We start from the raw sequence: 118,477 nt of genomic DNA on the forward strand, positions 1-118,477 counted from the left end.
TCACCGACTTTTCAAGAACACCATCGAGGAAGCCCATTCATCAGTGTAATTTTTGTCCATTTTCTTATTAATATATAATATTTTTTTTTGCCGTGTTATCCCCACCCCTCATGTAATGTCCCGAAAGGGACCTTTGAGGAATAATAAATAAATAAATAAATACTCAAGGACCCTAATCTCATGAAGGCGGGAAGAACTTCAGCCCTCAACTCTCCTAACGTTAGGATTGTCAGATGCGCTTAAGAGTCCCGCTACACGGCTTGGAAGCAAATCCCTTGGGCTGCATACTTTTGACAAAGACTGTACGTATGCATGTATGCATGATCTGCGTGATTGAGCATCAGGAACTTCATACTTACGACCCTTCGCATCCGGTTTTTTTTTTAAATATGGAGATTAAAATCCGGCCCTCTATATAAGTCGGTTTTTCCTTTGGAGTATTGCACTCAAAAATTTTCGGGCTGTCTGGAAAATGAAGGCAGTGAATCGTTAGCCTCCATTCATTGACATTGCAATTACTTTTATCGACAAGCAAGCTGTAAAATACAAGTTACAGGAGGGAAACGTTTACTCTCTCCAGCTTGTTTCAGAGCGGCACCTGCCGTCTGAATGCACAACACCACAACGTTAGCTAGCGAAGAGCAGCGCTTGATATATAGTTTTTACAAGCTGTATTTGCCTGAGAACAACGCGTTTAACAGGTACTGCTTTTCCACATCGGAACTGAATCCTCATTTTGAATGATAGCGGCTGAACGGTGGTTAAAAGAGAGTGACAAAATCACTACCAATTAAGCGTAAAGACATTTTTATAGCCTGGTGTATAAGGTACATCTGGTAGCCTCCATGCATTATCTACGTTCAACTGTCTTCAGTAGTTAAATACATTTCCGAGTGGCAGTTTCCTTGTAGAAATTAACTTTGGCCAATCGTAATAAGAGTTTTATTTCTGTGTGTGGGGAAGGAAGCGCGGGGAAGCAGGGTTCTTTGCCAGAATACGAAGGACCCTGTTATTTTTCATCGTCTTCATCCAATGGGGTTGCCTGCCAGGCCTCAAGACAGGACAGGACAGGAAACGTTCTTGCAACACGCTACTTACTCGGCTACGTAAAAACAAGGAAGGAAAGCGCACAAAAAATATCTCGCTCGGGAAATTCTTGTGGGTGTAACTACGGTACTCCGCACGCGAATAAAAACGGTTGGACGGAGGGACGATGCGCCACTGGAGTGTGTCAGTACTGGCGGTGGCTCCAAATCTCGCCCGTTCCGTGAATCGAATCCAAATTGGTGGTTAGCGAGATGTGTTTTTCTTCTTGTTGCTGTACATTGCTGGTTTATACGCCTGGCACGTGGTTCAAAGAAGCCCTCGGAGGACAGAATAGGAAACTTCGTTATTCAACTATTTATTAAATTTGCAGCCTCGAATAAAGCAATCACTCGATGACAGGAAGCTTTCTGAGATCGCTGCATGACACGCACGCACACGCACACGCACGCACACGCACACGCACGCACACGAACGCACACGCACGCATACGCACGCATACGCACGCACACGCACACGCACGCACACGCACGCACACGAACGCACACGCACGCATACGCAAGCATACGCACGCATACGCACGCACACGCACACGCACACGCACGCGCACGCGCACGCGCACGCGCACGCGCACACGCACACGCACACGCACACGCACCCGCACTTGCACATGCACACACACACGCACACGCACGCCGTCACACACGCACACGTTAACGCATCGATAAGCACTTGTCCAAAAAAAACTACTCGTACAAATGTGGTCGGGCAATTTGTCGCTCTTCACAGGAAAGGAAAGTAAATGAGAGGACGAGTAAAAAAGGCGACAGATGCGTGCGCGGAAAGAAGAAATCGCTGACCGCGGAACAATGTTGCCACAAGAGTGTATAGACTTCAAAGGCAATGTGATTTTCACGGCCTACTAACGCCTTGACGGAAAGCAGGACCCAAAGAAAGTGGCCCCCGAGTGGAAAATAAGCACTGCCGCGGGCGAAGCGGTGAAAGGCAGCGTTCCTTCACGCAGCGCTGCCGCGATAAGAACGCGGTAGCCGCGCGGAGAAGCTGCGAAGGCGGCCAAGGTTCATTGCGTTACCTCGGCGCGAAACAAGGCTTCCTCCGGGATGCTAATCAGCCGTGCACCGGCTCTGGTGCTCCTCGCCCGTTTGGTGAATCTCTCTCTTTTTCTTGTGTGGCTGAAGCACGCTCCGGACGTCTATTGGAATCCAATTTGAGCGCGGCAAACTGTTTATCACGTGTTTCGCCTCATCAAGCCACGCTTGCGCTCACGCCTTGGCTTAGCACTGGTGCCTTAGCGGATATCGGATCGATGCGAGCGTCAAGGCGGCGCGCTTGCGGGGGAAAGCGCGCGAACTTGCCGGCACGCGCATACTGACTGAGGATATATGCTCCATCTCACTAATTATTGCTCTTTTGTGAAGGCTACGAGCGCGAGGTGATGGCGCACCAAAGTGGTTGGCTTACAAGTGAGTGAGAACAGCCCAGTCGTCGGACCACAGCGGAACGAGCATCCACGCTGTGTTGTGCACAACAGGGGAAGAGAGGGAACGCGGCTCTATGGGCTTCGGTGACGCTGTTAGTGGCGAGCAGGGAAAGGCAAAGTTGACACAAGGCACGAAAGAGAGGCAACGAAGAAACGATGGAGTCATCCCATGGGGTTAGTTTAGGAGGGGAAGGTGAAAGGTTTGTGGCCAGGTAACATAACACATTTAGAATGCGGCGACACTGATGAAAGACTCGCTGCCGGTTCCATTGAGCATTGTTATCCTACGTCAGTTATCTCGCCGACAGAGTGGAGAGATTTCGCGTTACGGATGACGTGATTGGACGCGTAGCACGGGAGACCGAAAGCTATGGATGTGATGCGAGGCAGAGGGGAACATTCAAAGTATGACGTTTAGCTTGGGTCAGAGCAAAGTAACGGGTAGAGTACATGATGTGGGAGAAAGACGATGTAGCAACTATGATTTTCATGGACCGAGTTATATAACTTCTGTGGGTAAGGGGAGAGATTACGCCGATGGTAAGAAGGATTTGTATGGACACGATAGCAACGCATTCGTCAGCTTTGCTGTAGTGCTGAGGGATAAAATCGTCGATGAGAAAATTTAGGGACTCATCTAGAGCAGAATCGACTGATTGTGGAATCAGGGGAACGCAATCAAATTTAGCGAAGCAGGACCTCAAACTACTCTACCTCTGCGGCAAAAAACTGCGTGATCGCAGATTATGAAATTATCTGCGTGAGCGCTGAATTTGAGACTGGGCACATATAGTTTCGTATCCACAGAGCACACAAATCGACATACGGGAGCTGGCTCGCTATGTTTATTATGCATAGCATATACCTTCAGGTAACCGCCCACCACATGCACTGGGACTGTATATTTGATTTTCGGCGGCTCAGACAGTGGATTTCGGTCAGGCGAATCATAAAGGACTTGTGCATAAAAGTTCTGGCGGGCGTTAGACGAGTGGGTTCATCATCCCTGTCGCTTTTACACAGGGATTGCGAATAGTTACGCATTAATACTGCACAGAAATTAAAGCAAATGAGCGCGCGGATTGCTTCTGATGTCAAGAGGGAAATTTTCTTTGTTATAGACGACAACCGCTTGCGACATCTAAGCGACAAAAATGAAGGAAGCAGAATGAAGAGTGGATATCCCTTCTCATTCCTATCTGCTGTTGCTCACTGAAACCGTGATGTGTGCCCAAAGTCTGTAGAATACAACCGATAACCAATTGCTTGGAGCTCGTGTGACGCCAGCGAGACAGCTGCAGCCATTTGCTTTTTTTTTTATTGTGTACCTTTGAAGTCTATAAAACTTAGGAGCTGGTGTCAAGGCCTGCTATAATTTTCTTTAGTTTCAACACTATCCTACGCTTGTTCATTGAGACACCTTTATTGCGATGACGTCGTAAGTGAATTCTCAAGTCTCTTATGATATGTGTATACTACGCGCCTGGGATAGTGAGAAATGTGTTTCGACGCATGCACTGCAATTTCACCTCAGTTGTTCAACTGGTAACGAGGTTTGCAACAACTTGGCAGGCCTCTGAGCGGGGATGGATGAACTGCGCCAACAGCTGAATTGTTTCTAGCATATTCTGTCGCTCTGTATATTTGTGCGCTTTGGAATAAAGTATTGGTGATTCCCATCATATACAACATACGAAACGTTCCTGTGTGAAAGAACGGCGGTTTGGGTTAGTTGGTATTTCTTCATTATTATGCAAGGGCTCTACAGGACGAAGACAAGAACAAGAAGGGACAAACTGACTGCGCTGAACTTACAACTGCCTTTTATTGGAAGACATACGTCAATTCATACACTGACCATAACTGCGCACATGCGCAGGTGTAACTTCCTGTGTGACTTCCAGAAAAACTGTTGTAGAAAACGGGTCGTTTAGCCCACCTTGGCTCCTTCTGTTGGATTTGGGTTGACCCTGTGTCAAGTCAGGTGTACCAGGCCGACAATGTCACGCATACAAAGCTACTGCGTTTAAGCGCAATCGAAATAAAGACAACATGGCTGCCCAAATGGTAAAGTAGCTGCGATCGACGCTTGGTCCAGACAGTCCGTGCGTGGCGGGCCTGGGAAGATATGTGCCGGACGAGGAAGGTTTTCTTTTCTTTGGTCAGCAGGCCTGCGTCGTATCGCGTGGAAATATCCCAGAGCGACTGGCCGCCACTCGGGTCGCCGCGATCGGTCCCAATGGGGCCGCTCGAGACGAAAGACGTGGCGGCGGCCCCATTTCTACCAGTTTTTTCTTCGCTCCTCGCGTGCACTACATCATGAATGGCGCGAAGGAACGTGCGTGGGGACACCTTGATGCCGCGGCAGCACTCGCCGCCTCTTACGTGTTTGTTCGCTGCGCGACTTCGTGGCCTAGTCGCAAGAGTGGACTGGTGGGCCAGTTAGTAAAAGTGGTCTGGCCGGTCGAACGCGAACGCGCGAGAAACAAGAGGTGGAGTAAGAAACAGAGAAGACTTTCACTACTGAGTCATCTTTGATGCCTTTTTGATGCCTTTCTTTGATAATTATATTCGTGTCCGCAGCATACGACAGGAATCATGTGAAGATTGTCACACGTACAGGGTCAATCACACTTAGAGGGAACACGGCTCCCTATGGCCACGTACCTGCGGAGTGCCACTGCATCTAACCCGTTCATGAATCGATGCAGAGTGGCGCACGAGAAGAGGTACCTCGGCGTGGTGCTTCGTGTCATCTGTTCCTTTGTGCGGGTTTGCTACTGGCTTGGTCGCAATGGTGCTCCGCGTATGCGCAGCCATGCGGAAGCGTGTTCCCCCTAAGTGTGCTTGACCCTGTACTCGTACCGCTTTAAAGATCTCAAGGACGTTGCACAGATAATTCGCAGTAGTAGTGAACTTACAATCAGCTGTGCTGTTTTTTTTTTTTGCTTTCGTCTCCTTGCACCTGCACACATTGAGTAAAAATGACCATCGGTTGCCTGTTAGTGGAATATTTTTACGTATCACGCTTTACCCTCCGACTCGGCGTTTGCATGTATGGCGTCCTTGCCAGATTTTCGATACCGACAGACGGCCATGGCTTTGAAGCTGATAACAGATGCTCCCGCATTTGGCGGTGATTGTATTGTTGGATAGAGACTGCGGTTAATGAACAAATAATTCACAAACGAAGGCTAATGTTGTTAGAGTAACCTTGGCAGGCGATGCTATCGTCGACACTGAATCCCGCACGCGCACTCCTGACACGGTAGTAAAGTCATCGCGCTCCGAGCGCCTGGTTAGAGTAAACCAGTTCGCGTAAAACGAGACGACGTGTCGAAACGCGATCCTTGTCTCCGTATTCGCTTTGCAATCCATTGGCATTATGTACTGTACGCCAAACTCTGAGCAGCCAGCGTAAAAATGGCATATCATGCACCTCTGTGAGTTGGGAAATGCACCATGCCTAAAATACCAACATAGTCGTTCATTTGGGCTGCCTTATGCTATAAGAAAAAAAGTGCTGGATCAGAATATTCGAGTAGACCTCTCGTACACTGCGGCCTGTCTGGATAATATTTCAGCGTATCTGAACAACACAGCATGAGAGCAGGCGGTAACATGGCCTCTCCAAGAATTCCCAGCAGTTGGTGGCGTCGACACTACGTGTTGTCGTTGTTGCGTAAATTACCAGATGTTTGCGACGCTGATTTTCAAATGGTAGGGCTGCGTTTAGTAGGTGAAATGCTGGCTGGAAACTTCGCAGGCTGCATTTGAACTTATTCACAATGCAACGTGAAACTGATCCACAATTAACTACTCTTTGCAGTACCTCAGTTCTTTCTTTTTGTTTTGCACAACACAACTGCGTGGCCTACGGCAAAATTAGTCATCTCAAGCGTCACATTCGTTTTATGGTGCAAAACCTCCGAACGGCTATGTGGCGACTTCGCTGCCATCGACAGCGCGTAATGTGATGCTTTCCTCCTTTTTGTGCTGCTAGAAGGCACATAACTAAGCAAAACCATTAATTGAAGTGTTACAAGAATTTCAGATGCACTTGCGCACATTTCAGCAATGAATCAAGTTGGTTCAGCTTTTTACTGAGTAAACATTAATGCTTTACACTGCTTTGTTTCTCCCATTCATTTTTGAGGCACACGCGTCATGAAGTAAAGCAGCAATTTGGGCTGTTTGGTCATGACTCATAACTGGAAGAATGCCACTGCGCTATAAGACAGGCACACCACGAAATGAGCAGAACGGCCACGTCCTGTTCTTTTCGTGATGTGTCTGTCTTAGAGCGCAGTGATGTTGTTACAGGCACACATGTCAGCTGCTCAAGCTCACCTTTGCCGAATCAAGGCTTGAGAGTTGATTGTTCTTTGCGGCTATGGACTCACTTAAAGTTAGCGTCATATGATGGTGGGGCCTTGGTACCGACTGATAAAAAGCAAAAATTCTTTTCTTTTTTTTCTGCCGTGACGGTCCTTCAATCTCTGGTAAAAAGGAGCGATGAAGGACACAGGTGTAACGGAGCCAGACTATTCTAATGTATTTAGTTAGGCCTTCTTGTAAATATTAACTGCCATAGAGCCCTTTATGCGTGTAGATGAGCGCCTTAAACTGATCACCTTCATACTGATTTTGACTGTATACATGCCTGATACGTCACGATTGTGCAGGCCTTGAAACCCCTTCGCTGCGGCTTGTTTGTACCGCGCAAACCGGTTCATTGGACTCGTTTGGGTCATGTCCCCGACGTTTACGACACAAGACTCAAGAAACGCTTCGCAGCAAAACGCATTCATCCCTGCTAGCATGCTGTGCCCCCCGCTCGTTGACCCGCCTAGCTTACGCCCCTTTCTGGCGGGACGTCATGAATGTTCAGAATGGTGTTCTATCATATACGTCGTAGGAGAGGTCCCGGATATGAAGTCTTAAGCCTTAAACATAACCTCGCTTTCTCTTTTAGCACAGGAGCCAATTAAGGTCGTCTTTTCACCCAGTTCACTCCGAAATCGTAGTGCCGGTTCAAAGAATCTTGTAGGGTGATCGTCTTCGCACCCTGTGATGCGCATTCGTGCCCGTCTTCCAGCATCCGCTCCACTGCAGGGAACTTGGGATCACGCTGCAGGCGAGAAGGGGCGGCTGCCGATAACGAGCCGGTCGCGTCGTCCAGCCGTGAGGAACGGCTTCTCCGTCACTCGTTAGCCCGGCCCTACCATGCGCGCAACAGCGATGCGAGTCTCGGCTGTCGCCTTGACGTGGACACCGCGGAAGCGAGCGATGCCGCCAGGGCGGCGTGACCGCTGCCGCTAGCCCACGGCTTGCGTACGGATCGACTACCATGACTTGGAGCCTTCTATCTTGGCGTGGCATGTACCGCCAAGCGCATGAGAATGTGCGGCTTGTATCTATAAAGAAGGGGACACGTAATTAAGGAAGAATGGTCAATTCTAGCCCTCCTGGTTAACTCTAGAAAACAAAGCGAGCGTCCCAGACAAGCGGTGGTGCCGAGTTCGAGCCCTATTTCTCAGCAACAAATGCGTATCTTGCTACCGGCAGTGCTCCCTCTCTCCCTGCCGGCAACGCTCCCTCTCTAGCTGTGGAGCATTCATTTTTAGACCGATATTTTAGAAACGTCTCGTCCAAAAACTTTTCTAGGCCAACATTATTTGCCATCTTAACTCTTGAAGAATAACATGTCAAACATTCTTGGACAAAAATTTTGAATATTGGTAACCTGTAAGGTACTGGTGTGGAAATATTGAGGATAATAGCCCATTACTTCGATATGAAGCAAAATCTTTCTTTTGTAGCGTTTCCATCGCTCGAATCTAGCAGTTAAGCCTGTCATAGAAAACCTGTCTGTGAGGAACGCTTTTAAGGAGAGCAAAAACGTTAATAGTAAAAAAAAAAAGAACGGAGAGTAACGGTACCTTCGTTCACTGGTTTCGTCAGTACGGGTAAGTCATGGTGGTGAGTAATGATTACTTGCAGTGCTTCAGCTGTAGAAACCACTTGAAGCGGGCTTCAAAGCAAAGCGCACAACAGGCCTGCTCGAGGAAGACGACGCAAGTCCGTCGTCTCACTCATAGGAATTCCCCTGTGGCCAAGGATCGAGACTAGCCTGACCTGACGAACATGACAAGACACACGACCAAGAGAAGATGCAAACATGATCTGATAATTTTCTGGCCTGCACAAAGTGAAAGGTCGCCAGTCATAATGATGACTTTATTTTACTGAGGGCATTACCTTCTGATCGACGGAACCAATGCCAGAAATTCCGGAATGGAATTAGGAGCGCGATCAGGCAAGCGAAGGGAGAAGGCCCAGCCAAGCTGGAATCAATAAGTGACTACGCCGTGCTTCGCCTCGCACTGTGCAGCATCAGTATAAATTATATTGTGGACGGGCAATGCTCCAAGTGGTCCTGTAATATGCAAGCCAAGTTTGACTGAGATGGGGGGACACTGAGAGGGACAAAGCAACCCAAGTTCACTTGCAACAGAGGGAAGAGCGTCTGAACGAAGACCACCTTTGACCTTCCGAAGCGAGGGCAGTGTAACCGGAAAAATAAGTATGAAGAAGAAATAAGTTTGAGAACTAAACATAAAATATTTATAGAGACTTAAGAAGGAATGGACCGTAAGCTGCTGAAGCCGCATTTCTAACGAAAGAACGCGAGCCTCATAGTAAAGGAGATTATTTGCCGCGAAAGACGAACAAAGTGCAGTTCTCGGAGGGCAGTTTTCCCCGAAGGAAGACTTGTATATATTGTCACGAATATTACACAGCACACAGAGACACAAGAACTGCTCCAGTCTGCCGAGCGGTCACCAGCAAGAAGACGAACCACTTCTTCTTCCTCGTCACAAGCGAGATGGCGAAGCACTTCTTCTTCGTCCACTTCTGAGCTGTATCATTGCTCCCTCCCCTGCAGCATCGCCGCGATGCGGGCCGCTTTCACAGAGGGGAAAATGGGTTAGACACGGAAAGTGAGACACAGCTATCACGACACACAACCGGCGGCACTCAGCGTCAAGTACAATCAGCAGGACGGTCGTGGTACGGCTTCACACGAACGACGTGCACAACATCCGGATGCGGTGGTCTGCGCGAAGGGCGGCCTGGGGTTGCCGGTGAAACTTCGTACGTCACGTCGCTAATGCGGCGGAGAACTCGGTAAGGTCCGAAGTATCGGCGCAGTAATTTTTCGGACAACCCACGGCGACGAACTGGTGTCCAAACCCACACGTGGTCGCCTGGTTCGTACGTAACAAATCGCCGTCCGAGATTGTAGCGGTCAGCGTCGGCGTGCTGTTGACGGTGTATTCGCTGCCTGGCCAGTTGACGTGCTTCTTCAGCCCGCTGAACGAAAGTGGCGACGTCAAGATCTGGCTCTAGGTCACACTGAGGGTCGACGGGCAACATGGCATCCAAAGAAGTAACAACTGGACGACCGAAGACAAGCTGGAAGGGCGTGAGCCGCGTTGTCTCTTGCAGGGCCGTATTGTAAGCGAACGTTACGTATGGGAGAATTTGGTCCCATGTTTTATGCTCCACATCCACATACATGGAGAGCATGTCGGCCAGGGTTCTGTTAAGGCGCTCTACCAAACCATTTGTCTGTGGGTGGTACGCTGTTGTACGCCTATGGCTGGTGTGGGTCAGATCTAGGACTGCCTGAGTCAAGCGGGCTGTGAAAGCAGCTCCACGGTCAGTAATTATAACCGCAGGAGCGCCATGACGCAGCACGATGTTGTGTACAAAAAACGTAGCCACTTCGACAGCAGTTCCGTTTGCAAGCGCCGTTGTCTCAGCGTACCGCGTCAAATAATCCGTCGCGACAGCAATCCAACGTTTTCCAGTGGATGACTTCGGGAAAGGGCCGAGTAGGTCCATTCCCACTTGTTGGAAAGGCGTCTTCGGAGGCGCTATGGGATGAAGAAATCCTGCGGGTTTGAAGGGAGGAGACTTACGGCGCTGGCAGTCGCGACAGGTTTTGACGTATGTCCGCACTGATGGAAGTAATCTTGGCCAGTAGTACCTCTGCCGAATCCTCGCTAAGGTACGCTCCAGTCTGCCGAGCGGTCACCAGCAAGAAGACGAACCACTTCTTCTTCCTCGTCACAAGCGAGATGGCGAAGCACTTCTTCTTCGTCCACTTCTGAGCTGTATCAATATCTTCCAAGTCTTGCCATTTTACACAAGATCAGACCAACACAATGCCCAAGTGACTGTCCTTGGTGCGGAGCAAACCCCACGCTCTACCACACATCTTGGGAATGCCAGGACAAACCGGACAGGAAGTTAATAGTGCCACACCCGACACACGAGCAGTGAGAGAAGGCCCTGACCAGCGAAACCTGGACCAGCAAGCCTGGATCATCCAGCTAGTCCATGAGTCAGGTGCCGCCAGCGCAACCCTGCACTAGGGGCTCCGATCACCCGGCTCCTGAGAATTAATATATTTTAATTAATAGTTTTCCCTGTCCCTCTCCGAACGAAGCATTTCGTCGTCATTCACGAACATGATGAAGCTTCAATGAAAAAGGTAGCATAGCCACCGTAGCAGCTTCGATCAATGGAACCTTGAAATAGGCGTATCAACCACAGTGCTCATACTCGATTTCGTTAATAAACATTTTCGACAGCAACCATCAAAAATACCTTCCTTTCCTGTCATCACCAGACAATATGTATCGTCTCAATTTTGGAATGAAAATTGAGGCAGCTTGCGTAACTGTCAAATTACTGTAATAAGGCTAGAATGAAGAAATAACTCATCGGAGCAGGAAACAAGAAAAGTTAAATTAAAGAAAGATGAAAAAATGGGGCATTTTTAGGCGATAGACGGTACATTATGCTAGGCACACATAAATTACGCAGGATGAGTTTCGATTATTTTCTGGTGGACATCAGTAAACATCTGCGAACCGATGAATTAAAAGTTTGTCAAGGCGAGGAAAGACCTGAAATGATGACAGACATCAGCACCGTGAAAAACGTGAGGAAGCTCCCAAATTTTGTTTGAGCATAAACATGCCTGAAACTCATAGGTTCCTCACAACGTATGGCCGCATATTCACCTTCCCAGTCTATAACGTTACGATTGTGGTAGTATTCATGCAAAGCAGCTATGGCAGAATTATTTGGGACGCTTTATCTTGTGAAACTAAGTTCGCTAAATACGTCTATTTATTTATTTTATTTATTTATTATTCCTCAAAGGTCCCTTTCGGGACATTACATGAGGGGTGGGGATAACACGGCAAAACAAAAATATTATACATTAATAACTTGTGAAGTTATTAATGGTCTAAAGTTACTTGTCTAAAGTTAGACAAGTTGTCTAAAGTTGTCTAAAGTCTAAAGTTACTTGTGAATGGTGCTACGTGACAAATCAAAGGTTTGAATAATATGCTTGCTAACTAAGCCCGTATTAATGAAGTATTTTTATCGCTGTAAAGGTTACTTATTTATTTATTTATTTATTTGTTTGTTTGTTTGTTTGTTTGTTTGTTTATTTATTTATTTACAGTTCACGCATTTTTGAAAGATTTGGTTTCGGCGAATGCCACTTTCGCACGGTGGTGGTGAACATGTTTTATTTAGAATTTTAGGAGCAAAGGACTGACGTGGTAGGGCCTTGTCCGGGACTCCGTTTCCAGATGGTACCGTCCCTGCTCGCTTCAGGAGCCCGACTTGGTCCTCGAGCTGGTCCTCTCACCCCTCGGTCGTTGGCTGACAAATGCGCACTAATCTGGGATTATCCTGACAGTCCCAGACCGTATGATAAAGATCAGAGATCTCACCACAGAAGCGGCATTCCCGATCAAAGGAGTTTGTAGGCGTCGTAAGTATACTTCCGGTGTTTTGTCGAGCCCCTTATCCGAAAAAGTATATTTCCGACGGGCTATAGTTTATTGCGTTGCTTTATCCATGTAGGTACACTGTTAGCAAAAAACACCCAAAAGGGAGTAAATGGCTTGTCCTCTAACGCACACCCAAAAGGAGGTTTTTTTTACTCCCTATGTATGGTGTTTATTTGCTCCCTTATATAAGGGAGTTATTTCGGAGTATAAAGGGAGTTATTTTGGAGTGAAAAGGGAGTAAATTTTTTACTACCCACAGAGATGGAGCCCTAAAATGGCGTCATGTTTATTTATCCTCATTCAGGCTCATTCTTACAGCAGTGACAGCGGCGGAAACTAGCAGTAGCTCTGCGGGCCACCGGCAACCCAACTTGGGAAACTGCGCTGCCCTAATGTGACCCCGCGTCACGCATTCTTTCCGCCGTCTGCTATCCCAGCGGCGGCATACGCGGCAGGAGTCGTCTGCTTGTCATCTCCTTTTGCAGTACGAGCTCGTTTCGTTGGCCATGTTCGTAGATAACGGGATGTAACATTACTAGTTCAAATTTGAAAAGGAGACGCTGGGTAGTTTTCGCGTTCATGCACCACGCTATATTTGACCCAAAACCAGAGCAGAAAAGATGAAAATACATCTGATGGTAGTTTGGAATGGCAGTGTTTGCTTTCATATTCACTTCACTAAGGCTTGGATTTTAAACATGGCTGAGGAAAAGTGTACCCTCATGAGCTCAATCAAGAGTTCAGCGTTGACACTATGTTCTATCACAGTTCCATGTTCATGCAACACATAATCTGCTGCAACACGTTGCGAGAACCACACTGAAAAAAGCCTCTGAGAATTAGGCCTAAGCAGGGGCTGTAACGGGGTGGCGACACAAAAAAGGAAAGTCAGGTATCGTTAGAGCACTGGAGGCTTCACAGGAGCAATTCAATTATGTAACGTGCTGTAGCGGAAAACGGCGACAAGTCGATATCTTGTTCCGCGGCAGGCGCCCGTGAAGGAGCAGAAGTCAGCAGAGATCCAGCGACGATGGTATCCAAACAGTCGTCACTCACCGCCATTATCCGACAACTGACCAGAAGCAGACGAGACGCTAGGCGGCGGGGCGGATTGCACAAAATGGTGTTTTCTTTAATCCATTTCGGCACTGATGGAGTATTTGGCACAATTAACTCCCTTCCTAGACTGGAGTAAATGCTGGTAAATCCTCATTTTTACTCTCTTATTTTCTCATGGGAGTAAAATGGAGGGCAGTCCACCTTTTTACTCCCCACTCATGGAGTAAATGTTTTCACAAATGGAGTAAAAAGGGTGGCCGCCACCATTTTTACTCCCTTTTGTGTATATTTTTGTTTACAGTGTAGTGAGCATGTTTGAGCGGGCGTGTTCGTCAGGAGGACATGGTGGGTCCCGGGGGAAAACGCTCAGGTCAGGATGTTTTTGCCCACTCGTTCCCTACCACCCCCTGATGGCCAAGTACCCGCATAGGGTGTTTGATTGTGGCTGCTGGGTGTGTATTACGGAATATGCGTGCCGCAGGTGGGGTGACCCTACCTGTGGTGTAATTTGTTCAGGTTGATTGTGAGTCAGTACGAATGTATTGAAAGGCAGCGTTGGTAGCCATCATAGCGACAGCGATTTCTTCAGCCTCCGTAGGAGAGTAGCAACGAGCGGTGAGAGCGCATATGTTCATTAACAACTGCAATTATTGTGAAGCTCTGGGCCAGCAGTGTCAACAGAGAATGTGCCGTCATGCTGGGCGTAGGCATGTTGAATGGCGTGGGCTTTGGCCGAGCGGCGACCCATGTGGTAAGCAGAGCACATATTTCTGGGTAGCAGGGTGGACCTGAGTGTATCACACCATGGTGTGGGGAGGTCCTCTCTGTTTGCGGCTGGTGTTCATGCACACTAAATGCACGTCTTCTAGAACGTGCCTGTTGAAGGAGCCGTCCTGTGGGTGTAGAGACAAGAAGACTTCGGGCCCGCTTGATGGCTCTGCGAATGATAATGTCTAGGTATTCCGTTTCTGGTGTCACGAGCCTCAGATAAATAGTCACACAGATTGTCCGACTGATGACGAAGCCTTGCGGGAGGCGAGTGGTGTCGGTGACACTTTTTTTTTCGATTCCCGCTGCAGGCGCACGCAGCTTTCGCGTCGGCCGTCACGGGATGAGTTCGCTGACTCCAGAAATCTGACGCTTTGCGTGCGAGATATATGAGCAAATCAATCAAGTGAAATCAGATAGTTTATTTTATGCGTTAGTAACCTAACGCATGTAGAAGTGCAATAAAAACAAAGAGAGAGAGAGAGAGAGAGAGCGCGAATCCAATTGCGTTCGCGCTACCCACTGTACCAGAGCGACAGAGATCCTAAGTGGGCAAAAGTACCACATCCTGCTTTCACGAATGGCCGGCCGCACAGATCTCGAGGAGGTCCGGGGTGAGGGGCAGCTCCGGCGATTCCGCGGATGATAGACTTGTTGCTTAGGCTGCTACCCGAAACACGAGGATTGTTTGCGTCACCGACAATGAAGGCTTTGTCTAATCTGACCACGTGTGTAATTGCAAAGAACTAGCCGTTCGAACATGCGGAACTGACGCACCTGCGGTTGTTTAACGTGATAGTGACAAGGGACCAGTGTCGCGTAACAGCAAAAAAACCAGCTTCGCTATACAGTCCTTGCTATAACGAAACGCTTTATAACGAAATAATGGATATAACGAAGTAATGACGATTCCCCTTCGAAGCTTGGGTAACACGGGCTATAACAAAGTAATCGCCGGGCCCCTTCAACTTCGTAATAACGAGTTTTAATTGTTCTCTGTTTCATACATAGCGTCTCTCATACCCTTAGTTGCTTTGGGACGTTAAACCCCATAAACCAAACCACTTATCTATGGCCAAAAAGTTTATTTACACTTCACCGAATCCGTACCCGTATTAAATATGTAGCATTGGCATTGCAGTCACTGATGGTGCCATAATTCAGACGCCAAGAATTACTCATTGATTATGCAAATACGCAAAAACCTCAACATTACAAGCTTCATATAGGCGTTTTCCTTCATATTTTCATAGATTTCACCAGTCATCATTGTTTGTGCTCGTGCAGCTGGGAATGCTCAGTCGTTCGGTACTACTTTACAAACCGCAAATCAATTTCATTAAATTGCAAATTATTGCATTTATGGGTTTTTTGCATTATTTCAACTTATTAGATTTTCCCTGAGTAATTATAAAGCAAATAGTCCTCGTCAGTTGTCTTTTCTTATCACAAAAATTACTTGTGCTAATTAGACACCTTCGCATACCTTCAAGGGGGCCTCTTGGCCAAGCAAGGTGGACGTCTGTCCGGCTCTCTTGTGGTGCCCAAGGTTGCTTTCCATTTTAACATACTATCGTCTCCATTTGTTCACTTCGCTTCTTCTTTCACTGCCTTTTTTGTTTCGTTGTCTGATTCACCTGTATATCTGTTTGTATCCGTCTCCAACTTTTCAAGGAATCAAGCGTTGAAAGAAAAGGCCGACGGGGCACAGGTGCAGAAGGTTGCAAGCATCGGCGGTGCAGCTCGGAAAGCGGGCTTCGTTCTCTCCTTCCCGAGGCCTAACGTCTGCGCATGGACACCATTGGCTTCCCGGGCTGCTGCTTCCCTTCAACGCAACGAGGGTCGCCCCAATCAGAGCCTGTGGGGCGCCGACGTGGCGACCTGCTCCTCCCGGCCTTCGTAGCCGCTGCGGGAGCCCCTTGTGAGCCAACGCCGAGTTCCTGCTGGCATGGTGTATCGAGCTGCCGCCATCATTCGTCCCTGTCCTCGGCTACCAATAACGCCAGGCGACGCGTCGAGGACCTGAGTGCCCGCCCCAAGTGAGCAAACAGCATTTTTACTTTGATTTTCTGTATCAAACCGATTAGCGCTTCATAGCACTCTCCTTGGGTCATATTTTTTTTTTTTTGCCAATTACGTATATGTGAGCTTTGTGAATTGTGTCGTATAAAATGCGTCATGCGCAAAAGGCAGTTCCGCCTATTGCAGTACTCTCATGCAAAACGCTAGCAACTTCGTGGCATTTCGACGCCTCTCATATTTTGAGCAGTTTTTAGTGTTGTTAAATTGTTTTTTACTTTGTTGGTGGTACTTCCACAATTCTACTACAACAGCAGTATCAGGGCCGCTCAGCAAGAAATACTGGCCTCGGCGCGTGAGAGCAAAAAAATGGCTGAGGCTTAGCTAAGGTTAAGCCTAGTCAGATGCGAAGCATATTGATGGCTAGGCTTGGTAATACATGGCTTTCCTTGGTTGACGTTCATCCCGCTCTTCATCGGTCTCTGTGGCACGCTGAAGCTTTCGCTTCTCGATCAAATCAGCCCTGCTTCTAGGCGGCATCCCAGCACCTGGCCGCCTCGTAAGTGCCCGGAGAGCGAGGCAAGCTCAGCTTTATACCGCTGCTGTAGCGTCACGTGGTCAGCTGCAGCGCCTCTGATGTGGAGCCTCCACCGCCGCGGCCGACCGCGCGAGCCGGCAGCCCATCTCTCCTCTGCTGTGACGTCATGTTGTCACGTGGTCAGCCGCCGCGCCTCTGATGTGGAGCCTCCACCGCCGCGGCCGACCGCGCGAGCCGGCAGCCCATCTCTCCTCTGCTGTGACGTCATGTTGTCACGTGGTGTCACGTGGTCACGCTAAAGGTCAATGGCAGCTCCACCGCCGCGCTCGACGGGCTGTAGTGTAGCTCTAGTAATATGCTTCGCACAAAAGTTAAATCCACCCTCCAGAAGTTTCGCTCTCCACCCACATCCTCCCTCCTCCACAGGCAGTGGTGACTACTACACAACACTTGCCACATTTATGATTGCCACTTTAACCTATGCAGTGTCCACTGGTTAAGACATACGCCTCTGCGCCAGGAGGTCTCCGCTGAGACCTAGAATGCTCTCCTAGAAAAAGAAAAAAAGGGGGGGGGGGGGGGGGGTCTTATAACAGTATGGTGCTGGATTAGCTAATAACCCATCCACCTCCTCTCTATCCTCTCTACAGAAGGCCTACCATCCATCCAGTCAGAAGGCAGTCAATGTAAAGCCAAACTGCTAACGTAGCGTAACATCAGATCGTATGATCACACAGCAGCGGTAGCGGCAACACGAAGCTGGAAATCTTGCTCTCCAACGTAACCGATAGGCTAATGCTGCGGCGGTGAAGCTTAACCGATGAAGCCAATCATTTGTCATCAAATCATTTTTCATAAAGCCAAGAAAGCAAAGACTAAGAGAAAAAGCGGAAGGCAAAAGCCCCCTGCTATTGCAGCTTCGCCGCATCAGTTCGAAGCCACCGAGATGGCTTAGTAATTAACGTGCTCGGCTGCTGAGCCGAGAGACGCGTGTTCGATCCCGGCCGCGGTGGTCAAATTTTGATAGAGGCTAAATGATAGAAGCTTGTGCACTATGCGATGTGAGTGCACGTTAAGGAAATCAAGGTGGTCAAAATTATCCAGAGCCCGTTATTACGGTGTCCCTCATAGCCCGAGTCGCTTTAGGACGTTAAGCCCCATAACCAAAGCTAAGCCAAAGTACCAGTTCGCATAGTCTTCCGCCAAGTGCTTTATTGCGTTTTTCTTTATGTTTTTTTGTTTCAGGTTGATGCTACCTCTGGTAGGATCTCTCCCTCCCTATAAGCCAGCTCGTCAGAATAGAAGCTGGTGAGCTTTCCCGTTATTTGTGTGAGTGTGCATTTTACAGCGAAGCCATCAAGCGCCTGTTCCCTGGGTTTCACATCGTTGTTGTAGTTGTAGTAGTAGCAGCGGTAGAGCGTAACAGGAGAGTCGTTACTACCGGAACCATCCCGAGGGTGGAGGACGCAGGGTAGCACAGGTGTGCGTAGCTGGAGGGTGGTTACTACCGGAACCATTCGGCTGGAGCGCAGGTATGCGTGATCGGAGGATGGATGGATGGAAACAACTTTATTACACACAAAAAAATATATATATATTCCAGGGTGGTCCCCTATTGGTCCAGGGATGGTTGCCACGGGACTAACCCGGAGGATGGTTAACCGTGGAGGGAGGTAGGAGTAGGCCGAGAGCGGGGGAATATGGCACGCGCCGTTTGCTGCGGCTGCTGTGAAACACGCCGGCCGAGGAGCAATTCAGCGGAAGTATCGAGGCGCTCTGGAATGGCGGACTAGAGGAGTGCTAGTCAAAGAACGAGGATGTGTAGAAAACTGAGTGCTCTGTAGCTATGCACATTACATGTCGCTGTCAAACTGTTTACCTCTATATACCGAAAAATGAAACTACCTCAACGGTTGTCGTTGAATCTCTGGTTACATAGTGGTAACTGCGCTTCGAGCTTTTTTATTGTACTGTATTGTTTTCTTTGCATTTATGGCCTTGCAACTACCTCGCCATTTCCTTTTCCTCTCGTTTTTGTTCTGAAAATTATTTTTGGCCTTTTGCTACATTTAATCATTTGATTGCAGAGTAAGCCCGCTGCAGCAGGCTTTAATTTACATTTCTGTCGTTCATGTTCATCTACTTTCTACAGATAGCTATATAGGTGTCGTTCCGTGAGGTCGCGTCGTCTGCACACCGCCCTACGTTCTGTAATATACGGCACTGCACCGCGAGGTGAACCCGGGGTGCAGCATCCCTTTGTGCGCCATAAAACCGCAACCTAACCCCGCACCTGTTGACTGCTTATTGCACTCGGATACTCCAACACTGACCACGCCTTTTTCCCACACCCACCTTGTCTATCTCTAGAGATCGATCATAGATGGATTAGCTACCCCGCGTGAAGCATGCCTCCCCTGCGCCCTTGCACTACGACACACCCCTACCCTTTGCCACAGGGTAAACGTGCGGTCATTCGTCGACAGCGCACGCCAGCGATCGATGAGATTCGCTTTACTAAAGAAAAAAAAAACGTTCCGGGTTTTTTTTTTTTTTTACTACCGAATAAACTACCTGAGCCTAGTCGTAGTCAGAATCGAATTTCATGTTTGTCATTTTTTTATATCGCCTTTTGTGTCTGCAGGTGCGCTGGTTTTGGCTTCCGCGTAATACGTCATTTGGGCGTGCTGTTTCGTGCACCGGACGTGGCATCTTCCGAGCTGACAACCGGCTCAGCAGTGAGAGCCGGCGTCGTTGAAGACTACGAGCATCGTGCTGGGCCACAAGACCTGCGGCTTTATTGTGCTCCATTTGGAATGTGCCCCATTACTGCATTCAGCGGGCTTTCACCGTGAACTCTTTATGCACCGCCTTCGACCGGTGACTCTGCGGCGGTCAGTGTGTTCGCCGAACCAGTGTGTGCTCCATCGGCTTGACCTCCCATCGCGATACGTGACTCTAAAATAAAAAGATCTCTCGTGCCTTCTACAGCAGTCTCTTTCAAAAGAACTGCCAATAAATCTGTCACACCAGCCTCGTTCGAGCTTCTTGTCGCCACTTCAGTGCTCGCCGGCGCCAGCCGGCTTGAGCGCGTTGTGGTTGACGCAACTGTCTCGCTTCATAGTTCTTCATAGCGCTTCAGCGAAACTAGTAAAATGTAATCTCCTCTTCGTAGCATACCCATTTCACAACTTCGACATCCAATTGATATTTGTCCAGAAAGACCGTCTTTCAGCAGTGCAGTTCATTAGCGCCTTTTAATTTCTCACTGAATACGGTTTGCCCTAAAGCCGATAATTTTAAGAAATTAGCATTTATACGTATTAATTGCCCTATATCATGTGAACTCCTTGCCGTACAATTCACATGCACAGACCACACCGCGGCGTATTTTGCACGGCTTTTAGAAGGAAAATCAGGATAAAGTGAAACCCGGTATTATATAAATGAGTCAGGTGCGCGAAAAGACTCGCATCATATACAGTTTACAAAGGTAGTTTTAGCAAATTCTCGAAATTTTATTGTGGTACCGAGACTTGTAATAGGCTTGTTGCATTTCATCCCATGCAGGATTTAAACATCGCTATTTAGCAAGGACTACATATGGGTGTTAGTAATTGTTGGAACGTGCGGTAGTACGATTAGCAAAGTGGTTTGTTGGGCGAGTTGGTTTGCCATATTGAAATATACCTGCGCTTAAAAGACACGGACTGAAAGATAGAAACACACACACATAGCGCTGGACTTACAACTGAATTTTTATTCGGGAAACACTGCTCTTTATGCACACCAGCAGCTGATAAAAATGGAAGATGGTAACATCCGGATGATAAAAAATCGACAAACTGTCTCGTCACATGTCCAGTCCTACCTTCCCTTTTGCATGCGTGAGTAGCACGTCCCTTTCACTACTATCAAAGGAAAGGGCATTTTTGCAAAAGGGAAGGTAGGACTGGACATGTGACGAGACAGTTTGTCGATTTTTTATCATCCGGATGTTACCATCTTCCATTTTTATCAGCTGCTGGTGTGCATAAAGAGCAGTGTTTCCCGAATAAAAATTCAGTTGTAAGTCCAGCGCTATGTGTGTGTGTTTCTATCTTTCAGTCCGTGTCTTTTAAGCGCAGGTATATTTCAGTACGATTAGCGTTTCCTGCCGTTTATAGGAGGGTTGCTTGAAATTAAAATATAAAAATAGTTCAACCTAATTTGTCCCGGTCTAATAACTTTAACACTTCCTGTGCATATGCAGGGAATAACAACAAAGAGGTCCAGTATTAAGGCCTAGAATCCATTAGTGCCGACTGATATTTTTTTACTACTCTTATCGAAAACTGCAGCCGCTACTGGTAATGGTTGATTAGAAATTGACAACTCAAAGGCCAGAGAAGATGTCTGTCGGCTGCGGAAACGAGGGCTTTGTGTGGATACTTGCATATGAATGCCGGTTTAGGTTTGGTTTGGTTTATTGGGGTTTAACTTCCCAAAGTGACTCAGGCTCTGAGAGACGCCGTAGTAAAGGGCTCCGGAAGTTTCGACCACCTGGGGTTCTTTAACGTCCGCTGACAACGCGCAGTATACGGGCCTCTAGAATTTCGCCTCCAATGAAATTCGACCGCCGCGGCCGGGATCGAACCCGTGTCTTTCGGGTCAGCAGCCGAGTGCCATAACCACTGAGCCACCGCGGCGGCCCATATGAATGCTTCCTGAAGGCCATATTTAGGCGGTGTCTTTATGACCCACTGAGCCAAGTGGCATTTGTGATTTGTGACTGACGTATACTGGATCTCATATTGTCCAGGTTTCTCGGTTTTTCTCTACCTTATTTCGTGCCTTTAATGCCGCCATTTGGAGACCACCTCCTAGAGCCTGTTTTCGTGAATAGTAGAAATGTAAACATGGAATATTTTAATGTTATAGCATCAAAAGCCTCATTCGCTGATTGGCTGGCGGGACGTGGCGTCATCAGTGAAGTCATGAGAACGGAGAAATCCCATTGACTGCATGGACGTGACGTCATTAGGCTGGTACTGACGTCACCAGACAGGAGAATGCTCATTGGCATGGAGGAAAGTGATGTCTTGTCTGTGTGAAGCATCCACCTACCCTGCGTGGCAGCTGGAAGATGGTATTGACTAACGAATAAGAACAGAATGACTCAGACAATGTCAGGGAGCTGTTTCTTCTCTGCATTGCTCGAGAAGAGCAACCACAGCCTCACAAACCCCAGAAGTCATTCCCGGCGGAGGCATCAATAGCTTCGTATGCTGTCACAATGCCATCGCTTGATGTAGTTACGAGTCCCTGTGAATTTTGTTTCTATAGTTCTTTGCTCTGAAGTGCAGTGATCTTGTAAGATAACAGCTGCAACAGAATGTTGAGAATGGCGTCGTCAGTCAGCATAGGAAAGAGTAAAGTCCGGTAATTGCGTAATACCACTTGGAGGCATTTTTTCATTTTTCTTTTTGTTTTCCTATTTTCTTTTGTTTTTGGGCGCCTTCATCTCTTATTAAACTATCACAATCATCAGTAAACCAACTCTTGCGGGGATATTCAGGGCATACTCGTAAAACAAGCATACTATGCTCCTTCGAAATAATAGATCAAGCTACATCTATTATGCAGAGATTCTGCCTTCTCAGGTAGCATGGTAACGTTATAAGGACGTTATTTGTTTGGTAAAAAAGTAATCAAAAGCCCTTAATGTCTTTTTTCACGGCGTTCTTGAAACATTACTAAAAAAATGATTTTAAGACAATGAAAGATGTAGTAATTGCCTCACTTGTCGGTGGACCCCTCAACACCACCGCAAGGTACGGGTGAAGGAACCGCTGAATGAAGGAGAGAGTGAAAGAAGGAGGAGAGAAAGAAATGCCGCCGCTGCTGGGATTCACTCAGAAAGGAAAAGGTAATGGTTTTCTAAACGAACTTTAAACATGCACGAAACAATTAAGCATATGTGCAACTTCCACTGTAACGCCGCATAACAATCCAGGACCAAACCCGCAAAATATGGGAGCAAACTGCTTTTATAAACGCTCTAAAAGGAGCCAGTAGCAACAACACCGAGACTGTTAGGACACGACTGAAAAGGGACTTGACCACCTTTAATTAAAGGCCTTTCAGTATTCAAAAGGTATTAGGTCTATGGCCGACGCATGTGCGACAAAAACGGGCGATCAAAGCACTGAAATCTTTCCTCGAGTCCAGTGGCATTCTCGGGAATTACTAGATATTGCTTATGTCAATTCCGTAACGGTGTACTGGCAATCATATGTGTCTCTGTTATAAATATGATGTATGTGATATCTTTGTTGCTGCTGCTCTTTAATGTGAGAGAGAGAGAGAGAGAGAGAGACTCTTTAATGAAATGCAGAGAATTTAGCCGGCGTTTAAAAATCGCTGGCATGCTACTCTGCGTAGGAAGGGGAATTTGGGAGAAAAAGACAGAAGGAGAGCAGCGTGGAAGAGGTAAAAGAAAAAAAAACGAAGATAAAATGCGGCCATGAAATGGGTACTAAGGATGCAATGGCGAGTATTGATGTAACCTATGGAATGATGGAGCGCATAGTCCGACAAATGGGCTGACGAAGTTCACTGCATGAAGAATGCATGAAGGTAACGTGCAAGTGAATTTAGAGCTTATCTACATGTCCAATGTCTTTTAAATATGTAAAAAGAAAGTTCATTGCAAGTCTCTGTTGCCTGAAGCAGGCTAAGGGACCTAATGTCCCGGTCATCATTTACATGTATTTCTGTTATGTATCTGATGTATGTGGTCGTTATTGTTGCAGCTCATTGTTTCTTTTTAATTTCTTGAATTTTTGGTTTCTGTACCATACTAATGCTCGCAGTATCTCCTCATTTTTTGTCACTAGGTTTGTTACCTATATTACTGTTACTGTAAGAAAGAGAGTTGGAGTTTGATGCCCAAGCAGCTAGCGCCGACGAAGGCGAGGAAGAAGATAGGCGAAGCCGACGAAGTTCGGGTTTTGCGCTTGCGAACGCTGGCCTGCTGAGCAGCACCGCTGGGACAAGGACTGTGGCGGTCCACGCTAACTGTGCGAGTTTCCACATTACGCTTGGTGGAGGTGCTGCTTGTTCTCCCCGTGGATCTACGCCACGATGCCCAGGCTACCAGGTTCTACCACGACGTCCGACACCTCGGTCCAACGGCCGGTTTCCACATTGCATTACCTATAGTTTATTTTTCTATTTTAAGTTAGCATTTCTGGCGTGTACATTGTATTCTTTATCTTGTGGATTGTGTGTTGTAGCTTTGCTTTGTTGAGCGTTATGCCGCCAGTTCAAGTGTTTTTCCTCAGTCATGTGCAAAAAAGTAGCCGGCGCCAAAATCAGACGCCAACTTCTCATTTTATGTCCATTTCAATAATAGAAAAAGAGCGAGAATAGAACTGAATAGAACACTGCAATACCGCACACTTACATACCACATCCACCCACTCACCTGAGTCCTGGCTCGAACTTACGCCGAAGGCTCATTCTTTTACTAAACCGGCCATGAAAGGTGTCCCAATAAAAGTTAATTGTGAACTATTAACAAGTATGGTGTTTGAAACGATTCTGGCATCTTGTATGTAATCTATGGTGGGCCCAAATAAAGGGATTCCACTGCAAAAATTTGTCAACTGAAGTGTTTCAATGTTTCACGAGCAGTGGAAAAAGTCATTGGCAGTACTTGCAGTAGATGCTTGAAGTACACTTTTGCGGGTCTAGAACAAGTTTCACCGTTTTAGCATTACTATTATTGCTGCGTATTTTTTACAAATGTTGTTTAAATATTGTATCTTTGAACATTAGTCAGGCTTTGTCTTCCGCGGGAACAAATGGGCGAGTAGGAAAATAAACTGCTGAGCGAGATTCAAAAGTAGAGTCAGTTGGCTTTTAGGCAATTGATTCACTGGTGAGTCTTGACAGGGAGGACCATTTTTGACATATCAACGACTGAACTTAACACAATATCAACTTTTGTAGACTACACAAGATCTCAATAAATTATCAATTCGGAACTCTATTGAGTATTTTTGTAAGGGTTTATCTCTTTTGGATGTTGCCGTTGATACAACTTGCTCAAGATTAAAGAAAAAAAAATACATTTCCGCTAAAATTCTGCGCTTATTTCAGTCTTGGTGTGGAAAACACCATGAAGATTCGGCCTCTGCTAACTCCTTTTCACCTCCAGATCTGTTTTACAGGCGCGCTCGTGTCACTTGCAATACGGCGTTAAGAAAATGAGGAAGTTTGATATGGACCATCCAGGCTTCACGTGGACTTGGACACTGCACTCAAAGATAGCGGTCGCGCGGTACCGCACGACACGGAAAACACGCTTCTTGCAGTTCAAATATGTACTCACGTGCCTTACAACAATAGCGCTGTTCATGTGGCAACCGACAGCTTCCTGTTCTCTATAGGCATGCGGACAAGCATATCAGTGCATAGGATGCGGACGTCCAGTGCCAAAAGGCGCCAGTCACGGGAGCAGAGCAGTCACGGGACTGCGCTTCTAGTTACTCGCTCAATCGGTTCGATATCTTGAAACGATTTCCGTTCACCGTTTTCTGAGTACCGCAATTGTGGTGCAATTCATACCCAAGGAGTAAAATACCACAGAATGACAAAGCCACAAGTGAAAGAAAGATAGATCATTTTCTAAACGAGATTACGACAGCACTTATGGGAAGCGTGTAAGCTGCACAGAGGGGCTGCCTCGTATGCGAAAGGTGCGGAGTTCGATTCCCACTGCTGTCGGGACCCGCTGGCTTTCCCCTAGCCTTGGTTCTCAACTTCTCTGGGGTGAATTGTTAAAAAAAGCGTTTTCGATCCCATCTCGAGGAGACCGAAAATAAGTTACCCTAGCATCATAAAAGTCAAATCATGTTCATAATCATCATCAAGCTCCATAGAAGTGCTATTCATTCGGGACTTCGCAACCGCAAATAGGGTGGTTGCCATTGTTCAGCTACGCATATAAGCGCACCTTTTTTGATTGTGCGCGACGCGAAATGTGCGGCAGGGAACTTAAGCGAAAAATGAGCGCCATGAATGGTGATTGTGGTAAGTTCATTGCATTGGAATCTTCTACAGCACTCCTTTTTTTTTTTTGCCAAGCAATTTCGTTTCAGAAATAGCTGGAAGAAGCCAATAAAAGCGCGTTCTGAAAGCCAACTCAAGCCCTACAGTTTGAAGATCTAAATGACTTGCGGGTTATTCCTAAATGTATACACGTCCAGCCGAATAAACAAAGAATAATACGATGTTTAACGCAAGGTTATTATAGTTGAAATTTGGTTATAATCATGTCCAACATTCTCGGCAAAAAATTTTGAAAACTTGTAACAAGCTAGTAAGGTAACATTGAAAGTAATGGTCCATTCTTCTGATACCTAGTAAAATCTTTAATTTGAAGTGTTTCCACCGACCGCATCGAAATGTTAAAACCAATGGGGAACGCTTTTGACGATAGCAAACCGTTAACAAAAAAAAAATGCAAGACTACTGTCGGGTGATCTCAGGATACGTTGATTATTATAGTGAAATCTTACATTATATAAAAAAATGCGTTTATAACGGTTTCCAGCTCAAAAATGCTTTGTCCAGAATTGTTGGGTGTGGTAAAAAACCCAACCAATACAATAGCAATATCTGCGCACTTCGAAGGGGTTACTTACTAGCAGTGCACATATCGTATGTCGTTTCTCGGAGAGGCCAGTCTACCAACCTGTCTCATATGTTAACTCTGAAGGTGCCACAACCACACCCGAGTGGATTCTGCACTAGAGGAAATGCCCGCAGAGCTACATACATCTGCGCCTCACCATTCGTCATATGCAAAGTAAAAAATGCCTGGTCTTTTTTTTTTTTTAATGCGAAAGAATTAGTTGGTTCATCGGCACGAACACCCGGCGGCACCCAAAAAGGGACAGCATTAAAAACTCGCAATGGGTCAAAACGATCTGATGTCATCGAAGGCAGAAAAATACGAAATATCGACCACCAATAGTCAGTACTAGTACTTAAAACTGCAACAATTACAAAGGAATAGAATAGAATTAAAATAGAATTGGAATGTAATTTGAAATTTATTGGAATAGAATTGAAATATAATTGGAATAGAATTAGAATAGAACTGGAATATAATTGCAGTAGAATTGCAATACTTTCGCATTACTCGTACGTAAGTTCCTTAAAGGGCGACTCCGGCGTTTTTCGCACCTTCACGGATTTTACTGAAACTCTCAGGGTAAGTTCTCCACAGTTTTCTGGTCATTTCTGCCAAATTTCGCAGCCGGGTGACGTCTTGTTGCAGGGGAAATGATTTTTAAATTTTTCATTTTGTGACCTCAATCGGGACGATTCCTACCGGCAGCCTTGCGTGTGTGACGTCACGGGTTGTCACTGTCCTTGATATTCGCCTTGCGTTTGCTGACGGAGAAAATTTCGCGCTTGTTTATTGGTCACTTTAGACACACAGTGACCCAAGCTGTCGCTTACAGTTTCTAGGTGAGCCAATGAAAGCGCGCTCGATAAGTTTTGGCACAGTGTCCGTTACGTCATAGCTGAGCCGAAACCCACTTTCGGTTTCAGTATACGCGTTTCTGCTGTTTTAAAATATTTCTGCTCACTATCTTGAAAAACGGTTTATTGTACCGGAAAGAGGGGACTCTAAAGAATGTTATGTGATTATCAACTCAAAATGTTCAAAACCTCTGAACTTGCCCTTTAAGTGCCCCCGGTTTTTTTTTTTTTGTTTTGTTTCAGAGTTTTTTGGTTGGCCGTGCTAAACCTGAAAAACACCTGACATTTTTTTTTATGTTTCACCGACTTCACAGCGGACGCCAAGGGACGCCGTACGCTGGGGGCGCTGATTATCATTGCTGATGGATATCACGGACTAAAGCAACTGAAGGTACGCATAAAGACAAAAAAAAACATAAACATCGCCACATCGTTGTCTCGCTCTACTACTGCCACTCGTCGTGTCCAGCATACGAAAGGCTTCGCTGCTGACTAAGAGTAAACGACTAGCTTGTAAACGCCAGCCTGAGGTCATATTTCTTGGCACGAAGCTAACCTAATTACCATTCAGCTTATCAACCCACGCCTCCGATAAGGCTGGTCCATTCCTTTTTCTTTTTTTTTTCCTGCTCTGTACTTGTTGCGTCCATTGCATGTCGCGCACGAAATCATGGACACGGGTGACGGAAGGACGTGTTGCGGGCCCGCCGCAGTCGAGCAGAGGGAAAAACTTGTCGGGTGCGCGCTGAGGCGAGAGGGAAAGGGGTGGAGTGAAGGAGGGAGGGAGGGGGGCGCTTCATCGCGTGCGACGATTAATCGCGATTGCGTGACGAGGTCGCCGCTTCGGGGAAGCGCGCGCGACGCTTATCTGCGACCGAGAGGAAAACCGCTCGGAGCACCATGCGACGCGGAGTCCCTCTCATCCTGCTCCTCTGGCTGTCCGCCGCGGCCGGCGCCCCGCACGAACCCGGTGAGCCGACTCGGTTTGATGTCCACCATACGACAGACGTATCTCGACACCATTTCGCCGCGGAGCTTGATTCGGGTCGTATAACTGGCGCAGGGATCACGAGAGGCGACGTTCGGCGTGGCGTCGCTATACCAGGTGACCTTAGTGTCGGCAAAGGGCCGTGAAAGCATTCAGACCGAACTTTTCCGTTGAGCTGTCGCGCTTCGCGACGGCGCGTCCGGTTTACTAATGCCGATCCTTTTTTTTTTCAAAAGCACCATCATTACGCAAGTCGACCGAGCGTGGAGCAGGTGCCGTGAACGGCTCGATGGTGAAGGGAAAGGGAGAGCTGCACTAGTTCTTGCGGATAGCCTGGATGAGAGGGGGATAATTGCATAGCAATTAGTTTGAAGTAATACGTAGGCCTCGTAGAACCGAAGATAACCTGAGTTCCCGGGCCTGCTTTCTAACCAGTTTGCCAGCGCATAGATCGACCGAACATCCGGCCTTGTAGAAAAAGCCTTGGCCTTCGGCCTTGTGTGTTCACGGTCGTTGCGAAACGGAAGGCGCATGAAACAATAGTCCGATACGCGGAAACAGCTTATTCCATTTTCGTTCCTCAACCGCGCATGTACTTTATATTGAATAATGCCGTCGGTAGGCAGTGACAGGAGGACAAGTTTTCCCGCATGCCGTTCGTTTTCAGTACGGTGATGCAGGTGTGGGATTTGTTTCATAGAAGCGTCGAAATACCAAAAAGTGCTAGCATTGTGCCTAGTTGTTTTTTTTTTTTTTAGGAGGAGCAGTGATGGCGTAGATGCATAGCATCCGCCTCGCGTGCAAGAAGACCGGCGTTCGAATCCCGGTGTCGCGCAATTCCCTGCCGGATTAGGACAAAAAAACCCTGCGTGTCAATGGAATTGCGTTACAAGGCCTGGGTTGCGGCCTGAACTCGGGGACCAGAACCGACAACGTACTCACTCGCCAGAACAAAATGTGGCCACCCTGGTGTAGCACTTGGCTGCAACTTTCTATGAACAAACCAATTAACCCTCTGCCCTCAGTCCCCAACGACTGCTGAGCAACTGACCAAGACGGCGGTCAGGCATGTGACGCAGCGAAGGGTGATCAGGATGTCTGGCTCCGGACAGGCCGCCATTGGAAACTGAACTTGGCAACGTTTAACACTAGAACGTTATCCGGTGAGGCTAGCCTAGCAGTGCTGTTCGAGGAACTAGCGGGTATGAAATGGGACGTTATATATAGCTTAGTTATATATAGTATAGCTCGGAGTAAGTTAGGAGAACAGATGAGGCGTACACAGCACTAAGGGGCGGGCACGTACTAAACTATCGTGGATCAGCGGAAAGACAAGAACTAAGTGGTGGGTTCTTCATTAATCAGGATATAGCTGGCAACATAAAGGAGTTCTAAAGTATTAACGAGAGGGTGGTACAAGCTAAAGGTGGTGCAGGCCGACGCGCCTACATCTAGCCATGGTGACCAGATCGTTGAAAGCTTCTATGAACACGTGGAGTCGACCATGAACAAAGTAAAGTAAAATCACAGTGTACTGTTCTGATGGGCGGCATCAATGCAAAGATAGGCAAGAAGCAGGCCGGAGACCAGGCAGCGGGCGACTACGGCTTAGGCTCTAGGAGCAGCAGGGAGGAATTATTGTTAGAGTTCGCAGAGAGAAATAACTTATGAATCATGAATACGTTCTCCCGAAAACGGGAGAACAGGAAGTGAACGTGGAAAAGCATTAACGGGGAGACTAAAAATGACGCTTCATACTATGCGCGCATCCTGGCATCGTGCAGGATATGGAAGTGTTCGGAAAGGTGCGTTGTAACGACCACAGAGTGGTAAGGTCTCAGATTTGCTTTGACTTGAAATGGGAACGGAAGAAACTAGTGAAGAGGAAGCCCATTCACAAATTAGTGGGAAGGGGGAAAGTGGAGGAATTCACGATACCGCTGCAGAACAGATATTCAGTTTTAACTGAGGAAGAAGATCTTAACGTTCAAATGACGAACGATAATCTCACAACTATCATTACGGAGTGCGCAGTAGAAGTAAGCGGTTGGATTGTTCGACAGGATACCGGCAAGCTATCTCAGAAGACGAAATATCTGATTAAGAAACGCCAAACCGTCTAGCCCAACAAACAGTATAGAAATGGCAGGTGGTGGTGGTGAAAACTTTTAATTGCTGAAATAGAGTTTGGGAGCCACAGAGTGGCCCCGCTACATGGTCGGCGTCCCTAGTACGGCACACCGCATGACAATGCCCCGTCTCTCGCCCGTTTCACCAGAGCCCTTTGGGACTCAAGCGAGGAGCTGTTGAGGAGGGCAGTCTCCCATGCCTCTCTGGAAGGGGTAGGGGAAGGGGGGAGGTGGGGATTTTGAGTACATGCCCACACCATGTGGAAGATATCACAGGTCTCCCCACAGTGCGGGCACCGCCCATCCGTGTTAGGATCGTAATGTTTTAAAATTGCAGGACAGAGTAGAGTACCTGTCTGCAGGCGTCTTAAAGTTCGCTCCTCCGTCTTACTCAGCCTCTTTGCAGGGGCCGGGAAAAGGCGGTGGTTGTCGCTAGAATGCGTTATTATTTCCCTGAATCGCAGCAGCGGTGAGCTGTCAAAGTTAATAAATAAGGCCAAGGTAGAGGACATACGGAAGTTTAATATGAAGAGAATCGAGCATGCCCTAAAGAATGAAGATAGCCTAAAAGCGGTGAAGAGGATACTAGGCGTAGGTAAAAAACAGATGTATGCGTTAAGAGACAAAGAGGGAAATGTCATCAGCAATATGAATAAGATAGTTAAACTAGCCGAAGAGTTCTACACAAATCTATACAGCAGCGAATTCAATCAGAACGTTAATGAGAGAGCCAGCAGCACACAGCAACGGGACATCCCGCCAGTAAAAAAAAAAAAAGGGAAGTAAAGAGAGCCTTAGGAGCAATGCAAGGGGGAACGCAGCTGGCGGGTATCAGATAACAGCAGATCTCTTGAAGGACGGAGGGGAGATTTGCTAGAAAAACTAGCCACCCTGTACACGCAATGGCTTATGACTTCGAGCGTACCAGAAACTTCTAAGAACGCTAACATTATCTTAATTCATAAGAAAGGAGACGTCACGGACCTGGTAAATTACAGACCGATTAGCTATACTGTCCGTTACCGACAACGTTCTCGCTGATAAAGTCAGGACAACCTTAGACTCCAATCAACCAAATGATAAGGCAGGCTTTCGTAAAGGGTACTCGTCAATAGACCATGATTACACTGTCAGTCAGATGATACAGAAATGAGCAGGTTATAGCCAGACCCTGCAGATACCCTTCATTGATTACGAGAAAGCATTTGACGCATGTCGAAACCGCAGCAGTGATGCAGGCGTTGCGGAATCAGGGTGTAGAAGAGACTTAAGTGAAAATACTCGAAGATATCTATAACGACGGTACAGCTATCATAGTCTTCATAAAGTCAGCAATAAAACTCCAATAAGTAAGATTGTCAGGCAGGGAGATACGATCTCGAAAATGCTGTTCACCGCCTGTTTACAGGCGGTTTTTCGAGGCCTGAATTGGAACAGTTGGGGATAGTAGTTAATGGAGACTACCTCAGTAATTTACGATTAGCTTATGACATTGCTTTGCGAAGACACTCAGGAGAAGAACTGCAAAGCATGATCAATGAGCTATATAGACAGAACAGAATGTTGTATCTAAAAATTAACATGCAGAAAACGAAAGTAATGTTCAGCAGTCTCGCAAGGGAACAGCAGTTCGCAAGTGGTAGCAAGGTGCTGGAAGTAGTAAGAGAATATGTCTATTTAGGGCAGGTGGTAACAGCTGATCCGGATCATGAGCGGGAAATAACTAGAAGAATAAGAATGGGGTGGAGCGCATGTTGCAGGTTCTCTCAGATCATGAATGGAAGTTTACCAATATCCCTTAAGAAAAAAGTATACAACAGCTGTATCTTACCGGTACTCACCTATGAGGCAGAAACGTGGAGGCTAACGAGAAGGGTTCCGCATAAGTTAAGGACAGCGCAGAGAGCTATGGAAAGAAAAATTACAGGTGTAACGTTAAGAGGTAGGAAGAGGGCAGAGTGGGTCAGCTGGGGATCAAATATGGGTTAATGACATCCTAGTCGAAATCAAGAGGAAGAAGTGGGCTTGGGCAGGGCATGTAATGCGAAGTGAAGATAACCACTGGTCATTAAGGGTGACGGAGTGGATTCCAAGAAAGGCAAGCGTAGCAGGGGGCGGCAGAAAGTTAGGTGGGCGGATGACATTAAGAAGCTAGAGGGGATAGGGTGACCGCAGCCGGCATAGGACAAGGATAATTTGAGAGAGATGGGAGATTTCTTTCTCCTTCGGTGGGCGTAGTCATGATGATGGGGCTGATGATTGTTTAGCACGTTTCACCATGATGTTGAACTACCTGCCAGCTGCATAAGTTTTGCTCAGAATGATGTATCTCGTGAGCAGCTTAAAACATGATCAAACCGCATACGTTCCTTCTTGCAGGAGAGCGTCGCGGCTGGGGAGTCTACCTTACAGCTGCGTCAAGGAAGCAGAGCGGAAAGTATCGGCTCCTGGAGCTCAACTGGTACGGCTTGCCCGAAAACATTAGGGACATCGCCTCGGTGCACCTCTTGAACACCGACCCTCATAAGGCAGCGTACGGAGGCGGCTGGTCTCCGCTAGAGTCGTACCGCGCGATCGGCCGCGACGGACAGAAAACAACGTCGGTGACTTTCCCCCGCTTCAACTGGACTAGCCTGACTACGGACACCTGTCTCGGCTACTGGGCTGTGCTATCGACTCCGGCCAGCCCGGTGGCCGCGACGTCCTGCCTCAGGGCGCGACCTCGATGGATGCAAGATCACTGCCGAGACCTCGGACATCTGCGTTTCGTGGACCTCTTCATACCGGGCACGCACAACTCCGCCATGTACGACACCCACTCGCCAGACCACGTGTCCTTCTTCGACCACTTTCTGCTCAACCAGGAAGAGACGATCCTGGAACAGCTGCTGTACGGCATTCGCTCTCTCGATCTCAGGGTCCAGGAGAGTCGTGGGCAGTTCTGGATCACGCATGATCTCATCAAGGGCCAGGTCACCGTGCGCGAAGTGCTCCAGCAAGTGCGCCAATTCGTCGAGAAGACCGGCGAGCCCGTGCTTCTGGACTTTCACCGCTTCACAACGGGTTTCCGCAAGCGCGACCCTAACCCGCAGGAGAACCATGTCCGACTCGTGCAGCTCATCAGGGAAGAGTTGCGCGGCCTGCTGCTGTTTCGCAATGCGACACGGGTGCCGCTCTCCGACATCCTGGACGGGTGCCGAGCGAATGCTACTGGTCCTAAAGTACTGGTGTGCTACAACCACCCGTACCACGGACCGGGCTCCGACATCACCGGCTTGGGCGTGAAGCACCTGTGGGCCAACGCCGCTGACCTGTCGACGCTGCACAGCTTCCTGAGCGAAAAAGTGTGCGAGCCGACCTTCGGCACACCGACGTCAGCCATGGTGCAGATGACGGCGCAGCTGCCGTACTTCATCAAGAGCAACCGCAAGATGGCGCAAGAAGTCAACCTGCACTCGTCACGGTGGTTCAGGGAAGACTGGTGGCGTTGCGCCAATCTCGTAGCCACTGACTTTTTCCTTGGCACCGATATGATAAGCGTCGCCATAGAGGCAAACTTACGGAGGGCACGTGGTAGTTGACACGATCACTTTCCAGCGTGTTTATGAACAACTACGGCGCGATCGAGAATCTTTGGGCGCTAAAGCGAACTGCAACAAACCGACCAGCTTGCCAATGAAAAAAAAATGTGATCACGTCGACATGCACCACTTTGCCATATACCATTTGTTCATATTTTTCTTATTTCTTTTTCCAGAGGTGCATACAGCTCGAAGAGAAAATAAAAGATAAAGTAAAGAACAGAGGTGCCATAATATCAAAGAGCCAAACTGTACACTCCGCCTACATTCATTTCTGAAGACATGCGAGTTGATCAAAATTAATCTTTACAGATTTCTTGAAATTATAAGCAGTTAGTGGTACGTTAATCCACCTTTGCACTTTTTTAAATATATGTTATGAGGTCAGGGGACAAAAAGTGAGGTGATAATTCTCACCGTCAGGCATAACTATCCACTGTAAATATTTAAAGGTGCCAAAACACTCATCCACACACACAGGAGAAGGCAACGAGACAGAGCGCCAGCATGGAAATAGCACACACATAGGAGAGCCCACTGTACTAGAAATAAAGCTTAAAGGGCAACTGCATATGTCTTCGATATCAACGAAATTCAAGGGGTTGAATGTGTGAAACTTGCAGGTAAAGCAAGCGAACTCCTTTTTGGGCTCAGATTTGAAATGTTGACGTAACCGCCGATTAAAATAGCGATGGCCTTCAAGCTTCTCCGCAGCACACAGTGCCAAGTAGGGGGCGCTTGATCACGTGATCGAAGGTACCGGTACGTTTCCAACGCATAAACGCTTGCTTTGAAGGAAAAACATCAACGCCACTAAAGGAAAAACCCACCTAGAGTTGTATGGCAGCATCAGACGAGGCACGGCAGGGTGTGGCTGACGGCAGCGGTAATTTGAAACCTTACCTTGGGTGACGTTACTCCAAACTTACCCGCGCTTCTCCGGTGCTCTGAGGAGAAGCCTAAAATTCAATCGTCAATTACATTACTACTCTAAACGCTACCGCAAAAATATTTGGCATGCGTTACCTACAGCTTAAATTGATTTGAATCCTTGAATATCGCGGAATTCTCGAAAAGTGATGCAGTTGCCCTTTAAGAGAACTGGTTGAGCGAGTTGGTGTGGTAGCTGTTTGGCGCGCGCGCGCGTGTGTGTGTGCGTGTGTGTGTGCGCGCGCGCGCGTGTGTGTGTGTGTGTGTGTGCGTGCGTGCGTGTGTGCGTCCGTGTTAGCACCTATGAATAATTACAATATTACAGTTATCTTAAACCCAAATGACCAAAATATATTAATGAACTTTCTAGACACAGCGGCTGGCGTGAATTTTTATCGTAGAAGCATAGAGACGGTCTCATTTCAAGACTACTTCATTTGGTACAATTCTTCTAGAGCTCAGTGAGCAGAGATAATCGCCGCCATATTTTCCGCTGATTTCGCGTGATTACGCATGCAAGACGGTGGCAGCTGATGCGAAACTCGACCACAATATGACGCAGTTTTTGCATCGGGCGTTTCTTTCATTTCGAAAATGAAAAAGAAACACTTAATTATCCGCTGCACCGGTCGCTCAATACGCAGTTGGCAGACGAAACTACGCGTCACGCCGAGAAGAGTTTCGCGCTGATCGTCACCGCCTTGCATGCACAATCACGCGGACAGAGCTGAAAAATTGGACGCGAATATCTCGGATGACACGCGTGCTAGAATTCTACCCAATGTGACTGTATACTAAGTGACATGCATAGCAGGCAACGCTGCGGAGGCCGCGGAAGTAGTCTGTCCGGAAAACCATATTACTCCAGCACGTATCACTCGTTCTTCTGTAAATTTCGATGAGCGTTTGGACGCAAACAAAGAGCGGTACAAACGGAGTGGTAGCATTGAAATCACGGTCGAAGCTGTAAGGCGCTTAGTGTTCGGGCTCTGTGGTTGTAATTTTCAGTGAGTGTGAACTATTTTTTGGACGCGGATTGAGTGAGAACGATTCGCCCTACCAACTGCGTATCATGTCGCCACATACTATTCTTACTTTCAGAATTCTCGATGAGCCGCAGGACGAAATTCTGGCAAGAGGTAAAACAAAGCCAGAAGGTGCCACCCAGGGCACTTAAGGTTTGTTGGAGTGAAATATGCATGTGCGGAGTTTGAGTGTATGGCGAACTACTTTTTAGACGCGGACTTAGCCTCAGCGAACAAGCGCGCTAGCTTTGGCAACGTTGCCTGCTATGTATGAAACCTGTAACACTGTCCTTGGAGCGGATAAAATTCCACCATCATTATCCGCAACCTCTCCACGGAAGCTCTCCAGATCCTAACCGCCTACATGAACGATAAACTTTGTATTCCAGGCCGCCTCCCAGATCAATGGAAGCACCGTGAGGTCACCCTAATCCCCAAGCTCCATAAATCGCCCTCATTCACGGCTCTAAGACCAGTATCTTTATCACGTGTCTGGAGAACTCTGTATGAAATGGCCCTACATACTCGCCTCCAGAGCTACTTTGGGGAATACAAACTCTTCCCGCCATACATGCTCGGTTTTCGTCCAGGCCTCCCTGCCCAAGATGCTTTTCATCTCCTCAAACATCGATGGACCGGTGTAACGTACGGAAGAGTACGTTTGCTAGCGTGATATTGGCCGATTATATAAGCAAAAAGTACTTCACACACCTATGTTTCATTTTTGTTTCAAACTAGAAGTGTATATGTGCCTGTGCTTAAAAGGGCTCTGAAACACCTTTCGAGGAGAGCAGATCAACTCGCTAAATCACTGCTTTGCGTTGTCATGAACACATGAGCCAAATATTACGCTTCTACACGCAGCAGAGAGCCCACAATCACGCACGAAAGTTGGCGAGCCCTTCCCGGCGACTGTTTCGTGCTCGCAACCTCCTGCGTCGCTCGCACCTTAGTGGTGCAAAACTATCGATAGTACTATCGATACTATCGATAGTTGATTCACTATCGAACTATCGATGGTAAAAAAGACTATCGATAGTACTATCGATAGTACTTTCGATAGTTCTATGATAGTACAAGCGATAGCCGTATCGATACTACTTGTTATATATAGTTCTATCGATTCTATAAAATCAACCACGCATACCCACTGCATCCTAAACTTGGTTTACCATCACCTCCTATGGAGGTGATGGTATGGGTATTTGACTCGCCGGTTTTCGCGGCCTATGCGTCACCGAGCTCTGCAGACGTTCCCTACGTAAAGTTGCTGGATAAAATGCTAGCGTGCGAGTGTTGCGAAGCGTCTGTGCGAAAAGCATTTCTGCAGGGGTTACGTCAGCAAGACGATGTCTGCTGTTCGTGATGGTGTCGTGTAAGCCAGCACAACTTGTGCTGTTTGTTCTTTCATCGGATGCAGTTCCATTATCGATAGTAATACTATCGAATCTACTATCGATAGTAATACTATCGATAGTCTATCGATAGTAGCACTATCGATAGTTTTTTTACACTATAGATAGTTTAAAAAAAACTATCGATACTATCTATAGTCAATTTTCCGGTAGCTTTGCATCACTATCGCTTCTGCGTCTACAAGCTGAGAGGTGGCTATTGGTTAGATTCTTTCAGGCGTGTCAGGCAGCCGTGTAGCACCGGCGGGTCAGGAAGCTCCGCCCCTCGGAGGTGGGGCCGGCGGAGGAGCGCCGACCTTCCAGCATGAGAAAAGTGACGAGAGGAGAGGGAAAGGCGCGAAGATGGTGTAATTCAAATTCTGACTACAGCGCATTTAAAAATTCTTGCTGGAAAATATTCGTGAAGCGGCGTACTTTAACATCCCAGGTGTGCCGAAACTTTATTAGAGCCCCTTTCAGAGCGTCTAGCTCGCCGGGCTGCAATGAATTTGGTTGCTGGAACTGGGCGGAAGACGGAAAAGTTAGTTTCCCTTCCTCGCGGGGACAATAATGCTCGTATCAGCAGAAGGAAGGTATAGCTTCAAAGGATCGGGCGTAATAATTTTGTGCTTGTTTAAAGTAGCCATACAGGTGCATCATTTATTATACACAGGGTCGTCCTCCTGGAACACGCGAGCTGTACGGCTGCACTCTTCGGATGGGCAGTGCGTCAGACAAACTGGCGCAGGTGTAAAGGAAAATATAGCATGGTGTTTTTGCCGTCTGCCAGTTCGCTTTGATGCACACCTACAATGGCAACACTGGCGCTCTGAAAACAGCAGCCATGCTGGTCGCGCGTTCAAGCGGGGAGAAGACCGCCCCGTACATAACGCGATTGGAACACGTCCGGGCGTGCAATACTGTCGAGAAAAAAAAAATATTGAAACGATATACCACATCGAGAGTCTTTTACTTGACCGAAATATCGTCTCTACTACAAGTATGCGATGAACTTGGAAATGCAAGGAACGAGAGAAAAAAAGTACTAGTCGCTGTAGTGTGGAGAACGGTTCAGAAGAATGAGCTGCTTCGGAAATATTGAAGCTTCCTGGTCAACGTAGGCCACAAGTTTGTTTAATTAACAGGTTCACGTGCGCACCGGACACGGTTTCAGGCGTGCACGGAATGCACCCCTCCCTCGAGATGGCGCGCATGTATTAAACGGGCTCTGAAAGGGGCTTTCAGCAATATTGTGCTATGCCTGGGATGTTAAAAGGACGCCGCTTCCTATCCTCCAGCGAGAATTTTTTCGAATATATTTCCTGAAAATAAATGAATGAATGAACTTTATTTCCGTCATCATGGGGCCTCACGGTCGGGCCGCAGCAATTAGGAGGGGGCGCCTCCCAGCCGGCTCTCAGCACCGGAGACCTGGAAAGTGAGTTATCTAAGTGAAAATTTGAATTTCCGCGTCTTCGCGCCTTTTTCTCTCGTGAATTTTTTTACCCTGAAATGTCGGCGCTCCTCCGCCTGAAGTCCCTCCCACCCACTTGGCTCCTCTACTACCACCGGGAGGAGCTTATAAAGTCCCTCAATTTATATCTGAGGTGCGCGCAGGCCGGCTTCAGCGCTCCACTCCACGGCGCTTTCCTAAAGCCATGCTAACCATGGAGGAAGGAAAGAACGGTGCGTCATTGCAACGTGCACGACCCTGGCGCCATCTTTGAGCAAGCGGGGGCACTCCGGAGTTTCTATGAGCATTTTGAGTTGATAATCACATCACATTCCTCACCCTCGCTCCAAGTCTAAGGTGCAAGAAACCGTTTTTCAAAATACCAAGTAAAAGTATATTTAAAAAGATCAAAAACAAGAAAACCGAAACTGGGTTTTGATGGAACGATGGCGTCATGGATACTGACATGAAACCTATCGCGTACGCGTTGATTGGCTAAACTATATCGACTGTAAGTGAGAGCTTGGGTTGTAATTATTTGCCTGAAATTACCAAAAGGCAGCTAGAAATTGCGTCCTTCAGCTAACAGAGCGAATACCAATGGCCTTGCGTCCACTGACGTCACACACGCAAGCTTGCCCGTAGAAATCTCCGATTGAGGAAAAATGAAAATTGGTTTTAAGGAAAGGAAATGGGCAGTAACTGCCTCACATATCTCGGTGGACACCCTTATACCTTCCTTGAGGAAGGAATAAAGGAGGGAGTGAAAGAAGAAAGGAAGCAAGAGGTGCCATAGTGGAAGGCTCCGGAATAATCTCGATCACACGGGTTTCGCCTCCAGTGAAACGCGACCGCTGCGGTCGGGCTCGGGCCCAGGTACTGCGGCTCTAGCGTTGGTAGCATATACAGTAACTCTATGCGGCTCAGTTGTCGAGCGCCCCACTCAGCCACCGCGGCGGGTCCCGATTGAGGCCCGAAATGGGAAATTTAAAATTCATTATCGCTGCAGCAAAACAACGCCCCACTGCGAAACTGGTTCAAAAGTTTCAGTTAAATCAGAACAGGTAGAAAAAACACCGGAAGAGCTGAGCTCTAAAACCCATTTATGGCCGTGAAAACTAAACAAAAAAGGTTTCCCGCCATTGAAACTCGACCTGACCGACGACTGGTTTGCTGCCGTTTTGAGGTGAATGGCGATGTAGCAAAGCCTCTGGGATCAATGCAAAATATTCGGCGCCGTCGCTTGCAGTTTACTTGCGAAATCGGTCGGTGATGGCTACACATATATCTTCTTCTCTAGATTATAAAAGTTGCCTTTTTGGTGAGTGGTCCGTCATTGGAGACCTATCGATACAGGCCAATTTCAATTTGTCTTTAGTGTTGTCGCTTGTGAAAAGGTTATATCAACTCGCGGGTCATCTCGCTCCTCTGAGCTTTGTGGTAGCTTTCATCGCAATCCCGATGCTCTTACGGACTTAGAAAATATGTCCCGGTCGTTTACATGCATTCAACTGTTTTAATTTCCGATGAACGGCCAGCGCTATCATGCGCTTCTTGTGCTATAAGCCAAAGAATGTTAGCTTCCAATGACAAGTAGTCCAAGATATCTGGCGCACCAGGAGCACATGAAATGACCCAAGAACCTTTGATATGCTGTCCTTACAGACACCACTGACCATCATCATTAGTAGCTATCAGTTACAACCACTGTGCACAACGCATTCACTAAGCCAAACTTTAATCAGCTTGACCCAATGAGCATTTTAGGCCTAAGGGGAGTGTGCCCAATTCACCAATTTACTTTTCACTGCAACTACTTTACACGGGGCCCTCAAAGCTATCGTGTTAAAAATTGCCTAGCCCACAAAAAAAGGCAAGGACAAGAAGAAAACCACACACACACCTGCACACTGGTTAAAACCCCGAAAGGCAAAATTACAAATGAAAACAAAGGCGCATAGCTCACTGGTCCAGATCATAAATTAATAGCCATGTATGGCAAGAGATAGTTTGCACACGCATACATACAATTATACTAGCTGTTGTCAAACGGAGGGCAGCAACCACACTTGTGAGACAGCTTTGACAACCAGACAGCGAGATTAAAAGAAGCGGGCTATCTGTAGAGTACCATCCTTTTCGCATGCGAATAGCTTTGTAGGGAAACGAAAACAAAGAAGTAAGGGGAATAAACAAAAGATAGCAGGCATGCCACATGCGCATCAGTTATATCACAGACAGAAAAAGTTATCTGACGTTTTGAGCTGGACGTTTTATTTTCGGCTCATCATAAGCCGAGTGGTATTTTCCCCTCCGGTTCGCAAGTGGATGGAAGGAAAATCATCAATGCACAGCTGTAGCACAAAGTTGACTCATTCTGTGCACCTCGGAGGGTAGTGCATTGTATTCCTTTTTCAGGTGGACATGTGCATATTGGTTAAACCACTGTGTGTATAAACACACCGTTAAAAGCGCACAAGTATACCGTGACCGCAAACGTAGGCCCTCCTTTGCGATTCACTGCCGCAGCTGCGGTTGCTGCCCTATATTCAAAGAAACAGCTGTAATATTTTGCCACAGGAATCAGATGGCCAGCGAAATAGTTGAGGCATATAAAATAAAGCATCAGCATGCATGTCAACAAGCCATCTTCTGCCTTATACAATAGTGAATTGTGCATCTGGACCAGCGAGCCACGAGACTGTTTCCCTTGGCAATGTTGTCTTTCAGGATTTTTAACCAGTACGCAGGTGCAATTTTTCATATATAACACTAGCGTTTTTCAAATACATTTCAGTTGATAGTCAGTGCTAGTGGTATATGGTTTTTTTCTTGTCCTAGTCTACTGTGCTACCCATATTTCACTATGTCTACTTGCTATTTTACCTTACAGTGCTTTGCATTTGTAGCATTACAGACAGAGCATACTGCGCACCACTGTTTCCCTTAGCGCTTTTGTCTTTTGGGACTTTTAACCAGTACGCAGGTCAATTTTTCATACATAACACTAGCATTTTTCAAATACATTTCTCTTTATAGTCAGCGCTTGTGGTATATAGTTTTTTCTTGTTCTAGTCTTCTGTGCTGCGCGTGTATTTCTCGATCCCGGCCGCGGCGGCTGGAATTTCTTTGGAGGAGAAATTCTAGAGGCCCGTGTACTGTGCGATGTCAGTGCACGTTAAAGAACCCCAGGTGGTCGGAATTTCCGGAGCCCTTCACTACGGCGTCTCTCATAGCCTTAGTCGCTTTGGGACGTTAAACCCCACAAACCAAACCAAACCAAACTGTCTATTTGATACTTTACCTTACAGTGCTCCTACCTTTGTAGCATTAAAGGCAGAGCATACTATGCATGACTGTTTCCCTCCACGCTTTTGTCTTGTGGCATTTTTAACCACTATGCAGGTGCAATTTTTCATATATAACACTAGCATTTTCCAAATACAGTTCAGTTCATAGTCAGCGCTTGTGGGATACGATTTTTTTTCTTGTCCTAGTCTTCTGTGCTACCCACATTTCAACATGTCTATTTGATATTTTACCTTACAGTGCTCCTACCTTTGTAGCATTAAAGACCGAACATACTATGCACAGGTAGCCTTTGGCAGTGCTTTCCAGAAGCTATACGAATACAAACGAGGACACTACCACTTGAAGCAGTGGAACAGGCACACATCTTGGCTTTCACACCACTGGCCATTGCTTACATCCGAGATTTAGAGGAGTCGTAGTATGTGAACAACAGGGTGCTTACCGGAAACTGCCAGCCTCTTGTACAACCTGAACACAATCATTTCACCTTTACGCCGCAGTCATTGGTGCCATGCACATTCACTATAGTAGGACACAACTCAAAAAACAGCAGTTGGCAACAGTGAGCTAAGACTCGTGGAGTTCCGAGTCGCCCAGCTGACGAAACAGAACAGTAAATAAAGTCAACCTTTTAATGTTTGACTGTACCAAACAAGCCAGTGCCATCAAAATTCTGGTGCTTATAATTTTGTCCAGCGCTTAGCTTCTCGTTTAGGTAACAAGACAAGCTTTAAAGACGAACTACTTTTTTGTAGAGGAGGAATTCTGTGTAACGCCCCTGGATGTGGTTAGAGCTTCACTGCAGGCTTCAGTTGCACCCGAGTACAGGAGTGACAATGTTCTCGATGTCACATGTTCAGCAACAGCAAACCAGATGAGCCAATGGACAAGTAGACTCAAGCTGGGACACTAAACACTATAGTTTAGCAACACAATATATATGAAATATGCAGTCTGTAGTTCTAAGAAATACACCTGCAGTGAAAATGACACTGCCCAACAGTCTTGCTTGTGAAGCCAGCAGCGACATCACGTTTACACAATGTAAATGAGAATAGGTTTGGTTTGGTTTATAGGGTTTAACGTCCCAAAGTGACTAAGGCTATGAGAGACTCCGTAGTGGAGGGCTCCGGAAATTTCGACCACCTGGGGTTCTACTTCTCCAATGCATAACAACAGTTATTACAGGCAGCTTAATTTAATTTGACATTGCTTCTGTCCATCAGTGAAGTACCAGTACAACTGCTGTTTCCGAAACATTTCGGATCCTGTTCCAAACCTCAACAGCTTTAAATAATTTCCTTCAAGAGCAACAAGGCTCAGTCAACAAAGCGCAGACAAGGCCAAGTGTCAATAACTTTTACTCTTCCAAGCAATAGCATACGTACAAGGTAATCCCCTGCCACAGTGTGTTGGGCACGTTTCTACAGTGACAACACCAGCACACGCGCAACAGAAAGAAAAAAGTACAGGGCTGCCTCGACAACCTGAACAAAGCGCTGTCTTTTCAATGCCATCACAGCTTCTGCCCCTTGTGTGTGAGCCCACGTCCACAGTCCCACCATGTCGAGGCAGCACAGTTCAAATGCTCCGGCTTCACCACCGCGCCTCTGTCCTCATTGTGGCACCTTCTCGAGGGCTCCAGAAACCGCTGCCATCTTCTTCCGAGGTGGCACGCGTGTGCCGAACTGGCAGATACCCACTTTGCCTGGTGGCAACCAACTCATCCTAGAACATGCTATCACAAACTAGAGGGTCTGTCACCGGGTTGGGTTAGAGAATGGCGGTGCATCTGCGTGTATGTGTGTGGCGTTTTTCTTCAGTGGCTCGGCAAGACTCCCAGACGCAGCGTCCGGCACTGCTCGAAATGAATGCCTATGGCTCTGGAACAATGCGTGACGATGCTACAGAGGCAAGCGAGAAATTCTAGCCTAACATTATGTGCCACAAATCCTCACGCGTGCAACCCTCATGTTTATTTCCTTTTCTTTTTTTTGCTCGGGAGATCCACTTGGCGGCGCGAACCCCGTACATCCTGGTACATGGCGGGGAGAGAGAAAACCGCGACTTTGAAAAAACAACAACTCGCCTTGAAGCGCCGATTTCCTCTTTACATCTAAATCTCAAAACAGAAGAACATAAGAACAATCGGGCAGTGTAATGCGACCCAACAACCTATATGAAATATGCAACAGCTACAAGAGATGCGGCAGCAGCGAAAGACGAGAAACGGGAGCAACGGAAAGAGGTTGCGGACGAAGCTGCTGCAGTTCTCTGGAATGTCCGTGGAAAGAGCTGCCTCTGAATCAGCACTGAAGGAGAAAAAAAAAACGGGGGTCTGAACACTTCCAAAACTGATTCCTATGCTGACACGTAGAGACAGCACTAGCAGAACAATAAGTAGCAATGAATGCGGCCGACAGAGAGAAGAAAAAAAGTGGGAACAGACTAGTTTCATCTCGTTTAAGGAAGTTGACTGGAAATGCAGAAATGAAATGAAATGTAGAGGCTGTTTCTAAAGGACAATAAAAAAAAAACGAAAGGTTCAACCAATGTCCTGACTTCACTGGCACCAAGAACCGAGCAGCACACATGCACAAAAACATGAAATGCGGGAAGCAACAGAGAGACCAAGAGGTGGAGGGAGAGGTAAAAAGGCGTTTTCCGGCGATGCTGTCATCACGCACACATTGTGTAAAGAAGGTGTGTGTATGCCATGGTGAGCACGTGTGACATGGGGGCTCAGTCGATCATGAGCTCAAAGTGGGCGCTTCCGATGCGGTCCTGGCGATCGTGCTTGACGTTCTTGGCCCAAATTTTGCACTCCATGTTGATGAGGACGCCCCGCTCTGGCTTCAGGAACTGGACAAACACAAAGGGTGACAGGTAGCCCGGTGTGTTCCGGTACGGGAAGTAGTAGTTCTCAATACGGTTGGCCGGGAAGTACACAAGCGGGCCCATGTTCTCCACGTCAGCCACGTTCTGTCAAGAAAAGGAAAAAAGCATTGGAGGTAAGGACACAGACACTGCAACTGCCCACATACTGCAATAAAGCTCCTCACTGTGTAGAAAAACTGATGCAATGATAGGAAAGGCATACTATAATTCACAGGTCCTGATAAACAACTTCTGCACCGAGTAACGTAACAAAGAAAAATTTGGTCTATATCTTACTGAACTAACCAGGCACATTATCTACATGCTTTGGTTTGCACTGCTTTCTTCAATAACCCTTTTCTTCCTTGCTGGCACCAGCTTTGCAGGTGCACTAATCAATGCTACACAAACTAAACAGACAGAGGACTGCCTGTACTAACATTCCCCATGTATTGGCCTTATTCATTTTAAAATGAAGTGCAACTATGAGCACTCTGTGCACAGCCAGGCTTCAAAACTTAACGAAAGAGAATCATTTTTCAGAAGGATGATACTAAAGCAGACAGAGCAACTTCACAGTGCTAAAAGACTATGCAGGAATTAAAAATGGCTGAGCCTTTTTCCGCAGCCGTAGCGAAGCATTTCGGTGCCAAATAGCAAAATATGGATGGAAATAGCAGCACATGCTCATATTGATCATACTACAACCCTAACATCCAGTGATTGACGCATAGAAAGCTAAATAGAGCATGCCATACAAAGCTAAATTTACGCACATATGCACTATCATTACTGTTAATGAGAACTACTGACAGAAAAATATAACAGTCGAACTTTGTTGTAGCGAAGAGGTTAAAAATCATAAAATGGTTCAATATAGCCGAAATTCGCAATATTAAATTTTGTCACAAACACACACAAGAGCAACACAGAGTTAGCAACCAAGGCAATGCGTGCTAAAGAATCGGGGAGGCCTTTTCCGAAACAAACTCCATTTCGAATGTGCTCACCACCAGCGCACAACGGCAGCAGGCTAAGCATCAGCTAGGGTAGCTTCCCTGCAGTAGCACCATGTTGTGTGGAAAATTGTATGTTAGTGTAAGAGCTACCACTGGGAAGTTTTTACGATCTCTGTGAAAGAATACATGACACCAGGATGGTTACTGCAAGGCTACAACTGCCTACGTCGCCACTACTTCTGGGGCGCTGTTGACGGATGCGAGGGGTGAACGCATGCTGACCCCCTGGCTACGAACCCTCCCAAGACTGTGGTGCTGTTGGCATGTGTGAGAAAAAACTACAAAGCGTGATGCTATTGCTTGCCGCACCACCACCGGCCACTTGTGCACAGCGCTTGTTATTTGTAATTAGTTATTTATGTTATTTATTAATGTTACTTGACTCTATAAAGAAACCATTGCATCACTGATAACTTATTTTCCAACCATACTACCAGTCGGAAACTGCTTGCTGGTTGAGTAAAGATGTCAGTGCCATGCATCCATCTTTTATGTTGTGCTAATGCATTTAAGGGGAGAGACGGGTCTTGGACGCGAAAAAATCATCAAAAAAATCGATTTTTCGAAAACTGCATTTTTCGAATCTACAACAATTATTCTACCGATTTGTCAAGTTCCTCATCTCCTCGGTTAATATTTGAGCCATAATATCAATTTATAACAAGCCTCATGGCTAATTTCGAACCAACGTTCACGCCAAAACAGCGCATTTTCAAAAAAGTACAGCTTCCGTCTCCCGCCCGCGCTCATGGCGATCTTGGTATCGTTTCAAAGAGCGGTTTTTCCTCTTCAAATTGCGCGTGCCAGATCCCTGCTCCGCTGATTGGTTGAGTAAAAAATAACAAATAAAAAAGCTTGCTTTCCATCGTCTGCTGCGCACTTCGGAGACGCGCCCGGACGCCATTTTGACAAGTGCTGCCGGCCTCGGAAATTTTGCTGTGATGCCGACGCCTCAAGGCACAGATACGGCAAAAAAAAGGAAGAAATCGTTGATCACAAATGTCAAGAAACGTTCTCCGGCGTTGCAAGACATCGACGACGAGCGTTCAGCGCCGGAGTCGGCGAGCCTGCGGTGCCCGTTGTAAACAAGTAGGCCTAGCGGGCCCAGCGTGTGGAAGCGCTCCCGATGTCAGCAGTGTTCATCGGGATACAGCAACGCTGATGCCTTGCGGTGTTGAGGAAACAAAGAAGAAAGTAGACTCAATACTGCACGAACTGTCGTTAACTGCAGCAACAAAATGTAAGACTGATTTGACAACCAGCAACGCCGCGGTCAACCGCTTGATGAGACCAGTTTCGCTGTGATTTGATTGGACAGACCAGTTTCGCTGTGATTTGATTGGACTCGCTGAACAGCCTTCTTGGTAAAACTAAATGCTAGACGTGCGGCGGCAGCGTCAGAATCAACCGCGGTGATCGGGAATACGGTGTTACTGTGAAACTCATCCTGTCATGTTGTAACTGCGGCAACACGGGATTGTAGTGGAGTTCACCGCATGTGAGTGGTACGCGAAACGTCAACCCCTTTGAGGTGAACATTCTGGCTGGGCGCGCGATGGTGAGCACCGGAAAGAGACAAACAGCGCTCAGTGACATTTTCGCAGCAGTGAATATTTACGAGCGCCTGTCCGATAAAAAACTCCTTGAGCGTTGTGCAAGAGGGAAAACGCAAAACGAGTGCCTGCATTCCCTCCTATGGGCACTGGCACCAAAAGAGAGACATGCATCTCTCTTTAAAGTCTTTAGCAGTCTTGAAGTTCAATGTAAGCTATGAGAGGAGTTCACCGGGTATTCTAAGCTAGCTAAGCATAAATCCTGGCGAAGTACCCAGCGCATGGCTGAGAAAGACAGACGTGGTTCAGCTGCATCTGCAACCAAGCGTGCCTCTGCTGAAAAGGTACAGCACACCATGAAGAATTGCCACAAAGATTAATCAGAGGCTATGCTCCTCGACCATATTTATGATTTGTCACTGTAAATGTATTAATATTTTCTACTTTTCTTGATTAAAAAATGACCTCCGTTTGTTTTTGCCGTTTTCTCAAAATCTGAATTTTGGGGTCTCAGCAAGTCTCCATACTCAATATTTCGGTACCTATTGCAGATAGAATAATAATTTTTTTTCAGCATGAAGCCAAATATCAGAAGCACACAATGTTGAAAGCAGATTTTTAAATTTCTTCTTAAAAATTTTTTTAAGTAGCTTTTTTGTGACCACTACACTGCTGTGTTTTGACCTTTGGACTTCATTATGCAATAAAATAAAAAATATTTGTTCAATCAAAAAACTGCTTGCAACATTGTGTTCCTTATTCTTTCTTGTGTCTAGAAATATGTTAACCTGAAGTTTTTCTTCAGTCATTGTTTTTCAATTGTTCTTGCAAGAACTGGAACAATTAGTGTAGTTATCTAAAAAAATAAATGGTTTGCAAAATAAAGTAATTGCAGTTCTGAAACACACTCAAAACACTGCACAAGCACATCAAGTTTCATCAATTTTGGTTGGTAAATAAGAAAAATAGGCTCAAGAGCAGTCTCCCCCCCTTAGTTACATTTGCATAGTGAAAGAGTTCTAAATTACTATTTCCACACATAGATGGCTATAGAGCATATCACATTTAGTCTTGGATCACAGTAAGGTGCACTTCTGATAGTTCAAAACTCTGGTAATTCAAACAGAAATCTCTGGTCCCTTGAAGTTTGAAACAATGAAGGTCTAATGATGGTGATGACATGGCTTTGAGGATGCTCTCCTGCAACTTACTGAATACAAATTATCGGCTTATAAAAGAAACGCTCAGAAATACCTTCCATTCTGCTCTCATCGATCCGTTGTGTGAGGATCATTTTTTTTCAGTAATTACATTTTATATTATCACATTTTCGATTTCGTTAATGTCTTGTGGAATTACTGAATTTTCACATAAAATGCAGCTATGAATATAATGCCTGTTTGATTTCATGTGAAAACCGAAGCTTAGCATGAACATGGCGTTGTCTTCTGCAGCCTCGGCGAGATTTAAGAGGCAATAGTTAAGAAACGCGTGAGACACAGTCAATCGCGGCAAAACCGCTCCCACAGTGCCGCCGCTGCCATGCTGTGAACGTTGTCCCCTATTTTTCCTCTCTCTACAGTGCACTTTTGCTGGCTTTCCTCTCTTAGCGAACCCCGCCGCCTCTTTTATACATCCATAGCCAGTTTCTTTTTTTTCCGTGCTCGCCGCACGTTTTGCCTCACGGCCCAAAGGCCCTCGAAAAGTTTACTTCTCCTTGCGCTTGGTGGTGAAGCCACCCCAAAAGCGCCGTTTCACCGTCTTTGGTATCCACTTGCCTCCGAACGTTACACTCACGATACTCGACTTTGAGTGTGCTGCAAACAAGATGCAAGAAATTCAACAAGACTTGCCTCTCCTTCGCAGGTGATGTAGACATAGCGGCCATCGTAGTTCTCCTTGACACTGTCCGGAATCTTTGGCGGGAATGTGTTGTTGTCATAAGCCTCCGGAAACCAGTCAATAATCTGCAAGTCAAACACACACAATCAACATGAAGTCCATCTGCTAAACACACTACCACTATTAGGAACTGCCATCTCGCTGACTGCTTCAGCATCACCCAGCATCATTCCTTTTCGAAATGCTGCCTATAACATTTTTCCTTCCACAGGAAAAAACAACAAAATTTGCAGCAGGCCAAGACTTTGCAGACAATAAAGCACCCTTCTGCTATTCCTTTTTTGATCCACTGGATAGTCGTTTTTTTTTTTAAAGAGAAGCCGCAGCGTGCATTTTTTAGAATTAAACTAGATTCAAGGATTGAAATTTTGAAGCATGTAGGTAAAGCAATCCAAGATGTTCTTGCCCTAGGATTTAAAACAGCGACACAATCGCCTATTAAAGCTGCAACGATATGCAGGTTTTTCCTCACAGCTTTGCCTGGTGCGGAAAGGCTCAGTGATGACGTCACACTGAGTAAGATTTCAGATTCCTGGTGCCTTCGCCCACCTATTTCTATTCCTCGTCAAACACCACCAAGCAATGCTCTGCGGATTTTTCAACCCTGGATTACTGTTTTATTGTCTGGGTCCATTTTCAGCACATATTTGACAATTGGCTAGTCTGTATACCATACACTGAAAGACGCGGGTTCGATCCCGGCCGCGGCGGTTGAATTTCTTTGGAGGAGAAATTCTAGAGGCCCATGTACTGTGCGATGTCAGTGCACGTTAAAGAACCCCAGGTGGTCGAAATTTCCGGAGCCCTCCACTACGGTGTCTGTCATAGCCTTAGTCGCTTTGGGATGTGCAACCCCATAAACCAAACCAACCCATACATTGCCTAGACTACTGTGCCATGTTCTTGATAATGGTCACTAATAAGCAGGCTCCATTTTGGCTATTTTGCCCAAAGAGCCCCGGCTCCTCCTTCTACACTCCCCGGGTCAATAATAACGCCAAGGATAAACCGCGTACCCTGTTGATTTTCAGGAGCACACACGGCTGGCCGTACTCGTAGCCAAACTGCTGGGCAATGGAGCAGTTGCTGGAGATGGACTCGAGGGCGAAGCGGCACGCTTTGTTTTCCTTGGGGTCAATGGGCTGGTCGAAGCTGCACGTGCGCAGGTGCTCCCCATCAGCCTCCTGCCGGTCGTAGTCTGCACCAGTACACACACACGACCACATCACACCACAGGCCACAAGACGTTTGAGAGCTGCACACAACTCACTCTAATATTACAGGGTTTGAGGCTCTGCTGACTCTTTGAACAGTGCCTAAGATCAAGAGAGGCACCAGTCGACCACCAAGATACTGCTAAAAATTGACATCTGAAGGAGGGAAAAAAATAAAACATCTGCGGCTTCTATTCAGAAGAAAAAGGTGCCACAAACCTTGCTCATCTTAAAGTAAATTACCTCCTTTGCAGTTCAATACAGAGTTCCAAGAGAAAGCATCTTTAGGAAACAAACGTGAAAATCCAAAATTGACTCTGATCAAATTTTAAACAATACAACAGGCATGATCCCTACAACAGTCATGATCAGGTGAGTGTCAGAAAATACAGTAGCGCACTCCACAAAGTTCAATACAGACAAACCTGCAAAAGCTAGCACAAAATAAGTAAAAGCAAGAAAACACGCCTGACTTGGCAGCCACGTCTAAGGAGATGAGCGGGCTCGTTTCGATATACATATGAAAGAAGCCAACAGCTTCTTGTCATGGGTGTGGCACTTGGGCAAACAAAAATCTGTACTACAAGTGAAATTAGCCATAGTGAAGTGTATCACATGAGAAATTAGTGCTAAAGTGATTAAATGACACAGTGCAACATTTGCATCAAAACCAGTCATGCCAGAAGGTCATGTTTAGAACACAATGAAAACAACACCATGCAGAGTTAGTTATGCATAGGAACTGAGGGAGCCAACATGCCCCAACACCCGTATGAAGATTGCACACACTGGGCACGATGTGGCCCAGCAGCGACAGCTGCCAATCTCCTGAGCATTTACCGACAGTGGTAGGCCATCTACTCAGTTTCCACTCCTCAACCAACTCTTGGGCAGCCTCTCACACAGCTTCCATTACTTGCTTTCCAGATAAACACGAACCTCGGAGAGATGCCTGTGCATGGCTCTCTTGTATACATACATGCCACTGTGTTGGGACACCTAATAAACAACAATGTTACTGACTCACCCTTGAGGAAGTCTTGAATGTCATCCACCCAGTACTTCCAGGTGCCAGTGTTGCCAGCCTTAAAGTAGATGAGGGTGCTGTCAACGTTCTTCTCCGGCGGCCTCGGACGGAAGCCTAGGCCTGTCAGATCAACCAACACTAATGTAAGCACAGGCCAACCCATTTACCAATATCAATGGCAGCACTTAAAACGTGTAGCCACTGCATCGTTAACGTTCAAAACAGGGCTACTAGCCACATCATTAAAAGCAATGTTTCCAGCAGTCTCGCACAAAGACCAACATTTCACGCTGTTTCCGTCACACTATACTTCAAAAGTACCTGCTTTTAAGCAGTAATAAAGAAGCTAAGACTAATGCGTTCTAACAGCAATGCTGTACTGTAATTCAACCCACCTTAGAAATGAGTCAGTTTCTAAGCAACCTTGATGAAAGACTGCAGTACCAATAAATGTCCCATTTGAAAGCAAGGTCCCTCAATTCTGTTGTCTGGGCATGCAAACAAGTTGCAAGTTAATGTTTGAAGAGAGCTTGACCCCACGAAAAAGTATTTTTTCCTTTCTCCCATGAGAACGGCAAAGAGCAGTGCAGTGGTTGTATGCACACCAGCTGTGTTTTGTAGGCGGGTCTCAACAGCCTGCCAAGCACAAGAGGTACACTGAACATAGTCATATCTATGACAGTCTGTTAGCTGAAAGGGTGACGCTCCTACTGGCAGGAGGTGAACCATAACTTGCCTTACAAGCCTTTAAGAGTCTTCTGGCATTGCTGTTTACAGGCTCCATTATCAGATCACACCGGAGATTGTTAAAGGGTTACAGATAAGGCACCTGGATAAAATGTGTCTATACGAAGACTGCATTTGTTCAAGATAAGGGCAGCCTGCCCCTTTTGCCAAAGCTGAGAACATTTCCCTAGGTATTTTGTAAACAGAAAAAGATGAATAAGTAATTTTGTCTTTATATGCTTTTTGACCATCTTGTCTAGTAGTCACTATATTGTACCTGTTGTTCATTCGCATCTAAACAAGCTTCCTTTTCAACGAACGTGCAAGTCTACTTTTTCAATGAACAGAAACTGACAAGTTGCTATTCACCTGGAACTGTTCCGATGGCACTTCCCTCTAGGACCCATGTGGGCCTGATTGTGTCCAATGTCTGGTAGAACACAATGAGCATAATGGTCCAGAATGCAGTAAGGCATGCATAGAAGATGATGTAGAAAACAGTGATCTTAACTGCAAGAGAAAAAAAGACATAGATAGGCACGTAAGATACTCAGTAAAAGCTGGACAAACAAAAATGATTACCGTCATGACGTATGTGTCAGGAAAGCGGATGGAAACACTCAGCAACGCCTATTGCAAGCCCACAACGCAACACTCCTTTTCGAAGCCCCACTGGGCACCGTGCTCTCAACGCCCGTCTTTAATGCAAGATAAAAGACAGAAACCACGTGGAAGCGCGGAACTCGTTTTCGCGACTACTGAAAGAACTGCTGCTCGCACAGGCGCCGAGCGTGGCCGGCATGCGAACTGCTAAACACGACCTGCTCGACTCAAGGTCGTTCACATAGTGATCAGCGCATGCGAACAGCTCTTCGCCGGTTGATCACAGCAGGCAACAGAGATACGCCTCGACATGCCGCAAAATTCGCATCCTCGCGAACTAGCACGGTACAGAAAACGCCGCGATCGAACTAAACGACGGGGTGCGCGACGAATGTCCTCAGTTTGACCGCGAGACAGCCATGATACCCGAGGATGAGAAGGGCGTGGAGGGAGGAAGGAGAGGGGATCGGCAAGCAGTCCCGCACGGCAAACACCCAACCTTCGTAGCTACCGCTGCTTCGGACAGAATTTGCGAAAGCGCAGGTTAGATTTTGACACACAACAGTCGCGCTTTTAACGAACTTTACGTCCTTCGCTAACCTACAATTCACGGGCTTCAAATTCTGGCCCGGTTCGGATGTCCAGTTCGGTTCGGCAGGCTAAACTCGTGCAATCGTCCCGCATGCAGTCAGTAGCGCGCGTGCAATGGAAAAACTATCTCGGGTACTCACACCAACTGAGGCCAGTTCGGCCGAATACTTCTTTGGTGTCGGGGTTGTAGAGAAACCGCAGGAAACCGCCTTCTTTTTTGTCGCCCTTGTAGTATTCTCCCTCCTTGCCGGCCATGTTTGCAGCGCGCCTGCGATCGATGGAATGACGCCGAGGCAAGGGCCCGGATGCACAGTTGCGTTTGCAGCGCCACCGTGGGCTTTACCACCGTCGCGCCTGTCGCGCCGCCTGTGCGGCGACCTCATTGCCTGCCCCGTCGGCCTGCGCTGACGATTCTCCCGTTCCCTTCCCCACATGCCTCGCCTTTCCCTGCACTGCTCCCTTTCCCCTCTTTCTGCTTTCGCCCAGGTGTTTGTCTTTTGCTTTTTCTTGCCTCTTTACCTGTACCGCACACGCAAGTGTAGTAGCCTCGGCAGGAGGCGCCAGATTTTCCATCACTGTGCGACCGATAAGTGACGTAAGGACGAGTCGTTCGCGAGCTCTTTTTTTTTTTTCTGCGCAAGTGCACGCAACTGAGTTTTCCAGTGTCCCTGGAATCTCTCTGCGGGGCGTTACCCTTGAACTTAGTGCGTTTGTGAAAAAAAAAGAAAAATTATACGGCCGATGCTTTCGCGTAGTTCTTATTTCTCGCTTCACTAAAAGCAACGTGTGTCTGCTTTCTCAAAAGCGTCGGAGCACAAGGTTACTGCATTGACTGCATACGCTAGAACTGTATGCATGCGTCCTTCGTTAGGTTTAATTTGACGTTAGTTTCGAGGTTACGTAAACTTAGAATTCATCATTATATATGGCCAATCCCACTCGTGGGTAGGTGCAATATATTTTTGAAGATACAGCATGAACAAAATCAGCATGCACGCAACGGAGATATAGCTGCTCGAACTCACGAATCCGAGTTTAGCGTGTTATAGTTGTTCCCTTCGGTTATTGTTGCTTTTCACAGTTTAGAGTCATTTTCACCACCAGCGGATGCACAACGAGTGATTTCTATGAACGCCTCTGAGTACGTCTAAATGTGTGTAGATCAGGAAACGGAGAACGTAACCGCGAGAGCGGCCTAAAAATCAGATGCAGTGACGAAATGGGAAATTTTGCGGAATGACGCAGCCGCAGCTGGTGCAATGCAGCAACACTCGGAGGTGATCGGGAGGTGCCTTTGTACTGTAGTAGATCCCGGCTGATGTTGATGATGACTAACTTTTACGCTAATGCTACTTGAAATACATCGTCAGTGTCCGCATCTCTGTCGCACTTTCCAACCTGGGCCAGTTAATCTGGACTTATTTGAAGCGTGTTTCCGCATCTTTCGAGACATATCCCGACAGGGAACGGTTTGAAGTAGAAAAGCAGCGGAGCGCCACATGCGTTTAGATCATATATTTAGCTCAGTATGAAAAAAAAAAAAAAAAAATTAACTCTGCCGAACTGCACGTCACTGAATGTAAACCAGATGTTTCTAATTAATGCGCAAGCAAAGCGGCAAAGGCCAGCAGTACGACAGCGTAGGAAAAAGCACTTCTATTCGACAGTTGCGTGTAATTTTAGCGATGAGGTAGTGCGGATTACGCGCAGATCAGATAGCCTTTATGTTGACAAAAATACTAGGGTGAGTAGACTCTGGAATTTCATCGATAGGCCTACGTCAGACTTCCAACGCTCTCTCTCCCATTTTACCGCCAGGACTCACCGAACAAATGCAGACACGGTTTTGTTTGTGAGGCCGACCGCGCGCCTGTCTACGAGCGAGAACGACACGGTGAACAGCGAACACTCCGCCACTCTCAAGGACGGTCTAATGACACGCGCTCTGTGTTAAAGGACACCGCTGAAGCAGTTTTCCTACTCCCACGGTGACCCGTTTACTCATCAACGTCTCTCTCGAAGAGTTTGAAAAATAATACTCGTTTGCGTACTAAATGTGCAGAGCGGACTGTTTTGGGATACCGTCGTGGAGGATCCACATTTCCCAGTGCAAGTAGGGATACTTCAACGTGCTGCAGAACCAAGGTAAATGGGCGTTTCGGTGTAAGTATTTTCCAATCGAAATGCGGCAGTGCATTAATTCTGCGATATCGTGCTGGGCAATAAAAACGCCATAGTCTCTGAGCTACGGCGGCGGATAAAAGCGATGTCTTAATCACAGAAAACCACAGATGCATTATCCGGGTCCTAAATTGAGCTTATCGATGCTAATGCAAATGGGGGATTCTGAATCGCATTGTACAGGCCAGCGTGACGGACTGTTACAGGCAGACCAGCTGCTTATGAAAGGACGGCTGCCGCCTCCCGCTCGTTCTTAGCTTGTGCAAACCTCCGCTCACTCGAACGCACAATATACTACTCATCCGCATTCCGTGCACGAGACGTGTGTTGAGCGCAGGCGTGCTCTTTTGCGGGCTATTAACTATACTGCTTTTGAATTACGAAATCAAGGAAACTTCGTTACGTGACATAAATTATTTCGTCCAACGGACCGTTTGGGACGAAGCCAGAACATAGAAACCGGAGAAGCTGGTGTGAATAGAAACTAGAACGAAAAAAGGAAGATTAGGATGGAGGTCTCCACCAATAGGATAGGGCGAACAAGCGGAATAGACTCTGATCCCTGCTTGCAAACAGCCAGTGAATTTTCTGAACAGGATACCGATCCGCTTAAATGGGGACCGGTATCTCTGGAGATTAGGTGGGCGTGTACTGTCCAGTTCTATCTGTTCGGCATTTTGCGAGACAAACGCGAGAGTTGAATGACTGTCCCTGCACTCGGGCTGCTTTGCTGATTCTGTTATTTTTATTTTTATTTTTTTGTATCGATTACGCTCAGACTCTTCCGTAGATGTTTATAGGCCTCCCTTCCCCCTTCACTGATGCATTAATTTATTCGGGTTTTGCAAACAAGTGTGCTCTAATGGTGACCCCGTATGATGTAAACTGTCTGCTGCGCAGTCAAAGGGCACTGCGTCAGTCTCTCCATATATCATTGAGCAAGGTCGATGTCTTCGGGTTGCGATAAGGCGGCACACATTACGCACTCGAGATAGCGTCTGACCTGGTTGAGTAGAGCCGTCGGCAAAGCGCTACCACAATCTTTCCTTCCCAAAGAAACGGCGATCCCGAACGACGCTGATGATACGGGCATGACGTCAATTCTGAAGCGGGTAAAGAAAGGCGTGGAGCATCTTCACCAACCGCCCAACAGTGTAAATACATTAAGCAGCGATTAAGTTCTTGTGTGATCTAGACACTGGACGGCTCAAGCGACTCGTGAGCCTTCCGCAGTAGGCTTTTTTACAAATGGCACAAAGCCGGGTCGAGGCACGATCAACCGGCTCAGGTAACGCAAAGCTTCATCAACCGTTTATAACGACTGAGTGATGGAAAGTATTGTCACGAAATATGGCACCTGGGCGCTAAGTATACATAGCAACCCGTTTATAACGAACTACAGGATGCGCGAAAATTTGTTCGATATATCCAGAAATTCAATATTGCTCGACGGACCAGGTGGAATTTTTCTTTAACTACGAAGTTTCTAAGAAAGCTGAATATATATCTTTCCTTTGTAGCCGTGTGGTTGCAGTTGGGTGGACGCCAATGAGTAATTAATCCCTTATTACAAATCTACTCCGCCTTGGGGTACTCTCCTAAAAATTTGACCAATTCAGTATAGTTGCGTACAACGAACTCTGATGACAATTTGTTGAGCGTAAGGTTGTCAAAATACTGAAGCAAAAAGAATAGAAGAGCCACATTTGCAACAAAGAACATGCATTTATTGCGAAAAGTGTCGCTTCTGTTGAAAGTGCACAAGTATACGGGAGGTGTGGGCTTCGATTCTCAGTGCCGCAATGGGTACCTATCGGTTTCCAATGCGTACAAGTTTTCCCTTGGCCTCGTGTTCGGCTTCTTCGGTGTGAAATTCTTGGAGAGTGTGTCGAAGTTAAGACGAAAAATACATTGTGCCATGGCGTTGTTCGGCCAATGCCGTCCTTTTACCATTTAAAAAGAAAAAAAGGCTCGTCATCAAAGTGCAGATGTAGCATTTTCGGCCGGGGCTTTGCAATTGCCATCGACGAGAAGAGTGCTCACTAGGAGAGGTAATTCATGAGCATAACGCTATGGGATCAGAAACGTAAACCTTCGCAGATAGTCGGGCACTCAACAGAATACAAAAAAAAAAAAAAATGAGCGCGCGGCATCAAACCGCCTATCGCTTTCTATCGCATTCATTAACAACGTTACGCCCGTTCGCCAGACTGGTAAGCCCGTGCGGGTCACGTGACTGGCCCCTGAAAGGAGGGCAAGGTCAGACGTGATGTTGGTAAAGGTCATGGTCAAGGACGGCTTCCCCCTTGCTCTGGCAGCCGCGAAATTAGCGCGTTCCCTCTCACTCAGTCACTATTAATGAACTCAGCTGCCGCATTGTCCTCAAATGATCCTAAACTATCGCGGAAATAAAAAGTGCTTTTTTTTTTTTTAAAGCGCCTCTGCGGCCGGGTGCAGGTTCACATTCATAGGGTAGAAGTTTTGACAAATGCCATTCGTTCGCAGTGGCTGACTTTGTTGACTTTGTTTGTGTTGTTTTATTTTATGTGAAAAACATTGTAAATAGCCGCGATTTTTCGTCGAAGTTTTTTTTGTGAGGCAGTAAATATTCTTTACGAATAAAGTTCTCGGAGTCCTGTGTGCACTCGTATTCTTATGTAAATATTACACTGAACGAAAAAACTAACCCTTCGGCTTTATATTAAAGCAGAGAAATGACTAAAATACTGTTCGGGCCCAGGCTCTCTTTCTTTTCATTTTTTTTACCGGCGTATAGCACCCCCTGAAAAATATTTCTGGCTACGCCACTGCTGTCTAGTACAGGCGCAATCAATATGAAAAAAAAAAAAAAACACCTATAGTTCTGTGCACAGGGAATACGCCATTTTTGTGTCGTGTACATTACATTCGTGCCGTTTCAATTAAGTTCACTTGTTTGTTTTCGCTACGCCTCAAGAACTGAATTTGTTTTTACTTTTACGTAGAGGAAACCTACTTTAAAAAAAAATATAGACAAGAAGGTACACCTCTTACTCATACTTGTGTATTCGTTGAATGCATGCATGTTAACAAAGTTTTCCATTTCAATATCTTCTACCTGCTCACGTACACCCGACATAGCGTACAGGTGCCCATAAAAGTTTTCGGAACACGAAAATTACAACAAAGCTTTATGACTGGGCTGTATGATCATGCAGCCTCGAAGTGAAGTGGGTGCTTTTCATATCTCTACAGGATCTGCATAGTCCACCCCGCAGTTCCCATAGCTTGCGCCTCTGTCTAGCGAGGAAACTTAGCTGGTTTGTGTGTTGTTAATAGATTTGTGGCCATCTATTTATACGAATGTAGCCCGACCCCGATTATAATACGAGGTTCGCTTTTGCTGCCCGTAACAACAAAAAAAAATGATTCGGTTATACTCAACAATAATGATCCAGTTATCACACGGAAAGGGGCATCTCACTTCTATTATGAATTAAAAGAAACTCGCGTTAAATTCGAGTAAATACGGTGTCTTTTGTCACAGCCCGGCAATTACTACCAGGAAGTGCAGTCAGTGCAGTTCTGCGCTCATGTGAACATGATAATTCACTGATACCTATCGAACACTGCAAACAACTCCATACAACTCAACAACGAAGCGGCAAATGCCCCTTAAATGTGGCGTACTAGCCAATAGCGTCGACCTGTTCTCATGACGTCGTGGTTATTCCTCTTCAAGCTGGTAGCCTGACATCGCAAGAGGCTGGCAGCAGCGTGCGAATTATCCACAGATTAACGGATTAACCGCAACACCATGTATCGGTCGATGCCATTGACTGAAGAGCCTCCTTTGATGGACATTTGCCGCTTCGTTCTTGAGTCACATCGGATTATAACAAACATAGATTCTTATATATAATTAGGCTCTTTTTGGATATTTTGATGTTTGTCCGGCAGCAAAATGCGCATTTATTGGAGAGAAAACTGCCCGCAAAATTTTCCCGCCACTTGATTCGAACTCATGACGTTTACACGGGAAATGACTCTGTGACTGATGTGAATAGAGGCGTAGCTATAGTATCTATAGACACACGCCGAAAAACTCTACGAATGCGCCGCAGTTCACTTTGGTGATCGGTCAGTGATGGCGACATCGTTATTTCATTGTTTGGCCCTTCCTATAGCTTATGAGGGTTTCGCTTTAGATGAAAGTAGCACCTTTGTCGTTAAAACACGGCAATCTACCGGTACAGGCCAACTTCAGTTTGTCTTCAGTCCTTCTAATTGCAGGACAACACGCATACCAATGACAAAAAAAAAAAAAAGCTTTTTGAACTCGTCGTTGTCGCAAATCATCCGCTTACACGTACAGGCGAGGACAAAAGTAAACGGAGCACGCAACTGTCTTCGAATATTTTTCACGCGTCACCTATTTGAAATTACGCGCATGCTGGTAGAGGAGGTTGGTGGGCTTTCTTGTAGACAAACAACGCTTCTTCATTACCAATGGAGAAAGCGCGATTGCACTTCGAACGCAATAGCGTGTTCCGTTTACTTATGGTCGCGCCTGTACATCATTTCTCCGGTGTTTTTGGTTTGCTCTAAAATGTCAAACTCACGCATTACGAATTACGGTAGAATTATCCACACTGCTGTAAATCCAATATCGAGCTGAATGCTTAGCGCGGGGCGTGGATTTTCATAAATGATTGATCGCAACACGGGAAGTCAATAGCGTGCTTCTTTTAAGCTTGTGCTTCCTGTTTTTCTTTTTAAATAAAACTATGCATTAAAAAACCTAGTTAATCTCACCGCGTCTGGAAAAGTATGAGCAGTCTTGCGAAAAATACTCGGTCGGCATTATGCTAGGTGAAGAGCAAGAAAAAATAATAAATAAATAAAACGACTTCCTTTTCATTCTTCTCTCCCCCTTTTCCCCGTGTTTTCAGCACTCTCCGCAATAATTAATGGAAATTGAGGGCGCGAGAGCACTTTTGTTTCCAGTACCTTCGACAAATCTCCGCATGAAATTTGCCCCATTCGTTGAACCACGTATCTTCCTTCCTGTCACTCCAAACACAATTACGCCTATACGGCGTATTCCTGTCCTCAAGAGCGCCCCCTTTTTACTTCTTTCTCTGCAGAGTGGGGCGGAAAGTGCCATATATGCACTCCCCTGCCCTTCTGCCCTCGTGCCGTTTACATCGACGAAGAAACCGCCCAAGACAAAAAGCGCGAAATCGATCGCGCACCGGTGCCTCTCAGGCCGCGGTGCTTTTGTCACGTCGTCTGTCACGAATTCACCAAATCGCTAATGCGCACTTGATTCGAGGTAAGGAGGAAAGTACCGCGCCTGAAATGAAAAACCTTTCCGTTTCGAAGATTTAATTCCTGTCGTGGATGTTGGGTGATTTGTCTTGCTATTGGACCATGCACCAGCGGACATATTAGCGTTCCGAGTTTTGACAGAGGAAGCCATTATGTGCAGGGTGTTCCAGAATATATATATATATATATATATATATATATATATATATATATATATATATATATAAGAGAAGCCAACAGCCACAGAAACCAAGGGGCACAGGGGATTTTTAATTTCTTTACTTATTTTGTGGTGCTGATCAATTTTTAATATTACTGAATATGTTATCGCTATATATATATATATATATATATTCAGAGCGCTGAATTCGTTCTGTTCACTTTTCAGGATTTGGAAGGTGCCCCCTCTGATGCAACAAGCCGGTTTGCGGGGTTACATTTGGTTGTTTTTGCTGACTGACATCGTTACAAGCAATGAGTGTATTGTAGAAATTCGAAAAGAAAAAAAAAGAGGTAGAAAAACGTTTTCGCACCTTATTTAAACAGCAGTGTACGCATAAATGCGCATTCTGTGGGAATTACAAAGAGGCTTTGGTAGCCCGCCGTTGCCGTCAGTTTATTGGAAAAGATTGCACTCGTGCTGGGATCGGTAGCTATACATTCGCTTCAAGTCTAACTACTTGGAAAATGAATGCGTCGTCTTGAAAGTTTCTTTTTCGATGACTTCAAGGTTTTCCTCGAAAAAGCAGTCGTCGTGTGTCCTCTTCTCTGGTCTTTCGTTATTTCAAGCTGATGTTCCCATCTTGAATGCATAAGATGCCCAACCTTCCGTCCTGTCCAGTGGTGTTTTTCTGAAGAGCCTCAGGAGTGAGCACAAACATGCTCACATGCAGGAGAGCCAAGCAAGGCAAACGATCGAGTACTTTGCATGGAGGCGGCGTTTGCTGCCCAATTAGTGACAGCCGTAACAGTAAATTACACACGCTTCGCAAACTGCGGAGAAACTGGCTTGTCAAGTTTCAATCAGTTAAGAGATCAAGCCGCTGGCACGAACTGGCCTTATTACAGGCTGCATAGCTGACGTATGTTTGTTTGTTCAGCGCGCAGTGTATGCCGTGCGTGTGGCCATGAGGTCATGCGTTACCGCCAGGAACCACTCGATCACCGTTACAGGACAACGGGAGCTGCTAATCATAGTAATTATAATTAGTTCCATGCCTGCACTGCGGCCATAAATAGCGCACAAATTGCTCATGCATGAGCTGAACAACCAGTAGCGGCGGACACATTAGAAAACGCATTTCGGTCGCTAAATGCGGTACAATATTTGAGCCCAAGGTACAGCGCAAATGCGTGCTGCTGGCTTGGGTGGAATGCTGTATGGCTCTGTGTATTGTGCAAAGGCATGCTTTGTTTGCTTTACCGCAGCCTCTAACTCCCTCGAGCTATGAAGCATTCATCTAAACGTCACATGGCACTGGTTGTATTACCCTACCTTCTTAGACTGAGAGGAATACAAAAAGTTTTGTGTATAGCGCGGTGCGAGCACTCCTTTGCATATATATGCATTTAGTTTGGTTCTTGTCGTCCCAGCGAAAACAGGGATCTCCTGGCACGTTTTCTCGCTCCCGGGCACATTCCTTTAACCCACGACAAACGCGGTGTGCCTCAAACTCATCTCACCTCGTTGGCCACATTGACTAACTGTTTTGGCTACCGTCAGCTACAGCAGCCGGAAGGAGGTCAGGGGAACGGGCAGTGACCACGTCAATTCTTCTACCACCTCGGATGTAGCGAAAGTCTAACGGTGTAAGACGTGCTGGGTAGCCAGTCGATGTAAAAACGTTAAATACCGGTAGACAGATGCGATACACATGGAAAAGAAACCTGGATGCTGCTGGTACGGCGCCTCCTGAGCATGGTAATGCTTTTTCCGAAGAAAGTTTTGAAGTCTTCAGGGCCAGCAAGCCAAATGGAGCCGCATGGCCAACCACGTGGGCAGCAAGATGGTTTGCGCTGACGTCACACTGACCGCCATGTTGGTGGACCAGGGGCAGGGCGAAAACGTGTTCGCTAATCTATTCCTCTATCGCCACCTGCACCCTGGAAGCTTGGTGGAAGCTATGTGCAGGTGTACCATCATCGAGCCCCTGACGTCACGTACGATCCGTATAATTCCGCGAAACGCGCGATTTGCAACGGTGACTTCGTACTGAGGCAACACCACAAACAAGGACACCACGAGCAGTTCCGAGCGCGTTTACGCGCATGTGCTGTGCGGTTAATTCATGTGCGACGAGTACGCAAGCGGCTGCCTTCGACGCCGTCGGCAGCGGCTGCGGGTTCGCGTGTTCGCCAGGTGCGGTGCACTCCCCGCTCCCCTCTGCTTGGAAGCGCAGCAAACTTGGAAGGCGGCCAGAGCAGCGAGCGGCAGCAGCAGCGCTCAGCGGTGCATCGCGCCGAGTCGCCCGCTGCGCGCCGACGACGATTGGCGACACGCTGCGAGGCACCCGGCGGCGAAGGCGGCGATGCTCGGAGGCCATTGTGTGCGCGCGTTCAGACAACTCCCCGACCTTTTCCGGCGCGGACAACACTCCCCTCGAAGCTCCCCGTGCATATTCTTGGCTGGCCCCCCTGCGTCCACGAATGGAACGGAAAATTCAGTCAGTGACCATACCAAGCGTGTGAAGGACGATATGCTGGTTGGTTGGTTTATGGGGTTTAACGTCCCAAAGCGACGATATGCAAACGTATTGGAAACTCGCGAACGGGGCAGTGTTCTTGCGTCATTTCGTCCAGTAGGAAAACACCGTCACACATGGCCGCCACTCTGCTTTCAATACGCCTTTCGGGCGCATCTACCGAACGGTCGGGACACGTTCCGAACACTTTCACGGCCGATTTTCACGAACCTGGCTACGTGACAATGCAGGGAGTGGCAGATAAAAGAGGGTAGTCCCTTCCCTGCATTGTTCCGCAACTCGCGCTATCAGGTTCATGAAAATCGGCCGACGCCATTGAATTGAGGGAGGGGGGTCCTTTGACGCGGAAAAGCCGCTTTTTGGCTTTACTTACATCCGACTATAAGTAAATATCATGTATACGCATTCATTTTACTCTCAGCGCTCTTCACGAAAAGCAAGCATGCGGTACCTAACGGCGCGTAGGCTTTCGCTTTTATCACGTTTATGTAGCTCTACATTGCGGCGTCTCTTTTGCGGCTTCCTGAACTGCCTCGGAGGAGGAATTCCGGTGAGCTCATCTGGCTGAAATGACATTTAACAGGTCGCCGCAAGACGTGCGCAGTAAATCGTAAAAACGCACGTTGAAATGATACTTCAAAGGAATGAAATTTGGGCTGGCTTGTTACTCGGTTTCGTGGTAACAAATACACAGACACGAACAAAGAAAGGACAGGTCGGCACTTTGAACCACGGTGTTAGCTTCGAACAATATCGACCTTCTCTTGCCCTGTCCCTGCCTCCTACTGTGCGCCATTTGTTTAAAGCTGGTAGTCGATCAAGTTTATGAACGTTCGTGGATAACAACAGCTTGTCGGTCTTCGTATGCGTCGCGTCTGTCCTTCTTGCTCTGTCGTTAACCATGAGCTATTTGTTATCATGAAACGGAACGAAGGGTTTGGAAACAGTAACGACGGGGACCAGACACAGGGATACGCACGCATGAAGTCATAACCCAGCTCCCTTTGTACACGCTGCATGGATGTAGCTGACGGTGCGCACGTCATGGAGCCATTCAGACGTCAAGGGGTCACTGCGGCTTCCTACGCTTCGTTGACGTGTCTACAGTGTGTACGTTCTAGTCCGACAGTGCCGAATCGGCAAATTTAATCTGGTGTCAGCTCAAGTATTCACACACCACCACTGTCATTGCTCCGGAATAGTAATAGCATGGGCTCTTAGTGGGACGCACCAATTCGCGCATATGCGCCAGAACTCGATGCCATTCACGACCAGCAACGTCGGCGGAAGGGACGAAGCGATTCCGAGACAAGGATTTATTGATGACAAGGAAGCACTGAATCACTGGAAGACCCTTGATCAATATGAATAGAAAACTGACTAACCATGTATACGAGTGCCTTGACAACTTTCCGGCGGTTTAACTCGCCGTGAGGAGGTGGCGTTGCAGAGAATCCGGACGGGTGCTGCGCCTGCGGTCAGGGCCTCCTGGACATTATAGACTTCCCTTCCGACCTACCCCTTCTGCTCCGCTCCCGTTATGGAGGCGATGCTATCCATCACTTCTTGATAACTTGCCCCGGAATTCGGGCGGCATGCAATACACCTCGGCAGCCACGATTACCACCCTTGCCGACCATGCACCAGACACAATAATCTGGACGCATGGGCCCCAACACTGCTCCTAGTTGGTATTTGTAGCCGAAACAGGCATGCATATGTATATTCATTTTGCAAGCATGCGTGTGCCCACTTGTGTGCAAGTCGACTGCATGCATTTTGTTGCACTCAATGTCACAAGTCGCTGGCTCTAACGTGGTAGCTACAGCTGGTGGCAGCGAATCAGAGGTCGAATTCAGAAAGATTTTCGTATGTTAATTGGAATAGCGATTTAATCGGCACATTTGCTTTACATCGTACTGCGGGCGCTCTATCGTGATTTTTAGAGTGGCGAGCGCAAGCTGGTCACTCATCGCTCTTATTGTTGTATCACGCGTGGATCAAGCTGCGTGCACCTCAAATTGGGTTGCGCTCTCTCCCAGTATGATAAGTGTTATAAGGTGGCTTAAATGAAGCACGGTGCGCAAGCCACCAGGACCCAAATTCCTGAGTTCCTGTTACCACGGCGCAGAGCTGTTCTGTTTATACTGATCCATGTTCTATGCCCAGTTGGCAGGTGCCTCACCGCGAATGCGACACACGACGCTACTTTTTGAAGATATACAAAGGCAAACTCATCGCATCGCAGTGCGGTTCGAAAAACCGAAAAGTAACCCATTTTTTACCACGACACACGCTTTCCAGGAGTCATGGCCCAAGAATCCTATGCATTTATTGATTCTGGGCGCCGCCGTTGTTGGCGCTGTCGCATCGAACACCGCCTCTTCCAACACGCCACCACGCACGACGGCAATGCAAGCGGGCGCTAAACGTCATGAACAGTGGCGCCATCTCGCGGTCGAGCGAAAGACGTCATTGATGGGCCGCAGAGCGAGAGGTTGGCGCGGCTTGAGGCACGCGACACGGGACCAAGATAGGGCGACCAGGCGCCCCGGTTTAGAGCTCCATTACCCGCCGTCTCGCTTCTCTTGTCTAGCTAAGAGCCGCGCATACCGCTTTCTCTGTGTAGAGGCTGGGGTGAGCAGAAATACTCAGGCGTCGAAAGGACGAAAGGCCGTGGTGTACAGACGTCTATAATATCATGCCTATACGAAAAACAATTGCAGGCAAACTTCTAGCTTTTCTCAGTTTGGCTTTGTTGTAAAAGGTGGGAAACCAAACATCTCACAACCTAAACAATCATCCTGTCCAATAAGTTGTGTTTTGACGAATGTACCATTGTTTCGTGGGGCTGTATTTTGCGCCTGACTTGCCATTTATATACCACGTCATAAGTTGTTCTACCGACCCGTTCCATGTTTTGCAAAGGCAGTGAATATGGCTACGAGTTTGAAGCATAAGAATTAGAAGCAAAAACCATAGTACTGCGAGTGCTAAAATAAACGATTCGTCTTGATTTGCCCCAATGTTATGCGCATGTCTATTCGCGTGTCTTCACTGATGCATTTCTACACCCGCCGAGCTTCATGGCGGTTTTGGAACATTTTTGCCCTGCAGATGATTTTACTGCCACGTTACACGAAGTCACCATCCTGTATGCAAAGAAAATGAAAGTGTTCCGATGTCCCATTTCTTACGTTCCACCTCGTCCACTCCCTGTTCTGTTTATTTAAAAAAACCTGTATTTCAAAGCATAGTGCTGGCAAAGTAGAGTAGTAGCAAGACAGTAATGACCATTATGGCTTCTGGCTGCCGATGCTTCAGAGACCGAAATGTGATGCACTTATTAAAACACTACAGTATGGTTAAACAGTACAATGGAAAAGTTTTCAAGGATTCAGTTTCCTGGCGCATATAGGGCAGTGTTAAACTAAAACAAACAAAACAAAAAACACGGGGAAGATGAAGATGAAAAACGATTGCATGCGATAGCACCGGCAGTTTGCAGCTTTCCTTTGTTTGTAAGGATTCTACGCATCGGATTTCGTCGCGAGCAATATGTCTTCTCAATTAGAGGAAAGAGAGAGGTGCTTTGAGTTAATTCGGCAACAGGCTTGAATGGGGATCCTCACGCGGCTCTTGCAGGACTGCCTCTTTTCGCTCGTTTGCATTCGGCGTTGCGTTAGGCCTTCATTCTCTGCCGCTGCCGGTTGCAATAATTCTCCTCCTTAACGCTTCTCTACTTTTTCTTTAAACTTTCTTAACCGAACCTTCTCCTCTCTCTCTCTTTATGACGCATGACATAAGCAAGCAGACACGAGACAGGGGAAGCCGCGGGACAGGAACAGATCACTTAACACGGGAAAACTGGTTTCGATACTTTGGATTCCAGTACATATACGGTACGAATGCCTTCGCGATCATGTTCAAGACTTTCAAGAGCGCGTGGGGCAAGGACCTTAGCGGGATGAAGCAAAAGAAGGACTCTGTGCTTGAGCCACCCTGCTATCCTCCACTGTCAAATTTCACTGCGTGCGCACCAACTCTATAGCTCTGCCAATAATGTCCCATCAGCTCAAATCAGCGTTGCATGAACGCGATGACAGATGAAGTGTAAGGGTAGCTGCGTTGACCTACGTCAGCTGCGCGTATTTTAGCAATATTCGAGTCCCTTCTACATCATTTTGCGAGTAAAGAGACACGGGCGAGTTCCAAGCAACCTCCGGCATTATACATATTCTATTATCCGCTGATCAACCGGTCGAATTCGTTTGCTCGTCAGAGCTGTTCTTGACTGCCTTGGCAAGTCCTGTCGTTTGGCAACGATAGCTGACTATTAGCGAAAAATAATTACGTTGGATTTTATTGGCCAGCGCGATCAACTGTTCATCGCTTATACGCACCAAAATACACCCTCGTGTTCTAAACTCCTCGCTGGTTACGGGCGTTACTAGATGGCAAGCTGCCAAGGGATGACGTTTTATGCTCAACGACACAACAGGAGCTGTTCAATGGCCACAGGAACTACGAAAACTGGCGAACAATTAAAATCAGCGCAGAAGTGGGCGAACAGAGGGTGTTTCTGTCTCCATATAATGCGAGGTTGCGGGCATACGGAAAGGGCTGAGTGGGTCTGCCGGTTGTAGCCACTGCGTGTGAGGGCGGTTCGGGGAAGTTGCAGGATGGTGCAGAGTGGAACCGTTGCCCATGGTGTCGTCGTCGGAGAAGCGGAAATAGCTTAGCGCAATCGCTTGCGCAACGTTTGAAGATTGCTGGCTTCAGCGGCTCTAATGCCGCGTTTCACGCCGGATAATAAGCATGGTAACGCGCGTGCAACTGTCAAATGAAGGACATAAGGAGGAGCCGGTTGGAGCGACCAGGCGTTCAGGTAAACACGTCACTTGTTTCGAGAAGCATAGGCGATGCAGCGCAATACCATCGGTATAAGCAGCGCCCCATTGTACACGACGCTGACCGGCGTTGCATAAACGTTCGTCAAAGGTAACTGAAGAAATTTTGAGCAAAAGGCTCATTTTGTTCATCCTTTTCTGTTCCTTGCGGTCGGTACTGTTAGTGTGGCTGTGTGCCTCAAAGATCAGTTAATAACCATCACGACGATGACAGGCTTCCTTTAGTCAACCCTGTCTCGTACACATGGATTACAAGATGTTCGCACTCAAAAAAAGCAAGTTTGGTTTGGTTTGCGTGGTTCAATGTCCTAAAGCGACTCAAGTTGTGAAGGACGCCGCAGAGGAGGGCTCCGGATAATGTAGAATAAAAGAGACTCTTTAACGTGCACTGACACCGCACAGTAAACAGACGTTTAGCATTTCGCTTCCATCGAAATGCGACCGCCGCGGCCGGGATCGAACCCGCGTCTTTCGGGTCAGCAGCTGAGTACGTACCGTAACCACTGCACCATCGCAGGGGCCAGGAAAAAACAAGAAATAAGCTATTCCTTTATGTTCAAATTCTCTGTTCCTGCAGTCTTGTCTGCTTAGGTGAAGATGGCGGCACCGGTACAGGCTGAGACTGTACGCATAATAGGGCCGTGAACATAAACGACGAGTTGAATGAGAACTCTCATCCCGTCTTTTACTTAGAATGTCTCGAAAAACCGTTAACGACATGGAAACAAAAAGCTTGCTATGCATGCACGTAAGGAGCCTTTAATAGAAGACACCTTACGGCACCGGCAAGCTTTTTTAAGGAGCACATTTCAAATGTGACTCAGACCATAATAAGGAAGAGTGCTCACCCAAGCTTCTTAAATTATTAACAGCGGGCGCTGACAAAACGCTAACCTCGCCCAGGAATCAGGAAACGTCCTGTCCTTGCCGCAGGCGTGTCAAGACTTTACCGTAACCACAAGGCGCCTCATCAAGGCGGACCCTGTGCATCACTGGGCATGCGTAAAGATAGTATGCAGGTGACGTCACAAGTGCCATCTTTGGGCACCGAGTCTACCTTCTACTGTGCACGCCGGAGGAGGTGGTGATAAGCGGATTAGAAAAATGCGAAGGTTTTCGCCGTGATTCTGGTCCCAGTAATGGCGGCTACTGTGATAAGGGTGCAAACTATGTATAAGCACCAGCGGATTACTTTCTCCAGCAGGCATCTTTTAGGGGCGTCCTTTTAACCTCCGATAGCCATGACTCATTTCAACCCGCCGCCACTTCGTTCTGGAAAGCAGCATCTGAGGCTGGAATAGCTTAGCGTGACAACTCCTAAAAAATGTTCTCTGGCTCCTTTATGTGACGTCACACACGCTAACCGTCAGTCGCCTGTAATCTATACAGACCATAGAGTTTCTCAATTATACCTAGAGGAAACGCAAACGGCGCTGCATTTGATCCACCATGGAGAGGCGCAGGAATGCCGGGTAGATCAGGTTTCGTACTTGTATTGGTTATAGTTGGGCATGAAATGTAGATTCAGCCATAACAAAACGACTACTCTAGCGGCAAACCTCGAAGAAATGCTGTGAACGTTTCCACTCCGACCTGTCCCTTGTGGTAAATTTATTGATGTGAAAAACGCACTATTAAAATGATTTCGTATGCGTGCAGAGGAGAGCATCGTGGCGCAGTTGCTGATTCAGAGACAGAATCCACGCTTTCAGCCAAACACTAGCCAAGCTAAACAATAGACCCTGTCTTTCCGGCATTACAGCGGTGGACGAAGTGCTCTTTAAGAAACTCGCATAGACGGTGGCGCCAGCTTTCCCTTTTGATAAGAGTGAGAGGCTCTATGATACAGGCCAAAGATCCAGTTTACAACGACGCATTGAGACCAAGACAGTGACCAACAGCCGATGCTGATGACGGCAGTAAAGCAAAAGCGCTCGTCTGTCAAGGTACACCAGTGGATGTTCGTTTCTTGTCTCTCTCTGGTTAATGTCTTAATAAAATGACGATTAATGTTTGCGTAGAACATGTACAGGTGTACAGGTACAGATGTACAGGCTTTTTTGCACTACCGTGGGTTCGATGGGAAAAGCCATAGCCCACCTTCCAAAGCTTCATTCACCTTGCTGCAGCGCTGCCCTCCTATGCCTCTGCTTACTTGATGGGCTTGCTAACGATTGCTTCGTTGTGCCCGAGATCCGTTCTCACACCTCAGAAAACAGTTGCCTAACCTGAGTCAACCGTTTTATCCGCGGACAAAAGTTCGCGGACACAACGAAGCGCAGATGTTGACGTTTAATTCATTTCTGCGTTAAAACTATTTTACAGCCAGTGAATTGCAATTCGGTGCGGCATCGTGATGTAGCAGTTATGAAATCGCGATCCAGATTGCGAAGAATTCGCGTCGCATGCAGTGCCAAACAGCAGGCCAAGAACTTATTGAGCACGCGCGCAACTGACTTCCGCAAATAAATAATAATTTTCTGGCAAAACTATTGACGTGATGTTTGGCATTATCATATGAATTCCTTGGGAACAATTTCCCGAGAGTTCAAAGACCGCAAGATTTATTTCATTTTGTAATTTTTACACGCCACAGTCATCTTAGGGTGAGCTGATCAGGCTGTGCAGTCTTCATTATGCAGCAGTGAAGTATTACTGTATTCAACTCTTCGCCTCTTAATATCAAGGTCCTAAACGTAAACAGTAAGAATTTATCTTGAATTATCCTTCTGCTAATGGAATCTGAACCGCTTACCAAACAATCTGATGCACTGGCACCTATTTTCAGGCTAAATTCTTTCCCGTACGTAGTCTCCAAACTAACAAGTACCTTTCCTTTGATGCGATATTTTGCAGGGTACAATAGAAACAAGCATGTCAAGACCGAGGAGTTGCAAACGTAACTGGAAAATGTGCTTTTAGCAGGTACGTCTTTTGCTGAAAGCAAAGAGTCTAAAGGGTTCGTTTTTAGTCCATGTAGTGGAGTTCTTGTACGCGTGGAAGTGTATAAGTTTAGGAGAAGCCAGCATAAGAGCTCCTCGCACAGTCTAGAGATCTGGAATACTGGCGATGTGGAACGAGCCGCACAGCATGACCAATAATGGAACCCGTCGAGGTCTCTACTTTTGACGAAGAGTGCACGCACCTATAGAAGCAGCCTAATTAAGTGCCCTCGACACACAGTCCAACTCTCATGGCTTTCTGGACACATCTCGTAAATAAAAAAGGCTGACATACTGAGATAAAACGCAAATCGAACACTAAGTAAATTAAAATAAACACACTAAAAAGAGCATTCACTGATCACGGTGTCCAATTTTTTCAATCATGCGAATTTGCGACCTGATCCATAACAAAAGAGTAGCGCGAAACCAGGACGACGGACACAAGGGGAGAGAACACACACCAACAACACAGGCGCCTGTGTTGTTGGTGTGTGTTCTCTCCCCTTGTGTCCGTCGTCCTGGTTTTGCGCTACTCTTATGTTATGGATCAATACCGACTTGCCCAAATTTCCACCCTGGTGAATCATATTGCGACGTGATGTCAGATCCCGCTGCTGGCATTCAGATGAAGCGCTGCAACACACAAGACGACATACTCTTGTCTTACCGCATGATAGGAGGACAGTGTGTATTATTATTACCAGAGTATACACGCAGTACAAACAGTATGGCCTTCTCCGCGGCCAGCACCAAGATGCTTCCAGACGCACCCACCGCTCGGCCCGAAACAATGTGTCTCGTCACTTAGAGTTGAAACCACGTTCGCGAGCACTGGAGATAGACCTGTGCGTGAGTCAGTAACGCCGTGATATCGCAAAAATCACTCAATCAATGAGGTAAGACGAAAATACGTTTGAGGCAAGAAGATAACTGCGGCTTCGTTAGGTGGCAGGAGCTTTCGGAATGGCGCTTGTGAAGGGCCAGTTCCAATATTGTGCTCCCTTTACTCATACGAGATAAATACCATATCGCCATTCTGAACCTTGCATATTTAATGAATCCACCGAGGATGAGGTGTCATTTGCTTTGAGGATGTCAGAAAAACCGCTATTTTTGTCACAAATGAAGACAATTGGTTTGGGCTGCCATCTGTGAATAGAGTGCGTGTACGACCTTACGATGGCTGCACTTTGTAAGCGTGTACATCAGTCAAACGTATTTTCGCACCGCGTACCTGCGCGAACAGTGACCTCGTATGGTATTAAAGGCGCATGCATGCTTGAAGCAATCTAACTACATCTGTTCGCTTCGCGGGGTGGCGCGCCTTTCAGTGCGAGCTTAACAATTTGCACGACGCTCGAGTAAGAGCAGGTCGCCTTCATAAGGTCAAGTATATATAAGGCAGGTTATAACACGTCCAGTTCAAAGCCCGTACACGAGCAAGGTACTTTTGGCGAACCTCTGTCTTGCGCTGATACGCCAGCGAAAAACTTACGCAGTCACTCGCAAGTTCAAAGTTTTCTGCTCACTAGAGACAGTCGAGAAATTACACAGTTCCCTAGTGCCGTCACCGTCACTCGCGGCTCGCACTTGGAGGCTTGAGCCAATGTTGAGACTTTCCCTGAGGGACGCGAGACTTAGCCGCACACACCAGTTCCGTGACATAGCACTGGATGCGTTCACGATGACCACCTGCAAATGGCCCAGGTATTGCTGCAAACCTGCCGCGGTGCACTTTGTTGGCTGTGAACAGGGGTATATCGAGGTACGAAACATTCCTTCGGTGCTTAAACTTAGGTGGCTGGGGCTCGCCGATTCCAATGAGGCGATTCTAGATAGACTGCGGTACTCAGGGTCTGCAAGTCGCACATCTGGGTGCTTATGTCTTTATGCTTGATCCGTCGCCAGACTTGAATTGTGCTGGTGCGTGTTTATAGCATGCGCTTCGACTGCACTCAGGTGGTATCTCTTGTGGTTATCCTTCCTGTTTCAAGAAGTACCTACTTTTACAGAGCACTTGCTCTCATTGTCGCAGAAACCGAGGACTCAGCAACGCCTTACAGACTCCATCAGGTCAGGGCCAGTGTTGTCGTGGTGTCAAGAATCCGGAGGAAAGGTCGAGGCATGCGTATGCACTTGAGGATCTGCCAGCCACCATAAGCACCAAATGCCCGTCATTCTATAACGCCGCCAGAAGGGAGATGGCGTTCAGAGCCCTCCGCAAGGAAAACGATGGCGCCGCGTCCAGCCGATGAAGACCCGGTGCTTGGCACTTGAATCGTATTAGGACAGACATCGCTCCTTCGACCCCAGGCAGCGCGTGCACCGCAGAATCGTACTGACATCGTGCCCGCCAGGGGACACTCAGACGGCGCTGTCGTCGGACAGCACACCCCCGCTAGGCGGCGGGTCCGGGCTGGGTCAGACGGGCACCGGTGCCGGCGACAGCAGGTCGCACAGCTTCCGGATGGAGAGCAGCGTGACGCCCAGGGCCACGAGCAGCAGCAGGCAGGTGGCCGACAGGAAGAGTCCCGGCCGCCGGCCGCCCTCCATGGAGAGCGCGTAGATGAGCCAGAAGACGCAGCAGTAGAGGGACACCACCGAGGCGCCCATGAGCGCCCCGATGCGCCACTGGTCGCGCCACGAGCATCCTGGCGCCTTCTTTAGCCCCGCGGGCGGGGAGCCAGGAGGCGACGAAGACTCGGTGTCCTGCGTACACGGGGGGCGGGGGCAGAAGCAGTTTTGTATCTGCACTGAAAAATCGGCCGATAAGGTCGTGTCCTTATCATCGGAACGCATGGCCCGCAGAGAAAGTGTTCCAATGTCCGATTGCAACACGCGTTTCATGGTAGAAATAGAATTTATTAAAAAAAAAACTTTACGACGGTGCGGCGCGCCAAGCTTCCCAAATCAATGCTTCTCTCGGGGAACAAGTACATAACAGGCGTAAATAAAGAAAATGTTCAAGCGGCCAGCGCTTGATCTTGCAGACCTGACCGCAATAGCCGGAATGGCAGTCGGAACAGAGTTAACTCTGCTTCGCTAGTATTTAATGATGGCGGCGACCAACATGAAACCATGCATGCACTTTTTCAAGAATGCAGAGGACTCTGAGCACTGCCTGTTTCAAGAAAGTCAGCGTCCATTCCGGAGAAAGCAAAGCATATACAAACAACACTTGAATTTGCCAGATGAAGCAGGCGGTCAAGAACGACAGAAACATGGCAGGCCGAATCGGAGTGAGGCTAATAGCCGTGCGCGCTCCTTTCGATGCTCCCGCCTGCGCCGACCCATCCGGCAGCCACTCCCAGCGCCTTCAAGTAACGGCGTCAAACGTCCCTGCCCATCCATTAAATCGACGTCGCTAATACACTGACATCCACAATATTATGTGGTGCCATAATACTCTTAAGTCAATCAAACATAATGAGGCGCATTAAAATCAGTTCTGGGCATTAACACAGATAACAACGATGTGGTGCCATAACAGTCTCAAAGTTATCAAACGTAGCACGGCGCAGTAAACCGAGTTCTGGGCATTCCCACAGATGACTTCGACAGCCGTGTGGCCGCCACCATGCTCCTGCGGCGGCCATCCAGGTGAGTGAGACTCATGCGCTATAGTGAACCGATCTGAAGATAGCATACGCACGCGGGCTACCACACTTGGATATGACGCAGCGCAAAAGGAGAAATGGAGCGTTTCATAGTCGTTGCTTGTAAATGGTTAAGAATGTTCATAGGCAGAGGACTGTTGATTTACTTTTACCCCCTGCAGGGATGGAGCAAGCAAAAGGAGAGGAGGCTTCCTCGGTAAATAAGTCATAGGCGCAGTCGGAGCGTAAGCAGAACGAAACGAAGGCGGTTGAGAAAGGCTAGACACACATTTCATGCACGTGCTGTCAGAGGGTATACATACACGTCAGGTGAGGGCGCCTATTTTCGAACACTCGGAGAGGGTCACCCGGGCGACGCCTGTCAATTTATTATGAGCGCAGATTGGCTAATGCCCCCCCCCCCCCCCCCCTCTCCCTCAACATTACTCTCCAAAAAATAAAAAATGGAAAACAAGACGGAGCAAATATATCAAAGAAGAGCTTTTGGGAAAGTTGGTTTTCTTTCCTGGAGATATAACTGCGGCGTAAAGAAAATGTTCGTGTTATAGAAGACATATGAGACAAAGGTGGGCGCTGCACGAAAACCGATTTCGAAGAAAATAGGGTGCAATGCGATAGCGGTGTGTTCTGGATCTATTACAAACACTTGTGACTGATGCCCTCGTACGCACGGCCATATACTCAACCAGGAGCAGTTGCCAAGTGATTCGGGTGCCGTCGCGTCTTGATTCCCCTTTCAGTTCAGTTTACTTTCCTTAAAGGACCCCTTGTGTCGGGGGTATTGCAGCGTACAAAGCGGCCAAGCGTTCGAATTTGGGCTTTGTTCGCACAGGTGCCCGCTTGCCCTTGGTTTTGAACTGACTTGCTCCCAAATGAAAGTTGATGAAGACGACGACATACAAAGCACAGCGCGATCCATATGTGGTCCAATGCAGTGGCCAGCGAAGTTGACCTGTTCGCGTCGTCGCGTGCTCGAATCCCGCTGACGGCCATAGAGAGTTTTATTTATTTATTACATTCTCCTACCACCTGACACTCCGACGCCCCCTACTACGCTTTCCCTCTCCGCGGTAGCGATGTCCATACCGTTGCAGCCTCCTAGTTCCTCCTATAGGTGATGGATGTTCAAATTTGGCGATGTGCTGTATTTGGTACTTGGTGGTCACATGACACCCGTGCCGTCAGCACTGCCTAGACTAATCAAGAAGTTTTTTCTTGGACATCTGCCCGGCTTTGGTGTGGCAATTGAAATGCTATCGCATTATAAAATAAATAAAGAAAACATGTCAGGATTGCACCCCGCTTTGCCCCATCCCGCCCACATCAATTGGGCATGCCCCAATAAGAAGGCTCGCCAAGATTGCCCATTCACGTCATCGGGGTAAGGGGGCTAAGAACATGTGGTGAAGTGTCACCCTAATCGGTTTCGAGCAGCCATTTTTTTTAATTGTTTGTCTATTATAAGGTCTGCACAGAGCTTTTAAATTTCACCCGAATACTCACAAAGACCACTTGTATAGGTTCGCTGCATTAGAATATGACCATCAAAATCGTTTCAGGGTCTCTTTAACGGCCTAGTCAGCGCACTACAACACATGTATAGCATGAGGTACTCAAGAGCGTTGTTTGAAGCAAGGTCGCGCGGTCGTCGGCTTCCTCGCTGCTGACTGGTAGCGTGTATGCTACAGGAGTCGCATACGCCTAAGAACGTTGCCTTCTTTGCTACAGCGTAAGAAATTAGGACAGCTTTTGAGTGTTCAACGAAAATTTCCACCGTGCAGTGTGTTTAACAACGCAGCCCGAGGGAGAAAACAGCGGCTCACTTCTCACTCAGAAAAGAAGTAAAAGGCGTCCTTTGGGAGGTAAGGCTCATTGTTGCAATAACATGACATGAGTACCGGACGATGACGATCCCAAGTGTACAACGTACGAGGCGGCTTCGTGCGAGCCAGCTGTATTAAAACAAAGCACACCTCTCGACAATGCGAGCGCTGTAATGCAAGAATCTGCGTGCGTCTTCCTGTGTTTAGGTTTTAGGAAATGCAAGACAAGCTATAGTATAAAAAAAGTTTCCTCCGCGAAAAGTTCCTCGCTTTGTGGCAAGCTTACAAGCGGCAGATATCACGCTACGATCATATAAAGCTCTTTTTTTTCTCTTCACTACAACAGGCTTCTCCCCCTCGCACGCGAGATGTCAAGCTTCGGACGGTTATTACGAAACCGGCATTGTGTATCACGCGAATATCGATATCATTGTCGGCGCTAAAGCAACACTGCTGATTCGACTGCATATGTATGCGTAGATGCAGACGAGTTTCCGCTATGCACATTTTCATGGTGAACGTCCGCAAGGAATCAATGCTAGGGCAACCTCGGCTGTAATCTTGTGTGCCCAGGAAAGCCCGAATTGGGAGACTGCTATACAGTCGGATACAACTCAATAACGAAGCGGATTTTCCCCGTCAAAGGACCCCCCTTCCAGCCAATGGCGTTGGCCGATTCTCATGAACCTGCTAGCATGACAATCAGGGTGAGGCAGATGAAAGGGTCCCCTCCCTGCACTGTCACACTAGCAGGGTCATGAGAATTGGCAGAAACCATTGGCTGGAATAGGGTACATTGACGGGTTAAAGCCGCTTCGTTCTTGAGTTGTATCCGACCATAGGCATCGTCGATATTGGTGCCACTTCTTCAGCCGCATTGCACAAATCCTGGAAACTTTCTGCTACGCTCGTTCAGCGGCTGTGAGTAGAGTGAGAACAATGTCCTGGCTTTTCCAGCCCACAGAATACGCACGCGACCCCAGGTCGCCGTGTGTGCCTACATCACGAGTCGTTCACACAGATACGCATAGCTGACGATCTTATCTTCGGGCGTTCACACGCGGATAGCAGCCTCGGGTCACGATCGCTATCTTCGTCTGTCGACTAGTCGCAGGTTTCTATTCAAACGGTAAACCCCGGAGCGTGTTTCGATGACGTATACTATACTCGCGCATTAAAAGCGGTCGTTCATTGCGAAATAGCTCAGAGAACCCCCAGCAGCTGAAGACGACGACCTCAGGAGTGCATTCCCTTTCAGAACGGAGCAGCGTACTGTCACAAGCGCGGCAGCTGTGTTTAGTCTTCCCGTTGAGCTTGCCGCTCGTGATAAAAAGACCGTACTGGAGGAGGGAAACTATGCCTTGAGTTCTTTTTGCGTCTTTTCCGAACCGTCCGCCGACCGGCTGTAGCCACAAGGCAGAAGCCAATGGTTAGAGGAGTTCTGTAGCATGGGTTTCACCGCAGCCTGCGCTAGCATTAGCAGACCTTCCTATAGTGGCCACGGTGGTGCTTCCTTGAATATAACTTGCAGCGCAGATTGGGCAAAAGATGTTTAAAAAAAGAAGAACACCATAATACGGTCAGCATGTAGATAATCTTCTTTGCTGGCTAGAATCGTATTACCTCGTGTCTCGCATCAGACTGTACGCCATATACATGCATGTCACTTTAAACAGAAAGGAGTAAAAAGGTAGTAAACTGTCCTCTACCGCACTTCCTTTTATGAAAGTGAGTGCGCTAGAGGACAGCTTTACTCCCTTTTTACTCTCATACAGGGGTATTCGTGTTTAGAGAGTGGGCCGTGGAGCCGCAGAGCTTTAGTTTACGGGAAGCCACCGATGGTAGACACCGAGAACACGCGTTTTCAACAGAAGAACCGGGAATACGTCTTACTGGGGAAAACGAACCCGGCAGCGAACATAATGCAGGCCCTCGTGTCAGATGTTAACGTGTGTGTTAGGTGGGAGTTGCAGTCGCAAACACATGCACAATGCAGCTCATCACAAGTACGGTTGCGTCGGCAGCGTGGAACAATCGACAGCGGCCAAGTTCCACTGGAAACGAATCAAGGGTTACTTAGGGGGCGAAGAAGGGTTAGGCAGTTAGCAAGTTGCAAAGAGTTCTTGACGCACGTCGCACTCCGAACAAGGGGCGGGAACCGGGCCGGGTGGTCGATGTAGCGCAAGAGCTGCTCCCTCACTTGCATTTCCTAGCTCGCTTTTCTCCCGTGGCTTAAATAAGACTGGAGTGGACGCGGAGTGCATCCGTTGCCGCCTTGCAGGTGATGTAATAAAGAGGGTAAGTGACGTCATGAAGAGGGTAAGTCGCTGGCGACATTGGTTGCATTGCTCACGATCCAGCGACGGCAGATGGTCGAACGCACGTTGACTTCGCGAATGATGCGGCGACACCAAAACAAAAGCCGACGCCAGCGCAGGCTGTATAGGTGAGGATGTGAGGTTGCGAAGTGCCGGGCACACGCTTTGGAATGCTGGCACTTTACGACGTCGAGCTTCTGAACGTCGCTTGAAGGAGCCAAGCGCAGGCATCAGTCACCGTGCACATGCCAGCGGATTCATTGCACTCTCTACGAAAGGCTTTCCGGGAGACCTGTACGCGTCAAGGTCGCGTCTTCTGCGCGATGCCGGGGTCAACTATATAGCGCTTCTCATCGGCGGTGTGTTGTATTTCCTGCATGCAGCTCAGGGCGCAGCCACAGCCCAAGCAAGCAAGCGGGCAGCGATGGTTAGGATGGGGTGCTGCCTGCAAGTGGTGCGCTCACTTGTCGGCTCAGCAGAGCGCAGCTTCCGTCAATGAGCACCAGGGTGGGCGCTTCAGGCAGCGGGGTCACCATGGCACCTCTTTCGGCACGCTCCAGCGCTACAGGGCTGCCTGTCAAAGAGATGCGCTGTCAGCTGCGGCTCTCACCTCTTCAGACGGTCAAAACACGCCGTTCGACACTCCAGTGAAAGGGAAGAAAACAATTAAAAACTGGCTTGGACTATAGTTTATGCCACCCTACTACCGCGTGTGTTGCTGTGCCCTCGTACACGTTGCCTACACAGCGCTATAATTATTTGAGCAAAACGTTCGTATCGCGAAACGCATTTCATCGTTTTGCTCCAAGTCGAGTTACAAGCAACAATATTGCTGCAATAGAAACCAATTTTCTAAGTTACTGCAGCGTCTACAAACTTTCTTTCTTTTTTTTTGGCTGATAACTCAACAGGGAAATTACTTACTTTACTTAAACGAAAACAACGAAAACGAAAACAAAGTGCAGTCGATTCACGTTACACAACATTGTAGTTGCTCCTGTGGCTAAATTGAAAAAAAAAAGAGAGAGAGGATTGGGTAAATTTTAAGATTTTTTTTTCTGCGTTCCAGCTCCAGGTGGTTGAAATTGATCCAGACTCTTCACTGCGACGCGCGTGAAAACCTGCGGAGCTTTTGACACCTAAAAGCCCATTTACCTTTCGACATATATTTGCGATTATAGTCACGTACAACCTTCAAATTTCAAGAAAATAAAATTCGCGCTAGACTAGGACGTATGTTGAATGAGGCGCAGCAGAGATATAGATTTCGTTTTCTTTTAAGTGCTTCAGAGCCTGTGAACTGCTCGCGTCCGAATGTAGTCCTATAAAAGCGCTACTGTGCCCTTCATGCTGGGTACATCCCGACAGCCGTTTTCCTAGACATCAAGGCCGCCTTTGACTCTGTCTTTCACCATGCAATTCTCGCAGCCTTTGGCAGTCTTGGCCTTGGAGGAAGGCTATACAAGTGGATTGGGCATTATTTAAAAGAACGGCAAATTTTTATGACCACTCCAAACGGTCCAACACGCTTTCACGCAGTGGAGAGGGGCGTACCACAGGGAGCGGTGCTCAGCCCTCTCCTGTTCAATATTGTCCTTATTCACATAACAAGAAACCTTCCGCGAGGGGTCCGCATAACAATTTATGCTGATGATATCTGCATCTGGACTGCATCACGTTCGCGCTATATCACCCAGCAACGTCTTCAGAGAGCGCTATTGCACATTTCGATGTACCTAGCTTCCAGAGGTCTTCGTCTCTCGCCAGGAAAGAGTGTTGCAATGGCGTTTACAAGAAAAACGATGACCCGATGTACGCTGCTCCTAGGCGGACGATCGCTGCCATATGTACGATCTAAGCGATTCCTGGGTGTTGTAATCGACTATAATCTGTCATGGTCACCTCAGGTCAAAAAACTCCGTGAGAGGATTACTGGTTTGGTTTGGTTTGGTTTATGGGGTTTAACGTCCCAGAGCAACTAAGGCTATGAGAGACGCCGTAGTGGAGGGCTCCGGAAATTTCGACCACATGGGGTTCTTTAACGTGCACTGACATCGCACAGTACACGGGCCTCTAGAATTTCTCCTCCAAAGAAATTCTAGCCGCCGCGGCCGGGATCGAACCCGCGTCTTTCGGGTCAGCAGCCGAGCACCATAACCGCTGAGCCACCGCGGCGGCAGAGCATTACTGCAGCATCGCAAGTGTTCAGGTTCACGGCGGGAACAAGGTGGGGTAGCAACTGCCGATCAATGCTTCTGCTTGAAAAAGCCTACGTTGAAGGAACCTTGCGCTGCTGTCTACCAGTGCTTCAAAGATTACCTACATCAAGCAATAAGACTCTCAATGTCGCACGGAACAACTGCCGAATATGTCTTAGCCTCCCAAAGGGTTCCTCTGCATCAGGAACAGTAGCGGAGGCAGGATGTCTCCCACTAGAGGTGATTGCCGCCCAGGAGACTATGCGTACCCATCTCCGCCATGTCCTGCAAGGGAAGAAGCACTTCCTACACCGTGTCCACCTAACTCACAGCAACTCTATAGCTTTGGCCAGGCAGTGCAGCTCCTGCCCCTTCCTACTATTAATCAGCCACAGAAACTACTACCTCTGACCTTTCCTCCATGGACGCTCTGTCCTCTAAAGGTGAAGTCTGTTCCAGGTGTGAATGCAAAGAGCCGCATGCCACAGGCAGCGCTTCTGCAAGCTACTCTCGCCTACTTAATCGAATAATATACGCAGCACACCCATATCTTCACCGATGGTTCAACTACTAAAGAAACCTCTTCTTGTGGCCTTTATGTGCCCTCAACAGGCCATGCCCTTTCTTACCGGCTGCAGCGGAGGACATCCTCTACGACAGCTGAGATTTTCTGTTTCTTACATCCTGCGCCGAACCGCCGGCCGTTGGGTTATCTTCGCCGATTCAAAAGCATCTCTGCAGATCCTGGCCAACCTGCTGAAGAAAACGAATCACCAGCCAGTTTCCCTGGACATCGGGTATATACATCATTTACCTATTGCCGCAGGCCACTGCATAACATTTCAGTGGGTACCTGCTCACTGTGGCATTCTGGCTAATGACAAAGCAGATGAAGCGGCCCGTAAGGGCCATCAACATCAGAGGTACATTCGAACTTTTTTCACGAAATCTGATGCGTCCCAAATGGCTAAAAGTTTTGCATACGAAGAAACGTATCGGCTTTGGAGTTTGCCGACACATCAGTACCAATTTCTTCACTTAATCGACCCACATCTTAGATCAAGACTCTCACCCAGAATTCCTCGACAACTGGAAACACTTTATCACCGACTTCGTCTGAATGCTGCATATACAAACGGCTTGCGATACCGTTTTGGACAAATGAACAGTCCGCATTGTGACAACTGTGCCTCGATAGAAACTGTGGAACATATCCTGCTTGAGTGCCCTGCGTATGCTAACGAGCGTGCGTACTATGAACATTGCGTGCAGAAGCTCTGCCCAGTGCCCCTAACAATGGACAAAGTTTTAGGTCCCTTAGCCTGCTTCAGGCAACAGAGACTTGCAATGAACTTTCTTATTACATATTTAAAAGAGATTGGACATCTCGATAAGCTTTAAATTCACTTGCACGTTACCTTCATGCATTCTTCATGCGGTGAACTTCGTCAGCCCATTTGTCGGACTATGCACTCCATCATTCCATAGGTTACATCAATACTCGCCATTGCATCCTTAGTACCCATTTCATGGCCGCATTTTATCTTCGTTTTTTTTTTCTTTTACCTCTTCCACGCTGCTCTCCTTCTGTCTTTATCTCCCAAATTCCCCTCCATACGCAGAGTAGCATGCCAGCGATATTGAAACGCCGGCTAAATTCTCTGTATTTCATTAAAGAGTCTCGTTCTCTCTCTATCTCTCTCGCTACTGTAAAAAAAGGCTACGAGTACCACGTAATGGTGAATCGAATTTTGCATATAGATTCCTGGCGGAGATAGTTTTGCGAGAATCGTTGGTCGGTTTAGTTTGGTTTATGGGGTTTCACTTCCCGAAGTGACTCAGGCTATGAGGGACGCTGCAATGGAGGGCTGTGGATAATTTCGACCATCTGGGGTTCTTTAACGTGCACCGACATCGCACAGTACACGGGCGCCTTGCGTTTCGCCTCGATCGAAATGCAGCTACCGCGGCCGTGATAGAACCTGGTTCACCGGCTCAGTAGCAGAGAGCCCAAACCACTGAGCCACCGCGGCGGGTCCGAGGACAGTTGCGACGAACCCCTACATACTTTAACCACATTGACTGTATGCGTAAGAAATGATATAGTATTTAGCTACAAAGGTGTCCCTTTGTCATTAAATACAACAGAATTTTTTGCGTCGCACCCTTCATAAGTTTGTGGCGCCGATCTTCATGGACTCCTACAGGACGAAAAAAAGCTGCCAATTATTTTAATTAACTACGCTAATCAGGTGTACTGCGAAGTGAAATCGCTGCAAAATCGACAGAAAATGAACGGTTGGCCAGCGTACGCATGCGACTTGGAAACAGCGGGCGAAATCAGAGTCCGAAGAAGGTCATCAACCGCACGCTATAGAAAGAATAAATAGAAGCGCCGCTTGAGGAGCATCCAACCCCCCTGTTGCCGCGCGTCCTGTTGTACCGTCAGGCATCCCACGAGATGTCGCAAGCATCGGTCGATGCGGGGAGCCAAGCCTGGCGTGACTACGTATATACATGGAGCAAGAGCCGAGCTAACAAAGAAACCCGGCATATCGACCCTCGGCGTGGAAAAAAAAATAAATAAAAATTGCATAGACAGCGATATACGGCTCTACGGAATAGTTTCGTTAAGCTATCTTAATTGCCTCTCGATCTGGCCATTAATCACACAAGATGTTTCGAGCAGGCCTGCAAGCAACAATATGTTGGTATGTACAGCGTTTCCTTCAAAGAAACACATAATGTACATATAAATATTCGTCACACGATCATGAGGAACAATTTACAGATATGCAGTAAGTGAAGGAACTTTATACGTTTTCAATTACGATATAATTTATCATTACAATACTGCATTTTACAATTCATATTTTACAATAACAATTTCCGGTTTTTAATATAAATTTGTACTTTCCATCTGCAATAAGTACGAAAAAATACAAGTTATTTTTATTTACTGCAGAATTCTCTCGGTCTCCAAAACTATCCAGCAACTGACGTCAGTGTGATGTCATAGGACAGGCGCAGAAATCTTGCGAAGCGCACTAAAGTGTAGTGTAGTGTACTAAAGTGTAGCACAGCATCTAAAAATCCCGCGTTGTGGCTCAAAGTTCCGTTATTTAAGAACGCGTAATTAGCGCCAGACGTACGTGACTCCAGTGGATTCTTACGTTATCTAATGCGTATGCCTTTGAGGAACTGACACCGAAAGAGCCGCGGAAAACAAAAAAAAACAGAAAATGGAATACCGCAAGTCGTGCATGTTCGGAGAGTCTTCATAGAAAAAAATAAAGCAAAACAAAGCGAGATTTTTCGTTTTTTTCAACATTTTCAAGAGCGAAAGTGGAAGAAGTAATCTCAGAATGCTCCTCGACTGAAGTATAAAACTAAATACCAGGAATGCTCGGCGTTACCACGCTGCGCACTTCATATCCTGTAACATGAAAAGAAAACAAAAAAAAAAGATCTGTTGTAATTTCAACAATGTGCATTTGTTGTTAAAAAACAAGTATAATAAAGAGCCAGCCATAAGGAAAACGCACACCTTGCAAACCTCTGCAGGTTTTCTTAGTTCTTCTCAGGCTAAATCCCTCAGTTTATTTATTTATTTCGTGTAACCTCAGGGCCAGAGGCATTATAGAGGGGAGTGGTTACATAAACTTCATGAAAAAAAAAATGCACAGTGCAGCAAACTAATTAGTAACACAGAAATGATGACTCCTAGTTATACAATATTAACCTTTGGGTTCTTGGTGCGCTGGTTAATAGAATATAATACAGTACATACAGCGCAGCAATACAGTGAAGAAAAAACAAAAAATGCTCGTACAAAAAAACAAAAATAAATATAAAGATAGATACTCCTACTTGTACAGTGTTTTCTAAGATTCAATATTTACAGTGACTTATGCTATACAGATTGACTACGTTAAGCACTATAACCGATCGAGTTAGTTCTTCCAGAACTAACCGTGCCATACTTTATTACAGTACACACTCATTTGGATTCAGCGCGGGTAACCAAACCTCGCAAAAAAAAAAAATAGTAGTTGGACAAGTTTTATGCTTTAAGCATATCTGCCACACTCACAACGAATTAATGGTTGCAACGAATGTGTGGTTGCGCATAAACGATGCCCCAACATACGCAAAAGGCGATTATGTTTAAGGGTCTTTCTTCCTGAGGTTTTCGCCCTGAGTGGGACATGAACTGTGCCTTGCTTCCCTTAATGAAGTCACCCTCCCGCCAAATACTTGTTCTTTATTGTCTACATTAAAAATAATTTCTAAAAAAAACTTCGTCATGTGGCTGCGTTCGGGTGGTCGCCAATGAGCAATTGCTCCTTTATTAAAAACTCCATCAAGTTTGACAATATCATTTTTCGCCGGCAATACATGCTTAAACACCAACGGCCAAAGCTACTTATCTTGAATAGTTCAACGTCTTTACATCGCCGAAGAGTAATTAGAATTTTGGGAACAAAAAGAAACATTTTTTTTACGACTTCTTGAAGCAGAAACATTCTGAGGGTCTTAGAATAAAAATATGTTCTAAAAAATTCCCCATATGTTCACACACGATTGCCTAACTTGTGCAAGTGCAAGGACAAAAATAAATGAATGGCAGCGGTGTGAGAAGAACGTAATTTTTAAAAAAGTTTTTCTTAATGCCTGGTTTTCCTTCAAGTCGCATGACTTAGAGAACTCGAATGAAAAAAAAAAATGTCAAACATACTTCGGGAAAGAACTATTCCTCTTAGAGCAAGAGGACAGGAACTAAAATCGGTATTAAAATATTTTTGTGATTACAATAATCTCTTACTTAAAGAAACGTAATCAGTATGCCCAATTGAATGGCTGATGTCCTGGCTGCTTTGAGAAACATCTGGTTGTTGTTGTTGCTGCTACCTGTTGCTGTTGTTGTTGCTGCTGGAACCTAGTGTTGCGTAAAAGTGTTTTGGGCCCCTTTCCTTTTCTTTCACAGTGTATCTCTGACATCAATCAAGTAGTTAGCCTGACCGTAGATGTTCCGCTATTCGCCTTTGTGTTCATAGAAATTAAAATCAGTAACGATCAGATGACTGCAACACTGATCTGATTAATGGTTTGAGGACGTGCAACTAGCACTGCGCGGTCCTTAGCTAAAAAAATCGATTTTCTTTAGATAATCGAAAATAAAATGCCACTAATTTATACATAAAAACTAGGCTCCTTAACCCTGGATCAAGTTTGCAGCTACTGATACCTCTTGTGCCATAAAATCAGCAGTGTTTCAAGAAACGCTAAAAAAATTTCCATTTACTTGTCAGTCTTTCGCATATTAGGCTGTCTGTGACAAACATAAATATCCTTTTGCTTATAGTAGGGCCTTTTGCTACCTTTCGTTCATTATTCCATTACGAGAATATCTATAGTGTGAAACCCATTTCTAGAACTGCCACAGAGAAAGAATAAAGTTTCGCCCACAGTAAATGGTTGGTGTTTAAGTCGCCCAAACAACAATGAAAAACAATAGCATGATGGAACTTTATAGTTTGCGGCAGAGAGAGACTATAATTTACTTCTTTCCTTTTTGGCGATTAACTTTATCCAGACCCATCTCTGTAACTTCGATTGCAATAAAAGAATCCTGGTACAACCATTTATATATCTAGCGCCCCTATTCGCGAAAAAAAAAAAAAAAGATGCAAGGATTCGTTTTTTCGACGTACAATAATCTCGTTCAGTCAGACAACTGCATCACTTCCCAGTGAGAACTAACCAACCGCACTTCATCATCATCATCAACCTGACTTCGACCACTTCAGGACAAAGGCTTCTCCCGTATCTCTCTACTTAACCACCTTATCCCCGTTAACTTCTCAGCCGCACTTATTAGTCGTCATTTTGCAGTGGCAGCCTCTTTCTGTGTGAAATTTTGTCCAGCCTGCTTGGATCTAGTGTCCACAGTAAATTACAAACAATGAAAAATAAAAAAAGTTTAACTGAAAACTAAAGTCTGGTTAGTTTGCAGCCCATGGGCATGCTTCTAAAAAAATTAAAGAGCGAAGCGAACTGTCAACCCTAAAGCTAATTTGTGTTACCATTTAGTTAAAGAACTATAGTTGTCGAATGTCGACTTTCAAGCATGTGATCGCTTGTACGCCACACATGAAAATTGGCCGTTGTAAATAAAGGTGGTCGTTGTTCAGTCCCAAACAGAACGAAAACAAGGCGCATGAGTCACGCCCCCTATCCGCCACAGTTGCAGCTTGCAGTGTTTTCGGCGGCTGTCCAACGCATCAGAGCTTTCGCATTAACGAGCAGTAATTGTATACGAAACTAACAGCTCTTGCCGAATATCATAATTTAAGCGTTAATACTTTTTTCTGAGCACCATGGTAATGTGAGGGTCTATAGAGCGCACCACAGGTTTCCTCGCGGCTACCAAGTCCCGCGATCCTTTATTCTTTATCAGCCCCTACGTTTGTAGACTCGCTGTCCAGCCGATTGGTGGCAAGAACATGGAGAAAAAAATGCGCGCGACCAGATATGTATGGTAACACACAAGCGTATACCTATGCGCAAGCAGTTGCTGTACCCTGGGCCGGAAACGGTTGTTTATGTAAACAGTGAACGGTTTTAGAAACGGTTTAAGAGCAGCAGGGAATGCACTCCGCAAAGCACACAGATCTGCCATGTACTTGCCCGGAATATCTTCCCCGATGATGGCCTACTGCGAGGGCATCTGCGGGTCCTGCTTCGATGAAAACCTTGCAGACCACCCGGCTGCTAAATGGAGACAATAATCACCAGTGGCGCAGGCTCGTGCTCAAACGTCTCGCTTCCAGCACGACTAGCGATCCCCGTAAGGTATACGGCATTATGCGGCCCGCTCAAGACACAGCACTCCACAAGCCATCGTCCCACAGCTAACGCCTACAGCACAGCGGGCACACAGAGCGCCCGCAACATTCCCACCTCAGTCAGACGGACCACATTAGGTGAGGAACGGCAGGCTGCAAACGGCAGGCAACAGCCTGAAACACGTCTGGTGCGGCGCGCTATAGCTATAGCTGCTCTCTCTTCGCACGAAAGAATCGGTGAGCACGTGCGAGCGCTCACGCGTCCCATGGAGAACGGCTCGCAGACGCGGAGCCGCTGCCGGTCATCACCAGAGCGACCGCCGGTTTACCTCCGGTGCTGTGGGCGGAAGGGCGTTTCGAGAGGAGACTTACGTAGCTGTCCGAGCCGACGGCGAAGAGCCGTGCGTTGTCCTTGGCTAGCGGAGCCAGGGCTGGGCCGGGTGCCTCCGCTGGCGGGGTTTAATTTTAGGCAGCCGCGCTAGGACGCGACCGGCGGCGGCGTCTGCCGCGAGGCGCGCGGACAGCGCTCACGCGGTGTTCGGCGACGGCGCCAGGTTCGAACCCGTGCGGCCGGAGTGGAAGGAAGCCCCCCACGGGGCGGGCAGGATGCAGCAGCGCGGCAGACCAGACGAGTACTCTCGAGTTTGCCGTTGCACGGAGGACGACGCCGGAGGAGGGTCTCTGTGGCCTGACGGTTGACAGCGGCTGCAGAGAGTCGAGTCGGCCCGGTGCGGTGCCCCGTCAACAGCTGTAGCAACACGATTTTGCTCGCTCGCCAGGAAAGGTTCCTCAATTGAGACTCGCTTGTTTCGACGCCACCTGTCGAAGACGGTAGAAAAAGTCCACTCTGACATGGTGCAGTACACGGCAGCTGACATCTACCATTTGTAAGTCGCCCTCAGATGGCGCTGCAAACGGTGTGGGCTCAAGCCCGACCCCAACGTACATAGCGGCAATGGTTAACGACAATGCGCTTTCAGGCAGCCCCACTGAGCGTTGCTGTGGACGGCAGTAGCTCGGCAGAGCCGATATATGGAAGCAGCGCGAAAGCGGCAGCGATGGATCGATGGCCGTGAGCTCCAGGCCCATGCGCGGATCCATCGACCGGCGCGCGACGAGGCTGGGATCGGCCGGCGCCTCCTCCTCCCGTCTGCTGCTGCTGCTGCTGCCACCGCTACACAGGCGCTGTCGTCCATTCGGCTGGCCGACCATCTTGGATCCGAGCCACCGGCAGCGCATCCCGGAAAAACATGGCGCAGAGGTGAGAACAGCGACGATGTGCATCGCGCCTGTGCTTGTCCCCGTCTCCGGCTGTCCCCTTCGATTGACGGTTTCTGCGCTAGAAGGCCCCTTTGGCGCGCGCGCCGACCGGGGTGGTGCCGAGCATCATCCGTGGGCTTCTGCGCGCCCCGGAGGAGAAGAGCAGGGCGGACTGCAGAGCGCGCAGCGACTTTCCGCTGACGCCGAGCTTCGCGAGATGAGGAGGAAGACGGCCGTCCCTTGCGCGTCTATACGGCACAGTTCAACTTCAATATGTAGGTCAGGGTTCATCAGGTTCTCTGCTTCTGCGCGCTTAGAGACCGACTGCACTAAGCTAGGATTGCAGTTCGCTCTCTCCACTGACGTCAAAGACTGCAAGGGGAGATGACATGTACTCTACACGGGCATGCTCCATTCGTGTAGCGCTGCAGTGCAGACAATGTTCTGCTGTCTTGAACAGTGACCTGTTTCCGACCATGCATGCAACGCAAGCTCTTTACGCGCGGTCGAGGCTCAGGCATACTATGCTTGGCGACGCCCGGCCTTTAAAGAAAGGGCGAGCATCTTCGCTCAATGGTCAGCTACGACGCATGATGAGGAGCGCGCGGCCTTGGCGCCAACCATGCACGCGATCGGTCGAGCATGCTTACGTGGGTCTGCAACAAAGTGCTGCGAATGCATTGTTTCTGACGTTGTGAAACCAACAAATTGCCATTTGTGTTTATAAAAGAAACTATAACACTATTAGTTTGCTAATGAATCCATATGAAGCCAATAATTATTCCACAGGCGCGCGCATGCAGCAGAATGGAACTGCAGATAATGAAGCTGCGCACAATGCACTAGCAATAATAACTGGTTACAGGAAGCATACTACTGCGCATTGACATCAACTACGGTTATAAGTGCAACGCAAAGCCGCCGCGCAATGATATTGTCTGTAAATACAAAGTGGACAGGTAGTAAGAGGTTCTCCTTTGGGTAATCAATCCTGACAGAGCGCTGTAAATTGAGTTATGGCTTGAGCGCCTCCCTTAACTCAAGTGCACTCTTCGGCGAGGAGTAAGATGAGAAGAGGGATGAAATATCGACTTCTGTGTTCGGCGTGACAGGCGATCAGTCTGACAACCTTTCAACTTTTTTAGTACGAGGTGCGCATGAAACGAAAGCAATGGCTGCACGCGAAAGATCACACACGTCAAAGAGGTCACAGTTAAATAATGTCTCAATAATTTGCGCAGTTAATAACGACAGTGTGTACCCTCCAGCTTGAGGCACCATTACGTCACTGCTGATGCGTACGTGTTTAATCTTAGACTTTTGGCAATCCTCAAAACGAGCGAGTTCTTGTCTGAGCCCTGAATGAATACAAACTGACCGACAAGCGAAGCAAATCGTCACATTACACCACATACAAATCGCTCATTAGCTCTGCCCACAAGACACAAAAGTCAACTAGTGATTCCTTTAAATCACGAAGTATCGCCATCAACATATGCATGGATATGCTGAAATGAATATGCTGAAAGGCTTCGGGCCAAGTGACCTGTTAGTTGGTCGGGAAAAAATATATTCTTTCCTCCCAATAGTGCATTTGTAGCGCGATGAGGTTTACGATCGGATGTGTCGGAGATAAGTTGTTCACAGTTTCCGCGTCGCGTCGCGAGTGGCAAAGTGATAAGGCCGCGTGCCGACAGCGATAAACAAGAAACATAGCCAAATAAAAAAAAAAACGTTTCGCGGCAATATCAAAAACAGCGCTCGGCTCAGGTACTAACGGCGCTGCTCTTCGCTCGTTTCACGCCTCACGACCGGGCACTTGTGGAAAATGCGACTCGCACCAACGCCTAATCGGGGCGGCCGAGACCCAGGCACGGGGTGATGGTGCTGCTGGCGGCACGGACGTGAGAGTGTTGGCACAACATAAACTGTATTCGGCGGCCCAACCTGGTGCAGCTTGTTTATCAGTAGATGCAATCAACGGATTGAACCGAAAGTTTTAGGAAGCGCGTTTTCAACGCTGCTTTTAAAACTGCGATAGTTAGGAAAGAGTGGGGAAAAACAGAGAGAGAGAGCTCTTTAATGAAAAACAGAGATTTTAGCCAGCGTGAATATTCTCTGAGATGCTGCTCTGCATAGTGGAGGAAATAGGGGAGTAAAGATGGAAGAAGGGTGGTAGAAAAGAGTGCGGTCATTAAGAGGGTTGCAACGCAGTTGTTCACTGCATGATGGCTTCTTTCGATGAGAACGAAGTCAAGTCCTGTGCATGTACAGCGGAGTGATCAAGGGTTCGGGCAATTTAGAGTTTGTCTAAAACACCAACAGCGTCTAAGCAGGCATATAAGAACATCACTGCACGTCGCTGCTGTCTGTAGCAGCCCAAAAGGACCTAATATAGAGTCCACTGTGTGTGGCACTCGGGTGACGGACTGCATGCATTGTTCATAGTGCGCAAGCTCGTTGGCGTACGCTGGACATTCGAAGAGAATATGAAGTACAGCCTCAATTGAGCCGCATTTGTCACAGTACGGACTGTCTGCTCGCTTGAAGCGATATCGTAGACTGCTCGTAAATGGTGCAACATCAGGACGAAGGCGATGAAAAATTGTTTCCAGATGACGAGGAAGCACGAGTGGTAGTTTTGATTTGATCTGTGGGTCGGTGGAATGGAGAAAGGGGTAATGATGACTTGGCGAGTTCGAGCAAACGTATCATAACGTTACTTAATGCCGCCTGGCCTTTCTAGTTGCTACATAATGCACGGAAGGTGGAAACGACAAAAACGGATGCAAGACAAGACAGAGGAGCCGGTGTTGTGCGTGTGTCTCCTCTGTCTTGTCCTGCGTCCGTTTCCGCTGGTTCCAACTTCTGTGCCTGACCTTTAAATGTGCAAACATAGTAACTGGATATTTAGCTGACATGATTCACCCCCCCCCCCCCCCCCCCCCAACCATGTCATCGCAACTCAAGGTTGACATGACCGGCCTCTTCTAGGAAAAGCAAAAAGATTGCTAAGTCACCTTTGTTGAACGAGAAACCAGTTGAAAGGGGCGAATTCTGCATGGGGCTCAAAACGGCACAAGCCGCGTTCTCTATTGACTAAGGTAATGATAACTGCTCTATTGCTTGCTCCAGAACTCTGCCCTTGTTTTATCGCTCTTTAGGATCGTCTGCAGGTTCAAAGGGAAAACCCTGATAGCCAGGCACCACGAATAAAACAAAGGAAGCTCTTCAGGGCATCAAGCAGTGTCGATGCCCCCAGGCGTTTTTTTTTTCTTTTTTCTCACTAAACACAGCCACCACAATGCAGTAAACAAAGTGAGGGAATATGAGGGGAAGAAAATGCACAGCCTTTCTTTAGATAAAGTCTAAGCCCAGCGCTCTTTCCGGAGAGCAGGAACGATTGCATTGCAGCGTACTGACAGCGGAACAAGCTCTGTTCGGTATGACCTAAATTCACGTCCAAAAGTTGGCGCTCGCGCACTGAGAATCGAGCCAAATCGGATGTCCATAGCAAAGGAAAAACAAGCCTGACACTAAAGTAGAAAAAGGATGCGAAGCAGGCAGGAAATTGAAAGAGTGGCGTAGTCAGGGTACACGTAAAGCCTGTCTGTGTAAGTGCCTAGTATGTAACGGGTCATAGAGCAAAACAGACTTGAGTTCCGTCGTGATGCAGTGTGTTTCGTCGAATAGGCCCATGTACCAAACTCTGTCTGCATTGGCTACAAAACTGCGTACCTTAACTTTGAAAGGGCGTCTCATTTTGCCCCACGGAGTTGGGGAAAATGCTACATTTTGATGTTTTTATTATCATTATATTTTACGGTGTTGCATGCAGCTGGTCTTTGCATATTTAGTGGGCGTGAGTCCTGGACAGTACCAAATAATTAGACTTTTTTTTTGTTTAATTAGAGAACAATAAGAATACGGCGATGTTTGCAAATTTGCGTCCTGTGTTGCCTCCCTCTCTCCTAACTCACTATTCAAGTGAATGAAATTAACTTGGTAGGTTAGAAAAACACCCATTATGGACATACACTAATTCCTTTAATGTAGCAAGCACAAGAGAGCGCTGAATTCGGCTTCGAAAAAACTACGTCACAAGATCTGGGGATATTGTGAAATATAGTATAATTCTAGAATACTAGGCACTATACTGCTTATAAGGCACGTACAGCAAAAAGGATGAAAGACACGGTGCATCTAGCGTGTACATACAAGAGCACACAAGGACAGGAACTGTTTAACGCGGTGCAAAGGTCCGGCCAACGCCACCACCATCACCACGCGCGGTGGTGCAGGCCTACGCGCCTACATCAAGCCATGATGGCCAGATAGTTGAAAGCTTCAGTGAGGATGTGGAATCGGCAATGACCAAAGTAAAATCACAGTACACTGTACTGATGGGCGACTTTAATGCGAAGGTAGGTAAAAAGCAGGCTGGAGACCAGGCGGTAGGCGACTATGCCATAGGTTCTAGGAATAGTAGGGAAGAGTTATTAGTAGAGTTCGCAGATAGAAATAATCTACGGATTATGAATACCTTCTTCCGCAAACGAGCAAACAGGAAGTGGACGTGGAAGAGCCCCAATGGTGAGACTAAAAATGAAATAGACTTCATACTGTGTGCTCACCCTGGCATTGTAGAGGATATGGAGGTCCTCGGTAAGGTCCGTTGTAGCGACCACAGAATGGTAAGGTTTCGTATTAGCTTAGATTTGAAGAGGGAACGGAGGAAACTAGTGAAGTGAAAGGCTATTAACGAGTTACGAGTTAGCATTAAGAGGGAAGGTAATAAGGGAGTAATTAATCATTGACGTCCACCCAAGCGCAGCCATACGGCTACAAAGGAAAGCTATACAGCTTTCCTTTGTAGCCGTATGGCTGCGCTTGGATGGATGTCAATGAGTAATTACTCCCTTACTACAAATCTACTCCACCTTGGGGGATTCCCCTAAACATTTGACCAAGAGGGAAGGTAGAGGAATTCAAAATGTCGCTGCAGAACACATTTTCCGCTTTAATTGAAGACGACCGTAGTGTTGAAACAATGAATGATAATCCCACAGCTATCGTTACAGAGTGTGCCGCAGAAGTAGGTGGTAGGATGGTTCGACAGGATACCAGCAGGCTATCTCAGGAGACTAAAGATCTGATTAAGAAACGCCAAAGCATGAGGACGTCTAACTCCACAGACAGGATAGAACTAGCAGAGCTATCGAAGTTAATAAATAAGCGCAACGTAGCCGACATAAGAAAGTTTAACATGGAGAAAATCGAGCATGCTCTAAGGAACGGAGGTAGCCTAAAATCAATGAGGAAAAAACTGGACTTAGGTAAAAACCAGATGTATGCACTAAAAAACAAAGAGGGCAATGTCATTAGAAATATGGATAAGGTAGTTACATTAGCCGCAGAGTTCTACACAAATCTATACAGTAGCGAATGTAATCATCAAGTTACTGAGAGAGGCAGTCGAGCACAGCAATGGGATATCCCGCCAGTAACAAAGGAGGAAGTAAAGAAAGCCTTAGGAGCAATGCAAAGGGGGAAAGCAGCTGGTGAGGATCAGGTAAATTAACAAAACTTCTGTTTGGGCTAGATGGTGCATAGCTATAAATGAAATGAAATTTAAGCGCACACGAAAAACGCACACAAGAGGAGATACACACAGGACAGGCGCTAACTTCATCTGATTTATTCGCAGGTAAGAGAGCGAAAATATATACATAAAACGAGACATGCGCAGTAAAGAAACAGATCGTCATATCACAATGCGTGCTCAAGGTATCTGTATTCTGCCTGCAAAAGATTAACTGATGTATCACTCACACAGTCATGCCCCCTCTTCCTGATGTGAAATGCTTCTAATAATTCACGTGCCGTCTTATCACCGCTCCTGCCAAGAATCTTTATTTCCTTCAGCCGCGGCTCGCACGCTCTGCAGTTCGCACAATGGTCAGCCAAATGTGTCCCTCCACCCCTTAATGCCCGCAAATGTTCCCCCGCCCGGTCATTGACACACCGCCCAGTCTGGCCTATGTAAGCCCTACCGCAGGTCAACGGTATCTCGTAAACGACACCGGAACAGCAGTCGACATACTTCTTTGAGTGCTTCTTCCTGCAGCCACTCTTCTTTTCCGTGCACGAAATGCGTGAGCAAAGGTGGGCAAGTTTCTTCGGTGCGGAGAACACCACAGGAACGCCGTGTCGGCTTGCCACCTTCTTCACATGATGGGCAACCTTGTGGATATAATAAGCATGTGTAGCTATAATAGCAAGCAAGCAAGCAATAAGCAAGTGTAGCTAAGTGTAGATATAATAAGCAAGTGTATAATAAGTGTAGCTTTAATAAGCAAGTACGCCGGCTACTTATGGCTGGGTTCCCCTGCGCGGTCATTGTTTCTGTGGCCGAGGCCCTTCTTCGAAAAACCAAGCAGGTCATGTTCGCCAAAGCGAACGTACTAGAAAGGAACTCGTTTAAACCAGTAGTGGTTCCGTATATCCACAAGGTTGCCCATCATGTGAAGAAGGTGGCAAGCCGACACGGCGTTCCTGTGGTGTTCTCCGCACCGAAGAAACTTGCCCACCTTTGCTCACGCATTTCGTGCACGGAAAAGAAGAGTGGCTGCAGGAAGAAGCACTCAAAGAAATATGTCGACTGCTGTTCCGGTGTCGTTTACGAGATACCTTTGACCTGCGGTAGGGCTTACATAGGCCAGACTGGGCGGTGTGTCAGTGACCGGGCGGGGGAACATTTGCGGGCATTAAGGGGTGGAGGGACACATTTGGCTGACCATTGTGCGAACTGCAGAGCGTGCGAGCCGCGGCTGAAGGAAATAAAGATTCTTGGCAGGAGCGGTGATAAGACGGCACGTGAATTATTAGAAGCATTTCACATCAGGAAGAGGGGGCATGACTGTGTGAGTGATACATCAGTTAATCTTTTGCAGGCAGAATACAGATACCTTGAGCACGCATTGTGATATGACGATCTGTTTCTTTACTGCGCATGTCTCGTTTTATGTATATATTTTTCGCTCTCTTACCTGCGAATAAATCAGATGAAGTTAGCGCCTGTCCTGTGTGTATCTCCTCTTGTGTGCGTTTTTCGTGTGCGCTTAAATTTCATTTCATTTATAGGATCAGGTAACAGCAGATTTTTTGAAGGACGGAGGAGAGATTGCGCGACAAAAACTAGCCACCCTGTATATGCAATGCCTTGTAACCTCGAGAGTACCAGAAGCTTGGAAGAACGCTAACATTACCTTAATTCATAAGAAAGGAGACGTCAAGGACTTGAAGAATTACAGACCGATCAGCTTACTGTCCGTCGCCTACAAGGTATTTACTAAGGTAATCGCTAATAGAGTCAGGACAACCTTCGACTTCAGTCAACCAAATGATCAGGCAGGCTTTCGTAAAGGATACTCGACAATAGACCACATTCACACTATCAATCAGGTGATAGAACATAACCCACCCCTATATATAGCCTTCATTGATTATACGAGAAAGCATTTGACTCAGTGGAAACCTCGGCTGTCATGCAGGCATTGCGTAATCAGGGTGTGAAAGTGTGTTATGTGAAGATATTGGAAGATAATTATAACGATTGCACAGCTACTATAGTTCTCCATAAAGTAAGCAATAAAATTTCAATACGGAAAGGTGTCAGGCAGGAAGACACGATTTCGCCTTTCACTGCCTGCTTACAGGAGGTATTCCGGGGCCTGTAATGGGAGGAGTTGGGGATAAGAGTTAATGGAGAATACCTGAGTAATTTGCGATTCGCTGATTACATTGCCTTGCTAAGCCACTCAGGACAAGAACTGCAAAGCATGATCACTGAGTTAAACAGGCAGAGCAGAATGGTGGGGCTAAAAATTAACATGCAGAAAACCAAAGTAATGTTCAACAGCCTAGCAAGGGAACAGCAGTTCGCAATTGGTAGCGAGGTGCTGGAAGTAGTAAGAGAATATGTCTACTTAGGGCAGGTAGTTACAGCTGATTCGAATCATGAGAGGGAAATAACTAGAACGATAAGAATGGGGTGGAGCGCATATGGCAGATTCTCTCAGATCACGAATGGAAGCTTACCAATATCCCTCCAGAGAAAAGTATACAACAGCTGTATCTTACCGGTACTCACCTATGGGGCAGAAACGTGGAGGCTAACAAAGAGGGTTCAGCTTAAGCTAAGGACAACGCAGCGAGCTATGGAAAGAAAAATGATAGGTGCAACGTTAAGAGATCGGAAGAGGGCGGAGTGGATGAGGGAACAAACGCGGGTTTATGATATCCTAGTTGGAATCAAGAGGAAGAAATGGGCTTGGGCAGGGCATGTAATGCGAAGGCAAGATAACCGCTGGTCCTTAAGGGTAACGGAGTGGATTCCAAGAGAAGGCAAGCGTAGCAGGGGGCGGCAGAAAGTTAGGTGGGCGGCAAGAAGTTTGCGGGAATACGGTGGCCGCAATTGGCAAAGGACAGGATTAGTTGGAGAGACATGGGAGAGGCCTTTGCCCTGCAGTGGGAGTAATCAGGCTGATGATGATGAAAGGTCCGGCGTCGCTGCTGAGCATGCGAGCCTTCCACGCCTACGGCGTCCCTCGTAGTCCATGAGCAGCTTTTGGACCTTAAACATACCATACCATACCATACCATACCATACCATACCATACCATACCATACCATACCATACCATACCATACCATACCATACCATACCATACCATACCATACCATTCTTAGCATTCTATGGTAGGTTACGAGCCCAGAGAAAGTAAGGCGGACGCTGAGCGGGCCCTCTTCTTCGCAGCATGGCGGCGCGCAGACGGGCAGTGTTCTGCTGCCTGCTGCTGTCGCTGGCGATGGCGCTGGCCGCACCAGGCCGTAGCCCGATGCCTGACAGCGTGTTCATCGCCAACCCGACAAGCGGCACCCCGCTGTCGACCAGTGCACCCGGTGCGGACTGCGCCGACCCGTCGCTGCCCCGCTGGAGGAACCTGCCCAAGACGCACCGACTCGTCCTGTCGGCAGCCAACGTACGTTGCACTCCCTCCGCACTTGGGTCATGGGCAGGGTGCGAGCGCGTTCGCTGTTCGTACGGCTGCCCAGTGGCACACGGAGAGCATGCACGGAGTTGAGCTTGGCAGGTGCAGAACTCATGGTCAAGCATATTTCTGCTACGAGCGGTCAAAGGGACTGAAACCTCTGCATTCCTCCGTTCTAACGTCTAGTTTAACGCGATACCGTTGATGGCCCCGTTCAGCGGCAACCCCCGGCGTCGGCGGCGTGTCGAGAAAAGCTAGTGGCCGAGGACATGCAAGCCATGCAAGGACATGTAAGGCCCTCGCAGCAGAAGAAGTGACGAAACACTTTGTCCGGTCGCCTGCCCTTATGATAACTCCAATGTGAACTGTCTTTCTTCTTCACTACACAATTATCAATGCATTAGTATTAGAAGGGTCCGTGCAAGCTGAAATGGCGACAGACGTCACGCGTGGTCACCTTAAATGTAACGAATTTAGTATACTACCTCGGCTATAGCAAACTTTCGTGTCTTGACATCAGATATAACGAACTTGAGTGTGTCAACCTCGGATATAACGAATCTTATAAGTATACCTAATATAAAAATGAAAATAAAGGTTAATGAAACGAATGTGAGCATATGTACATGTGAACTTCAATCAGCAACAACCGAATCAGCAGCAACAGAAAATTCTAAGCCATTCAAACGATCCACCGAGGACCGCCTGAAAGTTTCTTACACTCAGAACTTCTGTTGTAGACCTTTCGTGAATCTCTTCGTTTCATGCGTTTATTTACACAAAAGTTGTGTTGTTCGTGCGTCCACGTTTTCGCACACTAGATGCCCATGCAGTGTCTTTAGTCACGATGCCCGTTTTATTTGACTAGAAAATAAATTTATTCCAAACTCCGCCATTATGTCTTCAAATCTGCGCGATACACTATTTTAAGGCTTTGCGCAGTATACAAGGAAATCTTACCGATACCATTTTTTTTTTCCGCACGGCGCTCTGGCTCCGCAGGTGGCCTGCACTCCCGACTCCGAGGCCAACCGGACCCAGGAAGAGGTCCCACGCACTACGCTCTCGCTGAGCATACAGAGCATGGATGACATCCAGTAAGCGCACGCTTTCCTCCACACCGAGTCTTTGCGAACTCTTGTGTGCGCATGGTTAGCGCTACCCTTGTTCTTCTTGGCTGAACGCGAGCTTCGCCAGCGTACTCCATGATTGTATAGGCCGGCTAATGAGCTTCTATGGCAGTTGAGACATTGGCCTGTCAGTCGGGGTTACTGACTTTCGTCAGAACTGTAGCTGCGCAACAGAACCGCAGCTTCCATCTGGCCACTCCACAGTAATTTACTAGTTGCCTACATATGGGATTGCGAGGCCTTTGTTTACGTGGAGCTGACTTTTTAATGCCGGCTGCGGTTACGCACACGAGGTGTTGATTCTACAAAGCGCGGACCGTCATGAAGGGACACACTTTATGCGGTGCAAATAAAAGTGCTTGAAAGCGAGAAATGCCATTTCCTACGCCTACAACCATTTCTTTCCCGTCCGTTTGACGAGCTGGAGAAAGCGGGTTCCAAGCAGGCGGATAGAATGAACGGAGCGTGGCGTTCGTTGTGCGCAGGCTGAAGCTGTCCGAGGAGTCGCTGCCGAACGGCGGCAACGCGACCGACCCCAGGCTGGCGCTGCAGTCCCTGCAGGGTGGGTATGGCCAGCAGCCGTGCCGCCGCGACGAAGCGCTGCTGCTCTGGGAGAAGCCCTACCACTCTCCGGGCCTCACCATCTCGCCCGAGATCCTCACGCCGGGAAGCCACGCGCTCAGTGGTACGTGCATAGTCTGTAGCACGTCTCCCGTCAAAAACTCGCTTTGCCTCTAGGTAATCAATCAACCAACTAGACCAAATTGCTACTTTACATCAGCCAGTTATGTCTTGCTGTGGTTGACTCCGGTATGCACCTGAGGGTCTGGTGGGGAGTCTCGAGTCATACGCAGGGCACGAATGCGCGCTGACTGTTCTGAACTTAAAGGGACGGCAGCGCGGCAGCACGCGACGCAAGGCCGAAATGAATTGCTGTGTAGTGACTTCCGGTGTGACGTGGGAGGTCCGATCGATAGAAGCATTCGATTTGCCAACATTCATATCTAGTCTTAGCGTAGTATAGAGCATTTCGGGTGAGCACCGCGAATGTTGTAGGTATCTGCATGGGTTACTCACAAGCAGAAAGAGATGGCTTCGAAAAACCATCTTCGCGGGGACATTGCAACATACAGCAGCACTCAGCAGGGCTCCCCCCTTGATGATGATGATGATGCCCCTTGATGATGACGATGATGAATTTTAATGGTGCAAGAGAAGCTTGACTAAGCAGTGTTACTGCACAAAATATATATATATATATTTTTTGCACAAGGTGAGATCAAAGACCAATTTTTCGAGCGCTTGATCCTATTCAAGCTGAGCACCAGGGTAGGGGGAAAGCTTGTACCCGTTGAAAACCGGTGGGTACCCGGCGGCACCGGAGATCGAACTGCGCCCCTCCCGCATGAAGGCGTCCTCATTCACCGCAGCAACAAAATAAAGACATCTTGGCACCAAACGGTACTGTCTAAACCAAAGGTGCCCGGCCTAGGAGCAAAAATTGGTTTCCGCCTCGTGTCGTGAAAAGAATTGTCGTTTTGTGCATTGACTGCGGCTGTAGGTGGAGTAAAATGTGAGACAACTCCTCCCAGATTCATCCGCTCGTGCGTAATCATGGGCAAGTATCGCGAACGGTACACGTCTCCCTTAATGTAAAAGGACAGCTGGCGTAAGCCGTCTCGAGCACGTACGAGCACTTCGCTTCGATGTCGAAACTGAGTCGCGTCAGGCGGAAGAACAGGCTGTGGCTGGGCAGCGAATTCAAGAGCTGTGTAGCGGGGGAAAAAGAGAGGCTCTAATAAAAGAAGCACGATGACGCTTCCGCTCCATCTGTGGGTACAGCTGTCTACGTCACCCGTTGTCTGCAGAGGGCGCAGCGCCCTGTGAATTAGTAATACGGTGCCGACGAGCGTTGGCTCTCCTGCTGATTGCATCGACCGAGTCTAAGGCATTCGCCAGTGTGCGCGCCACGACGGCCACAGACCCATTTCCGCAAAGCGTACAATCCCGTTAAGGGCGTCCAGCAAACACATTAGGCGAACACATTGCGAACGCTTTCGCAAGTTAATCGGTTAAAGGTGCCATCATTGTGAGCAAAGAAGGAGTGGTAAGAAAAGATGACAGCAAATGAACATGTCTCTATGTGCCATCGGTCAAGAAATGTGGGTTGTCTGTAGACGTGAGGTCGTGTCTTCATGTGGCTACAAGGCTCAACTGTATGATCACTTACTATTACTAAGGAACAAAAATATGATTTTAACTGGTGACTTTAATTGCTCGTAATAAACTGGATTAGTTTGACTTTTGGATCACTGGCTCGAGTGATATCCTTGACGTTATGCTTGCTCTTGACCTTGATCAGGTAGTTAGGGATATAGTCGCGAGACATCAATCCTGGAACTTCTTTCCTTAGTGAAGCGTTTATAGAATAAATTGTTACTGTTGAGCCCGGCATATCTGACCGTAGGTTATAATTTCTTTCTCGAGCACGTGCACTGACTGTCACTTCAGTTAAAAAGCGTAACAGAGCTGATGATGTTTCGATTATTCGATGGGAATCTTGGAATGGTGGCGCTGAAAGTTTCTGGCAACGCGATTCTCTATAACGCTCTGGTAATGCATTAAAAATTTCGTACCGGACAGAAAAACCTTGAAAAGGCGGCAAAATCCTTTTATTACTTGTGAAATCATTCACAATGCGTAGACTAAAGAGGTATCGTAGGAGGAACGGTTCGTCAACACCAACGTTTAAGGAAATCAAATATGACTTGTTCTCAAAAGTAAGCTGCGCTAAAAATTATTTTTTTTTTTCGCAGACTTTAGCATTTCGTACTGTGATTTTCTATTTACTTCACGGCAGTATTATTTTGGAAGTTGAGAAATATAAATACATAGGCATTACACTTGATAATAAGTTAAATTGGTCAGCACTTATTACCAATATTTGTACAAATGCGCTGAGAAGGATCTGGGTTTTTTGAAGAAAACTAAAAACTGCTCCGGCACACATGAAGAAACTGACTTATGACACTTACGTACGGTACTCACTCCAATGCGCTTCACCAGTGTGGGACCCGTACGCAAAAAAACAAAAAAAAACAAACAAAAAACACATCACGAAGCTTGAAAGAGTCAATAGGCAAGCTGGCAGGTTTATAGTCGCCACAAATAGGAAACGACTCCAATTCACAGTTAATGCATTTACACAGCATTAAAACGCTGGGAATGCGTAGGAAAAACAGTCGACTGGCATTTCTTTATAATAGCTTGTGAGGAAAAAAAAAACTTATAAGCTTCCACAGTGCATTAAATCTCCTCCAGTGAGAATGACTCGCAACTTTCATAAACATTCACTCGCAAGCCGCCGCGCTGGCTCAGTAGTTATGGTGCTCGGCTGCTGACCCGAAAGACTCGGGTTCGATCCCGGCCGCGGCGGTCGAATTTCGATGGAGGCGAAGAGGCCCGTGTACTGTGCGATGTCAGTGCAGGTTAAAGAACCTCAGGTGATCGAAATTTCCGGAGCCCTTCACTACGGCGTCCCTTACAGCCTGAGTCACTTTGGGACGTTCAAATTCATAAGCCAACCATAAAACATTCACTTGCTCCAATTTTCACTAGTACTAATAGTTTTAAATACAGTTTTCTTTTTTCAGAACAGTTGAAAAATGGAATTTGTTACCACCATGTTTTTTTTTCAGTGTATGTCACAAAATTTTATTGGCGAGCGTCCATAGATTGCATTACAGAGGCCGACTTACCTGCTGTAGCGCAAGGCTGCTGACGTAACACCAGACAAAATTTGGCCACTCAGTAGATGCCAGCAGAGCACACGCTCAATACTGTTTTCCGCTAGATGTGCATACGCTGTTTTAAGCTGTCCCGAAAGCTTTCATCGCTGCAGCATTCAGCGGAGAAAGATGTGACGACTGTCCCGGAAAGCTGGGCAGGTAACAATACGAGCAATGGGGCTTGAGGATATTACGAGAGCTGCGGCTGCGTCTTCCTCGATCCAGATGTCGCAATCATGAAAGCTTGGGTAACATCCTAACATAGGTTGTCGCCGGTAGGAAGCATATGAATTCCATTTCAGACATGATTTTTTTTTTTGCCTGAATAATCGAGAACAATGAATAGGCGTGCCCATCTGGCCGGCACTAAAATCATGCGTATATTGTGTTCTGCTTGCTTTGCCAGGAACATACTTTATAAGTAAACATCAGTCTTGTACATCGTCGTAACATCCTTTAGAAGGCCAGCTAAACAAACACTGAGACCCACCAATTCCGCCCCGTCCTTTTCACACAGATTTGGCATCATATATGGCGCTCCCGCAGACGTATACGCATACTTGTAGAGCAAATAGACCGGGTCGCCCAAAAAGCTCTTCGCTTGAAGTAATCATGGCGACAGTAGAGCGAGCAGTTTTCATCATGAGCCGAGCAGTTTAGAGAAACAAGTATAGTGAAAGCAGCGTACGAGGCATTCCACTCTAAAATGTGCAGTGCTCTTAAAAAGGCTCGATCCTTCAACTTCGTCAAGGTTGCCCTTCAAGAGAGAGACCTACAGACTGGGATACTCAGTTCATTGCGCGACTGAACTCTGGACATATAATACATGGACTGATATTATTTGCCTTCGTAGTCAGCAGCAGCAATTCATTTCCAGGGATTCGGGTCAAGTGCTTCTAGTTCTCTTGGCTGTGACACTAAAAAATAGCTCGTTGACATAATCCGTGACGTAAGAAAGAGAGAGAATGACCGGATGGCTGGAGAACAGAACGTGATTTAAAGGCTTGGCAGCACTGGCTGGAAGCTGTCCCGAATTCCTGATAATGCTTACGAAACCAGACTATCTTGCACTAAGCCGTGCATTACCCCCCCCCCCCCCGCCCCCCTCCCCATAAGTCATTTAGGATAGCTTAGGTGCCCCGTTTTAGAGTGTGGGGATTACCGACTCCTCCGGCAGGCTTCAGTAGATAACAGCCAGCACAGTGTGGGCCAATGCTTTGAAGAGATGTGCCTCAAGCAGCTTGCGTTTGACATCGCCACTGCAGTTCACCTTTGGGGTTCGGCGTGGCTGCTGAACGTGAGCGTGGCGGGCCACGAGTGCGCGCGCGCCGACGAGCCCGGAGGCACCGAGGCGCCCTGCTCGTCGGGCGGAGGCGCCTGCGTCCTGGAGCCCGGCGCCGCGTCGTACTCCTGCCGCTGCTGTCCTGGGCTGGCGGGCCGCTTCTGCGAGGAGCGCGACGGCTGCTTCCACAAGCCGTGCCTCAACCAGGGATTCTGCGTCGACATCGCCGAGGGACTGGCCGGCTCCCTCTTCCAGTGCCTCTGCCCGCACGGTGCGCTGTTGGCATTATACTGCCGCGGGCAGCTGTTTTTTTGCTTACCGTGGACAACGAGAGATCTCGTAAACTTCGCCAGTCTCTGCTTTTCGAACTCGTCCGGATAGACGTCAAACCACGCTGCTAGCGATACGTATGCCTGGAGCAAGTTGTTGAACATAGCTTTGGGCACAGCACATCTAAGACCTCTTCACAACAGAGACAATCGGACGGCGAATTCAAGATTCTGTTCCTTTGGTATCGCGGTAAAGGCCGCAAACAATGCGACAGAAACGCTTGGCAAACTAAAGCACTTTGACTTAAGCCATTCTTTGCAGATATTGTACATTTTACCGCTTTTGGACGAGTGGCTGCGCATGGGCTATGCGCTGCTAAATCATTCTTGGAAGAGACTACGTGGTTGCTCGCATGTGGTGTACAGACTCGGCGTAGAAGCGGCGAAGGGACTTATGTTCTGTGCGCAGGCTTCCGTGGCCGACGCTGTGAGGAGCCACTTGGGGCGTGCGAGTTGCACCCGTGCCCGTCGGGCAGCCGTTGCGTCCAGTCACCTGACGACGCCACCAATCGCAGCTGTGTAGCAGGTACGTGCACGCGTAGTACAGTGTGCTAATGAGAGCTCTATATATTTTTATTTTAGAGTGTCATAGTTCTGCACTCAAGACAAACCTTATTTGGCGCAATTGTGATCTGTTGTATTTGCATCACGACAGTGCGCCTACGCAGGAAAAAACAAGGAAGGGAGAGATATGTGCACCTACAGCAACACCAAGGAAAGGTCTCTAAAATTTCGTGAACAGGCGCGCACATGACTTGCCGCGTACGCCTCACGAAAATGCCATTTAATGTGGAGAAAGTGCGCATATATAGGAGCAGATTATGCGTCTAAGTGGCGATGAAGTGAACACGCCCGCACGTGGCGAACAATGACCACACGTGACGAGCGCTAACTGTCCCCCCCCCCCCCCTTCCCTTAATTATTGCTCACCGTTGAGGAAAAGGAGGGCAACCGTCAATCCGGCAACAGACCTTTCAATCGGGCAAGGAGAAATTCGTTCCTCTCTCTGTAGTGTGTGGGAGGCAAGATGGCGGCGTCATGGCTATGACGGTAGCGTGGCTCACACACAGGTTGCATACATCTTCCTTACGCGCAGTGCGGGTGATATTTGCAGAGGAATCGACCACTGTTCCCCCTACCGGACAGCAAAAACAGCCCGAGCAGAAGGAGACGCAGCATCACGAGAACAAAGAGGAGAAACAGGAACCAACGCAGCAGCCCGAACAATCGGAACCTCGCGAGACAGTGCAGCCGAAGCAGCAACCCGAGCAGGGGCAGCTCCAGCCACAAGAGCAGGAGACGCAGACGCAGCAACAACCCGAGCAGAAAGGTAGCCAAGATGAAGCTTCTCAGACAGAGCAACCCCGAAAGAAGGAGCAGTCTGAGCAACGTGAGGAGTCGCCTAAACAACAGCAACAACAGCAAGTTGCAGAAGCGTCGAATCAGCCACAAGAGTCCCAGAATGAGCAGTCAGACCAAGAGAAAAAGCAGCCGGTGGTCGAGCAGAAGAAGCGACAACCACAGACCGAGACACCCTCGGCGCAGCTACAGAACGATCCGCAGACCGAACCAAACCAGATTGTGCAAGGCCAGAAGCCAGAGGAGGAGCAACGACCGGAGAAACTCGAGCGTCAGAGCGCGACCAGCCACAACACGACGACGACGACCGCCAGCAGCGGTGTCCCTCCTGCGCCCACGACGGAGTCCCCGAGGAACAACAGCGGCGGCAGCGCGTGCGGCGCCCGTCCGTGCGTGCACGGCAAGTGCGAAGACCTGCCGGCCGGGAGCGGAGGCTTCCGGTGCTACTGCCTTCCGGGCTACGGGGGAGACCTGTGCGAGTTCGAGTACGACGAGTGCGACTCCGGGCCGTGCGCGCACGGCGCCCAGTGCGAGGATCTGGTGGCCGGCTTCCGGTGCCACTGCGGCCCCGGGTACGCGGGCCGCCGGTGCGAGATCAAGGTGGACCTGTGCCGGCCCAACCCGTGTCCGCCGCCGGCCCAGTGCCTCGACCGGGGCAACAACTACTCCTGCCTCTGCAGACACGACGGTAAGGCTTGGCGCCCCGGTCGCTTTGGGGCTCGAGAAGGCGCCGGTTTTCAGACCTGCGTTGTGATGGTCGCCGCCATAACGAGGTTGAATGCCTAAGATAGACTACAAGTGCAGTGGTTAGGATAATCGCGCATTGTTCACGGCGCCATGGCCAGCACATAGAAGTGCACGACACGTGTGTGCAGGCCGCACAAACGAGCACCGCAAACACAGGTGCCAGCTAGTCTAGAATTCTTGCGGAGAAATTCAGGGTTCGTAAAGAATAGTTGGCTCAAAATTCAAGAACTTCGAGATTTTAAGGACACAACGAAGAGATAATCAAGGAGGGCAAAAAATGGTTATGTAGCCACACAGACTAGAAATCGTTTTGTCTAGGAATTTTGGAGAGCTTGTCTCTGATTTCCTTTCTATGAGCACCATCTCTGCCTTTTTTGTCCTTGACCGTTCAATGCAAACAAGGACGGTCATGTCATTTTAACCTAGGTATGCTTAGAGAGACCATCTGCATACTCCAGCAAAGACGAACATTCTCTGCAGCTTTGTCTCTTGCTCGCTTGCTGCTTCTTGAGAAAAAAAAAATGCGCATAAAACTCGGCCACTGGCTGGTGAGAAGTGACATCACCAGACCGGATAATTTCCACTGGCTGGAGGGAACTGCAGACCCCATAAATCTCATTGACTAGAGGAAAGCTACCTCACCTTACCAGAGTTGACAGAGGGACGTTTAGTGCTATACGTGCGCATGTGAGTGCCTTGTGAACAATCTAGCAATGGATTTTCAGTCCCTTAAAGATCTCAAGAGAAGCATTCGCACTGACATGAGGCTTGGCACGAGCAAAGACGTGCCAGACAGTGAAAAACCAGCGGCCCGCCACACCACATTCCTTCCATAGGGGCTACCGTCAGACCCACGGACCATAGGTAGAGCTGGCTCGTACGACAACACATGCGATCTCACTGGCCCGCATTTCAGCACAGCAATTCTCCATTTTCAGCGGTAAGAATACGGTGACGTGATGCCGAAGTGGCGATGTCATGTAATTTTTTGTGCAAAACACTATTTCACTAGCAATCCTGTAAAGCTGATGGGTCTGCAGCCTCGACATTTTACCCTTGACCTTAGATACGGTGTGGCAAGGGAAAGGTCACGTGGTACGAAAGGTAATAAGAAATTGTCTAGGGGATGTGGTGGTTAAGTTAATGTTTAGGCGATAGTCGAGCTAATTCGAAACCAAGTGCTTTCGTACGTCATACTCGGCTTAACGGCGTTAAAACTGCTTTTTTTTTTTGCCGTTCTCACGGTTACTACGACTACTATGACGACAACAATGACAACAACGGCTCTGAAAACCTGGTGAAAAAAAAAATGTCCGGTAAAGACATCACCACAAAATGAGCGAATCAGCTTGAAGCAGAGAACTCAGAAAAATGATACGGTACACAGAGGGCGCGAAGCCCATATCGCAGTAATCATGGCGCATCCTGTTACCTTCCCACCTTTCTTTTTTCTTTCGCACAGTCATTGGAAACTCATATAAGGTCTCCGACGGTTAGAGCGCTTTCAAGCAGTCTCGGCGTCACTTTGAGCAGTCCCCGATGTGCTCCCCCTACGTGTGTCTCGCCAAACCAAAAGGGAGAGGTTTGCGTTGCCGCTCGTTAAAGAACGCTCGGGGCGCCGCCGCACCAACGCCTCGGCCGGAGTGGCCGCTGTCGGCGTCATGCACGGGCGGGCGCCTCGCAGCGTCGCGAGGCGAGCAGCGCTGTTCTTGACCCAGCTGCGGCTAAAAGGAGGTCGAAGCGCGGCGCGATTCTCTTCCAAGGGCGACCTCACATCTCGCGGTTGCGACGACCGATACACGCGCGCCGGCGGCGGCGATAAAGGATCCCCGGCGGTATTGTCGCGGACGCCGTCGGTTGCCTGCGACGTCAGCGGAGCCTTGCCTATCTACAGGCGATTTCAAAGAAAGCCACCATCGGCCCCCCTCCCCCCGTTCACAATGTTAGGGCAGAATGTTCTCTTTAACGAATAGTTTGTACTGACTGTAAGCGCTTTGCAAATGACAGTGCCCGCTTCTAACTCTCGACATCCTTCATCTTATAAAGAAAACAGACCGTGTAATTAAGTAGCTAATGACTTGACTAATGTTTAGAATGATGGTTAAGTTTGGTTAGGTTAATGGGGTTTAACGTCCCAAAGCGACTCAGGCTATGAGAGACGCCGTAGTGAAGGGCTCCGCAAATTTCGACCACCTGGGGTTCTTTAACGTGCACTGACATCGCACAGTACACGAGCTTCTAGAATTTCGCCTCCATCGAAATTCATCGCTTCTCGACATTTTGGCTAAGATCAAAGTGTAATGTTTAGAATGAGTACGGTCGTTGAATGCTATTTTTAAAACAGCAGTGTACATAAGTGCGTCGTCGAAAGATGGTGCGCAAACGAGATCGTATGGCAGACATCGTTTCTTGTTCGTTATATATAGCGAGCGATGCATATGATGATGATGATTATGTCCTCAGGCTTAATGGCACATACCACGGCGGGGGATTGGCCAGGGTGCATGATGATGATGATGATGATGTCCTCGGGCTGAATGGCACATACCCACGGCGGGGGATTGGCCAGGGTGCATAGCGGAAACAAACGCACTCGTGTACAGGGAATGGAGTATAATTAAATCTAAAATTTTGGGACGCAGAGCTAGAAATTGTACAAAACAAAAAATACGGAGAAAGAAAAGTTGTGAATTCAGCCACGAAATAGTGTCTTCGTCGTCGTCCGCGCCAACCCACTCTCATCTATACGACTACAAAAATGAATTAACCATATTTCTATCACACTCTGTCTATGCTTGTGTGAGCGTGAGAACGGTTTCCCACCTCGGAAAAAAACGACGCATGTCGTTGCGCGGTGACCCCTGTACCATTATCTAGAGGACAACAACAACAACATGACCCCTGTGCACGTCGCAGGCCCCGGCTGCACGCAGCGCTACGACCCGTGCTTCCCGAACCCGTGCCAGAACGGCGGCTCGTGCTGGCCCAGCCTGGACAACTTCTACTGCTCCTGCGCCCGCGGGTTCACCGGGGAAACTTGCGAGGGCAGCACGGCGGCGTCTTCCTCATCGGGCAACGGTGGCGGCGCCCCGCTGCCCTCAGCGCCCGCTGACGCCATGGCCAGGACGCAGGGTCAGTCGGTGCATGCGCACGCTGTCATACAGCACGACAAATGCGCGTCCGCTGACATGGCGGGCCTCCTCGGGAAACAAGGGGAATTGTCCATTTAGCATAGATGACCTGAACGCGTGACGTCACGGACGCGTTGTTTCAAAGATGCTGGTGGCGATAATCAGATCGTAAAAAGGTGCACGCTTCCGGTACTGCAAAATAACAGCCGTGGGGAACACAAGGAGTCAGAAAGCACTGCTGTACGCTCAAACTCCGTCCGCAGGGCGTCCGGCGGACCAGCTGCACAACATCTACATCGCGGCGGCCACTCTGGCGGGCGCCTGCCTCATCGTGCTGGCGGTGGTGAGCGTTTGCCACTGCCGCGTGCACCAGAGCTACCGGGGCTGTGTGCGACGCCTCGGACGCTCCTGCGCCCAGCTCAAGCAGCGCACGCTGTACGGACACCCGTTTGATATCTCTGGCATGGGAGTAGACAGAGTCTTCTTGCGCACGCCTTTGCGAGTGTGGAGGAGAACAGCTGACTCCCTTTTTACCCCTTGTCCGTTTAGAGTGCATCTTCGATCCGAAATGCGAGAGCAGGTTTTCCAGTGAAGAAACAAGTTCTCGACCTTCTATAGAAGCGGGCTTAGGACGCACACAATGCATGCCTTCGACATTTTTCGTCGCAACAATGGAGCCCAATGTGATTTTCCCGCGTAAATTTCTCTCTAAGCCCGACTCCTCTCTTAAATTCGCGTTTGGTCCAATCGTTTCTATTACGGCCTCACAGTGGAAGCCGCTATGCTTCACTCTAAAACCAGAAGCAGCATCAGTAAATCTGTATATGAGAATGAATGCTCGGTCCGCACTATAATTCGTATTTTGAGAGGTTAACAACATGTAATAACAAGAGCGAACATAGCTCGAGTAAAAGACCAAACTATTCTGTTAGCCCGTGCACACAACGGTATTCATTCTCTAAACTGTTTCCATAGCTTGCTCTAGCTGAGAGTGATTTTTTTATCGTTCGGCACTCAAAATATATGGTGTCCGTCACTTCATAGCCGACTGGTCTCGCAAATAACGCGTCCATACCGGCAGATGGCGGACACACTGGTGGGTAAAAGGAAAACATCTTATTTTCGGGGATGCAATTGGTGGTGGCACGAATAGACCCGCTCTCAATGTCCCATTTGTCCAGAGAAGTAGTGGAAAGGCCGATTTGACCTTTTTGGTAAAATCACAGAACGCGTAGATGATTTTGGGGTTCACTTATATGAGGAGTCAAGGGTAAGGAGGGCTGGTGGCGGTGATGATTATGCATGCACGCGAGACAGTGTGTTCTGGTACCTGTCCTGAGCGCATCTTGGCTTCTCCCCAGCGAAGACCCAGACAAATCCTGGCTGAACCCGGATGGCAGCGTTTCTGAGGGGAACCCGGAGTGGCTGGCAGCCGCCGGCCTGCATGCTCCGCTCATCCGCTGAGCGTCTCGCCGGGCGCCCCGACGGCCCAGCAGGCTCGGCCGCCGACACGCCCACGTGACGTGCGCAATGCTCTGCGGGGGACCACGCGGCGGTCGGGCACTCGTCCGGGCCGCCGCCGCCGGAGGAAAGGATAAGGTCGTCCCCCACTGACACGTCGACCACGTTCTGTCACGCGATATGCGTCGAGCTAATTGGCATTTCACGGCTACATCTAATGAGCTTACGTTGCGTGCAAGGCTACACCGCGAGATGGCACGTGCAGAGAGGCACAGGACGCCGCCGACAATGAGCTAGCTCTGTTTGCAAAGCTCTCTCTGCCTCGATCAAAACGATCGGCGTAGTGGAGAATATAGATGGAGCTGCCCTCAGCCAAATAGCAGGAGAGTGTAGGTCCGCGTCGTGCATGCATCCGCGGCAATGTAATTTGCTTTCTGAGTTGAGATCTGACGATATTGGACACTCAGCACGACGAGGGGCACTCCCTACCGAATTTCAGAAACAGATAAGCAACTGCGTCGTAAAAGACTCGATCAACCTCGGCACTATTCTGCAGCATGCAACAGTAGTGACTGCCCATTTCGTAGCTTCCTACATGCTCCGCTGTTTTTACGAGGTAACAGAGGAGGAGTTCTGTTTTTCTCTGCACCTGGCCCGGGAGCCCGCGGATATCTTGAGCATCGCGAATGTATCGGGTATAGGTCGTGTTCACGTCCCTATGAACGCTCCCAAGAATCATGTGCGTCGACAGACGTCAGAAATGTCTACACTATAGCAATCATCGTCGGCTCGTTAAGAACGGTGCACCAAGCTCATTGCGAAATCAACACGTCTAAACCGTCGAAAAGCGACACGCCGAGACCAACGGATTGGCACTGAAATGGAAGAACTGCATTTTATACCGCTATGGCGGTCTGCGCGAACGCACTGTTGATTTATACACGAAAGCATGACAAACAACGCCAGACAGATGCGCCGACTTACGGTCGCGTAGCTTTGTACAAAAAAAGAAAACCGGAAAGGAAAAAAAGTTATTTAACAAATTGCGTCCAGTAGGGTGTTATGTTTACATTTCCGCGATTGGGAAGCAGTTGACTGGATCGCGAGAGCCTGCGCCCTTTCTTTGCTGTTTCCGCGATGAGCCAGTACCGACTCGCTCAATAACTGGCTTGGCGCAGCGGATTGGACACGAGACAGGACTTGGGGTCGCTGAGGAGTAGGACGTTGTTATTCTTGTGAGAAAGCTACGCCACGTAAAGCGTTTCTTCATTTTTTTCTCAAAGCGTGCGGCACGAGTCAGGACGCTTCCGCGGGCATAATAGCATTTCTTGTAATCCTGGCGAGGTTCGTGTTTTTAAGCGTTGCTGTACACATCTCACTCTGTTCTCTTTGGCGATCGGTTCGAACGGCGCGTGGGCTGCCCCTCCCGAACAGTGCAACGCCAATATGACTAAAGGAATGCCCTACGGTAGCACTGCACATCATGCAAGTGCGTATATGGTGTCAAGTCTAGGACTGTAGCCACGAGAGGTTATGCAGTAATGCCTAAAGCACATCATGTACCGTCTTTGACAACAGTAAGCATAGGAGACGGGGTTTACTTACGGCAACCCTAAAAACCAAAAGGTCACGAAAGGTGAGGGAAGTGGTTTCCCTCACCTTACACAGATTTGGAGCTTAAGGGGCGCCAAAGTGCTCCATTACATGGATAAGAAACAAACCCCGCTGCTTGGTTACTTTTGACAGAGACTGCACATGTTAGTAAGCGCAAAATTTGTCACAAGATATCGTTGGAAGCGGAAAACATTTATATATGAGCATTTCCATCTTAGCAACCGGGAAAAGACGTAGAAACCCATAGTTTGGACATCGCGTCAGCCATTTTCATTCCTTTTAACGTTTGTTGATCCACGGGCCTGTACTGGCCCTCAAGGGATTACTTCCAGTGCTTCGCATCTCGGCGCACTGCAAACTCGCAAACGCACAAGCAGAGACAGGTCGCACGGCGGCGAGGGGCGCAGCCCGTTCGAATCGTTCGCCGAACCGCGTGGGAGGCCCGTCCGTCCGGCCATCGCTCAGGGACCCGCTGCTGCTTGCCACGCGTCGTGATCGCTTGCCGCCCAATCAGAAATGCTGTCCGCGCCGCAATCGCTCGGGCAGCGCAGCAACGGCCGCGACCGCGCAGTGCGAGGTGCCCGCGGGAGAGCGCGCACGTCGCCGATTCCTGCGTCAACCATGACGTCCTTCACCGTCAGGCAGACGAGGGAATCACGGAGGTTCCGGAAGATTTGGGATCTTTAAAGAATCAAGTCCGGCAATTTGCAAAGACGGAAATATCTATAAAGAGGTTAGGGAAGTAGTATGCATGGACAGGCATGGACAGTGAAAGTGCGGCTGAACTGCTAGACCATGTCTTACCACTTCCGAGCGGTCTGACATGCGTCACCTCTTCTACAAGCCATTAAAAGTCGAAGTCAAACGTCCTGTCGATTGCGCGGGCTTGCAACTTTCCAGGGTTAATTGAAGAGGTATGTGGGAGACCAGTCGGTGAAGTCAGGCTGATGATGACGATAACTTTCGAGGTAACTAGCGCCGCCGGTATTGTCCAAAGGCCTGTCCATAGGCGCGCGTAACGGAGTAGCCCTAAAGTGAAAGGAAGACTATACGGAATGTCTCTCCACCGTGAACTACAAGGCGATGTGGCGCTCTCCGGTACACCTTGTTTTTCGAGGCCTGCAGGCTGCGGTCCCGACATGAGGCGTCAGAAAACGCGCTCGTACGCTGCTCCCGGCAAAGTATGAATCTCGTCCACGTATCTGTAGCGTTTGCACTTAGTCGTGGTTAATCACCGCTCTCTCTAACCGTCCCCACAAGCAGACACGCGCGGCTACGTACACGCACAATGTGCTTCGGTGTGTATGTGGTGTCTTTTTTTCGTTTGTTGGCCGCTGTTTAACAATAAAATGGCCTGTGTACAGAAAGCACGCGTGGTCAGGCTGTCTTACTTCGTGCGCCGCCACCTGAACAATGTTGACGAATTCGCAGTTTTCAAGAACACAACACACTCTGCGACTAGCGCACACACGGTATCCCGAAGGCGAAATATATGAACCAAAGAGTGCCCTTTCGCGTGAGCGTTTCATCAGCACACATAAAACGGCAGTTGAATGGACAATACAGCTCGCTAAAAAAAAAAAAAAAAAAAAGTTTGAAAAAGGTGCACCTCTGCATCAGCAACAAAGATGAATTATTTGAACAGTACATTTACATCTGCCTCTTCTACATTCTCGCTTTGCATACGTACGAAGATATGTTGGAAATACCTACAGGGACTGCACAACGGCCGCAGTCTTCTGCACCGAAAGCGATATAATTTTCAAATCAGGAAGGGTGTCAGGCAGGAGACGCGCTCTTTCCAGTACTGTTCACCGTGTGTTTACAGGAGGTATTCAGAGAACTAGATTCAGAAGAGCCGAGTCTTCTTGGTGACATAGCCTTTCCGGGTAATTTGGGGACGAACTTCAGAGCATGACCTAAACAAGCAGAACTAAACTAATGCTGAACAGTCTGGGAAGAGAACAATGGTTCACAATTTGTGGCCAAGCATTGGAAGCGGTAAACGAATACACACACTTAGAGCAGGTTACAGTGACCGCAGATCCAGATCATGAGCGTGAAATTGCTCGAAGAATGAGAAGGAAGCGCATTTGACAGGTACTCTCTCAGTTGCTAATCATTTGGCATGATTAGCAACTTATCAGTATCCATCAAGAGGTAAGTAATTGATAGCTTATCTTGCCAGAACCCACACCGTCCACACGTATTCCTGCTGCCCCTCAATCTGATCCTTCTTTTTCTGCGAGGCTGTTTGCGCAGAACGCCGACTGAAGGTGAAGGGCGCTGCCGCTCCCTTCACCTGGTATGTGCACACACGCCAGTAGGTAGTAGCATAGTAGGCAGTTTGCTGCAAGGCAGGCATGCTGAAATAGTCGTTTGGAATTTGTCGGAATTCCGGAACCTGAATTCAAAACATTCAGAATCTGAATTTGTGACAAAAATTTTCTTGTACTTATGACACTGTGGGCCTTTGGGGGCCACTTCATCTTCTTTTTCGTTGGCAAGAATACCACAGTGGGCTGGTATCCATTAAAATGTTTTATCGTGACCTGCAGCAGTAGCCAAGTAGTGTAGGTATGCAATATCATGAAAAACTGGCTAGTGATTGGCAGAGGTCTGCTGAGGTGTTGAGCATAGGCGAAGATATGTGCGTCTTGTGAGTACCTACTTCTCGGCTGAGTAGTTGAGAGCAGCTTGCAGTAGCGCTGCCTGTTGCATGCTGTTCTTGGCATTTGCATCTGGCGTAAATTGTTTGATCTTCAGAGGAGAGCGCCCAGGGAGGAAAGTTCGGAGTCAGTAATTTCTGTGGATGAGTAACGGTAGGGAGGTGCAGGAGTTGCACAGCTTGGCTGAAACCAGAACTAGTGCTGGTTATGTGCATACGATGTAAAAGTTCTTCTTGCCTTGGAGTATATGCCAGATCACACTCACAACGACCAGACGATGTCAGCAGATTACTGGTAGGCCTTTGCAAAGATTTCCCAGCCTCCCTGGTCAATGTCCCACCTCAGTGACAATGAATGCATGTGCGCCATAACAGTAACTGGCAGGCAAGAGTAAACTCCCATTGGAGCACACCTGGAGCCAGGCAGGCCATTCGACATTTCAAGGCATGAAACATGACAGCAGTGATGCCTTCACCACATATTAAGCCTTCCAAGGTTCTGCCTGTAATGTAACAGTGTGCTGATTGCTTGACACAACATGCCATTATAGTACAATTTTTGCCACATACAAAGACAGTTTAATATACACCAGAGATAAGTGCCGCAGATTTGTAAGAACAAGAAATTAATATGAACTTTGACTCATAAAGGCACCGATGTTTTCATGAAGACACTCCCAACAGTGGCGCTGCCACGGTGGCTCAGTGGTTATGGCGCTCAGCTTCTGACCCGAAAAACGCAGGTCAAATCCCGGCCGCGGCGGTCAATTTCGATGGACGCAAAATTCCAGAGGCCCACATACTTTATGATGTCAGTGCATGTTAAAGAAATCCAGGTGGTTGAAATTTCCGGAGGCCTTCACTACGGCGTCGTCCCCCATAGCCCAAGTCGCTTTGGGATGTTAAACCCTTTTAAAACCATGATATCAGGGAGGCACATTGCAAGTTCTTAAGAAGCAAAGCTATACCACAGAACAAAAACTGCAGGGCGCACTTTCCCAGATAGCACATATGTCAAGAATGCAACAGTATAAAAAATTCTTTGTTGAATAGTGTGCACCGTGTATATCCACCTCATTACTTTTGAACATGTGGTGCACTTAAGCACATGTAAAAGAAGACAAAAAAAGTTTTTTAATCTTGTCAAGCACATGTAAAAGAAGACAAAAAAAGTTTTTTAATCTTGTCAAGTATAACATAACATAGCAGTACATATATAACAGGCAATAAAAGCATAAAAATGCATGCTGCACAATGTAGTGCATAAAATATATGGCCAGGGCACAGGGACTCCGGAACTTTTTTTTTGAGTGGGAGGAGGCAAGACTTCCAGTTTGTCCACTTGTGTATTTATTCCATGCTTTATTCAAATAGTATTCAATTTTATTTACTTTTTGTTTATATTTTTTATATTTCACTTCAAAACTGTATTTGCTAATGCATCTAAAATTATATTGAAAAGGCCAACTTTATAAAGGTGTACACATGAGGAGTGATTGACTGCATTAAAAAGGTTTGCGCACAGTCTGTTTCAATTCTGCTAATCATGCTCAAGTACAGAGATCAGTCAATCAACAACTTCTGCTGGGACATGACTGGTTTAGGTTATTCAAATTATATACTTTATTACTGGCTATGAAGCCAACTAGCTCAGTCTCACTCTACATTAATAACATCCTAAAATTGAAGCGTTTGTCAGAAATCTGGTCCGAGTGCAAGCAGTTGGAGACTGGGGGGGGGGGGGGGGGCGCTACCCCATCTGGAGAACGGTAACCGTGCCCCTTGCACCCCCCTGTTCCGGAGTCTCTGCCAGGGTGTAAGAGTGTGAATGCTATCATTTTTCCCATTGAATGAGGATGGCACCAGACAAACACAAGCAAATGCAAACCGTAGGAGAATTATACGTAGAACCAAAGTGTTTCCTTTTCCTTGCCCAACCCTGTCCAACCTTCTAATAATGGCTACCCTGTGGTGGGTTAAAAGATCTGCTTTGACAAGCACATTTGACAGCCCTTATCTGATTGGGTCATATTCAGCAAATGTATTCTTATCTGATTGGATCATATTCAGCAAATGTATTCCCTGCCATCTTTGTCAGCCACCTGGGGTACCGAGCTCAAGACCCACC

At 47.7% G+C, this 118,477-nt stretch overlaps 4 protein-coding genes across 8 annotated transcripts; 2 read left to right on the plus strand and 2 right to left on the minus strand.

Annotated features, from left to right (window-relative positions):
• Nucleotides 1-28,164: 28,164 nt before the first annotated feature.
• On the plus strand, nt 28,165-34,270 carry LOC149341329 (PI-PLC X domain-containing protein 1-like). Its single transcript, XM_089543357.1, has 2 exons — nt 28,165-28,322; nt 32,849-34,270. The coding sequence occupies exons 1-2, from the start codon at nt 28,253-28,255 to the stop codon at nt 34,048-34,050; spliced, it is 1,272 nt and encodes a 423-aa protein (XP_089399483.1). The 5' UTR covers nt 28,165-28,252; the 3' UTR covers nt 34,051-34,270.
• Nucleotides 34,271-43,507: 9,237 nt separating this feature from the next.
• On the minus strand, nt 43,508-53,996 carry nrv3 (sodium/potassium-transporting ATPase subunit nervana 3). The gene is made up of 6 exons (XM_089543358.1): nt 53,817-53,996; nt 52,852-52,992; nt 51,757-51,876; nt 50,532-50,713; nt 49,467-49,580; nt 43,508-45,146 (listed from the first exon to the last, which is right to left on the minus strand). Exons 1-6 carry the CDS (start codon nt 53,929-53,931, stop codon nt 44,907-44,909), a joined length of 912 nt encoding a protein of 303 aa, XP_089399484.1. The 5' UTR covers nt 53,932-53,996; the 3' UTR covers nt 43,508-44,906.
• Nucleotides 53,997-72,398: 18,402 nt separating this feature from the next.
• LOC149341331 (uncharacterized) lies at nt 72,399-89,384 on the minus strand. Of its 4 annotated transcripts, XM_089543362.1 has the most exons (4): nt 88,901-89,384; nt 82,310-82,433; nt 79,947-80,056; nt 72,399-74,433 (listed from the first exon to the last, which is right to left on the minus strand). In XM_089543362.1, the coding sequence occupies exons 2-4, from the start codon at nt 82,326-82,328 to the stop codon at nt 74,146-74,148; spliced, it is 417 nt and encodes a 138-aa protein (XP_089399488.1). In that variant the 5' UTR covers nt 82,329-82,433; nt 88,901-89,384; the 3' UTR covers nt 72,399-74,145. The 4 variants fall into 4 exon arrangements, with proteins under 4 accessions (XP_089399488.1, XP_089399491.1, XP_089399489.1 ...); XM_089543365.1 differs by lacking the exon at nt 82,310-82,433 and having other exon boundaries at nt 79,947-80,052; XM_089543363.1 differs by lacking the exon at nt 82,310-82,433 and having other exon boundaries at nt 88,901-89,383.
• A 110-nt stretch (nt 89,385-89,494) lies between these two features.
• On the plus strand, nt 89,495-115,051 carry LOC149341332 (uncharacterized). Of its 2 annotated transcripts, none has more exons than XM_089543359.1 (10): nt 89,495-89,789; nt 98,606-98,831; nt 99,843-99,937; nt 100,456-100,655; nt 105,024-105,311; nt 105,779-105,895; nt 106,484-107,416; nt 110,392-110,607; nt 110,870-111,041; nt 111,968-115,051. In XM_089543359.1, the coding sequence occupies exons 1-10, from the start codon at nt 89,779-89,781 to the stop codon at nt 112,068-112,070; spliced, it is 2,361 nt and encodes a 786-aa protein (XP_089399485.1). In that variant the 5' UTR covers nt 89,495-89,778; the 3' UTR covers nt 112,071-115,051. The 2 variants fall into 2 exon arrangements, with proteins under 2 accessions (XP_089399485.1, XP_089399486.1); XM_089543360.1 differs by having other exon boundaries at nt 89,502-89,789; nt 111,973-115,051.
• The last annotated feature ends 3,426 nt before the right edge of the window (nt 115,052-118,477 follow it).

Source organism: Amblyomma mixtum, chromosome 5 (assembly GCF_055824585.1).
Source record: "Amblyomma mixtum isolate Tamu chromosome 5, ASM5582458v1, whole genome shotgun sequence".
Taxonomy (NCBI): domain Eukaryota; kingdom Metazoa; phylum Arthropoda; class Arachnida; order Ixodida; family Ixodidae; genus Amblyomma; species Amblyomma mixtum.

Excerpts from the sequence above, each read along its gene's own strand:
- LOC149341329 (XM_089543357.1), top strand. The coding sequence starts at position 28,253 with ATGCGACGCGGAGTCCCTCTCATCCTGCTCCTCTGGCTGTCCGCCGCG. Across the intron at positions 28,323-32,848 it reads CGGCGCCCCGCACGAACCCG|GAGAGCGTCGCGGCTGGGGA; the intron begins GTGAGCCGACTC and ends TCCTTCTTGCAG.
- nrv3 (XM_089543358.1), bottom strand. The coding sequence starts at position 53,931 with ATGGCCGGCAAGGAGGGAGAATACTACAAGGGCGACAAAAAAGAAGGC. Across the intron at positions 50,714-51,756 it reads CATTCAAGACTTCCTCAAGG|ACTACGACCGGCAGGAGGCT; the intron begins GTGAGTCAGTAA and ends GTACTGGTGCAG. Across the intron at positions 45,147-49,466 it reads ACATCACCTGCGAAGGAGAG|AACGTGGCTGACGTGGAGAA; the intron begins GCAAGTCTTGTT and ends TTTTCTTGACAG.
- LOC149341331 (XM_089543362.1), bottom strand. Across the intron at positions 74,434-79,946 it reads GCGCTCTGCTGAGCCGACAA|GACACCGAGTCTTCGTCGCC; the intron begins GTGAGCGCACCA and ends CCGTGTACGCAG.
- LOC149341332 (XM_089543359.1), top strand. Across the intron at positions 98,832-99,842 it reads TCGTCCTGTCGGCAGCCAAC|GTGGCCTGCACTCCCGACTC; the intron begins GTACGTTGCACT and ends CTGGCTCCGCAG. Across the intron at positions 111,042-111,967 it reads CAGCTCAAGCAGCGCACGCT|CGAAGACCCAGACAAATCCT; the intron begins GTACGGACACCC and ends GCTTCTCCCCAG.